The sequence below is a fragment of the Coffea arabica genome, chromosome 1c (genome assembly GCF_036785885.1).
Source record: "Coffea arabica cultivar ET-39 chromosome 1c, Coffea Arabica ET-39 HiFi, whole genome shotgun sequence".
In the NCBI taxonomy this organism is placed as follows: Eukaryota; Viridiplantae; Streptophyta; class Magnoliopsida; order Gentianales; family Rubiaceae; genus Coffea; species Coffea arabica.
Genome location: NC_092310.1, coordinates 46232839 through 46377017, shown reverse-complemented (window position 1 = coordinate 46377017; position 144179 = coordinate 46232839). Strand labels below are relative to the sequence as shown.

The following is a 144179-nucleotide window of genomic DNA, read 5'->3' as shown; positions in this document are numbered from 1 at the left end:
ATAAAAAAATGATTGAGAAATGTGCTCACATGAAACATTGAAATTTTTTTGGTGAAAAATGGGTTTACAAACGTAATGTTTCAAGCATCCATGCACTTTCACACGTATACACGTAATCTCTTTCACATGACACGTAGTCTCTTTCACATCCACAATTTCAAACATTCATGTGCTCTCTCTCTCTCTCTCTCTCTCTCTCTCTCTCTCTCTCTGATCTCTCTCTTCCTCTGTCTCCTACACACACCCCTCCCACACGTTTTTCTTCTCTAATAAGGCTCCATTTGGGATTGCGGTGTGTTTACAAAAAAAAGCACTTTTAAGTACCAAAAATACTTTTAGGGTGTTTGGTAACTAATTTTTTGTAACTTAAGAAACCCAACTTTTGATAACTTAAAAGCATTTTTGCTAAAAGCACTTGTGTCAGAAATGTTTTTTTTGTTGTAAATCATCACAATCCTATATAATAGTCACACAATGATCTAATAGTAACATTAGTAAACTATATAATATACATTAAATAAATTAATTCAATTTAGTATTTAAATTCAATTGAATAAGCAAACATATTTGTCTTGAAAAATTTAGCAAATGAAGACTAGGAGCATAATTTAATAAGCTAGCTACTTGATTTGAACTCACAAGCAATTTGGTCCAAGGCTAGACTCGAACTCAGTATTAATCGAGTTGAAATTCATACTATTTGATAAGATATTCAAGTCGAGTACAAGTGGGAAAAACCAAAACTCGAATACTCATTGAGTCTTATCGAATTGTGCAATTATTATATAATTTTAATTATTTATTATGAAATTACATTAATAAGTGAAAAATCACAAAATTTACCAAAAAAATTGAGTTTAAATACTTAATTGAGCTTGAACTCGAGCTCTAGCTTATTTTAAGGTAAAATGAGTTTGAACTCAACTTTTAAAAACTCAACGAGTTGGAGATCGAGGTCGAGTTCAAGAATTTTTACTCAAGTAATGTTCAAACTCGACTCAATTTAATAGCAGTCCTAATGAAGACATAACAATATAATTTTAGTCTTCAAATTTCAAACTTCAGTATTTAGCTTTACCAAACATCTCCTTAGATGAAAGAAGAAGAGGGGAAGAAGTTGTTGCCACTGCCAGAGGGCCCATTCAGTTTTGTATCATTAATACATAATCCAAAATAAAGTTCATGAGTGAAGACCAACAAGGAAAATTTTCTAAGGCGCTGACTCACTCCTAAAGACCAACAAGTAAAATTTTCAAAGGCGCTGACTCAAACAAATCACTTTAATGCCAAATTTAAAGGCGTAACTAATTAATTTGGCATTATTTAGAGCTAAAAATTTGTAACTTGTGAAAAAAATCTGCAAGTTTTCATTATATGCGCACTCTACAACAAATTTAAAAATAACTAATCAATAAAGATTGTGCATAATATCTATCTTGCTTGCTCCTATAAATTAGTCCACACTAGCGAAGCAGTCTTTGCTAAAAGCTGCCAAGGTTTGTAGCTCCTAACTCTTTTTCTCTGAGTGTAGTTCTAACTGTTGAAAATTTTTTAAAAAAAGGATTTTTTATATGTGATCAAGCCTCAACTTTTTTTAAAAAAAGGATTTTTTTTATATGTGATTTTATGCTTGATTAGCAATACTTTCTTGTATTTATGAAATACTTTTAAATAAAAATATGCCATGGAAGTGAATGATTTGAATTGTGTTGGTATACATGAGAGTATATATCTTGTCTAATTAATACTCTCTGCATGCTTTTTGCTGTAGGAAAGAGCATTTGGAGTGTTCATTGTGCCTAGAACCTCAGGCAAGTAAATTTGTGGTTATCTTTTCTTTCATATCTATCCCGATTGATTAAGCATTCTTACAAATTTAGCTGCCAATGCAAAAGCCAGGTTCACATATGCAGAAGGATTTTTCATTTTATGCAGGATCGTAGGCTTCAATGTTCATCAAATTCCTGACCTCCTCCAAAGTAGAGAAATAAATTTGCAAATGATATATATAATTGGTGGATATATATTTGGCAACAGATGGAGTATTAGATGTCTAATCGGTAGACTTTATGATATGATCTATCGATTTGACTGTGTTTTCAAAATCCATACCACCTCCATCAGATCCCTAATATTCCATTCTCAAGTACTAGTAATTAAGAGTGGTATTTGCTGCATGAAAAGCAAATTAGATAGAAAAGGGAGGATTTCCAAGAAATGCATACAATAGGTATCCATTTGATTCAATTATTTGGATATACCAAATGAATCACTTTTCTGTGTCCTTCTTCAAATATCACTTTAAAAACAACCACAAGTTAGAGATTTCTATAGGTGGAGAGAACCATTGTTAACTTGCTACCAGCTTTTCTTAGCCTTAATTAGGTCATCGTTGTACTCCCCTTGTTATTAGTGCTTGGGGGATCAAGGGAGAAAAATGGGGATGGGGGTAGGGAGGGGAATGGCTACAATTAAAGGAGTGCGGGAAAATTTTAGAAACCACCACAACTAAGAGAATTAAATGGACTGGAATGAAAATGTTGTTAATTTGTTGCCAATTTTTTTTTTTTTGTTAATTTTGCGTCGCCATCGTATTTTTTTTATTTTTATTTTTGGGGGATCAAGGTAGGAAAAAAGGGGATGGGATAGGGGGTGAAATGACTAAAATTAAGGGAGTTGCTAGAAAAATAGATAGAGAGCTGAGTGAAGGCATTAATCATCTATCCATCATGAAAGAGTTCCACAACCCAAAACTGGTTTAAATTCTTCTTTTTTAGCTTTTGGCAGGTTGAAAGAAGAGGGAAAAAAAAAAGAAAAAAGAAAAAGAGATATTCACCTCGACTAATTAAGGGAAAAAAAATGAATGTATAACCAAATTAGGGAGATAAATTAGATTTTGAAGGATTACAAAAAGTTAGAAAGGAATAGTATTTTGGATATCCATTAAGACTTGAGCATATACAATAATTCAAAAGCTAGCCATCAATGCAACACTGAATATGGTTTTAATTGTTAATATTCAATTGATGCATACAAACTTTACCTGGTTCTCATTATCTTCTCTTTCAGCAAACCCCATTAATTGTTTCCTTTCAAAACCTCCTATAATCTTTTCATAATCATAATCTACCATCTTATATCTTTTAATGTACTTTCAAATTGATTCTTGGTTTTGTGTCCTTATTTGTGTTTTTTGAGCTCTCTAGCACAATTGAATATTACTTTTAAAGTTTTTGTTTATTTTCTTCTTTACCATTTCATATGCAATTCTTACTTTTTCTGCATTTTCAATATTCATTGATTGACAAACATGTCACTGTTCTAATTCTTACTTTATATATTTATTCTTAGCGATTTCTCCAGTTTTGTTCACACTTTTTAATCATTAAATTTCTATACTGATAATGATATGCTTGATTAACAGATAATTTGGCCAATTGGTGAAGCTTTGTTGATAATGGCAGAGTTGGTGATTACGCTGAATGTGGCTAAAAGAGAAGGAGATGAAACGGTGAGGAATCCTTATACTTGTCTAGCCTGCAACAAAAGTTTCAGCAATGGACAGGCTTTTGGAGGCCACAAAAGGATACACTTCTTGAAGAAAAAAGAAAAGAAGCCTATTGAGGTGATCATTCTTGATTTCTCTCGAGAGAATCCATGGTATTATAAGTGCTCAACCTGTCGAAAAACTTTTCGTACTGAAAGCTCTTTCAAGAAGCACCAGAAAAGCTCTTTCAAGGAGCACCAGAAAACTCATCTTAAAAGAAAGAAACCAAAGGGTAATGTGGAACCTTCAATCACTGCAACCTATACCAGGCCTTTATCAACCACCTCCACTGACGTAATACTAGTGCAAGATGATCCAGTCAAATTGGAGAATGGTGAAGAGCACAGGCTTTCAGATGTGTCAAAATTCTTGACCCCTGGCTGGTCAAATACTGGTAAAAGATCCCTGGTTGCTGGAGGTCTTGCACAGATTTCACCTCCTGAGGACGTGCATCAAGCTGCTAACGATCTCATTGTGCTATCTTATGGGGAAGCAAGAGCAGAAGATCTTCCTCTTAAGAAGAGGAAGATAGAGTTGCTACCTTTTGAAGAAATGGATTATCAGCATGAGGAAACTGTTCTGGACCACATGCGCAAAGGAAAAGGTCAAGGATTTGTCGCCAATTCATCAGGGGATATAAGGGAAGTAATCTCAGGAGATTTTATTTGCCAAAAATGCAACAGGTCTTTCCCGACTTATCAAGCCTTAGGTGGTCACAACTCGCATCATAAGAGAGCTGTCAAGAAGGAATCCAGAGTCAGATTTCCGAAGCCTAATGGCTCATCATCAAGCAATCTTGCAGAACGTGCTAGTGCCAGGTGGCCACACAAGTGTTCGTTTTGCAACAAGTCCTTCAAAACGAGCCAGGCGCTCTCGGGCCATATAAGACATAAGGCTCCCGTTCCCCCTGCTGCTGTTCCCCTTGTTGAGGTTGCTGTGGAGGAAATTATCGAGGAAGCAATAGTTCAGGTACCTAAAAGGGCTCATCTCTTTGATCTCAATGAACTGCCTCCACCTGAAGATGGTGATGGAATAGATGACGAGGACATGGTACAGCCAGAAAACAGTACTCCTCGTCTTTCTTGGCATGAGGGAGTTGGTGATCCTGGAAGCTCCTCAACCCCATCCCGTGGAGGAGAACTGGAGAACAATGGGGCCAACATCTAGAAGTTGCATGGTTCCAAAAGCAACTAAGGGTTTCGTAGTGGCTTAAACAACTATATATCAGTATTGCAGTTTCTCTTTAGCTCTTTTTGCGTATCTTTGGGTGTATGTAAAATATAATGTGTTAAACAGTTGGTGTTGGTCTTTTGGTTGTCTCAAATTGTTGTTGCAGACTTGCAGTTCTCTTAGCTCTTTTTGTGCACTCTTGGGCACAGTATGTGTTGTCTTAATTATGTAGTCAAGCAGAACAAAAGTCAAACTTTGTGGTTTGTTTCATCGGATTTGGAGTTTTCTTAGCTTAACCCTTTTAACTGTATCCTCTTTTAAGTTCTTCTATTACTTCAATAAGGGTTTTTGATGACAGAACTCAGAAGCTATTGATGGTGGCTGTCATGCAGCCAGTGATATAGCATAGTAGTAAGCACAGGCAGCTGATGGTGTTTGTTATACAGACCAAAGCATGTTCATATAAATTACCAAACATGAAATGATACGCTCTCTCATAAGGGTACAATTTCTCTTAGGTGCTCGTTTTTTTCCCCCTCCTCAACTTTTCCTAAACAAGAAAAACAATCTATAGCAAAGAATATTGTACATATAAAACCTATTAATAAGTTCGAGTATAATCACTGAGAATTCCTTTGACACGTTAAATCCAAGTAAGTTGATGTAGCATAGATCCAAACATCATTGAGCTTTGCTCGTTTTCTTGATTTTTTGAAATCCAAACTAATATATATATATATATATATATATATATATAATCTTCTTGTAAGACTTTCATTTCATGGAATAGAGTTAGATGTTGATCTTTCTCCCGTTGACATTTTCCCGCAAAAATGAAGAGACAACAAGAATTCTTTTTGGTCTGGCTCAATCGCCTGAGCGTCTTAGTGCTAGTCCGTCTGCGACCCACTTCCTTATTTTGCTATTAGATCCTCTTTTGCTTCTAAGTACAGTTCTTCATTCCGTTCTGAATATATATATATATATATATATATATATATATATATATATATATATTTATGGTACGTTTGAGTTCTAATTACAATAAGATCAAGAAAAATGAAGACAAATAATACTGGAAAGATCATTTAAATTTAAAAAATTTTAGACAAATAGAAACCTCGACCATGAATAAAGATATATAGGACAATCCATACTCTTTTTTTCTACTAACCGTCAATCATATCCGGCCAGTGAACTTAGGTCTCCATTTTATTAATAAAATTCACACCCTTCTTGACTTAATACGATCTGCAAAGCAGGCGACAAAAGACCAAGTGAAAACTTTATTTATTATTATTATTACCTATCTTTTATCTCCTTCATTTGTTTGGAAAGTATTTTCATTGTAATTTTACTTCCTTACAGACTGCCATCCAGCTGAGAGATTTGGACATGTTTCTACTTTTCTGAGTCTTTCATCTCCTCTATTAGTTTGTAAAGTAGTGCATCGTGACTTTATTCCATCAGAATGTATATTCCGAAATTTTGTCAGCTCTTTCAACACCCTATAGCATATCAGGTTTGTAAAAAGTCGAATACTGTAGACAAGTCTCAGCAGGAATACTGCAGGTAGCCATGAAAGAGTCAAATATTATGCAGAAAACCAACAGCACACTGGATCAAATATTATGCAGAAAACCAACAAGATACTGGGGATTTTAACATATGTTACAGATTACACAAACCTGCTGTAATTATCTTCATTTCTTGATGAGAAACTTCAGATCACAATTGAACATTAGAGGCCTCTGATCTTTGACAGAGGAATAAAAGCAGCCTCTAATTCAAGACGTAGAAATTTACATCAGATATGGTATACATTGCTTCCCTATAATCTTGTAACTGAATCACGCCAACCAAATATGCCTTAAAAAACCAACAGGCTGTTGGCATCAACTTTTGCGTCCGAAGTACTTACTGCTACAACTTCACAGTCTTAAGGAAATGATGCAACATAATGTCACAGCTCAGAGTTCCATGGACATCAGCAGCCTCTGATCTTTCGAGAGAGGAGACGAAGCAGCCTCAACAATCTGCAGACTTAAATTAGTAAGCTAAATGTACTTCTAAATTTTCACAGCTAACAAAAGCAACTGAGTGATAATGTGATTTTGCAAATGGTGTAGCCAAAGAAACTGAGTAGATGACATCTAGACAGACATTTTTTAATATCGGCATAATTTAGATGGCTCAAATCAGGTTTTCCTGCCTCCCCCCCACTTCTTGTTGTCCAAATTCAGGATTTACTGAGCTCCTTCTGACAAGAGAATTATTTCGGATAGACAACCCAATGAAATCATTCTAATTGTGATGGATCCAGGTTCACATTTAGTGCCTCTAAGCCATTATGAACTGGATAAATGTCAAAAATGCAGAAAGTGTGGAATACTCAAGCTGCATGCAGCTGGTGAATAGCATCATTCACATGAAGATGTAGTTGGTGAAGGTTCCAATGTCCTCTCTTTAATAATTGAGCTTTTCACAATACAAATAGACGCATCTTGAACTCACATCTTAAGAAAAATCTTCCTAGAGCAACAGAAGCAAAGAATAGAACGGCATATAATCATGTGGATGTTGACTACTACTGCAGGCCAGGATAAGATAAAAAACACTAAAAATGCAGAAAGAACTGACAAATGTATAAGAATTGAGGTGATTATTGCCCAAAGAACTAGTGATCAAGCTCAATTCTCCAAACCACCAGGAGCATGTTTCAAGAAGAATGACTACAGCTGTTCCATGTTGACTAATTTGCATTCAGGATATTAAAACACCATAATGGATCAAGTGCTGCACCTTAAAGCCAGTTTTTCTGTAAAGCTCTTGAGCTGGCATGTTGTCAGCATTCACATGAACAAACAATTGCTTCGTACCTGCTTGCATACAAATCAACCAATAAAGAACAACACAAGTGACAGTTACCCAGGCAAATGACACATTACAGACACACAAAGAATAGGGAGGAATGATAGTTGCAGGCACAAATGTATGTAGCCTGTTGAGAAGTGGCACCTGCTAAGGTGGCAACTTCAGTAGCCAAATGCAGCATGTTTGTAGCAATACCCTGACGTCGGGCAAACTTTGCAACACAAACATTTGCAATGTATGCATACTTGTGTGCATCAAAGGGGTCATGGCTCACCAAGACTGGTGACACTCTTTTTACCTCCTGAGAACAGCCGATAAAAAATTAAACATTGAGCTCAATATTATAGAGGAAAAATAAGCTTCCAAATACCCTTTGTAGACTAGCCCCTTCTAGTTTCCATTTTCTTTTTTCTTCATTAACACCAAGTAAAATGAAATAAATGGAAACAATTGGGAAGAAATATGTCTTTTAAAGACCACAATGAGCAAGTGTTCCAATCCAATGAAATTTGAAAAGTAGCTCATGCACAAGGCACCTTTTAATTAATTTCCCACAATATACTGTGGGAGCTGCCTTAGAGGAGGTATTTTTTATACCTACATCAAATTTCACTATTTCACCTGTATGTCTACAAGAGGATCCAGAAAATGTTTTAAGTGTGTACCCCAGGATATGCTTCTCCTTGCACAAACTGGCGAATACTCAGGTCCAAAGTGCCCACAACACTGTTCAGAACAGTTCTTCTAACATTCTTCTCTTCCTTCTTGACCTGAAATATCAAAAATACATTACCGAGGAACAGTAACCAGGCAAGAAATATTAAATTTGTTCCTCATTTTATGGACTACAAATGTTTTGAAGATATAAAAAAAGCAAATAAAACGAACAATTCAGAACACAAATGCCTTTAAGTGGGACAAAATTTAATGATAGATTTCTTAAATCACAAGAAGATGAATCTCCAACAAAAACCAAGCCCCATAAAGGCATGAGAAAAGGGAAACTGACCCCAACCAGTTTAGAAGACCTGCTGATATATCTTGATCTTGAAATAATGCTGTCCCCTAACCACAAATAAAAGCCCACTAATGCAAGCAATGAAACACCACATTTTTATTTCTTTCCCCATATTTTCCCTTGTTTAATTTCCTAAAGATAAAAGGAGTCTGCTGAATAAACATAACAAGTTTAGACTATTATTATGATGCCTGAAATTGTTGATGTTGTAGGATATTTTAAAGAAAATAGCTGGAGCTTCACGTTAAGAAATTCAAGTTTCCCAGCCCCTCCAGGTGAGATAGGTAATGTTTGACTTATTTATTATTTACCCAATACACAGATTATTTGTTTGTTTTTCTCTAACCAATAGGTTTCAACGAACTCCTCAGACTTCTGTAGGTATTCAATAACAGAAAAAAAATTCCACCCCACAAAAGCAGTGGATACGTCACTAAGAACAAGCATCTTAAAAGTCATGGACCATAAATTAAGCTGAACAATGAGAAAAAAGTCCAGTGAGGGCAAATTCTTCAGTTACATTGAAGTACTTACAAATCCTACATACGTTTCCAAAAATGCTTCCAAAATCACTTTTGTACAACTGCAACTTTAATAACAGCTAAATATTTGTGGCTGAAAGAGATCCTATCACTACACATTTTTATCCCCTCCCTCTTTGCCTGTGTCATCCTTAGAAAAAACATGCCTGTGAACTTATTATATTACCCAACCAATCAACCTCATTCAATGAAAATTGCAAATGATTACTGGAATATCCTCAAAGCAGAAAAGGACCTTTTTACAATATCCTACTTTATTACCAAAGTTTTATTGTTGTCAGGTGATATTATTGGATTTTCCTCCTTTTAATTTTCTTAAATATAACCCAAGAATTCAGACAACCCATACACTAAATATAGCAAAGTTCATAAAAAGTCAATGAAATTCTAGTTCACTCTTTAGCACACTAAACTCTTTAATTTTATAGTTTCAAGTTCTTTCTAGCTAAGTGCTATTGCTCTATTACTGACAAACATCAATCATTTAATATTGGCTTAAACAAAACAGGTATGAACATTACTCAAAAAGCTCATTTGGATGGAAACGAAAGATAAGAAAATGAAATATTTATGTTTGACAGTTTCATGACGAAAGAAAAGAAAGAAAGGGGAGCATTTGGGGAACTAAAGAAGCCACAAGGCTTTGTCTTACAGCCACTAAAACCCTTTGGCAACATGTTCACCCAAAAAAACTTAACAAAAAGATAACAATGACCAAAAATTCCTAAATCAGCAGAGGAGAGAAGCAAATCTTGCTGAACTTTCTCTTCTTTCTTTTCTCTCAGAAACTCCCAAAAGGCCTAAAGGGAAATATAATAAATTTAACTGTTTCAATATCAACTGCAAAATTTAGCCATCCATATTCCTCATTGGAGCAGTAAATCACTACTATATCATGAACTTGCAGATCCAAAAACGTCCAGCAAACACTAATGCCAGGGGCATCTACAACAAATCTTGAGAATAGCAATATCCATTTTATTTACACGTTCAAGAAATAGGTTTCCAAAAGGGACTCAAACTACAGGGCAATGTCCTCCTGCTGCTGACAATATTGCAGCACTTGCAATAGAAAATTTTTTTTCTTTTTGTTAGACATGGCAATAACACATGCAACAAAGATATTAATGCTCTGCATCCTTCCCTGCCATGCTACCACAATCACCATTAACTTTCCCACAGAAAAGCTACTATCCATGGGCAGACATGGATTGCTCTATCTCTCTTCCTCTCTCTCTGTAACCCACACAAACAAATATACTTAATCATCATGCCTCCCACTAAACCCAGACTGCCAAAGAATAAATACCTGGAATAAGGAAAGAAAACCACACAAATGGGGGACAAAGACCAAAAAAAGAAGAGATGATTGTTAGCCCCAAGAAAATAGCACGTTTCAGTTGTCCAATGGTGGTCAGTCTCCACATGCCGTTGAAACACATTTTTAGTTGTTTTTCAATCTTTTTAGAAGAGTTACTTGACAAAGTTGTAATTGGAAAACACTGTTGAAACTTCTATGATTAAAGTGTTGGTAAGATGAAAATCAAAATCAGATGGTTAAAACTCAAAATTCTGGATACTAGAATATTTTTTCAACAGTTACCCTAACGAGATTTACATGTGTGCATGGAGGTAGGCTTTTGGAAACATGAATGGCAAGGAACACAACCTACACTAGGCATCCATAAAAGGAAAAAAAAAAAAGAATCAACAATGTGAAACTTCTTTTGTTATCAAAAGCAACAATGAATACAAATAATAGACACTCTCATAAAGATAGGTTTTTGGAATCAGAGTACTTCATAAGAACTTAAGTGCACTTACAGCAACAAAACAAGTGCACTTCAATGAATTTCCTTCCTGCCCAAAACATCTCCGCTTGAGAGCATAGAACTCCTGCATGTAAGAAAGACATCAATGAAAGAGTCAATAACCAACTTCATCATCAGGATGCGGTGAGTTATAGAAACTGTCGTGACTATCATTAGCTGTCCAATCACAACGACCAATAACTTGCATGACTTTGATAACCAATAACTTGATTTTTTAGAACCAAAGAATACTGTGCAAACACATCACCATCTTTCCATGATCTTGGTATTCAATGCAACTTTTAGATGTGTCTTAATAATAGCAAAAGAGTGTTACTAGAGGCACCAACAGGTATGCTTCTATCAGCCTAACATAAAGAGAAAATGTGAAACCCATGGACACATGGAAATTGAGAGTATCTCCTCCACAGTTGAAGGGAAAGATCCTATCCTTGAACTTTTACTTAAGAAAATCCCATCCGTGCTGCTTCTGTTTGTTTCAGAAAGAGAATTCCTGTGACACTTAACATGCCTCAACAACAGAGTTGTACACTAGTTCTGACCAAGCTCCTGTCCCAACAGAATCTTATACAAAAATAAGTTCCTAAAATCAGCTTACCCCTTTTCTTACATATTGAATATAGAAGAATGCAGCTATACCTGGACCTCAATACTACAATAAGACATGGCTAGTGAACTGTAACTAATGATTAGAGTTGGCACATTGAGTCATGAATTGGCATTAGTTACAGGTGTCATTGGACACATCTAGTTTCTAGGTTTACAAAAGCTAAGGCATATGACTGCAAGTTCTGAAGCATGTTAGTGTTGAATGCAGAATAACATGAGAAACTCGACTAAAAAAGTCCTGTTTAAAAAATATTATCAGAATGCCTACCTTAGTGCCCTTTTACAGGCACAGGCAACTCAATTCGCTACAAGTCGACTGAGAGCGCTAAGAGGGTGAGGGAGAAGAAGGTATGGAATGGAGAGAGAGAGATCTAGCATTTTCTTGAAATTAGGTATCCAATACTAAGCCTAGCAGTTGAAATTTCTGAATAATAATGTAACAAGATTCAAATTAACTAAGCCATACAATAATTCTGTGCTATATACCTGTTCAGCATATTTTCTCTTATAAGTATCTACATGCCTGGAAAATCAAAATTCCAGAAAATCACATTAATGAGGACCAAAAGAGTTCTCAAATCTGCAAATAAAACAACTTCAGAAACTAAAATAGGATAAATGTCGAGGGGCTGGGGGGAGGTGCAAATAAGAAATTAAACCAGCCAGGATACGGGACACAGAGCAAGCAGAACAAACCGCATATAAGAGACTGACTCCCAATGTGCTTCTGCTCGTAACCATGCTGCTGTCTGCCATTCGAATTGAGACATGGAGGCAAAAATTCTGAAGTGCTTTTAGAAAAGTAAATTCAAGAAGAGAAATACTGTCGAACAGAGAACACATAAGAAGAGCAAAACCAACCCAATATTCTTCATCCAGAATCGTCTCACGAGCAATGAACCGACCAAACTTCCGGATGTGTGATCCACAGTATTCCTCATCAGTAAGTTGAAGCCGGTTAAAAGATAGCTCAGGCATCTTTGAGCTCTCAATCTTATGAAAGGAAGAGTGTCGGATCCGCTGATCATCATTACAATGGACTTCGAGATGCTTTAATCTAAAGTGTGAAGCAGGAAATGTATCCCTAGAAGAATTAAGACGCCAAAGAGGAAAACTATCAGATTAAATCTGTGTGCTTGTCTATTGCATGTGTGTCTTTGGTACTTGGTTATGTACTGGATAGTGGATTAGTTATTTACTAATCCTCCATGTGGTATGAATACAAGTTATTTAAGGTGTCCCATTCCTTGAGAATATCTGCTAGCAGAGCAGCTTGGTTATGTCTGTTCAGTTAATTGGGATATCAAATTCAAGCTGGAATTTGTACCTCAGTAGGAACTATATATCATGATATCGTCTTTGACGATGTATCACATCTAACATCTGCTTTATTCATTTAACTGTTTCCGAAGCCTAGTGTTATCTTTGGTGTCAAGATATAACAATATAGTAATGTCAGTATTGTGCATCATAAGTCGTCCCAAGTTTTCATAGAGCAACTGAGCAGCTAATTTTAAAAATACAACAGTTAACTGAGAGACAAAGTGAAAGGCGATGACGAAAAATGGTACTCTGTCATTTGACTTGTCATATATTGCCATCATCTTCTACAATACCATTTATCAACTTCTTTTTTTCGTTATTTTTTATTAAACCAATAGCTACTCTAATCTGTCATCCTTACATGTCAAAGGTCATCATAAACAATGAAATTGCTAAGATACAAATAGGAAAGCAGCAGAATGGGAAGTTCAGAGGGCGGAGGTGCTTCCCTTTTATGCTATATATCCTTCAAAGTATTCAAAACTTTAACCACCAAAAGAGTCAGAACCACAGATTTTACAGGATTATCAATTCTAATTATAAAAAAGAACCATTATAGCACTTGTGAAACAGCAATTGTCAAGAAGAAAGATGAAATTCTAATCTGACCATGAAACAATAAGTAAAAACATCACCACAGAAATTATCAACCAGTAATAATATCACCATAGTTTATCGCCAATTCTCCACCCCTTTGCACATATGAGCATAGTAATTTCTAGAAAATAAATTTATTTCGTACAGACTCAGCCTCCACTATTATAGGCTTAACTGCAAACACCTAAAAAAAATGGTGAAGAACGAAATCACAATCAAGTCTGTAGCTCATCTCTCCCTTCTGACAGTCATAAATATGCTTAATTGACCATCAAAACACCATATCCCTATCACTTATTTCTACTTGAACTCAAGTATGCCCGAACTTGAGCTGAGTTCCAGATCAAGCACTAGGTTAGATATGCCAATCAGGCCAAAACTCTGACTCAACTTGGCTCATTTGCAGCAAAGCAGATATCTCTGGATATATAGTGTGTTTGGATTGTAAATTATTTGAGATATTTTTACTGTAGGTTTTTTTTTTATATATGATGTATGTGAGATAATAAAGTGATTGGAAAATGTGTTGATGATGCAATCAAATCAGTACGTGTAAATAAGGTGTAAATAAAGTGAAATAATCTTCAGTCCAAAATTATCCACGAAAGGAAAATCTATCCATATAAATTTTGCTCTAAACTAAATAAGCAATAACAGCATTTAATTTGCCACATCATAAATTTGGATTTTCATTACATTATTACTTATCCATCATCATCATCATCATCAAGAAGTTCCGATAAAGAATTATACCTACAAACGTGACTAACAATTAAACACAGCAACTGCCAAAAAAGAAAAGTTACTTTTACTTCAGCATATTCTGGTCGGCAGAAATTAAAAAAATTAACTAAAAAAAGGAAGATTTCAAGAAACAAGAAAAAATAAATAAATTTAGAGGAATTAAGGAAAAATGATTAACTTTTTTCTTTTTACCTATTATTATTGAAAACGGCAAGGACGATCAGAGGTTCTTCGTGCTTTTCGTATCTCTTACGCCTCGAGAGAAGCCAAGTGAATTGCGGTGGTTGTTGCCGGACTTTGAATTCCGGCATGAATTTGCTTCTCAGCTCCATCTTCTTCTTCGTCTTTTTCTTCTCTTTTCTAAAAATTTTTCTGGTTTTTCAACTATCACATAGCAGAAGAATATATTTTGTAGGAATAATTCTGGAAGTATTCGGAAGGAGAAGAAGAAGAAGAAAAAGAAAAAGAAAGAAGATTTATGAGTAGCGATTTTGGAAATGGATAAAATGGAGGAATGGATAAAGCGCGTTCTAACGTCTGATCAGAAGCTAATTTTTTTATAGAAAGCGGTTGGCTTTGTTTCTTTGTATCTTTCGCCAAAACAAGAAAGCGGTTGATCTGGAACCGCTATCTGCCACGTTTTCTTGAGGGAAAAAGCAGTAGTATAATCTATAATGGCAATGATTTAGGGGAAAAATAGGATAAATCACCCCCAAAGTATCTATTTGTCTACTTTGACCCCCTAAACTTTTGGTTGCAACACTTACCTCCTTTAGTTTCTCAATTAAGTCCAATGTACTCCAATTCATTGGCTTTAGAAGAGTAGAAGGGGCATAAGACCTACATCATCTATTGTTATTCATCAATTGAATTTCAAAAGTATACTGGTCGAATAAATTGAATGATGAGGGGGAAAAGGATTAGAAAGTGTATGAGGAGAATTTTTAAAATTGAAGTATCTAAGGGTCATTGCCAAGTCAAGGTAAGGGACTAAAGTTCAAAATTTGGTCTATTGAAAGAAAATTTTATATGGTTTTATGAAAAAAAAAAATTGGTAAACTTAGTAATATCAAGACTTTCAGATATAGAACGGACATGTTTAATTAGATTATGCATGTTTAATATAAACATTGTAGCATTTAGCTGGTTTAACATTTGCTAATTTTGTAAACAAAATTCTAGTTGCGTGTTTTCCAAAAACTTCTAACAAATAATTTTCATAAAACATATACCTTTTATGAAAAATAAAAGAAAGATTCTCATGGTCTTGTTCCGATCTTCCTAGAGATGGATGCCTTTTAGCATTTTAAACTTCTAGAAATCTTCCAATAGATACCGTCGCCTGAATTGGCAAATATATCTATGTTAGGTTATGAGGAATGAAGATAGGCAATCCTATATTGTCTGTTAGCTACAATCCGCTTCCTCGTTTTTCTTGGAAGGGTGATTAATATTATCAACAACAAGTATGTTAACAAATCACAAATTGTATTTCCACCCCAATGATACTACATTTTTATGAAATGCCTAGTAACACTACTAAATAGTTCTAGTGGTCTTAGTGCAATTTTTTTTTTTTTTTGGAGAAGATCTTAGTGCAATTTCCAAAGCACGCATATTAGTCTGATTTGTAGATGCACTAAGGATTTACAGGTCACATATTAATGGTATGAGGGTATTTTGTTCTATAAATATGTAATATTACCTCATCCTATAAATATATATATTTTGGTTGTAAATTACGTCAAGCATACGTTCAATCTAATATAAAGTAAATTAAACACTAGATAACAAGATTACTCATCCGAAAATGACTCAATCCATGATGATGAATAAGCTGAGAATCAATAATTCCTTCTCATCCAGTCTGCGAACCAAACACTATCTAAGAAATTGTTCTCTTCCCAATTCCCATGCACATAGAATTAGTTTATTTTTATTGAGATCAATTGAATAAATAGAAAATAAAAAAAAAAGAATATACCACAATAAGAATCTAATACAGACTAATGCTCCAAAGTTTCACTAAGAAAAAGCCTATAAAGGGAAAACTTGTGTAAATGTTCCATGGTAACATGGGGTCTGTATGGATTACCTGCTTTTTTCCTAGACACCAATTACCATCATTCTCCCAAGTACCCGACGCCACCTTGTTCAGTCCCAATGACCCACTAAAAGAATAATTTGTTTCATTTCTTGTACCAGTCCCTATTTCAACATTTACAAAAATCGCTATATATCCTTCATGAACATCTCATCTCAGTTTTTTGTTTTTTTATCCTTTAAGTTCTAACACTACCAAATGGGTAGAAATAGGGATGGCAACGGGGCGGGGGATCCCTCCCCCGTCACCCGCGGGGTTAATAAAATTTTATTATAATTAAATTTTAATAAATAATCAAGTACTAAAATATGAACACATCACCAAATTATTATTCATTGTAATTTTACAATTGAAACTCATAAAAACAATCAAACAGAAGTTATTTGAATACAATCCAATATGATGAAATAAATATAACTAAAATAGTCAAGTTTTTACTTTTAGTACAAATGCAATCACTAATTCATTATTGTATTTGTGCTTTTTTTTTTTGAGAAAAAAGTGTTATTCTATTAAGTGTAATTAGAAATTTAGTATAAGTATTAGTAAATTTAGTATAACTAATTAATAAATTTTATTAGTAGACATGTATAATTATTCATATAATTGATAATATCAATTATATTACATAAAGCTACTATACATTAGATAATACATCTAACTAATAATATTATTATCATAAGCTTATAACTAATTAACTTACATATTATATATAATTATATATATATATATTTTTTTTTTTGCGGGTGGTGGGGCGGGGGTATACTCCCCCGTCCCCCGCCCCATTTCTAAGCGGGGGGAAAAAATTCCCCCCCGCCCCCGCTCCCGCCCCACCCCCCGCCCCGAGAGCCCCCCGCGGGCACCCACCCCCATTGCCATCCCTAGGTAGAAAACACAAGCTAACATACTAAAAATACAAAAGTTAACTAAAAATGGGTTTTTAATGATTATTTTGCTTTTTTTTTTTTTGGTAATAGTTTGTTGTATTTTGTAGTCTACCCTGTAAGTAATTGTTGGAACTTAAAGAGATTTTAAAAAATTGAAATGAGATGTTTATGAATCATATATGGTAATCTAATAGATGTCGAGACAAGAATAATACAGAAAATGAGACAAAAGATTCTTTACGCATTTCCCTCTCTCCCGGCCACATCTTTTTTTTTTCCCTCAACATTCGGCCACCTCTTTCTCCCCCTTCTCTTCTCCATGCAACCTTCCTCACTATTTTCCTTTGCCATCCTATCCCTCTCGTCAGCTCATACGACAGTTTGAGAGGGAGGACAAGGATGCGAGACAAGGGAAAAACTAGAGGAGAGAAGCAAGCGAGGGAGTGAGGAGGAAAAAAGTGGCGAGAAAAGGGAGGGGTGGTGGGAAGATAGAGAGGAGGGGAAGGTGTGTAGGAAGAAAGAGGAGCGGCGCAAGAAGCCAGGAAAGGGGAGGTGGTGCAAGGAAGGAGGGAGGAAAGAAAAGGGGAAGGAAGGGAGAGAGTGGCTGGAGTGCTGAAGAAAGAAAGAGGTGACTTTTTTAAAATATATATTTTTGTGAGGCATTTCAAGAGTAATGTTAGACTGTATTACTATAAACTCAAGGGGCCTGTTTGGCACCCTAATTTTTTACCAAGTTTTTTAGCTACTAGTTTTTTAACAACTTTTGCTACAGGAACCCCAAAAAACTTTTCAAAATTTTTTAGCTAAACACTTCAAAAATCTATACACAAAAAATTTCTCAAAAACTTTTCTTCCTCCCTCACCCAACCCACCACACCAGACACTGCCTCCACCACCTCTACCGGCGCCGATCACCTATTCCGGCGCCGTCGGTAACCTCAAAATTTTTTTTTGAATTTTTGAGTCCCTCACCCTCAAAATTTTATTATATATATTATATATTTATAATATTATATATTTAAACATATTATAAATATTTTATTTTATTTAAAATATATTTTTACATATTTATATAAATATTATATACCATATGAATTAATATTAATATAAATATGTAATTATACATTTATATAAATATTAAATATTATATATTTAATATATATAATACATATTATATATATTACACATTTATGTATATATATTTATGTATATTTATATACAATTATATTATGTATTATGTATAACATAATACATTTATACATAATATTAACACACAATATTAATTATACATTTATACATAATACTAATATATTTATACATTTATATTAATTATATTAATTATATTAATATATTTATACATAATATTATATATTTATATATTTATAATATATTAATTTATATATTTATATAATATTCATTTATAATAATATACAATTATTACATTTTTAAATATATTTATATTATGTATTATATATAATATAATACATTTATATATTTTTATATAACTATATAAATATATTTATTTATAAATGTATTATAAATGCATAAATATATATAAATATTTAAACAATAAAAATTATAAATTATAAACAATATTAATTATACATTTATACATAATATTAATACATTTATACATTTATATTAATTATATTAATACAGTTATACTTAATCATCATATATATTTATAAATTATAATTTATACATTTATATAATATTCATTTATAATATATACATTTATATTAATTATATATTTATACATTTATAAATATATGTATATTATGTATTATATATAATATAATACATTTATATATTTTTATATAAATATATAAATATATTTATTTATAAATATTTATAAATGTATTATAAATGCATAAATGCATATAAATATTTAAACAATAAAAATTATAAATTATAAACAATATTAATTATACATTTATACATAATATTAATACATTTATACATTTATATTAATTATATTAATACATTTATACATAATCATCATATACATTTATAAATTAAAATTTATACATTTATATAATATTCATTTATAATTTATACATTTATAAATATATGTATATTACATATTATATATAATATAATACATTTATATATTTTTATATAAATATATAAGTATATTTATTTATAAATATTTATAAATGTATTATAAATGCATAAATGTTTAAAAATATAAAAATTATAAATTATAAAATACTCAAAAATATGTTTTGAAAATACCTCTAAAAATAATCCAAAAAACGTCTACAGTAACATTTCAAAAACTTCTACAAAAGAGTTTTTCACCTTACAAAAACTTCTATAAAATTTTTTCAAATACTTCTACAGTGCACTCCAGTAAAATTTTAGACAAACTCCTAAAAAACTCAGGTTCCAAACAGGCCCCTTGTTTTTGAAACAAGTCTTTACAAATGCTGTCTAATCCATAGAGAGTGGCTTTTGAGTTTCGCTATCTATACACAGTTAAGAAAAAGCCAGAGAGGTAGCTGTGTAACTGATAAACATCCATCAGCCACGCAACAGGGGTGCCGTCCACACGCTGATTCGTGCCTACCTTTTTTTTTTTCCGAGCAGTGACTACCAATGTTGTTGCACCCTCGCAACGCTTTTTCAACAACATTTGGCTGCACCGAGCCCAATAAACACCTATTTCATTAAATTTCAATGTTGGAAGCCTATTCAACAAAACAAAAAGATACCAGAAGCCTATGCTAGAGAGAATGCAACCTCCTGGCAAAAGACCATCTTTGAGTCCCTTTTTCGATTCTCGAAAGAATATCTCTCTTTTTACAGTAGCATTTACAAACGATTGCCAAAATCTAATATTACAGTACCATACCAACAACCAAAGGGGTAAGATGGAGGGGGCCGGGGGGGGGGAACGAAAAGCAAAAGCAGAAAAACAAAAATTCTACGAACCATATCACGGCTCCATGCACCAGGACTTGAAGACGTCTTCAGCATTACCTCATAAACCACGCAGGCAGCAATCACGCAGTAAGCCGGCAACCTTAATTTGTTAAACTCCACATCAGGAAAAAGCATGCCTTAGAATCCTGATTGATCATCATTCATCACCTCATATTTGCTATCAAATTGCAACATCCCTAAACAGAACTTTCGTTCCACAATTTTAAAACCAAGCAGGAAAACCGGAAAAAGTCCAGTCCATGGCTGCAATTAACTAACTGGACCATCTGATGCCACTATATCGCTTTCTGCCATCCTAGAAGCTGCATCAACCGGGCTATGAGGGCTGCTAGTTGCAGATGTCTTCACCACAGCACTAGCAGCATTCTTGGTCACCTCAGCATCACTATTACTCGTCGAGGAACTCATATCAGGGGAATTTGATTCGGAATTACGTCCATCTGGTTGTTTTGGCCTATTTAGAGCACTGCAATGGGGGCAGTAGTACGTTACATAAGGGAAATCCTCTTTTCTAGCAAGCCCTGCGAAATAGAAAAGATGATTAATCTTTTGTTGCACAGGAATATCCCAGTGTTTAGAGTGTAAAATTCTTTTCCTTTACCATTGTGCATATGGCAGTTGCCACATATAAGTGCATATGATTGTGTTGGATCATCTCCAACAAGCAAAGCTGCAATTCGAGCAAACCATCCACCATCTGGTGTACTCGATCCAGTCAGCTGCTGATGCTCAACAACCAGCTGCTGATGGGAAGAAACATCAAGCCCCTCAGGTCCTGTTTGGTGAATCATTTCCTCTTCGTCAGGATGCAATACTGTGCTACCAGTGCTACCATCTCTGGTCTGCACCTGCTTCCTATTCCGTAGCCCACCAGGATGCACAAGCTCTACATCATTACTCTTTCCAACAGGCGCTGTTAATTTAGATTCATCTCCCACATAGACTTTAAGGCCAGAATCTGCTCCTAACTTTGAAGCCAGAACTGTTGCAGCAGCAGCCTTGGCAGCAGGGTCAGGATCATACCTCTACACCAAAGAATGACGTCATACATATCAAGACACAGGTTAGTCTGGGAATAGCATGTACAATGACATCAAGACACAGGCTACAATCAAACAAAAGGAAAAGGTAAAAGTATGCATGGGAAGCCATGAAAGATGATGCCTCTGAAACATCAGGGAAAGATATGACGCAACTTAAAACATCAAAACAAAACTAGGCAGTAATTTACCTGAATGAGTTGCTGTGTGATGTAATAATTTGTCTTCTCCTTCAGTTCATCAATCTTGGCTTGCCTTTCAGCCCTTAATCTTTCCACAGTAGTATGGTCTTTGCGATCAACTATAACAGCATTAAAAAATAAATATCTAAATCAATTAAACATTGCGATTCTGCAATAGAGGACATTTCATGCGTATGAAGATAACTGTAAGTAAGAGAAATTAAGTGCAAGACCAAGCTGTAAGAGAACAAGCCAAGGTTAAAAGCTTGCAGCGGCTCAGCATCATCAATTTTGCTGCTACTAGGAATCATGTCTTCAACACTACAAGCGGGTGAAATGCCAGGACCCAATATTGACTTGCAATACTTTCCAAAACATACTCTTCTCCTCAAGGAATGAGCCCCTAGCTAGTTTCTAATTTGGTATTTTTCTCCTTTCATCAGGCCCAGTTGCAGCATGAACAAAATCACTAACATTCACTACCATCACAATGTTACATCTCTGAGAATTTTGAAAACGTCTATGCTTCAAATAAGAACTGGAAAAGCTAATAGGCTTAGCATGTAGAAACATCCTGAATTCCTATACAACACCAAGTTATTTCATCAATTCATGGGTGTGCTACACCAATTCAAAAGTTTGAACTCTTGTATTCAAAGACTTAAAAATCTTGATTGTAATCAAGAAAGAACATGCAAATGCAACTTAAAATCAAGCATAATATTTCACTAAAATTGCAAACCAGTCTTAGTAGAGAATGAGTTGCATCAGCATGAATCAAGAGGGAAAACAAAGACAGCCACACCCCACAAAATTCATAAACAGTGAAGGAAATGGATTAAGAAGCATGCAAAACAAAATATTGGTCTCAGTTACTTGAGATAAAGGAAACATTAAATATTAGGAGCACAATATCCAACAGTCTTTGAGAAGTTGCATATAATAGTAGCTCCCAATACTTACGCATCCTGCTGAAGCTGTTCAACGCTGAATAAGTAAGAAAAGAAAAACCAGGCACAAGAAACATCGGCAAAACATGCAAGGCCCTCATCTTCCAATCCAACTCCAATGTTCTAGTAGTCATTATGGCATAACCCACTGCAACAACCTGAAAACAAAGAATCAAACTAAGCTTTATAGAACCCAAGAGAAAAAAGGAAGATGAGAATGGTCATCAAATCAACGTGTTCAGGCCAACTTCAAACATGTCCATTGAGATTCAATCTCAACTCCAGAGAAAATTTTAACAAGGTGCTTTTGCAGCAAATAGACCTATTATTTGCATTCAGGACAACATCCGTGTGATATGCCAAAATCCTTTAAAAAATAGGCATATATATTCATGAGGCCACTACTAGTGCAGTCGTAAAATTTTGGCACTCAACTACAAAGCTTAGGTGATAAATTTGAAACAAAAGAGAAAAAACCCATTAACCACTAATCTAATCTTTTCTTTTCTTATCTTATCTTTTCTTCTCCTCCAATGTTGCCCTTTTTTGCATTAAAAGAAAGAAATAAGTTTAAGGGCATAAAATTGACTTAACAGTCAAAATTCAAGGAAAGGACATAAGTTGACGAACATAGAAATCGGAGAGGTTATTTGATAGTTGCTGAACCAAACTTAGAATGGTTAGTGCCCTTAAAATATCTATTACTTGCAAGAAAATAATGTCATTAAATTAGGGCCAAAGCTCCTTCCAGCAACCTAAATGGGCATATTAAGAATTCCTTCAGTGGAAGGTTATGATCCGCTTGCTCCTACATACACACACACTATGGGCCAGAATAACCAGATCATACTTTGGCTTCAGAAAATCAGTATAAAGCTAAGATTTTCTTTTCCTTTGTGAAGAGAGATAAAAGATCATCAGCCGGAAATGTTGGATAACAAACAGATTCAAAAAAGTTTGCATTTCAACAAAAAACACAGAGAAGGAATCCACTTGAACCTATACACACACACACACATATACACATATATAACAAAAATAAATATGCTACTTCAAATTGCCATCTATTAGAAGTGTTCCTTTCAAGATATATAATTAAGAGTGGTAACTGCAGTCCTTGAAAGCTTCTACAGTGACAAGCAAGTCAATTTTATGAGAAAGACAAGGATACTGGTATGCAATGGCAAGAAAATTGGTAGTTTCCAGTCCAACTAATATATCATTAGCAGTTCAACTTTGTACACATATTTCGCACTCTACCCAATCCAACTTACTGTTATGAAGTTTTCCATGGCTTTTTTTCCTGAAAGACAATGCTAAAATAATGCATGGAATCATGGGAAGCAAATATACACTTTTATCATGGACGTAAATAATAACCATTTTCAGAAGTGGAAAATGAGCTATAAGTATTCACAAAAGGAAGAAAACGAACTTCTAGATTTTACTTCTTCATCTATTGGAATCAGATGCAACAGGAAGCACAATACATCTTCTCAGACCACTTCCATTAAAACATTCTCAACTCATGCATACTGTCCATAAAGAGCCAATTTAGAATTCCTTTTTCCCCACAATTTTTGCATGACTGCCTAAAATTTCTGGTGCCAAAATTCAATTAATTCTAAAACCCCATTTCAATCTGCAGAAAAGACAATGCAGCAAAAGTGCAGATGCATTAGTCACTGAGCTGCCATGTAATCAACTCCAAGGTATGCCAAAGAACATGAGAAAAATGAAACTTCATGTAACCGCAGCTTTGTTCTGCCACTCGTGCAATACAATATAAGGGCCAAAAGATATATACAAAGTATGATAAAGTGACTAGAATTTGAATAGAATGAGGTAATTGAAATACAAGTGCAGAATAGAAAAGATCTATGATAGCTTCAGCGAACATAAATATCCTACTAACATCAAATGTTGAAATCTATTTAGGACGACATTAGCAGATTTACCTCCAAAAGTGCCGAAAGAATGATGAAATTTCTTATCATCCCCCTCAAGCTTTGGGAGCGCCTTCTCATTCTAGAAAGAACAGCTGCCTCTTCCTTAGTGATGTGTTTCAGTCTCTTCTCAAAATCATCACCCTGTGATCGAAATACTGCATTCCATACTCTCGAGAACAAACCCTTTTTCTTCTTCTTCTTAACTTTTTCCATCTCAGCATCTGCAAGGTTGGCATCAACTTCCCCACTATCCTTTCTAGAATCCTCTGCCATTTCCTATAAAATCATTATCAAAGCACTAGATTACTCTCCATACAAACATTTCTCTCCAAAACATGGTAATCTGAGATTCAAAACTCGATGAATAACCAAAAAAGTCTTGCCTCCATTGACCATGACTTTGCCAATTAATTTACAGCAAAACACACGATTCACCCCACAAAACACTAACTTCCACTACTTCAAAACAAATCAACTCCAGAAAAATCCGAAATCACACGAATCAACGGGATGCATACTTTTGGAGTTCCGGTCATTGCCAATAAATCACATAAAAATCAGGAAGATATATATATATTTTCCCAATTAAAACCACTAACATCATTCTCAGAACCAACTCAAATTATCTAGAAAATCATATCCTAAATAATCATTTCATCAAATAGAACACGTTATGTACAACCAGGCTTAAAGAAAAGGAAAATTTTGACCACAATATAAAATATTCACAACAATTTGGCATCACCGAATCATAAAATTCAACAGAAAGAACGAAAAAGCCTTTGACACTTCCTCTAAGAATTTAACCATAATAATTAATTATATGCAAAAAACCATAGATATACTAACTAAACAAGTAAATTAAGCCAACTGCCTCAACCAACTGAACAAACAACACGGCAAATACGTTCATTACCTAATAAAATCAAGTTGCCAGTGCAAAAATATGGAATAATACCGTAAATATGGAAAAAGTGCGGACGGAAGCGGTGGGAGGGAGAGGCAAGAGAATCGATCGGAAAATAAACGCCGACCACCGCCGATCGATCGTCAAGCGGTCCACACGTGGCGGAGGAGAGAGAAAGACGACGTGTAGATCACTGCGAGGGTTTTCGAAGAATTGAGATCTGAGATTTTCAGATTCTTTGGTCCTTGGAAAAGGAAAATGTGGGCCTTGGAGTTTATAGTTTTGGTTGAACCGGCCGGTTCGGTTGGAGCTGGACGACTATGTTCGGGTTTGAGAACTGTGCTTCTGAAAAAGCGCGTATCTTCCACCGTTACGGGATTTCGAGGACAGTGTAGAGTAGGCCCGCTTGGAAGCTTCGACCATTTTCCTTTTAATCCTACGAACTTTCAATTTATTCAAGCTGGATTTCATTTTATTAGCAAGTTTTGCATATAAAAATATGAAGGGGAATTTACCAAATTGGTCCCTAACATTTAAACAAAAAAAAATTTAGTCCATAACATTTAAAATCAGCTAGAATAGTTTTTAACATATAAATTATGATCCATTTTGGTCCTAATACTTGTATTTGTTCATTTCTCCGACTAAAAATAACACGTCTCTCTCACGTGGGCATATTTTCAAGAGCAAAACTGAAAAACACTATTGTTTTCAGTGTAAATGTGGAATTGAAGTTTTTGCTGCTGCTGCTTCAATATATTCTCCTCAAACTGAAAAGCACTCTCGTCAATTTGAGGCTTGATCCCCCTAACGGTATAGTTGCTGCTGTTGGTCCCTCAAGGAACCACCACTATTAAACCTAGTGAGGTTCATTCCGTCACCTTTCCATTAAAGCTGTATGATCCGACCGCCAAGGAACCGCCACCACTCTCTTTCTAGCAGATTGTGCAGGAGGCGAAACCCGGGGCATCAAGATTGTGGGTTTTGGTGGGTTGTGGAAGAGAAGAGAAAAGAGATGATGTGGAAGATGATTTGGGTTGAGGAAGCGAAGCGAACAAAGATGATGATGGTTTTGGAAGCGATGCCAAAAGTTTCGAACTTTTTCGATTTTTTAGCAATTGCTACCTATCCTTCTCTTCTTGAAGTTCATTAGATTTATGTGGATTCAGGGTTAAGGAAGACGACGAGACGGGGGGCTTTGGGGGATGGGATTGGGGTGGGGGGGAAGTGGAAAGGAGAAGGATGGGGACGAAGAAGATGATAAGGATTTTGGGGGGTGGTAGTGAGGAGAGGAATCCAGCGGATCTGGGATTTGAGAGTTGCAATTTATCTTCTTGTTATTGATCTTGTTCTTCATCGGAAGAGACGTAGCTCGCTAGCAAAGAGTCCATGGCCAGAAGCAAAAGGGGAGAAAAGCCCTAATTTCAGAACAGGGAAAGAAAAATATGCGAAAATGTTGTTCTTGAAAAGGGGAGAAAAGCTTGTGTTTCCCAGTTTTCCCCTTGAAAATATGCCCATGTAAGAGAGACGTGTTATTTTTAGTCGGAGAAATGAGCAAATACGAGCATTGGGGCCAAAATGGATCATAATTTATATGTTAAGGGCTATTCTAGCATTCTGGTTGATTTTAAATGTTAGGGACTAAAAAAGTTTTTATGTAAATGTTAGGGGCCAATTTGACAAATTTTCCAAATATGAAATAGTTGTATATAAGTTTAACTTCTTTACTATTTAATCGAGTTCAAATAAATCTTCTTAGAATTGACAAAGTTAAACGTTTTTTTGCATGTATAATTTGGTTTTTGTGCTAATCGAGATGAGTTCAAATAGTGGCGAATTTAAGGTGGGTGCCCCCACTGCCCCCTTAAATTTCTATAATACTTATAGAATTTTGATATAATTTTAAATGTGCTCCCAGAGTTTTTTACGAAAGAAGTAAAAGAATGACGTGGTCCTCTAAATTGGTTGATGAACTAATATTCTAAAAGAATATGTGTACCACAAAATTCCATTTGAAATAAGCTAAAAAAAGGTTTTTCATTTCAATTTATTGGTGAATATTTTTTTTGATTAAAAAATTAGAAAAAGAGTAGGTAAAAAATTTTAGTGTTGCTTTCCCCACTGAAAATTTTTTCTGGCTCCGCAACTGAGTTCACATGTAGTTTAAATAGTTGAAATATACTAATCTTGACCGACATTGCTTTATTTATTTTTTTTTTCTCCTAATGTTGGAAGAGATTTTTGTGAGCAAAAATTAAAGGTCATTCCCCTTCCATTATGACAAACTTTGCAAAAGCTCAATGTAATTGATAACATTTTATAGCTTCTAGGTAATTCTGCTGAATATTGTCACTTTCTTGGTTGTTAAGCTAACATTTTTTTTTAATAGGAGAGGAAGGGTGGGATTTAAGAAGTAGAAAGGAAAAAAGGAGTTATTTTAATCGGAGTTATTTCTCACTCCTACATGACGTGCCTAATTGAAAAGAATTAACGAGTTATGAGTCACTTAATATTTAACCATAAAAATTATCTCTAATTTTAAAATAACTAATCTTATCTTAATGATATCTGCTTTCTATCAAATCGTTATATATAATTATAGTAAAACTTTTTTCAAATCATAATTATTAAAATCTTACATATGTCATAAATTATTCCCTTTCATCATCATATAGTTGGTTAATATTCAAATTGTTCATCATCTCTAACCTTAATTTTGAATTGACTTAGTGTAAAAAGGAGAATTAATTATATATCGACAGATTTACCAATATTCTTGAAAACTAAATATTTATTGATGAAGGAAAATGGATTGCTAGATCTTTTCTACTTAATTAAATATGAATATATAGTTCTAGATTTATGGTCATAATAAAAATTTTAATTATCTAAAAGAATCATTATAAAAAAAAAGAATATCTACCAAATTTTTTGATACGAGGTACATTATTCGATATACACAATCATATTATAGTGAAAGTATGTAAACAAATTTTTAAAAATTAGTATATAATCGAACATTTAGAATACATTAATTTTTTAAAGTTAATATGAATGAAAATGTAGGATTGCTGTTAATTTTTGCATTTAAATTATTCATATCTATATAAATTCACAATAAATAAAAAAAAAATCGTGCTAAGCCACAAACCAAATTTTAACTAAAAATTAAAAGGCTATATAAGCAAGTTACAATTGACCTTATTTTACATCTTAACTAACTGTTGAATTATGCTTACCCTATTATCCCTCCTTCAGATACGATGCTACTTAATTCCATGTTTTAAGGTTTACCTAATTTTCGCACTTCACTTGCCAGTTAGCAATAATGACCAACGCATGGCAATATGGCAATGTGAATGATATAGCGTCCCGTCTTAAATACAAATCAATTCATTCTCCTCCAACTACCGTTCTGTACACCAAAAAAAAACTACCATTCTCCCCACCCCCACCAATTCGATTCGATGCCTCATTTTTTTGGCACCATATAAAATGGATCCTTATAACTTGATTCTTCTTCTTCTTCTTCTCTGAAATTAAACATTCCCAGGCTTTCCAAATTTTTTTTACAAGGACCCTCCCTTTATTTAGGTTATGGTACAGCAATAAAGAAAGGAAAGGAAAATAAATACTTGAAAAAAAAACTAATTTTATGTTTCTTTTGTAATTGTAGGCTTGTGGCTTGATCCAACAAGAAGCTCTTTCTATCCAACATATTATTACAAGTGAGTGTCTCTCGTATGGTTCAAATGTGTTTTAATTTATTAAGGACTTGATTAAAGCTAGGAAATGGTTCTAGCTTCTAATATCCATTTCTTATGTAGGTGGTTATACTGTCCTGTGGATATATCTGCCCCATAAAATAAATACTTCAATGAACACATTCCAAGTGTAGATGAACAAATTCAAAGTAGCTTTTAGTCTAAAACACAATTGTTATTCTAAATTAATTTCTAGAGAAATTAAGGATACAACAATATGTCACAAACCACCCTTTACCGGTAAAATTGTCACAATTTGACTCAAAAAAAGGACAAATGGAACGGTGAATTTTGTTCCATGCATTAGTATAATCCTCCACACATGCAAATTGTAATTATTTTTATATGGATACAATAAAGAAATTAACAAAGTATAAAGAGGTTTATTAATAGTTAATGCCTAAGGGCATTAAAGATCACATATGGATGACCATCAACATCTGGATCACTGTCTTGGCAACAAAGAAATTCTGAGCCTAGTGGTTGTTGTTGGGAAGGTTGTTGTTGGGAGGTGATGGTTGAATTCTGCCAATCCCAAAGGTGCTCAAGCAAGAAGTTACACAATGAATACCATTTGTTCCACATCTTTGATAGCAAGAAACTATATCTAGCCCCAATTTTGGTGCACATTCAATTCCACAAGACATAATTCTCTGCCCACATCTTGTCATGCAAGGTCCATAACCTCCCTGTCCCTCAGCTTGTAACACTGGATCAGACAACAGCACTAGAAAAATGATGATGAGTGATTTTGCTATGGTGGAAGTGTCCATGATGTAGAGTCTAGAGAGCAAGAAAAATACTGCTGGAGAAGAAAAATCTGTGTTGAGAAAAGTGGGAATATATGTACAGTTTTAGTTGAAGTTTCTTCATTGATTTATATTTAGAGTTCTTGAATCAGTTGCATGAAAAGCATGCGTGCAGTTTTGCCTTTTTCTTTTGCTTAGAACACAATTTCTTGCTTTCCTGAATTTCATGCCGCTATTTCTGTTGCTAATACTTCATTCTATAAGCTACCTACAAAAAAGTTGATGCTTTGAAGGAAGGGATAAGGGAGGTTTCTGACAATTTCACCTAGCACCCTTGAGGTCAATTTCATCTAGCATTCTTAAGATTTTCAATGTTACACTTACCTCCTTTGGCCGTATAAAATGACCATAATAATCTTAATATATTAAAATTTTTCATGCAATTAAACAATACACTCATAATCTTGTGCATAGGAATGCATCATACAATTAAACATTTAATAAAAAAAATTCACTCATGAAATAGCTAATTATGTCCTGAATACAATTCTAACATATTACAAACTAATTTTAACTTTGCTTGGAGGATTGGAGATGAATAGAAGAAGAAGTAAGTTGAAGGTTTAAAAAGGACGAAGCGTGTGTTGGTACTCCAACATTTGAAGGATAGGATGTTATATTAATACAGTTAGTGAAATTTTTTGAGTTTAACGGTGCTGAATTTTTTTTTTTTTTTGATAACTTAGATTGAAGTTTTAGAATTTACGGACTATAATGGTGGTCGTCATGGTGATAATGGTGCTTATTTGAAATGTAGGAATATGAAAGGTTTAAAATAATATAGATAAGTGTTGAAAGTAGGTTGAGATTTTGTGCATATTCCATATTTTTTTAAAAAGAATTTTATAAGAAGGTAAAATAAACTTCATAACTTTATGAGGGCATTTTGGGTTATTCATTCAAAATTTTGACCATTGAATAGTTTTTGTTGCCAAAATGATAAACTCAAAGGAAGTATGTGTAATTTTTGAAATCTCAAGAAAACAAGGTGAAATTGTCAAAAACCTCAAGGGATGTTTCTGAAATTATCCCTTGTGGGAAAGGGAAATCTTAGATTAGAAAATAGACGTAGATAATACGTTAAGAAACAAATATATGGCTTCAAGGATCCTTGTTATTTATCAAATTGGCATACGTACAAGGACTAAGGAAGCAACCTCAGCTGATTAATCATCATCTTTCATGTTGTTGTTCAATTTGTCTTCAAGTTAATAGGTACATGGGTTCTCTTTGGGGTGTGACACAAGTCATAAGAAATTTCAGCTGCTGACCAACAAGAGATTTCCTACTGGTTATTTATCAGATACATCACCATAGGCTGCTGACCAAGTCTTTTAAATTTTATACCAAATGCTCTTTGGAGAGCGAAGAGTTGAAAACAAGAAAGAATTTGGCATGGAATATTCCAAATCTTCATGCAACTTTGGATGATTTCAAGTTCTTTTCGGTTATTTCAAGACTTGATAGATATCAAATTTTCTAGTATTTTATAGGGATGAACTCTTCGTGTCATAAAATTTTTGGCCTAATTTGCATTATTGAATCAAAAACTTAATTTGGGATTGCTCCCTTCAATATACCGGCATAAAAGCTTCCAATTTTTGCTTGTGCGTCTCTTGTGATGCCTATTCCATCAACTTTTAATACTTCAAATTGACAGAAGGGCTACAAATATACGTTTTAATAGTTTAGGCCAAGGTCATAAAAATAATCAATACATAAAGGGCTAAAAGTATACAATTATTAAAATTTTAAGGGGCTAATTACTCAAAATATTGTTAAAAAAAAAGAAAAATCAGATAGATATAAATTTGAGAAGGTGATAATACAAATATATGGCTGTCGGGCTGACACAATCCGACAGCCTAAAAAGCCAATTTTGTTTTCAACTCTGACACTGCTGCGAGGCTGTGACTGACTTTGACGCTGCTGCCGGGCTGTGTCAGCCACAGCCCCGCAGCGGACAAAAATTTTTTTTTTTAATTGAAGTCGCTAGCTGCCCGGCTGACAAGGCCCGGCAGCCGGCACAATTCTGCAAAAGTTTGCATGAGATGCAGAATTATTGCTGCTGCCATCGCATTCAAGATTCCGTATGCATATCTTGCTCTCTATTTTATTTGACGCAGAAGTTGGATAGAGCGTAATCAAAAGCGAAAGAGTCAACATAATTGATGAGGGCCTTTATATTTTTCCACAATCCGAAACTAACACTGGAAATTGTCAAACACATTGATGAGGGCCTTTATATTTTTTTTTGCATGTTTCAGTGAAAATGACTGATGTCATTGAATACTGAATGATTGAAGATATACTAATCGTCTCTTTGATCTGTTGACTTCATCTAACAGCGACTAAGATTTTCTTTTTTCCACTAAATTTTCTTTTATATATGATTTATGTGTTATTATTTGTTAGTAATTAATTCAACGAAAAGATGCTCTTTAGACTAATATGTCTTAATAATGTGGATTACTTTTAAGGATTTTAATGAGATTTAGACCACATTTTTTATGCATTCAATCTAATTCACATTTTATTTCATTTGAAATATATAATTATTTAAAATATAAGAGACAAAAAAAATAAAGTCAAACTTTTGACTAATTCTAACTTGATTTGACCGTTATATATTATAGTTTTGTATTAGTTGTCCTAAATTTGGCTAAAATAGTGAATCAAGAAACTTCTTGGGCGGCTTATATCTCACTACTTTAGTCCACCCAAAAGAAAAGAAAAACAAAAGGGACCCTCGCGGCCTTTCTCACGGCTGCCCTCATCTGTCACACAAAAAGATGATTTTTTTTTTTTAAAATTAGCTTTTTGCAGAATTTTGCCGGCTGTCGAGCCGTGTCAGCCCGGCATAGTTTTGCAGTATCCCTTGTCAGACCCATATGTATTCGACTTTTCTTTTTTTCAGCGATATTTTGGGTAATTAGCCATTTTAAGGCCAATTTAGCTTTTTGCCTTTCGATTTATGAGGCGCTATTGTTATGTCACAACAAATGGCAAAAAAACTTGCCTTTTTATAGACTATATTGAACCAACTCGATTAGGTAAATTGACCGCCATAAGAACGTTAAGGTCCTTATTTGGCTATGGGTTGAAGATAGGGATGTATGCGAGCCAAGTCGTAATCGAGTAGCTCGCGAGTAGCTCGGTTAACGGTTTGGCTTGAACTCGGGTTGATCGAGTTCGAGCCGAGTCTCGAGCTACTCGATTGTCATTCGAGTCGAGTTTCGAGCCAATATTTCGAGACTCGAGACTTGTCGAGCTACTCGTCGAGTCGGGGATATTTAAATAATATATTTATAATTTAAATAATATATATATATATTATAATTATAAAATGACCATTATGAGTATAAGTTTTACGGAATTTACATTTGAGTCGAGTCAAAAAACTTGATTAGACTCGACTTGATAAGGATTGATTAAAGGTCGAGCCTTATCGAGTCGAGTCTCGAGTTTAAAGTGAGTTCCTCGAGTCAAGTTTCGAGTATCAATCTTTTGTACTCGGTCGAACTCGAACCGAACTCGATATGAGTCGAGTCGAACTCGAGTATAGCAATACTCGAGTTTGACTTGGTTCGATTACATCCCTAGTTAAAGGACCGTGTCTCTCTACTTGCAATTACTTTTGAAAGGTACAATAATGCACTTTTTTGGTCCACAGATAATTTAGTTCCCTCTAAACTTTCGAGTTGGCCCTCTTGGCTCCATTGCTTCCCAGTTCCCACTACTGTGGGAGCAAAAGTATATATTTGTAATCATTGTGTCCAGAAGGGAAAAAAAAAAAAGAAATATAGCTACATTGGTATCTATATATCCCAGAATAAGTCATGTCCTGTAAAAAGCTAGTAATATCTCTTAACGTTGTTTATGAAACAAAATAGCACATCTTATTAACTGATACTCTTCAACTAAAGATATGTTTTGCTATATGCATACCCAACTATCCTAGGTGCCCCTTCTATATATAAAGATGTATAACAACTTACTTAAGACAAATCCTTTACGTAGAGCAATCAAAATGGCGGATTAAGAGTTTATGCAAGCCATGATTTGTGATGAGTAATACAATGGCAGTCGTGCATTCCAACTACGCTTACTTGTATAGGAAGTTACGATCAGACTTTTTTAGCCTTAGAAAAGCTTACAGATTCCTAGAAAGAAAGCTTAATCGGAACGCATCACAATTTTTATTCTATGAGCGGTACTAGCTAGAGTCAAAAGTAGTAGTCTTTAGTTTGATAAATAAAGCTCTCCCACAGTCTAATTCTTAAGCAGGTGAGGTATGGTTAGCAACAAAAGCTTAGAGTATGCTCCAATTGCAACCATTAAATAGTTATTATACTAACAATCTGAGCTGATAACTAAGTTCATGCTTCGAATTTTATACCTGACAATTGGAGATAGAAAAAGAACGTACAAAGAGGTGAAAAGAAGAAAAAAAAAAAAGAAATAGAGTAAGAAAGTTTTGAGATCGAGTCATTGGAAGGATTGGAATGGTATCCAGGCATATGAGAATTTTAGGTATTAGTAAGAAAATCCAGTTACAAATCCTCAGATTTTGGACTCACTTGTGTTGAGATCCAACTTTGGATTTTAGAACTCCCAATTTTCCTATTTAGCAAATGATCTTGTGTTTTTTATGATGCAATTAGTTTAGATGGTGAGGGGAACATTTTCATGTAAGATTTGTCACATTTTGATTTGGCTTTAATTTATGGAAAGTATTGGTGGAGGAGCTTTTGCAATTTGCATCAACATACGTACGTTTAGGAGTTGTTGTTCTTTTTCAATACTTAACAAAACACCTTGGTTGGGAAATTTTTGAGTTTAGGCAGCTTTGCTGGCTAAATTCTCTCATCTACCAAACTTCCTTATAAAATCAAGATGGCTAATTGCGACCATTGTATATATGGCTTAAGGAGTTGAATTTATAAGCAATCTGGGTTGAAAATTCTTTACAAGATAGCTATTTGACTGGTTTAATGTGTAAAAGAAGATCACACGAAATTGTTATGGAAGATATAAAAGTAAATACTTGATCGATCTGGTGTTAAATTATGGAAAAGTTGGGAGTTTATATTTTTGGTCGTGGAAGGAAAAGACAGAAAGCTTAGAAGAATGGAAGCAAAACAAAGTTATAGAGTCAAAAGGGTTATTATTATTTCTTTCTTTCTCTTTTCTTTTTTGAAGAAAAGAGAAGAAAAAAGCAACTCATGCTTTAAGCAAAGGTACATAATGGATTTGTGCATTTTGACTCCTTAAAGCACAAAGTACGTAGTTATGAAATCTCTCATATAAGTCGGAAAGAAAAGATCGCTTTACTCTTTGGTCCTACATTCACACACATTTTGACTAGACATTCGTACAATTTGTGTGTAATTTGCATTTTTCAATTTATATAATTAAATTGGTATATAATTTGCAATTACATCAAAACTGTCTGAATTTATTTATACTAAGGGATAATTTCAGAAACCTCCCATGAGGTTTCTGACAATTTCACTGAGCTTCCCTGAAATTTGAAAAGTTACGCATACTTCCCTTGTCATTTAAAATAACAATTTTATCCTTAAATATTTTAATGAAATTCCCTTATTTGGTATGCTTATACTTAGAATGAGTTTTAAAATTATTTTTTCATTCTTTTTCCTTCTTATTCTTTTTTTTAAAAAATTTTTCACCAATAAAAATGTAGAACTATCATTATTGCCTCTCGTTTCTATTATAATCAAATATCGAACTAATAATTTTTTTAATGAGTTAATTTTATATGTAATCCAATGTTTTTGTTGATCTTTATTTTCTATTTTTTGGTATTAAAATTAACAATAAATCAAAAAGAAATGGCCCAAAAGCACTACTAAATTATAATTATTCCATTATTCCAAAAATTCATAAACTCTAAATGAATTGTTTCAATATTTTCTTTTCTATGTTATAAATCTAAATCCATAATAAAATACCATCAGAAGTATCATATCAATAAAATTATTATTATAGTTGTTTATCAAATAGTAGATAAGGACATGAAAAATATGACACATTTTCCTTATAATTATACTAAATAATCTTATAATTGTATTGGAAAATAAATTAAAACTCATTACATAAGAGTATTTTTGGGTATTCATTTAAAAAATTGACCAAGTCAATATTATTTTAATATTTTGTTATTAAAACTATCAAATTAAGGAAGGTAAGTATAGTTTTTCAAACCTTAGGGAAGTTCAGTGAAATTGTCAGAAACTTCAGGGGAGATTTCTAAAATTATCCCTTATACTAAATGTTGTAAGAATTACACGAATCGATTTGAACTAGATAGAATTTAGCATGTGAAACCCAGAATTCTTTGGCACAACAGATCTCAAATTCAACATAAAAAGGATTATTTCGGATGCTGTAAACTAAAAATTCAAATTGCCTAATCAGAGCTAGATATTAGGGCGCGCTTAAGAAGAAAGTCCAGAGAAAGTAACTAGTGTGGCAACATACACTGTAATATTTTTTTTATTCTTAAATTTTGCTTCGAGTAAATTAATAACAAAAATTATTCCAAGATGCTAAGTGATCAAACCATAAAAGCAAAACGAGGGAAAATCACAAATTTAGTCCTACAATTTTGAAACAGTTTCGTTAGTTGAAGATGCCCAAGAAACTGATTTCTATTTTTCTCCCAAATTCAACGGAAAGCTTTTTTCCCCCATTTAATGGAAAAAGTTTTTTTTCTTCATTTTAATATTTAATTCGGCATGTTGTTCTTATATTGCCCTTGATTGCTTGGTATTTTTGTGGTGGAAAAATTTTAATCGGTGGTGCAACTGTAGAAGGATTAAATTGGATACAAAATTAAGATTTAAGGACCGAATTGGCCAAACTAAAAGTTGAGAGACAAAATTGACTTAAGTAAAAAAGCTAAAGGATTAAATAGGCAATTTTCTGCACTTTTTATACTTTCCAGTTTCCACCAAAGAACTGTATTTACCAAAAGAAGCTGATCATGAAGACCCTGAAAGAGAGTATTGTACCAATTTAATTTGTCAACAGAATTTTCTTTACAATCTTCACCATTTTTCACCAAACATTTCCCTAGTGCTACTTTTCATTCTTTTTTCCTTTTTTTTTTTTTTTCTCTGAATGCTTCCAACATCAACGGACAAATACAGTTCCCCTACTTTCTTGAATGAACTGGTTCCATTTCCATTTGGTTCAGTCAAGGCAAACTTCAGTTTTGAAAGCTTGAACAGCTTTCCAGCCCCCTTACAGACGAAGGAAAAAAAAAAAAGGGTTAAACAAAACATGTAGTTGACTTGAGGGAGTTAAGGCCTTTTCATTTCCCCTCTAATTGACAAATCTACTTTTCAAGTATCATTCATCAAGAAAAAGCTCCACTGAAATATTATAAAGATGAAAAGGAGAATAAGAAATGTTTGTATTTGGATTACATTTTTCATGGAAAAATTACTGTAGCGATTTGATGTATGTGAGGGAAAAAACTAATAGAGAAATGTAATCACGAAAAATAACACAATTTTTCGACGAAAGACTGCAATCCAAACAAGGCTTAAACTAGAAAAGATAGTTAGGCGACCAATTGAAGACTGGTCCCCGTTGGTGTCTTAGTGTTACAGCACTACTAAGTAAGCTCCTTCGTCAAAAGTTCCCAACAAACTGAGTTGTCTGAGCTGGATTGTGACTTTCCACTGTGCCAGAAATCTCTGATTGATGACTCATCATCAGGATAAAACAGTAGATACAACAAAATAAACCCATGATTTTGTATGGTTGAATTGGAGATTGTGGATAAACTTATTTTTTGGTGTCAATTGAAAAAATTAGGTGAAAATATCAGGAGATGTACACAAAATAAATGATGGCTCACTTTATTTGAAGTTAGAGATATAAGATGTACATAAAGTAATTGATCGCCAACTTTATTGAATTTAGAAATTTTCATATTTATATCTATTAGACACGTTTCAATCGTTTTTTTGTTGGTGAACCCTATCTCTGAAGATCGAAGCAGATGCTAAATTAACCACTGGGCCATTGGCTCAGTGGCCACCAGGGAGAGACTTAAGTTCCTCCTTGGGCTGTTGATGAGGGTTCAAACCTCACCAGCAACGAAAAAAATCTAAGGGTTGTGTCATAGCACTCTATTGGTCTAGTTGGGTCTGTATATCCACTAGCCCCTTCCACAGCCTCCTTAGGCTTCCCTCCCTTTAGATCTAGGATAGAGTAGGTTATATAAATGTATCGTTGCTGACAAAAAAAAAAAAAAGCAGATGCTAAGCCACTTAGGATTCTGGAAAAAAGATTCTTGTTCATTCTAGGATTCCACGCTAGACCTATAATTTAGCAAAAGTGGTGAAAGAGAAATGAGGTGAAGCAAGAGAAATTCATGTCTCAAGTGACCTATAATTTAGAAAAAGTGGCGAAAGAGGAATAAGGTGAAGCAAGAGAAAAATCAGGTAAAATATAAGAGAGAGAAAATAGGTAATTATGACACATATATGGTAATGGATTGTGTTTCATATTTTAAATCATTATACATTTCCCACAAAGAAGAGACTACTACTATTGAAACTTTAACCTGTCCTGGAAAAGTGTTGAAACCTTATTGATGAAATAACTATTATTGAAGATGAATGATTTCATATGCTACTTGGAAAGCACATGGAGGCTCTCAGAAGAAGAAAAAAAATGAATTGACCCATGCACAATAAGTGGACATGAAGAACATATGCCCATGAAGCAGAATCATGTCCACAAATAAACAAATCAAATCACTAGCTTCCATTTCAATTCTCCTCAATAAAGAACCCAAAAAATAAATAAATAAATTGCTATCTTCAAGCTCTAATTAATGTGCCTATGTTCTTGTATATAAACTTATGATCCAGCATTCGAGCAGTGCTACATCCTACCATCCCACGTCAAATCTCCCCTGTATCATCCTAGTATCACTTTGATCACCCTCTCTTTTGGTTTTCTTTCTATCTTTATTCAATCAAATTATTTTTGGAGGGTTACTTTTCTTGATAGAATGATTGGCTTTAGCGATACATTTGGTTCAAGGGCTACTATCATTTTCCTGTTCATTTGTTTAGCTCTTGTTCAGAATCCAGCTTTTGGTGCTAAAACAAGGCATTTCAAATGGGCTGTGGAGTCTATGTACTGGTCACCGGATTGTGTCGAAAATGTGGTTATTGGAATCAATGGCCAGTTTCCCGGTCCGACGATCCGGGCTCTTGCGGGAGATACCATCTCTGTTGAGCTCACAAACAAGCTTAATACTGAAGGAGTTGTTATTCACTGGCATGGTATAAGACAGGTAATTTGTTTTGTACCCCTTGCATAAAGGGCTTTTATTCTCAAGGATTGATAGGAAGTTCTTGTTGTGCTACAGTATTATTTTTCTACAGTTTTTCTAAAAATTGCAATCCAAATAAAGCTTTAGTACTGTTTTCTGATTCATTTTTCTTCAGTTTGGAACACCATGGGCGGATGGAGCTGCATCAATATCCCAGTGTGCAATTAACCCTGGAGAAACATTTGTTTACCGGTTCAAAGTTGACAAGGTTAATCAAATCAGAAGCTAGGCCCCTCCAGGCCTGCACCTTCCCTTTTTCAAACTACTCCATTGAATCATTACACAACTGCACACTTTATCTTTATGCCTATTCATCACTCTCTCTCTCTCTCTCACACACTCACTGAGGAAGCCCTTGTAAGCATGCAATCAGACTAAGTTTTATTGTCAACATTTTATTAAAGTCATTGTGAACTTTCTAACATGATGGCTAGCTAATCAACCTTTACAGCTAAAATGACCTCTTGGTAGCTATTCTACTTGTTATCTTGGTGACATAAAACTTTTTTAACCTTAGATATATACAAGGCAAACATAGTTGCACTTTTTTTTATCTTAGTCTATCTGTACTATCAACTATGGTTACTAGGACAGTGTCACTACGTACAAAGCTATTGCATTTGTTGCCTGCAGGCTGGAACATATTTCTACCATGGACATTATGGTATGCAGCGATCTGGAGGGCTGTATGGTTCTTTGATAGTGGATTTACCAGAAGGTGAAAAGGAACCATTCCACTATGATGGGGAGTTTAATCTTTTACTCAGTGATTGGTGGCACAAAAGCTCTCAGTTACAAGAGGTTGACCTATCTTCCAAGCCATTTCGTTGGATTGGTGAGCCCCAGGTAGAGAAAACAGAAAAACCATCCTTTTTTTTTTTGCAGCCAAAAAAAAAAAACTCCTGCATTCAATAAAGGGGTTAAGAAAGCTATTTTCTTTTGTATGTGCGGTACATCGTCCACCTCAACTAAGCTGACATAATTATTACAGAATTCCAATGCACTGCTTAAGTGATTGACTTGCTCCTCCCATTGTCTAGAATAAGTGATGGGTGCATATTGTAGTTTCACTGGCCAGCACCTTCTCCCCATTGTTACATATGAGATGGTTTTATCTTTCTTGATTTTCCGGTGATCTGAGTGTAATGGTTCAAACGTAAGAATGCAGGCATGCATAGCTTTTTCTTTTCTTGAGAATGCTGACATGAAAGATGTTTTCTTCACCAAATATGGAGAATCCTAGATCAGGCACCGTGGAATGATGTCTGAATAGTTTTTATAGCTCAAAATTATTGATAAAAGAGATTTGGTTAAGTAATCATATCAAAAAATAAAAAGATCTGCCTATTATAAAATGGGAAAAAGAAAAATTGCTCAAAGGTTTCATGGTCTTACTTTATCAGCTTGATTTGTTTGTACCAACTTATATTCCTTTAAAAACCCTGTAAAAACTCAAGGTTAATTAGTGTACATTAATTTTTTTTTAATATATTTTGCCAAGATAAATTTAATAGTTGATAGAAATTATAATGTTTATTATTATAGAAGCTTATATGTCTTCTTTTGGGGATAACCTTTAATTAGACACTTCTGATGAATGGGAGAGGGCAGTACAATTGTTCCCTAGCAGCAGCTCAATTCATCAATTCATCATCAAGCATATGTGAGTTCAGGGGCAATGAACCATGTGCACCACAGATTCTCCATGTGCATCCAAACAAGACTTACAGGCTAAGGGTAACCAGCACTACAGCACTAGCTTCACTCAACTTGGCAATTGGGGTAAAGAATCTACCATCTCTTTTAATTTCTTTGCCCATCTTTTGGTTTTTTCTTTTTTTTTTGGGTCTATTTGATAATACTTTTTAGATAAAAAAAATGATTATTACCATTTTTAATCTTTAAAATTTTGCATTTAGCCAACTTGTTTGTTGCTAAATGTTAAGTCTATCTATAGCACATTTTTTTTAGGCCTTGTTCTCGGTTGTTTTAGGTTTTACAAATTCTGATTATGGAGAATAATTAATTAGAATCACTAAAAGCGATTTTTTTGGGTGATTATAGATTTTACCTTTTTTTGTCATTAAAAAAAATCTATAATCAGACTAAAAAGAACCTAAAACATCAAAAAAAAAACTGATTATCCAAAATTTATAAGGACGAATCAATATAACTTATCCTTTAAACTCTAGCAATCAATATAAGGACGAATTTCCTAAAGAAGCAGACTATATATTCTGCCTTTGTTATTATTCCCTGTTTTCGAAATGAAATTAGACCTTCTTGTCTGGTAGAAAATAATTTAGCTCACTGTCAAATGCATACATGTCCACATTTCATCCTTTTGCTCTCTTGGAAAATACTATATAAAAAAGTTGTCGAGTTGGGTAAAAAATTCTGGCCAAGATGACAAATTCTTTGAGGATGATATGAAGTAAGTTGGAAAGGCCAAGAACAAGTTCTACCAACTTGTGAACCCAAGTGGAATAATCGGAGTATATTCCTGCAGTATACCTTTTTCTTTTTGAAAAATTTTCCCCGCAGGGAGGGGCGAGACTTAAAAGTGAAGAAAGGGTGGAAGAATTTTAATTCAAGACCTCTAATTCTTAGGGGTCTTGACCTTAGTATACTTATTTATAGATGAACTGTTAAATTTCTTGTAGCAAATATATCTCATCAACACAAAGTATAAAGAAAACTTCAATGTCATCTACCATATATAAGCATTTCTAATGGGAACTTTTAGGTTAAACAATGGAAAAATGGATGGTTAAACCTCATCAGACTGTCCATTCAAATTTGATGCACACTTCCTTGACTTAGCTAGCATAATTCTTAAGTAAGAATTTGCACCATAGAATAGTTCAAAAAATGGAAAAAAATTTTCCTTGCTTGGAGGATTATTCTGAGAGTAAGATGAGAGAATAAAAATCCTCTAAAGTATATGCATCGTCAAGTAGATACAGTAGATGATGTTTACAGAAAACTAAATAATTGAAAAAAAAAAAAAGAAGAAGGGAAAAAGAAGCAGACAAGGTAGATGCCATGAAGTTGTTCTGGAAAGCGACTAAGGTCCCTTTGTGCTGTAGTGCAGCACACTATGTGGACGTGCAAATTGGTACATAGCATTTTTATTGGGCAAAAGACAATCTACAAGAGGGACCAGTTGTAGACTTGTACTTTTTCAGTAGGCAATCTTTGGGGTAAAACTAAGTCCATGAGTGGTGCCTTTAAAGCTAGATATTGTGCATTTGTTTGGATGACACCCATAGATTTGTTGTCTCTAGGATATGATGGCATACTTTTTTCTTTGTTTCAATTGATCCATGTTAGCTTTGCGATGGAGATTTGGCCAAATTTCCTGTACAAGATATGATCAAAGTAAGTGAAATTTTCACACACATAAATGTAAGGGGCTCAGACAAACCCTAATGCCTGAAATATTATGTCCCTTCCCAATCTAGATCATCAAAGAAAGAAATATGACATTATGTAAGAATGATTGAATTTCTCCCTCCCAAATATGATACAACTTTTGAAAGTAATCTTATCGGAACATGGTATAAAGAAGGTTTTTCGACATGTATATTACCATTTTATGTTCTACATACATGGATGTTTGGACAACGATTTGATTCATCAACTTTTTTGGGTTTTACTGGTTTTATATAGAAGTCAAAATTTTGTACGGTAAGCATACATCAACACCAAATCCTTCTTGTAAAATCTCCATGAACTGAAGTTTTCTTGATTAGAACAAACGTTAAGATTAAGACCATATGAATGGCCAGACTTGCCTGCAAATTTCTTGCATGCCTGTGAAAGGAATCAATCAAAGCCTTATGCAAGATTGGACCGACATATATGTATATGTACTTATTTAGCAATGAGGGCCTTGCACGAAAGTGCCCGTGACTCGACTTTGTTCTGGTTGGGGCAACTTGCAAGTTACAGAGAAAAATAGAAAACGGAAGAAGTAGAAAATTATCACATTATACAAGAGATATTTGCGGCAGTAACAGATTGTAGAAAGGACAATCAAAAGGTCTAGATTTGGTTTCACGATATTTATTTATTGGATTATTCGAAACCAGGTTTCTTTTTCCCATATCTGCTTAGGTTATCTTTCAAGGATTAAGTCAGTCCTAACTCTTGACCTAATGCTTCTTTTAAATGTTGCTTTTGAAACTTTAATGCTTGTTATCTTAGATATAAGTGGTTCCTATGCTTATTTCTTGAGAAAACTCGAACCAGTAGATATTATTGAAGTTTCTTTTTTCTTTTATGATATGAAAAATGATCACTGAAAGGGATAGGTCAGAGCATATTCTTCCTTTAATTTGCTAAAAACAGAAAGAAATCATCAGATATCTGATTCCCATTCTTTTCCCATTTCTACAGAATCACAAGCTAGTGGTTGTTGAAGCTGATGGAAATTATGTACAGCCATTTTCTGTGGATGATATGGACATTTACTCTGGTGAAAGCTATTCAATCTTATTCACAACTGATCAAGACCCCTCCAAAAATTACTGGATTTCATTAAGTGTAAGAGGAAGAGAGCCAAAAACCCCTCAAGCCCTAACCATATTGAACTACTTTCCTACTTCAGCATCAAAACTTCCAACTTCACCACCACCTATTGCTCCCCTTTGGAATGATTACAATCATAGCAAGGCATTCTCCAACAAGATCCATGCTCGAATGGGCTCTGCCAAGCCTCCCACCACTTATGATCATCGTATTATTCTCCTCAGCACTCAAAATCGTATTGATGGATACACTAAATGGGCTATCAACAACGTCTCATTGGTCCTACCTGCCACTCCCTACTTGGGATCCATCAAATATGGCCTAAAGAATGCATTTGATCATAAAAATCCGCCTGAAGATTTCCCCTCCGACTACGATGTGATGAAACAAGCTCCAAACCCTAATTCAACATATGGTAATGGGGTTTACATGTTGAGTTTCAACAGCACTGTTGATGTTATACTCCAAAATGCAAATGCATTGGCTGCAAATGTGAGTGATATCCATCCATGGCACTTGCATGGCCATGCTTTTTGGGTTTTGGGATATGGAGAAGGGAAATTCACTAAGGAAGATGAGGCAAAATTTAACCTAAAGAATCCACCACTGAGGAATACTGCTGTGATTTTTCCATATGGATGGACTGCTCTAAGGTTTGTGGCTGATAACCCAGGAGTGTGGGCTTTCCATTGTCACATTGAACCTCATTTGCATATGGGAATGGGTGTTGTTTTTGCCGAAGGCGTTGATCGTGTAAGGAAGGTACCTAATGACGCTCTAACATGTGGCTTAACAGGGAAGATGTTCCTGAACAATAAGGGTCATTGAGATTAAATCAATTCCCTTTGCTTTAATTCAGCATTTGGAGTTTACCCACTATTAGTGTAGTCCATTAAGTCCTAGCTAGCTAGAATGGTTTGGTATTCATGATCCGCGTGCAAGATTAGACGATTGTGATTATTGTCCTGAAAGGCGGTTTAACAAATTCATAGATATTCTCGTTATTCAACTAGGGAATTGAGAGATAATTTAGCTCATTTATCTGAATTATTTTTTGTTAGGCAAGAATATAACTTTTTATTAATGCTGAAGATGTAATCTGTGTTTTTGGGTTTTGCCAAGAATATAACTAAAAAATCTAGGATTTTTGCGACTTTACTGTGTAAGAGTCTGACCTTTTGGGGGAAAAAAAAGAACTAATGAAACTCCTAATTTTTCATGTTGCTTATATTATGCCCAAGCATATATTAACAGCCTCTTGTCTCCTTCCTACAATCTACAATCTCAAGACTAGCTATTCAGAGCCATATCTCCACGTATATTCTAGTTTCTACATCATTTATCACGTCAAAGAACTTTAGTTTTTTAATATAGGAAAGTGACTAAAATAGTCCTTCACATTTCAAGAAAATTCTTTTTGGCCTCTCACGTACAAACTTGTACAATACACTCCCTCACATATAACAAATGTGAAAATTGATCATAGAACCTATTTCGACCAAAATTCTTGCTAAAAATGGCACGCCTAAATCAAGTGCTTATACTTCAGAGGCAAAATATGAAGAATAATAACATGCACCTCAAGAAAACCTTCCCTCTAGTTTCTTTTACTATCTCTTCCCTATCAATCCACCGCTCTCTTCTCTCTTCTCTACCTACCTGTAACTCTTCTTCTTTACCTCTTCCTCCTTTTCCCTTGGCCTCCAGTAGTCCTAAGATTGGGAGAAAGGGTTTTGGGATGATGAAAAGAGGGAAGTAAAAGGAAGTGAGAGATTGAAGAGGAGAAGGACTGTGGGTCATGGTGAAAGGAGAGAGAGTGGCGTATTGTTGGCGAAGAAGGGAAGAGAGTAGGATGACAGCTTAGAGGTGAGTATAAAGGGAAGGGGGTGGTGAGAGGGCTTTGTTTTGAGGCAAAATTTTACTTGTCTTTCTATTTTGTCCTGAAAGTATGAACATGTGATTTGAATGTGCTTTTTTAGTCAAAAATTTGGGGAAAAAAAAAAAAAAGGGCTGTCGGACCAAATTGACATACCTATTATGTGTGAGAGATCATTTTGTGCCATTTTATGTGTGAGGGACCAAAAGAAAAGATTGGAAAATGTGATGGAGACTTATTTTTTCAAATTGAAATAAAAAGTTGCATTCAGACTCGATTCATGAGAGATTCGTGGGCTAGAGCTTCTTTTTATTGGGCTCTTTTGTAATTTCGGAAATTAGATGGAATTGGGCCAATTGGCTGTAGCCATCACGTCACGGTCCCCTGGTAAATTAGCGGCACGGGAATCTTATGTTGCTTACATTATGAGGCTTATCTTTTGTTCCATTTTTTTTTTTTTTTACTTTTCAAAATGGCTAACGCATGTTTACCAAAATTACATATATCTAGTTTTTTTTTTTATAGAGGAATGATATGACTATGATACAAAATTAGGAAACTAAAACTACAGGGTAACTCATCTCAAACTTTAAATCTACCATATTTGTATTAGTTTTAGTTTCTTATATAGTAGTTTCATCACATATTAAATAAATAGGGGAAAAGTAATAAAGAGATAATTAATAAAATAAACAACGGTGGGCACTGATTAAAATATATTTGAGTGTCATATGTTTGAAAATATAAGATTAATTAGAGTGAATAAATAAATATAAGGGAGGGTAGGTAAGATTAAACAGAGAAAGTATATAAATACAAGAAAATATAATAATTGTTAGTATGTATATATAGATGAAAGATTGGGTGAATTTTAGATGTATTAACGCGTGCCTAAAAATCTCTACGAATTTCGTAAACACATTTTTCAATCACTTTTTTTATCTCATATATATCAAATTGTTTACAAAAACTTCAGAAAATGACAATCCAAACACGAAAATTTGAAGTCTGAATCTATTGAATTACTGAATTTTCAAGTTCCAAATTTGATACAATTAAGTGCGTATTATATTAAATGATAAGTAAATAACTTATGACATATTTTTTAGTAAAAATTCAGTATTTTTACTAATCAAATATATTTGAATCTGTTAAAATTTGAATTTATTAAATTTAAATTTAAATATTAAATTAAGTTGTCAAACACAACAGTAATGGTCAAGTTTGACCGACTCATGCTCCACTTCAAACGCGTGTTTTGTCAAACTCAAGTACAATTCCACCACCATTTGGCTCAAATAAATAAACCCCCTCTAATTCGCAAATTTCCCCTGGCTTCTTCCCTACTCCAAAGTCCCAACTGCTTTGAAGTCTCAACCGCCAAATGCCAAACCCTCTACTACGACTATGTACAACTCACCAAGCATATGCTCGTGTGTATATATATAGATATATATAGACCCACATTCACCCTAGCTATCCCGCCGACAAAGTACTCTCTCGAAAGCATTGGCATCAAAAGAAGAAAGAGGCATATTTCAGGGTTTGTGCGTGAATCTAACGCTTTGCTTTCTAAAGGCTGATCAGGTGCCGGAAAGCCTAGGAGCCGTTAGATTGACGCACACACTCGTAATCTGTATATGCCTTGGGATTCATTACTCTGTCGAAACTATTGAGAGAAGAGGCATATTTCAGGTTTGTGCGTGAATCTAACGCTTTCCTGTCCAAAGCCAGATTAGGAGTCAGAAAACTTGATTAGAAGCCGTTAGATTCACGCACAAACTCGTAATCTGTCTATCTTTTCACTGCAATCCAACCTGTTGGAGGTTTCTTCAATCTGGGTGATATGATTCTTTGACTGCATAATTGGCTTTGATTTTACCTGTATAATAAATTGTATGAATCGTGGAGACCTGATTCTTTTGATTATGCAAATTGCTAATTAGTCCTAATTCAGATGCTTATAGTCACTCTGAAAGGTAATCTGAATATGAAATTAATATCGTTTACTAGAATCAGTTAGAATATATAAACATGTGAATTTGCAAAATCTGAGCTAATACTGTAAATGTTTGTTAGTAGTTGTTGAGTTTGGTATTGTGGGAGAGATTCATTAATTTCTGAATATCCTAATTTTCCGCAATTAACCTGCCGGCAACCATACATGGACATTTCCCTTTAATCCCAGCTTTCGCTATCAGAATTATAACCTGTCAGTTTGGAGGTTTCATAGCATCAAGTTCGTGCATTTCAATCGCTGAGCCTGTACATGTATTCTCCTGATTAAGTTTATAGTTCATGGAATTGTAGGCAGCTAGGTGCGGTGTCAGGCTACTGTCGTATATATGTTTCAATCTTACTGCCTGAAACAGAAATCTGAGTGTTCAACTTTTACTGTTGTTAACGTGCTCAAGTGAGGCCCAAAGACAGGATGTTTTTTGCAGGGCAGGTGAAAGTTGGTATAGTCTTGTTGTCGAGTATGTCACCTTTCCTTATCTCTTGCTGCTTTTGAAATGCATTTTGTTCTGGTAAGGCTTCCATCTATCGTTATTGTGCCTAGTAAACTTCTCCCCAAAATAGTTGGATGAAAATATCTCCAAAATGGTGCCGGAAACCATAAATGGACACATCCCTTTATAGTCCTAACTTCCGCCATGAGAATTATAATCTGTCAGTTCAGAGGTTTCATAACAGTAAGTTAGTGCATTTCAACCGCTGAGCCTGTACATGTGTTTCCCTAATTAAGTTCATCATTCATGGAACTGTAGGCAGTTAGGTGCTGTATCAGGTTACTTTCGTTTGTATGTTTCCATCTAAATGCCTGAAACAGATATCTGAGTGTTCAACTGTTACTGGTGTTACCCTGCTCAAATGCAGCCCAAAGACAGGAAATGGTTACGCTTTTTGCAGGTGAAAGCTGGTATAATCTTGAAGTCAAGTATGTTGACTTTCCTTTTGTCTTGCTGCTTTTTAAATACATTTTGTTCTGGTAAGTCTTCCATTTATCCTTATAGCACGCCTAGTAAATTTCTCCCCAAAATAGTTGGACGAGAATGACTTGAGGATTTCCTGATGATTATACTGTCAGATTTGATACGATCAACTGAGGCTTAAAGTCCCTATCTTCAAAAAGATTCATAGAATCTTTGCCAACTCACACAAAAGTTTCCCATGAGGAGAAAAATACTTCTCCTAAGGATCTACTGCACTTCAACTTTTCGGAGATTAAATATGATAAGGTCATTGTTCATGGCTAGTTCAATGTTCTTGGAGCTTTCAACCTTGATGGTTGAGTGGAGGTGTTAGAAGGCTGTAGGTTGTTCAATAGGGATGCAGGAAGAGGATTTTAAGAACTAGAAGTACTGCAAATGTTTAAAGAGTAAGAAGAGTGTTTTTCCTGCACTGTCACCTGCGAACATTGGTCATGGAGGTAATATTGGGTATTTGTCATCCTTTTGGAAGTTATTACGAGTGAACACGTACTGGTTGGTTCTGATTATTTTTATGATGTTAACATTTCCTTCGTGTCAAGATCATAGTTCAGTTGGAGGATTCATTTGAATCCAAAGGTTGTACCAGACTACTGGTTTGGTTTCTCTCTTTTCATTTTTATGAAGCATGTAAAGCTCTGTGATCGCCTGTTCAAAGTATGGTATTGCATCTAAAACTTATTTATCATTTTTATGCAGGGAAAGGCAATAATGGCATTGCTGATTCAGAGAGATCTGATAATTCCCATATATGTTTTAGTTGTATTTATGGCTGTTGAATTTTTAGTACTAGTTACATTGTGCTTTTGTTTATTGTTGATAAATTCACTTGAAACTGATGCTTTGTGGCTTAACTTTAGAGCTTTGTGCTCATCTTAGGGAATGCAGCATGCTTCACTGCCTTCATTTGTTAACATGTTAAATGAAGCCAATAACTTTTTTCTTCTCTTTGAATATATTGCTTTTCATTTGTTCTTTTCAGAGAAGCTTGTATGCATATTCTATAAAAGGTAGGTATTGAGTTAAATGCTTTCTTGCAACTTGCTTCTGAGCGTTTCATAATATCCATCAATTTTATTCCATACTACAAGCATGTGAAAGGACTTGACAGTTTTTCTTTTTTATGAACACAACACAATAGTAATCAGTTCTGGCTCTCATTTTCTTGTTGTTTGGTTCTTGGGTCTGAGTCTCAGTAAAGTATTAATGGAGTTTGTGTCATTAGGTCATACGTACTGCAAAAAACATGTAATACAAAAGGCTTAGTAATTGTAAGTGTAGAATTGTCAAAAGACAGTTCTCCTAAAGGCTTAGGTATTTCATTCAAACTCCAGAATGTCTTGCTTGCCTTTGATATGTGAAGAAAGTCGTTCAAGTAGCCAAATATTTTATGGCTGTACTGTTGGCTGGTTACTGCTTAATATTTAGTCTTCCTTACATAGATATGCTGCATTAGCCGAGAAATATTTTCACTTTTCTTCTAGTAATACTTACATATCAAATATTGAGACCAAAAAACTTCATTTCTCTACTTCTGTTATCTCATATAAGAACCATCAAAACCTGTAATTGGCTTGTATGAGCCTTATCCTGGGGACTTACTTTCAGATAGACTTATGCTTAAGAAATCAACGAACTTTAACTCAAAGTTAGATGTATAGTTTAGATTTAATGGTTCAACATATACAGTTTAGTTGATGGTTCAAATATTGCAGATAATGGTTTGGAGTTTGTAAGACCAGTTCAGGTGTTAATCTCAATAGGGTGGCATTTAGCTCTGAAATTGCAGGTAATGTTGAGGTATTTGGTATTTGGTCTATGGTACATAGACCGAGTTTTGGTACATATATTGGAGTTAATGGAGAGTGCATTGTTCACAAGATAGTTTAACTGAGAGTTCAAATCTTGGTATGATCCTGGAAATTTGAGTTCTGAACAAGTTGGGATTAGTTTGGTTAATGCAGGTTTTTTTTTTTTTTTTTTTTGAGGAACTGGTTAATGCAGGTTTGGCACTGTTTAAATTTGTCTATACTCTAGACTACATTCTTTTTAATTAATACTCAAAGTTTTGTGTTTTCTCGTGTTGGTATGCGTTATAGATGTAATATACAGTTCAATCTATCTTTATTTTTGGTGACCTCGATGAGTTCCTAAACTTAACTAAAGAAACTAAACCTGTAATTATATTTGTTTTCCTAAATTACTTGTAGGTCAAGATCAGGACTGTGAGGTGCATATTTTGCCTTAAATGGCCTCAAGAAACAAGTGACCCCGGAAAATTTTGGAGTTGGAAAGCATCATCATCTTTCCTACCAATGGGGGCCAAAAAAGAAGTCTGGCTTCCTAGCTCCATGAGAAGTACATCGCACACTTGGCAACTGGCAACTGTACTGCTGCTCATTTAAAGTGACTTAATTTTGGTCCAGGCCAACAGTAAGTTACCAAATACCAAGTGAATCTCAAAAGATGCAGCAGTTGGTGCAAACCTTCGAACTTTGGAGTCTAGAGATGGCTGAATTGAGTTTTTGGAATCTCTCTCTCTCTCTCTTCCCCCCGCCCCTTTCTCTCCCTCTCTCTCTCCTTGGAAATAGTGCGACCAATAGGGGTTACTTACCTCGTGTCATCAACTGACCAGGTACTCGTTGAAAGAGAATCGGATCAACGGGTATTCGTCCTGTCCCGCTTATGATTTAATTTTTTTAAAAAAATAATTTATATTAATTTAATTTTATATTTTATATATTCTTCTAAGATTGAATAATGATTTTATCCAAAAACAAGCATGTGAAGAGAATACAAGAAAAAAAGTTTAAGAGAATTTAAAATCAATGAAAATTGATATAAGTAGTTCCCTTTTTTAATATATATTCTATGTCACTTAACTTCTTTCATTAAAATTAAAAATATAAGATCATGACATTTACAAATGAAACTTTTAAACTCGAAGGTTTCAACATTTGACAATTTGGAACCGCATTAATAAATCCCCTTAAGTAGAAATACGTTAGGGACCCTATTTTGTCTTTCTACTATAATTTGATAGGGTGGGCGTGCCTAATTTATCTTCCAATCAAGTGCATTTACATTCACACATATAAAATTGTATTATTTAAAATCCATTAATATGTGTACTTTTGTTGCTCATTACCTTTATAATGCTCAAGAAATGTATTATTGGAAAATCCATCTGCACTTATTTTTTTCTCATTCTTTTTTGTGCCTTTTAATTAACCTTGTGTTTCTAATACATGTATGTATGTATGTATCTATATGCGTGTGTGTGCGCGCGTGCGCCTGCATGCGTGTGTGTATATGTGAATTTGAATGATTCTAAGTTCAAACGGAAAAAAAATAAGAATTTGTTCTTCCATTATGCTTCCTTCACCATAAAAAGCTAAGGGTATCTTTTTTTTGGGTATGCAAGGATGTGGCTTCTTTATTCAACCTTAGAGGTAAATAGGACAATACAAAAGCTTATCACAGCATATCCAACCTTCCACTCTGCCACCTTTAGGATAGCACCTTTTGTGGTTTAAATCCATGGAAAGGAAGACATTTGCACTCATGGTTGTCACATACATCTGTTTGAGTCATATAACATGACTTCCAAGGAAGATTAAGCCCCTTGCAGTCGTCATCAACCTTGCAAGGAATAGGCTTAAAAAGAAAATCTGCTACTCTCCCAAGAAAACTCTTTGCTTCACACTGAAATTCAAGACCTGCAATATTTGTTTTGTTATCAATTGACTACCGTTAGCATATCTCATTGTTTCTTTCACAAGCAAGATTGAAGGATATGGAATTGTCTATGGTTCTAATTGGCATCATGGTAAATGTTCTTTTTTTTTTTTTATTATAACTCTAAATTGTCTAGTGAAATGTCCAAAGGCAACCAAACTAGGCTCGTGCCATGAAATTGAAACTATGCATCAAACTTCTCCGGTGAACTTGTTTCTTGAAATTTTGTTTTGGTTTTATAAAACTTTGAAACATTCACCTGTCACCTTTTTATTTCACATGTACGTAAAATTAACTAGTACTAAAGCATATATTTGGGAACATCTCAAGAACAATTCTCCCAAGTCCAACCATCTATTTGTCAATTTTAGCAAGAGTTTCTAAACATACTCCTTTGATTTTAGTCCCTAAATAAAGTTATGAAGAATGTAGAATTTTAATGGGCAAGTTCTTTAGGACAGGAATTAAGGAGAGACTAACAAAATTGCATCACACAAAGCACCAGAAGAAAACCCGCCACTTGTTTGGAAGTAAACGTCATGTTTGCTTCGTTAATCCCTAGATCTATGGGAAGAACGAACTTGCAATGTAAGCATATATATATATATACATTAATCTATATTTTCGTAAGTAACTTATTAAGCTTCATTCAATGTTTATTACGCAAAGGTAATTAATGTAATATCTTCATTTAATATCTATACGTTATATCTTCTTAAATACGTAAATTTGAAGAACTTCCACATTGCTGCTTTTTTTTTTTTATTTTGTCCTGTGAATTTGTGTTGGTAATGTTTTCTTGATAGTTGATATACGTTATTATTTGGGATAATTTTTTGAAAGAAAATACTGTAGTATTTTTTTTATATGGTATATGTGAGATAAAAATATAGTTGAAAAATGTGTTTATGATATATTTTTAGGGTGAGAAGAGCCAATAGCTTTTTGATTGATTTGAATCTTAAACCCACAGTGGGAAGAACTCTAACAACCCGATTCGAATCTTGAATCTGATAGTGGAAAGAACTCTAATAGCTCAATTAACAGCCCTTAAAGTTTTGGGTGCTACAATAACTTTTGGGGATATCATCTGACACTCTTAAAGTTTTAAAAATATCACTTACCTCTCTTACTTTGTTATTTGTGCAACAAAATTTTTAAAAATCCTAAAAAACCCTTTTATTTGCTAAATAAAAATATTCCTAAACCACTTTGTTTATTTCAAGAAAGCCATGCATCAACTAAAAAATAATCTCTAGTAATACTGCCACATCATAATGCTATATCCTATAAAAATATAAATTTGAAAAATAAAAAAGATATTTTCATAGAAATACACTTGCATGAATTTAACTCTATATGCTCAAAATTGATTTCTTATGAATTTTATATTTCTTTTCAACTTCTTCTCAACCCGTGTCTAAAATTTTAAATTGTCTTGATCATTATAAAAATCAATTTAAAATAAGCAAATAAATCATACACCGCTCTATCATAATCACAAAAAGTAAAAGATAAACAAAATTCAATTATTATAATTTACAAATGAAATAATACATAGTCATCCAAAAAAATGAGTAAGAGAGAATGCTAGAGAAAAGACAAAGAGACGAAAGTGACTTTCGTTTTTTTAAAATTTTTGAGCTCCATTTATTTGATATGTGAATTATGCATCAAGTAAGGGTTAATTAGTATTTTTATAATTACTAAGAGAGGTAAGTAATATTTTAAAAATCTCAGGGGTGTCAAGTCATATTAGGAGAAACCTCAAGGGAGGTTTCTGATATTATCCCTAACTTTTATCACTTTTTTGTTACAATAATTTTGTTCTTCCATTAAACTACCAAACGTACATGAATGTATTGCTCAGGCTTAGCAAATGACACGTTTAAAATCTTTAAGAAAATGGAATATTGATTGGGACAAAAAATTCATACCGGTCAATTTACTACAACTGCTAGAAGCCTTTTACTTTAAAAAAAAAAATGAGATTTTTATTAGTAAAAAAACCTTTACAATCTCCTTAGAAGATCAAGATTATGAGCTAGATTCTCGTACTACCAACAGGTATAAGAATACAAACATTTTGTTCCAGTTGGCATTGTTTGGATTATTATTTTTCCCCAAAACAATTTTACATTTTCTACATACATCAAGTTGTTACAGCATATTTTTCTACAAAATTTTCAGAAAATAGCAATCCAAACAAGATTCTTCATTAAACTAACAGATGTTTGATAGGTATAGGATAGAACTTAGAAATACTTGAATGTATTACTCAGGCTTAATTAGCAGATGACACACCTAAAAAGTGATCAAATAATAAAATAAAAAGGCATGCAAACTCGGACAAGAGATTCATGCGGATCAAATTGCTGCTATTGCTAATGGCCTATTTTTTTTCTTAACATGTGAGATTTTCATTACAATCTCCTTATCATTTTGAAAAAAAGTATTAGGTGATTTTCTATCTATTCTTTGCTCACTGTAATCATTCCCATATCTAGGCCTGATGACAGAAGCAACTTGCCGAGCTCAGAGCATCGGAAAATGCAAATAAATCTACAGCAAGATGTATGGAGCTAACGTTGGAAACAAAGAAGAAGCGAACAAAGAAGATGGATAAACTTCATCGTTTTTAATACTAGGGAACTGGTGCCTATTGGGATCATCTTCTCCCTGTCTGATCAGCTTCTTTTTCCTCGTTTGACAACCACATCAACTTCCACAAAGAAGCACCGTGCCTGATCACAGGCCAACTGTCCTCAGAGGGTATGAATTTTCCTTTTTTGTTTGTTTGTTTGCTTTCTGTTTCTTCCTTGCATGCATTTTTTTTCCCTCTGTAATCTGCATGGCGTTTCCAGCCAGGAATGTTAGATTAATTACTTGTTTTGGTCGCCTTCATGATCACATAAATGTAATATGCAAATAAATGTAACATTATACATTGTATCCCATACATATGAGAGGACAAATTAAGTACATGTATAGATAGGTTCAAGGTATTGTAACCAAAGTCATGTACCTAATCAGTGAATCATAAGATTCTATGATCAAAGTCATGAATCTATCAAGTGATTAATGAACTTATCTTTTACATTTATGAAACTTCACATAAATGAAGCATATAAATTTTTTACTGCGTATGTACATTCTTGAAACTACATAATAAGATTTATCTTATCAAGGAGAAGATTTACTGAGGCTTTTTAATGATCAATGATGGGAAGGGTCACTTATGCATCTATAAACTGGCTCTTGATCCTTCTTTTCACTCAATCAAGATTGTGTGTTATCCATCACTGAGCAAACATAAGTGAAGTAGAAGAGAGAAGATCAAGGCACTTGGGATTGTTGAACAACTCACAGGAGAGACATACTCAATGGCACGAAGTATGTCTTAATTTCTTATTCACGATTTACAAGTCTCGTATTCACAAGTCATCCTAATCTTATTTTTAACAAGTGACAAAAATAAGTCACACTCCTAGATTTCTTCATCGTTCTCTTTTCTCTATCCTCCCTTAGACCGTATCAATCTGGTTTTTATTATTTTGTAATTGATTTGGAGGTATGTTTTTTCTGTCATTGCATATTCATTTTTCTGCTTATATCTTCTTTTCGTCTTCTTTTTCTTTCCCTGGTGCTACGTACTACACTTTCTCCTCGACTGCCCCCAAAAGATTGAAAAACCAGTGCACTTTGTCTGAAATGAGATGCAGCAAAGGTCTTTCAAACATGTTAGGATCAGAAAAGCGCATTTTGTCTAGTTTTCTTGAAGTATCAGCTTTCGAACCTTCAGAAAGCTAGACCATGCTATGTGAACATTTGGGATTCTTTCCACTCGTTGAATGGACTACCAGTGAGAGCTTACTAGACAGAACTTTTGTTTGAAGTTTAAGATTTATGTGAAAGTTTAGAACAAATTTTTTTCCGTAGTATATATGGTATGCAATCTGTGCCTCTAGTTAATTCAGTGTGCTTTCCTAAACTGCTTATTGTGAAGTGTTACTTTGTTTTGCACTCGATTTCTCATTTCCCACGCCTGAGTTTGAGGTTGGCCTTGGTGTATATGTTGCTTAATTAAGCCTTAATTTGTGATGCTTGGGTAGTGCCAAATCACCTTTGCAATCTGTTATCGCTCGATCGCGATAAGTTATTGATGTTTATTGAATATTGTAGGTGGTTTACAATACCACATGTATAAAAGTCGATTGCAAGAATATACACAAAAATCTTGTTTACGGCCCCCCGTGTACACGATTGTTAAAGAAGGAGCTGGACATTCACCAAACTTTAGAGCTACAGTATTGGTTGATGGAAAAAAGTATGCATCTGAAGGGACTTTTCAAAGACGAAAGAGTGCAGAACATAATGCTGCCATGATTGCATTACAGAGTATCCAAAACAAGATGAACAATGATGGGTACCCAATTAATCCAAAGGTTTGTGTGAGCATCTCTGCTATATTTATTGAAGTGCAATGCCTTAGCCAATGAATGTCGTCTTGCTCATCTTGAATGTATTGTCATATGAAGTCTGAATGCAAAAGAACATCTGAATGAGCCTGACTGCTGTTTTTCTATTATGTATATGTTTCTTGCTTTTGTACTGTGTTAAGCAGTGCTTGCCCAGCTCTAGCCTTGCTTAAATTCCTGAAGCATGTTGCTGTAGCCTGGCCTTTTTTTTTTTTTTTGTGGTTTGAAGATTTACCAAATCTGATTTCCAATATCTTTGATATAATCCTTGTATGGTGAATGAGTTAATGCAAATACTTCCTTTGATATTTGCTTGATTGTTTTCCCTCCATGCAAGTCTATCCTGAATGAGGACACAACTCTGTGCAAGTCTATCCTGAACGAGTATGCTCTTAAGATGCACCTGGAGCATCCAGCATATTATACAGTTCAACCACAAGGCTTAATTCCAGTTTTTGCATCCACATTGGTTCTGAATGGTGTCAATTATACTGGAGGTAGAGGAAGAAAAAAGAAAGATGCTGAACAATTAGCAGCACGTGTAGCCATTTTACACATTTTAGGTACTTTCCTCCTCCTCCCTTATCTTCATCTCAAATTATAGGTTTCTTGTATTTGTGTTGCTTATGCATGTGTCTTTTGACTTATTGGCTTATGCAGACTCTGCAGATTCTGCATCTGCAACTATCACGTCTGAGACAATCAAATCCAAGTACAGGGACGTCAGAGCAGCCTCTGTTTTCCTCAAGTTCTAGGATTGAAGAAACAGAAAGAAGCGATGTTACTGAATTTTGTAATCAGAATAATCTTCGTTGGTTCGATTAATGTGTCGATAACAGGTTGACCTAATAATGACCCGATTAAATTCGAGTCATGTCAATATCTGTCACAAGCAATTTTTTTTTTTTTTTTTGTCGATACGATAGCTTCCTATACTATGGGAATCCTATATATATCCGTCACAAGAATCTTTTTTTTTTTTTTTGTCGATACGATAGCTTTCTATAGTATGAGATAACTCGAAAGGGACTGAACCACCACCGGATCAGACGAGTGCACTACACACCCACCTGAATTTTTTAACCAACCTGAATTTTTTAACCAAGACCACATTTAATTATGGCAAATTAGTGGGAGGCAAGATTTGAAACCGTATCTCCCACCCCACCAAGCCTTAATACAATGGTGGTCAGGCTATAAGAATCAGCATTCGCCACCTGAAAACTTTTAGAGAAACTGCTTTGGTTTCAATCAAAAAATTTGAATTTTACAATTAAATCTTTAGATGAAAATTGGAGTTTGCTCCCTCTAAAATGTCAGATCAAAAACTCAGTGAAATGCACATTTATGTAAATCTTGGTCCTTCAAGTCCCAACTCTCTATTGTTAGAATTTCCTTCTTTACTTTTTGAGGACTTCCTTCTCTTTAATATTGATATCTGTAAATTTAGAATAATACTTCAATCTAATTGAACTTCATGTTATTTTTTGATGTTTCTATAGAAAAAATATTCTATAACAATTTGATTTATGTGAGATAAAAAGATGATCGGAAAATGGACTCACGAAAAATTTCAGAATTTTTTGACAGAAAACTACAATCCAAAACGCCACCACTAATTACAAACTCTATGTTGTAACAAGCATGTGTTACCAATGTATAAAGCACACTTTAATAATAATATCTTATTTGACCTATGCATGAATATGCTAACATACGATTTGTGCTTGTTTGAAAAATAGATGTTTCCCAATATCATGATAAGAATGGCTAGGATTTTCGAGGAAGATGCTATGAGTTGTACAAGCAAAATAGAACTTGGAATAAGTTATTCAATAGTGATACTAACAGTAACAAATGCAATTGTAACAAATTAAAAAAAAATGTGTAAATCAACTGTAAATACTAATAATTTAAATCAAAATTAAATACAAGTAGTAGTTGGTCTATATTTATTTATCACTTGTAAGTCCTAGATAATTTGCTCATATTTGGTTGGATGCTATAATATCTAGATTGCTTATGCTTTTCAATTTAATGATTTGTAGTACTTTGTTATGCTATAAGTTCCTCATGAACTACAAGAAAAATAAAACAATGAGTTAGAAAATACAAAGAAATTCACCAAAAAAAATATTACTAGTAAAGAAAACTTGGAATGGAAGTGATAGCTGGTAGCATGCGAGGATAGGGAAAAAGGAAAAAAAAAAAAGAATATAAAAGAAGGAAATAAAATAGAGAAAATTTCATTAACAATGGTAATTTTGTAAGTTTTCTAGAATTCTCTCTATTACACTGGATTGTGAAAAATTAGATATTGACTATTGAAATTGGAAGTTAATTGTGTGAAATGTGATTTGACGACTATTGAGGGTGGAAAGTCAAATTAACACCTTTCTTAAATTTTACATTAAATGCTAATCCTATTTTGCATCATTTATGCTCTTTCTTAGTTGTAAATACTTATCCTATTGGCACCTCGGGATCAAAAACGAAATAGCATAGATAATCAATTCACTTATGGTAATAAACTAATCATACATCTATTGCATCATTTGTGCTCTTTTTAGTAGTAAATAATAATCCTATTTATACCTTGGGATCAAATTTAGGATAGCATATATAATTAATTCGCCAATGATAATAAATTAATCATACATCTAATCAATAAAGTATTGCCCGGTATGACACTTCATTTATAATTGAAATGTCACGACTTCAAGTCTTAAAAGGAAAAGTTAGGAATTACTGTTGATCTTAATTTTAAAAAATAAACAAAATTAATAATACATCTGGTGGAATTGATAGTGCAATATTGCACTATTAATTCCATTTTTTGTTATTTGCTTCTTAGTCTGTTAATAGAATTTTAAGTAATTCGAATTTCAATCAAAACTTCTTGAAAAAAAATAACATGACTTTTTTATTTTCATTGAGTATGTTTGGATAGTGGTTTATTTGCATTTTGTTATTACTTCATAAACACATTTTTTTAATAATCTTTTTATTTTTCTAACTGTCTTTTTTTCTCGCATATATTAGATCAAAACAATGTCACAGTCTTTTTTCAAAATATTATTCCAAATAATCCCCTATCGAAACACACTTAGGATTTTTGATACTCTTTTGGTGCTGTTACTCTAATTGCATTAAACTAGCAAGCTACCCATGACACTGATTTTTGGGAGGGTTGAGGTTTAGGTAGCATTTGAAGTTAATTTTGATTTTTTTTTCTTTTTTGTCAAATGAAATCAATCTTTGTTTTCCTTATTTTAGTATTTTTTTCTTTGGGGCCCAAAGCATAATTAGACATCCAAAATTTCTATAAAATATTAAGAATTAAAATATACTCTAGCTATCACTTTAATATAATATTTGGTATCTTTCAAATGCAATTTTACAAAATACACTCAACAATATTAACTTTATATAGTTAAGTAGCCTTTAAATTATAAATCATAACCTACTCTATTAAAACTATGAGCCGATCAATTTTTTCAAATTTTTAATTTAGTAGTTCTTTTCACCCTCATGTTGGTCTATTAATAAGAAGTATTTTATTTTATTTTTCTTGTTATTCCTAAGTGAGTGTATTTTGGACATTATACATGCACGAATGACTAGCAAAGTTTTTTTGTTCTTTCTATTTATAGGTAAGAGTGAATAACAAAATTTAGCATCCATAGTCCAAACTTCTTGTTCTTGTGTGGTAGGTTTTCAATTTGTCATACCTTAAGGGGTCCTCCTCCAGTTTATCCAAAACACAAGGGCGGAAAGTGCAAATAGCCCAACCATTTTAGGAGAACTACTTAATCTACAACTTCCCAACTGAAAAATGGAAACACAACGATTTCTCCACCTCACAGTCCACAAAAAGCTACTTCTCATACTCTTCTTCTTCTCATCTTCTCCTCTTCCATTGTGAGTCCCTCGCTTCCTCTTCATCCTGGATAAATTTTGTTTTCTTTTGATTCTGTTTACTGTTGATGCTCTCTTATCTGCATTTTTTTCTTATTTATTGTGTTGTTATTTAAGTTCTTATCTGATTTACTGTTCTGTTCCTATTGATTTCTTCTGAAGATGTAACTGTGTGAAAATTTGCAAGAATTGCATAACTGTTTGTTTCTGTAAGTTTTTGTATAGTTGGGATGGATTATTTTGTTGGGGGTTTTTCTTCTCAAGGAGATTTGCAGTTTAAATATATATGTGCCTCTCATTCCTGGTAACTAGGCCAAGCACACAGCTTTTTCTTCTTTTTTTTTTTTCCTTGTCAATGAAAGGAAAAAGGAAAAAAGAAAAAACTTAGGAAATTGCTGTATACAATCAACAAGGGATGAAATGGGATGAACTAGCATAAGAATTTTGTGCAGGGAATGATTAATAATTTTACAAGTTTATGTTTAATGGCCATCATGTGCTCTAGTTTAGAACTGCATTTGCTTTTAGCTACCAGATTAATGAAATAAGGGCTCATTTTGTCAACAGGATTAATGGTGTGAGATTATTCCTCTTAAAAGTGTGCATGCCGTCTAAAATAGCTCAAATCATACTGGCTTCCAGAATACGACGCTGGTGCATGCCCTGTTTGGTGGAAAGTCTGGCAAAGAATATCTAGGAGTAGAATTTAAGCCAGCAAAAAAGCTAAAATTCATGATTGAATAAAGGCTACCTGACTATGCGAGCTTTTAGTTGAACATGATAATAACTGCTGATTCTTGAGAATCCTGTTTGGTAAACCTTATGCTAGATTGCTCAAGAATAAGGTTCAATTTTATGCATGATGGATATCTTGTTTCACTATAATCAAACTAATAGTAAAAGCTAGTGTCGCTCCTATAAATGATCATTTATTTTTGCAGGTTGGCCAAACTTGGAGGTTTATCTTTTTATTTCCCACAAGGAGTTGAATGCCTTCCGAAGGAATTTTTTTGGGGGTTGGAAAATCTTTAGTGCACTTCTTGATGTAGGTTCTAGTTATGCATATGTTTAGCGGATGACAATCTACCAATTGTGTCAGTAGCCTGCCCCACTTTGATTTCTCCATTCATTCTGGGATAGTGGAAAATAAATTTCAATAGGATGTGTAGTTTAAGCATAGGCTCCGGGTCAATTACAAATCCTGCTTTTCAGCCATGCAAACTCAACTCAAATTTCAGTTTCCTCAGTAAGATGCCACTTCACTTCTTTCAAGTATCTAAGAGACCATCAAAAGATCAATATAGAACTTGTCGTTTTCCGAAATGCCCAGTTTCAGAGAGCTCAATATCTTCACCATTGGAAGCTGAAATTGCTGATGAAGGAGATGATCCAACAGCAGAATTACGTTATCTTGATCCAGAAGTTGATCCTCAAAGCATTTCAGAGTGGGAATTGGACTTCTGCTCTAGGCCTATCCTTGATATCAGAGGAAAGAAGATATGGGAGCTTTTAGTTTGTGATAATTCACTTTCACTTCAGTATACAAAGTATTTTCCAAATAATGTTATCAATAGTGTCACATTGAAGAATGCTTTAGTATCAATTTGTGATGAATTTGGTGTACCTCTACCTGAGAAGATCCGCTTTTTCAGGTAAATTGTCTGAAAAGTCAATGATTCTTCTAGTATTTAGTACTTTTTGATTTGCTGGATTTTGTCTCTCAGTAGTATGATAATGTTGATTGGTTATTTGATGATTTGTAGGTCACAAATGCAGACAATAATCACCCGCGCATGCACCGAGCTTGGAATAAAGCTGATTCCTAGTAAACGGGTGTGTATGATGTAGGTTAGATATCTTTATACTCCAGAAATCCAATTCAAGTTTAGCTTCTTAAATGTTTTTTTTTTACTATGAGACTCACCAGCTTCAAATAATTGCCCATTATTGATAATAAAAATGTATATAGAACTGTTATTGTTTAAAAGAATTTGCTATACTATTTGCAAACCATATTTCACAACTTTCTACTAGTAGCCAGTTTGAGATGCAAGAAGCATCTTGACATTCTTTAATGTTTGATGAATGGGAGTTAAAAGTAATCAGCATGCTTATGTTGGTAGAAGGAATTTGACAGTTTGCCCTGATTAATGATGATCGTTTGCCATTCTTTTGGAACTATCAATAGGTTTTCTGCTTAAATTCATTGCAGTGCCCTCAATTAAAAAAAAAAAAAAACTTTCTCAATAAAAAAAGTTTAATAGGAGAGCTGAAGAAAAGAATTGTGTTTGAGAATCATCTCTGCTTAAAAGTTTTGTGGAGGTGTACTCTTTGGTTTTTTTAACTACTATTTTACCTTCTTTTCCTTCAGATCCGTTTTTTTCTTCAGCCTTTTTCTTTTTTTTTTTTTCAATAAACAGTTTGATTGCTCTCAAATCAAATTGTTTCAAGAGATTTGTTTAGCAGCTTTGATGATAGTATTGCTACTTTAGTAATTATGCTGTTTTAGATAAACCAAGAATTAATAATCATATTTCAGCTACAAGATGCAAATTATTGCCTTTTTGCTTTTGGTAAGTAGCATACAGCATGCATTTTAGTAGTGATGGGGAGAAGAGATGCAGTCTTTGAAGGTACTTGGGTTTTGCCAGATTTTTTGGAGACACTTTCTAAACTTTTTACAGTTGTTCACACCACAGAAAAATATTTTTTGAATTTAAAGAGACTCACCATTGACGGACAAACTACTGCTTAAATATTTGTTGTAAGTCATGAAGCAATCATAATGGCATAATATGATAGACTGCAATCCAGCAGTATACATGTACTACTTTATAGATGGTTTCTCTTTTTTCCAGCATAGAAGTATAAGAAGAAAATGTTGATTCAAGTAGACCTCATACAGGCCTTTGGTTGTCATACAAAAAGCTTATAAGTTAGTTAAAGAGGCAAGACTGTTGAATATGAGAAGACACAGGATCATGTAGAAGGGGCTGGGTTTTGAAATGATGCTGTGTACAATTCCCCTGAGCTGTCTTTTGTGACCTTGGGTTTCTATTAGAATTATATTATAGAGAATCTTGTTGTTAGATAATGCATGTTATTTTGCTATACTTCAGATGAACATCACTGATATGCAGTTTATGAGTTGTTGAGCAGTTAAAAATTTTCTTGTCATCTTTTTGTCTAAGTGCACGGCGTTACCATATTTCTTCCTTTGTATAAGCCTTTCCTTAAGACCCTATATCAGACATATAAGCAGTTCCTTCCTGTTGTTTTTTAATCAAAAAACTCTCACATGTTTGGATTCAGTGTTCATACCTTGAGCAGATTTGCAGGGGATACTTTCCCTATTTGAGTTTAGAATATTTTTGGCTGTTTCATAAAACCTTAACATATTAGTCAAAAGTTTTGTTGGACTTGAATCTAATCACGTCTTTGGTTTTCGTGATTTCCAGAGGGCGAGTTGCTTAGACTAAAACCAGGTCTACCTTATAAGTGAGGTTAAATGGTTTTCAGTAACCATTTGCATCACCAAATGGATCATACATGCACAGGGGATAATCTGTTGTATGTACAGTTGAATAATGTTTTTACTCAGGAGGAGGTCATCTTTCTGATGATTTGGTCTCCCTCTCTGACCTGTGATTGGATGCCATCCTCCTTTTTTGGGTAAACAATTACTAATGATGTTGTGAGTATTCTGGTGTCAAACGTGAACCTTAGAAACTATTTGAAGGAATCACATTTTTGGTGTGTGAAATGCTAAAAAGTTTATCGAGCTTTAACTCATATGGTAATGTTCAGGAGGCTGGGCATAGCATAATGCTAGAGTACAATGAGCTTCCGTTGCCAGAATGAATACTAGTAATGCTAGACTGAAATGAGCTTCTGTTGCGAGAATGAACACTAGAAATCATACAAGCATCATATAGGAATATAGCAGCAAGTGTAATTTCATTACTTTCTGGCTGCCAACAATACAAAAGATATTAGTATGTTTCCGTAACTTGCTAATGCAGTGCATTTTATGTAGCATGGACACATATTTTATGGTGATCAAATGTAAAAGATACTATCAATTTGGTCCAATTTTTGTGTTGTGTCTTTATGTTTGTATTTCTAAATGCATACGTCACTGAATGCTGTATTTAATTTTGAGATAATTTTTTTCCACTAACGTATTGATCCTTTTTACCCAATGCTAACATCTTTTATGTTTTATTTGCTTCTTTCAGTGTTTATCACTACTTCTTTGGCTTCAAGAACGCTATGAAACTGTTTATATGCGTCACCCTGGTTTCCAGAAGGGAGCTAAGTCACTTCTTGCACTTGATAATCCTTTTCCCATGGAACTTCCAGAGAATCTCTATGGAGAAAAATGGGCTTTTGTGCAATTACCATTTTCTGGTAAGTACAAATTCTGAAATTTTGATTGAATTTTGTTTCCTTGGATGTAATTTGTTCTGTCTAAGTGCTACCTTGCTTTTCTTCTGGTAGTCGAAGCCCAACCCAAGTGGCAGGGGCAGTTTGCCAAGATAAAAGGGCTCCTAGATTCTTTTCGAGTTTAGGATGTTAGGTGAGTTTGGATGTTAAAGGGGAGATTCTTTTCTGAGTTTGGATGCAGGGTAGAACTGGATAAAGAGTGAAGGGAACACAGTAACTAAAACCTAGTTGTCATGCTTAAGGTTTTCTAGAAATTAGTCAAGAAATCACTCCTTAGAAGAGATGGTTTTAAACCAAGTCTGGAACTGAGTTATTTCTACAAAAATCTCCCCTCTAAAATGAGCTCCATTAAGAGTGAAGGCATACACTGTATTGCCATTAGTTGAAATTACTTCACTATAAAGTAATTATAAGTATTACATGAGATTGGATAATTATCTGACTTGGTTTAACCTTTCACTATTTGACTAAAAAAGGCCTACTATACAACTACATAACCTAACCTAACTTAAAGAGGTTCAATTGAATAAGTAATTAATTTGTGTTCAGACCTTTGGCTTTAGTTTTGGGGTTAAAGAGCTGAGTCCCAACAGATATTTTGTGGACACTTCATGTATTCTCCATAACACTCACAGTCTCTCTGCTATTCATCTTTTTCCTTCCTGTTAAAAAACTGGTCTGACTTTTTACATGGTAAAAGCGTGAAATTGTTGTTCTCTTGTTGCAGCAATTAAGGAAGAGGTGTCATCCTTAGAGAAAAGATATGCTTTTGGTGCTGGTCTAGACTTGGATCTTTTGGGGATTGAAGTTGATGACAAGAATTTGATTCCTGGACTTGCTGTTGCAACTTCACGTGCTGTACCATTAGCTGGTAAACTAATCAGTTCTGAGATTACAAACTTGTCAAGTCCAATTACTTCTGAATTATTTCCTGTAACATGTTAATTATGCCTCCTGTTCGAGAGCAATAGTCGTGTTATCTGGCCAGCAAACTGCAGCTTTTTGGTCTGAGGTTTATTCTGTTAAGCATGTAGAAATATGTACTCACAGCAAAAAAGGGTAAAAGTATTGAAAAAATCACAAAATCTGCAAATGTCACTAATAATGTCAAACATTCCCCTGTAACAGGCCTTCCACTTTACATGCCCTTTTAATCTCTATGTTCTATCCACTAAGGAATGGAACTGCCAGGGAAAACTTAGATACCAGTGCCTGGATTCGGCATCTCATCATCTGAGTAAAATATGATCAAAACCGTTAATCAATATTGGTAGATAACAACAACAGAACCACAAATCTACAAGCAAATTAATGATGCAAGTGCAGCTGGACTGGTAGTAACAAATATCTGCATATATTAACCTCTAGAGGTCTAAAATATCTAGAGGCCTTCCATTCTTAGTCTGGATAAAGAGGTCCTGTCATATTACTTATTTGCAGAAATTGTTATTTCAATTTTTCAAAATAGAGCTAGCATGTTATAGTAGTCCAATCACATATATATAGAACTTTTTGCGTCTCTCTCTCTCTCTCTCTCTTCTTGTATCCCAACTTTGTAGGCATTGAACACCTTTCCCTTGTACTGTTCTGCTCTTTAGCAGTTCTGCTAATGGCTATATTTTCAAGAACCACGATTCTTCTGTATGCATAGTTAGGTGCCAAAACTGCCTAACAAGAGCTAATTAGGTCGAGCAGAAAGTTGCTTAGATCCCCTTACTTCTCTCCCGTACGTCCCACCTTACCCACAAATGGAGATCAGAAATACAGTGTCTCAGAGGAGCTTGAAGCCTTTAATGCCTTGTCCTGTTTACTTCACCCTCCACCTCCTCTCTCAGCTGCTTTTTGTTTTCTTTCTAAACAAGCCTATTCTGCAGCCTGGTTTTAGTACGTGTAACTTTTAAGCATGCCTAATGTGGTCTTTGAGATAGAAAATGATGTCTGGATCATTATAAAGGTATTACATACACAGGCTAAAGCAGAAAGAAGATGATTATCTGTAGGGAGTAAATGTTATACATCAAAATATCTTATTATTATGAAACAAAATAAGTTGTGAATCACTATATCCAATAACAGAGTTACTCGTTGAGCTTTTGACATCTAAGAAATTCAAGATAGAAAATAAGGTTTGATTGCTCACTGGAGCATTGCCATAACGTCCTGCTGTTAAACAATCTTCCCTTAAATTGATGCTTATACTTAGCTTTCAAATATAGCTCAGGATCAACTACCCTCAGTATGCATCTTTAATGTTATATAATTGGCTTTTTGCACACTTATATTATCTCTTAAACAGGTCTTATAATGAGCTGTTCTTCATCTAGAATACTCCAGAACTTAACCTGGAAGCAGCTCATCCCCTCTTTACATCTATTAACTTCTGCCATATTTCCCTCCCCTAAGTTTCAGAAGTTTGTGTAGAAAGTAGATCATCCTTGGTTGTCCAGAAGTGTTACTTGAAATAAGGGTCCATCTTTGCGCGTTATATTTCCCTCAGGTCATCTTGTTCGCATTGTCTTTGGATAAAGATTTTGGTTTCTGTGGCTTGTTTAAATTTCACCTGTTTAGATAGTTCTTATATCTTACCAAATAATTTAAGCCAACAACACTTCATGAATTCTCTGTTGATACCAGCAAAAGCAATGCAGTTGTATCCTCCTAATATGCTTTTATTCCATTTCTACTCTTACAACCTTCTGCAGCATGGATGAATGGCTTAGAAGTCTGTTCAGTCGAAGCTGATCTTGCTCGAGCTTCCTTGATTCTATCTGTTGGAATCTCTACCCGGTACGTTTACGCCACCTACAAAAAGACACCTGCAACTACAAGTGAAGCTGAAGCGTGGGAAGCAGCAAAGAAGGCCTGTGGAGGCTTGCATTTTATTGCCATTCAAGATGATCTAGATTCAGAAGACTGTGCTGGATTTTGGCTCCTATTAGATTTGCCACCTCCGCCTGTATAACATTCGCTTAAGCAATATACAATGTACTCGTACAAATTTTTGGCAGTATAATGTTTTTTGGACCCCGATGCTGAAATGAAAGAGATTTTAGGGAATTTTTACAGCAATGCATTCATTAACTTGATGAAAGGGTAAAATAAGGAGAAGTTTTTGGATAGAAATAGAAGAGAACTTGTTTGGTTTTTTTTTCCCCCTTTATTCATGTAAGAGAAGCTTTTACCATTGAGCAAGCTGAAGCTTGGGAAGGAGCAATGAAGGATTGTAGAGGCTTGCATTTTCTTGGCACTAAAAATGATTGGATTTTGAAGACTCTAGATTGAAGCATCGATTGAAGTAATCCAAAGACATCAAGTTGTAATCAGGAAACGTATTTGAAAGCTTTAATGTTGAGAATTATATAGCAGAATGACATAATCCAAGGGCATCGGATTTTTATTAGAAAATGCATTCGAGGGCGCTTTGATGTTGAGAATTATAAAGCACCATAGATTGTAATACCCACAAGGGACATAAAACATAAATATACATGTATGTGAAAAACTAACATCATGAGTTTACAAATAGAGAAAGGATTAATCTATTCTAGATTAATAGTATATCATACGATAATGAGTTTTAATATATGACAATCAACAAAAAATTTATGTTATAAATTTTGCATGTGTGTCATGGATTCGCTCGTATTAGTGTCTATTGTATAGGAAAGGATTGGCAAAGAAAAAAAAGGTTACACATGTTATTCCAATAAACAAAAGTCTCTATGGATTAGGTGTTTTGGAAGTACTTTTATGAGTTGGAATTGCATATTTGAATTTTTTTACTGTAGATGTATGTTTGACTTATTTTTTGAGTTTTCAGAGTGTGTCACAAATATCGCTCCTCCTCTGAATTTGACCCCACATCACCATTGCTTTCTCTCCTGTCACGTGTTTCCTCCTCTTCTTCCGGTCACTTTCTCTTTTTCCCACCACTCTTCCCCTCACTCACTACTTCTTTCCTCCCTTATTCTCTCTATATTCCCCTGTTTTCTTACACCCCCATTCCCCTTTCCGATTTGGTTGCTATGTAGTCCTATGACAAGATCTTGGGGGACAAGAGAAAGGAAAAGGGAGAAATTAGATGGGAGAAGAGAAGTAAGGAGGAAAAAGGTGGTAAAGGAGGGAAAGAGTGGTGGACGAAAACAAAGGAGAAATAGGAGGTGGTGAGAGAGGTGAAAGAAGGAAGACGAGATGGTTGGGAAGGCACGAGGAGGAAAGTGGAGGTGGTGGGAGAAGGAGGAGAAATAAGAGGAGGAAAGGACGGGAAAGAGGAGGATGGAGGTTGGAGGTGGGGGTGCTTTTGTAAAGTACATTTGAAGTCTTTTTGAGATATTTTTAAGATGCATTACTATAGACTTGTATTTGAAAAACTAATTAATCTATACAGACCCGAGAAAAAAATCCCTCTCTAGGATGAGAGCATCTCTCTCTAAGATGAGAGCGTGGCCTCCTCTTCAGTAGGAGTTAGGAAAACAACCCAAGAAACATAAACTCAATTCCCTCCAGCCCCTATCTCTGTAGTCATCAGTAGTTCATCCCATTCACAACCAAATCATCTCTTACTAAAATTTTTCCCTAAACTCTTTGATTTTAAAACCTTCTAATCTTTTATCATCTAGGCTTTGGATTTAGTGTGCAAACAGCTAACTCTAAAATTTGGTTTCCTTTTGGCAGGTCGGTACAGTAGCAAACTCATCGGGTGAGGAGTTCGAAATACCATTAAATATCTCACCATAATCATGGCTGATGAACTTGTGGAAGTGTTTGATAGATTTGATCTGTCCAACAAAGAAAGCTCAAGAATTATCCTTGATGGTGTTGATGAGGGCATAGGTAAGGAGAAATGTAGGAAAAGTCTCTTTGGTAGAATAATGGGAGAAAGAATTGCCAGTTTCACAGGATTGAAAAACTTTGTCAACCAAGTGTGGGTTTTCCAAGGAACACGGTGGCAGTTGAACTAGGGGCAAATCTGTTTCAATTCAACTTCTCCGATGTGATGGATATGGAAAAGGTGCTGAATGGAAGACCATACACAATTGACAACCAACTCCTCAACATCAAGTTGTGGGTAGAAGGCATAGATCGCCAAATGGAGGCGTTCCAATTGACACACATCTGGGTTCAACTATGGAACCTGCCAATACATTGGCTTACAAAGGAAATAGAGATAAAGATTGGTGGTACTTTTGAGGATTTGGAGGATATTATCATCCCAATGGGTGGCAGCAAGGAAGGGAGACACATGAAGCTGAAAGTAGTAGTTAACACTGGTTGTCCCCTTTTAAGGGGAACCGTGGTGAAATTAAATGGGCAGAGCATCTGGGTGGATTTTAGGTATGAAAAATGTCCGAATTTTTGCTATGGTTGCGGATTAATTGGGCACAGTGACAAATCTTGCAGTCTCAAATCAGGGACAACCAAGTGAAATTCCAAACCTCAATATGGGGCATGGATGAGAACTCAGACTAAAGGAGCGTCCCCAAAAAAGAGAACAAAGTACCGGTCAAATGTTCCTAGAGATCCAAAAGAGACGATGAACCTTGCTGCCCAGAGACTTCTGTTCGAAGGAGACTACATAATTAACCAGACAAAAGGTTTGGGCACCAATACACTTGACAATGGTGGACTGAAGGTAGTCAAACAAGAGCGGGAAGATGACACTGTCTTGTCAGGGAAAGAGAGGGAACGAAAGATCCAAAATCAATTTTCAAATTTGGCCGGGCGAAAAACAAGTCAAGTAAGCCCACTTCTAAAAACACAAAAAAAAAAAAAAACAAGAATAGGGTAGGAGGGCTCAGGGGGAAGTCAGAGGTAACATAAGTCCAGCCCCAATTTGTAGCCTGGTCCCAAAAAGTTCCCAAAACAAGGAGGATTTAAAATAGGACTCAGTGGAACATATGTATATTTTGGATGAAACCAACGAGAAGGAAGGAGAAAACACCTCTCTTATGAACTTAGTCCTAGAGCCATCAACAGCAAACCAAGGAGTAATCAGACAACAACCTTCGGTCAAAGAAATGGAAAGTAAAGGCAGAAGAAAGCAGATCAAGGTAGCTAGGAAAGATGGCAAAGGGCAACAAGGACAGGTGGTTAGAATACCTCTCTCAGATATTGACATGAACAGTGAAATTCCAACTGCAGTTGCAAAAAGAATATTATCAGAGGAGGAGGAAGAGGACAACCACATGCAAATTCATGGGGTCATGGCTAAGAGATGTAAACGGAAACAAGAGAGCGATAGTAAACCAGAATCTGAGGTCATGAAGGCCAGTCTAAATTGGTCTCCCAAGTTCACATGAAAGTTGCAGCGTGGAATTGTCGAGATTCAGGGAGCTCATTGACTATTCCCTGTCTTAAGGAGGTAATTCACCTCACTCCCCTAATATTATCTTCATATGTGAAACAAAAAATCAAAAAAAATTTTTGAATGATTTTAAAAGGAAAATAGGATATGAGGAGGTTTTAGTGGACCCTATTGGTAAAGCTGGAGGACTAGCAGTGTTTTGGAAAAATTCCACTAAGGTTGTTAATGTTTTATCTACCCCTTTTACCATTGAACTTCTTTTGAACGCTGACAATGAAGCTGGTAACTGGTGGTGCATTTTTGTTTATGCTAGTACTGACGATAAAATCAGGAAAAAGCAATGGGATATTTTGTGTAATAGGAACAAAATCTGGGGTAATAATAAAATTATAATTGGGAACTTTAATGATATCACTTCTAACGAAAAGAAATGGGGGGGGCAGAGTACGCCCCAACTGGACCTTCTCTGACTTCAAAGATTTCATTAACAAAAATGAGTTGCTAGATGTTGGTTTTAAGGGCCTCCCATTGACTTGGAGTAACCTTTGGGAAGGGGAGGGCGAGATAAAACAGAGACTGGACAGAGCTCTTGCAAGTGTAGAATGGTGTGAAAAATTCAAAGATGCCAGGGTGATTCATATTGAGACTGAAGCATCTGATCACAATATCATCCTTTTGGAGACAGAGCCTAGGGTCAAGAAACCAAAAAGAAGATTTCATTTTGATCCCAGATGGCTCCAATACAAGGAAGTGGAAGGCCTAATCCAAGCGGCATGGGGTAAAAATCAAGTGGGGTCTAGGGGTTTTAGAATCAGCAGGAAGATTACGCAATGCAGAATGACCTTTTCAGCTTGGAGCAGATCGTTGAATTGACACAGCAAGAAAGAAATTAAAAGGATCAAAGAGGAGATACAAGCTACAAAAACCAGGCATGGGAATAACAATAAACAAGCCATTAAACTGCTTAGGAAGCAGCTTTCTGATGCCTATAAGCAAGAGGAACTTTTTTGGAACCAAATGGCTTCAAAATGGGGACAAGAATACATCATATTTTCCTACTTGTGTGAGTGGCAGAAAGAAAAGGAACAGAATATCCAGACTTGAGAAGGAGCAGGGAGGGTGGTATACAACTGATGAGGAAATAGGGGAGGAAATTGCTCAATTCTACAACCAACTCTTCACATGTTCGAAGCCTTCAGAATTTGATGAGATATTAAATGGTAATCCTGGGACTATCACTGAACAGATGAATCTACAACTTACCAGACATGTAATTGAGAAGGAAATCAAAATTGCAGTGTTTTCCATGCACCCAAACGAATCCCCTGGCCCAGACGGTATGTCCCCTGTTTTCTTTCAAAGGTTTTGGAATATCATTAAAGTAGATGTAGTGGACACTATCCAAGGCTTCTTACACACTGGTTTCCTCTCTAAAGCTATCAATGAGACCCTGGTCACCCTTATTCCTAAAATAGACAATCCCCTCAATCTTGCTCACTTTAGGCCTATCAGTTTGTGAAATGTTTTTTACAAAATCATTTCCAAAATTCTTGTGAACAGACTCAAACCCTTTCTTAACTCTTGCATTAGTTACTCCCAAGCAGCTTTTGTTCCAAATAGGCAAATATTTGACAATGTCATAGTAGCTCGCGAGTACATGCACTAGCTGAAGTCAAAAAGAGAAGGGAGGGATTGATACATGGCTATTAAGTTTGATTTGTCCAAAGCCTATGATAGAGTCGAATGGAAATTTCTTTATGCCATTCTCAGTAAAATGGGGTTTGCCCTTTTGTGGATTAGATGGATGCATGCATGGCTGCCTTTCCTATGTGTCTTGCTCTTTCAATGTTAATGGTGTTAAGCGAGGGTATGTAAGTCCATCTAGAGGGATTAGGCAAAGAGATCCCCTTTCCCCGTACCTGTTTCTGCTCTGTGCTAAAGGGCTCTCTAACGTCCTAAATAATGCTGTCAGAAACAAACAAATCACAGGAGTCAAAATTGCAAGACAAAGCCCCTATGTTTTCCATCTATTTTTTGCTGACAATTCCCTTATTTTCTGTAAAGCTAATGGTGATGAAGCAGGACATATAAACGAAATTTTAGAGTGCTATGGAAAAGCGTCTGGGCAACAAGTTAACATTAACAAATCAGCAGTCTTTTTCAGCAAAAATACAAACGGTAGAGAGAAGGGGGAGGTGCTGCAGAAGCTAGGAGGAATCCAACAGGTTTCACAAAGGAAGTACTTGGGCTTACCTTTAGTTGTTGGAAAGTCCAAAAACAGTGTGTTCAGGTTCATTAAAGAAAATATGATGTCTAGGATCCAGAATTCGAAAGGTAAACTTTTGAGTAATGCAGGGAAAGAGGTTCTACTCAAATCAGTAGCTCTTGCACTCCCATCCTATGCTATGTCAGTGTTCAGACTATCAAAGAGCCTGTGCAAAGAGTTAAGCGGGATGATGGCCAGATTTTGGTGGGGAAATGATCAAGGGGAAAAAAGAATGCATTGGAAGAAATGGACTGATTTGGCGGATAGGAAAGAGAATGGTGAACTTGGGTTTAGGGACTTACTTTGCTTTAATGAAGCATTGTTAGCCAAACAAGTATGGCGGCTTCTTACTTGCCCCAATTTGTTGGTGAGTAAAGTTATGAAAAGCAAGTACTTTTCTAAATCTAATATTTTCGAGTCCAAAGTAAAGGCTAGAGCTTCTTGGATTTGGCAAAGCTTGCATAGTTCATTAGAGATGCTAGAAAATGGGGTGTGGAAGCAAGTGGGGGATGGGACAACAGTGAAAATTTGGAAGGATAGATGGAGAGAATGCTCAAAGACTGGGAGAGTCTCCTCCCCAAAACCGAATGGCTGCCAACTGACCAAGGTTAGCAACTTGATTAAGGGAAAGTAATGAAACAAGGACATCATCCAAGCACTTTTCTCAAAGGAGGAAGCGGCGGTCATGCTAATTCCTCTAAGTGTATTCCAAAAAAAAGACAGATTCAAATGGAGATACGCAGCAAATGGTTACAACTCCACTAAATCTGGGTATGCTAGGGCCAAAGAGAGAATCAAGGAGATTAGAAAGACGAATAGGCCGCAAGTAAACTCCAGCACAAACAAAGAAAGATCCAAGGTCTGGAATCAATTGTAGGGACTGAACATCAAATACAAAATTAAACACTTCCTGTGGAAATGTCTCCATTGCATCCTTCCAACTAATGAGAAAATTTTTAGTAGGACGGGCAAGGGAGATCCTCTTTGCAAGGGCTGTGGGGAAGAACAAGAAACAACTGAACATGCTTTACTTCAGTGCAAGACTAGAGAGCTGGCATGGGCAACTTTTCTTATTTCATGGGACGGTATCAAAGATAATAAGTGGAACTTTTGGAAATGGTGGGAACAAATGCAGGAAGCCAGAGCAAGGAAATATGGACTAATTACTTAGAATATTAGCAAAAAAAAAAAAAAAAAAAGTCGGACACTTATTATTCTGACAAGAGTGTGGTATCAATCTATTGGTGCGGGGCGGACACCTGACACAAATTTTTTTTTTTTTTAAAAGATGACAGGCTGCCGGGCTGCAAAAGTTTTTCTTTGATTGGCTGCCGGCTTTGTAGCCCGACAGCCAGTCTGCAAAAAGTAAAGTAAAAAATAAAAAAAAAATAAAAAAACCTGACTCATATTCATAAATCAACAAAAAAGGAAAAGGCCGGTGGAATCATATTCATTGGCTGGCGGACTCATATTCATGACTTGTTCTCTTCGTCACCGATACAGAAATTAAGCAATTTTCACCAAAATGAGCAGCATGAAGATGTTGCTTTTTGAAAAAAAAAAAAAAAAAAAGAAGCTGCACGTTAGACACATAAGTCTTTGTTTCAGTTTTTCCACACTTCCATTTTTCATTATTTCTTTTTGGTCGCATGATAAAGGGGACTGACCTCAATATTTATTTTATTCTTTTCTTCTATTATGGGGAAAGGATGGAGTTTCCAACTCTCATCCATTAACACCCTATGCCGCTTCATATATATCAAGCTTTCATGTTTGTGTTTATAAGAGAGGGAAGAGAGAATTAGAACGTTAATCCATGATCAAGAATTTAAATGAACAAATCGGTTGTCAATAAAAAAAATGGTTTCTAAAAGGGGGAAAAGAAAGAAAGAAAGAAAGAAAAGAAATCAGTTTATCAAAGAAAATTTCATGAATTTCACCCCTAACCCTGATTAAACTGAAACATCCATCTGAAATAACATGTCGGACCGAACTTTTGGCTATCTAATTAAGTGCTCTCTTTTTCTTTCTTTCTTTTTTTCCTTTTGACTATATATTAAGAACTTAATTATAATGTAATATTTCTAAGTATATTAATTACTACTACTATATACTTATTGTGTTATATTTTGTAGCAAGCAAAATGATTGTGAGGCTCTGGTGTATTTGCACGGGATAAGTCAGAATTGATAAGGCAGCAAGCAGAAGCAGAAGAAGGCAGTCAGGGAGTGATAAATCATAAATGATAATTAGCTGCTTAGCTGAAAATGGATGGCTTGTTTTAGCTGGTAAATTTCTTCACACGCCAGACTTGCTCCCCTTGGAAACTTAATTATCATATAGATACCACTACTACTAACTAGTTACTAGAGTAAATTTTCACCAGACTAGAGTCCGCTCCTGAACACACGTTTCCTGAGATTCCGCCAGCCTTTTCCTTTTTTGTCGACTTATGAATATGAGTCAGACCTTTTTTTTTAAACTTTTTGCAGACTGGCTGTCAGCCCAGCAGCCTGTCATCTTTTCAAAAAAAAAAAAAATCTGTGTTAGGTGCCGGGTTGTAGATTACTATCACACCCCTGTCAGAAGCCTAAATATCCGACTTTTTTTTTTTGCCAATATTCTAAATAATTAACCGGAAAGATGGGACTAAACACATTGATGTCATAGCTAACTTCCTCTGCCAAATCTGGAAGGCAAGAAATGAGTGGAACTTTAACCAGGCACTGAAAGAGGGGCACCAGGTATCCAAAAAGCAATGGAGGAGTGGATGGAATATGATGAGGCAGGAAGAAATGCTAAGATGGCCAATGAAGAGGCTTCCCAGCCAGAAAACAGACATCGCATGTTAGTTGGACTGATGGAACAGCATAGCTCTATTATGTACACGAATGCAGGAATGAACCAGAACAAAGTGAAAGCAAGAGTGGGGATTATTGCTAAAGCTAACAATGGTAGGATTTTTGCAACATGGTCCATCTCGCATCTAGGAGCCAGAGATGCAGTAGAAATGGAGGCTATTGCCATTCGAACAACCTTGAGCAAAGCCCTAGAGGAAAACATGACGTCCTTATTGATTCTCTCTGATTGCAAAGCTGTTGTGGATAGAATCTACAGGATGTCAAGGCCTAACCTCTCTGGATATGCTAATTGAAGACATCAGGCAACTGAGTCGATCCTTTTGAAAATGCTCCTTCTTTCACATTAGGAGAGAAATGAACCTGTGTATCCATGGGTTAGCTAAGTTAGCAATTAACTTGTTACAAGAAACTAGGTGGAAGCAATCCTTCCTTGTGTGGCTTAATAGAGAGGCCCACAATGACTTCCTAGCAGTTGCCAGTCTTTTGTAAATCTGCTGTGCTGACTAATTTGTAATCCATTACATATATATAGAAGTTGACATTTGACATATATATATATATATACACACACACACAGACCCAAGCATATTACACTCTTAAAACTTGACAAGCGGCTTAAGATTAATCCTCTTTGAAAGTACTCTAACCTGTGATAGGCTGGGCAGGTCAAACTCAAGCCAAGAAAGCAATCCAATTAACAGTCGGGACAATCTGGGGCAATCTATTTTGGTGTGGAGAAGACTTCAATTCTTCAATAGGTAATTGTAGTTAGTGATCTTCACAATCTGGATGTGCTTCGGTGGCAGCATTCTAATAGGCACCAATCCAATTTGTTGGGAGAGGTTATTGAAGCATAGAGTAGATTAAGGGTGTAAATGAATCGAGTTCAATTCAACTACTTGTCAATTTTTTCTCAAAAAAAAAAAAGAAACCACTTGTAAATTTGTTCAGTCAAAACTTGAATTTGAGTTCGAGCACTGCAAATAGCTCGTGTCTAATACTGAATCGAGTTCAACCAAATCTCATACATATATAAATTGAAATTTTCACATGTATTAGTGTGAAATGTCTATTATATCCCTTATTTAAACTTGAACTTAATTGAACTGGATTAAGCTCGACTAAGTTTGATCAAGTTAGATCTAGTCGAATTTGCGTAAAACAAAATAAAATTGAGTTCAAATATTTTTACTCAAATAGTGCACTGTTCACTCAAGTCCTCTGGATTGCACCCCAAATGGAGATTCACAGCGCGTCAATTTTCTACTTTAGCTTATGCATCATGATATAGTACTTACGCCGAATCTTAGAACAGATGCATCTTTGATCAAGATGATCTATGCCCCATTTGCTATGGATGTTCAAGAATGACATTTCACGCAATTCGAGATTGCTATAGATATTCTGGCTGCAATTCTGTGATTTATTGATTTTATCATGGTTAGAATGGAATTTACAAATAGAATTTCGACTATGAGGGGGAGGAATGTGCCTATGGTGGTTTTAACCTATCATTCAGTAAGGGTGTTGATGCAATTATGTGTAACATTCTCTTAGACACATATGCTCTCCAGTGAAAATTTCATTGGGCTCCTAGATTGAAATTTTTTCAAGTTGTTTTGGGTTAAAAGTTATGTGGACAGATTTTTTTTTTTATTTTTAAAAAGGATTAGTAGTAGTTCTTCAATTAACCCATGATAATTCGAACCTCTCAATTATAGATGAAATATCTTACCAATTAGACCGCGCTTTGATTGTCATTGTGGACAGGTTCGTTGTCAATAACTCAAGCATGAGAAGTGGTGCGGTGTTTTCCAAAATGATCTAAGACATAAATAACGCAATTTTTAGTTAACATCAGGCTAATACTTCTAATTTAATTGCAGAACTATGAGGTCTCCGTCAAGCCTTTTTGCTAGTTTAGAATTTAGGGTTTTGTTGAAATCGAATCCAACTCTAAAGTTAGTATCCATCGGATCAAATACATGTCTAAGGATTACAAGCTTTTCAACTTAGCATAAAAACATTAGAACTATTCAACCAGAGCTATTACTTTTTGTTCACTATTGACAAGAAAGTCAATAATTATGCTAATCTTTCTAGATAAATCTCTTCTATTGCAAACTTGATGGAGCCCTCTTATCACCGTTCAATAAGTGTGTGATGGGCCTAACGGCCTTTTGATAAAAAAAAAAAAAAAAAAAAGAGTTTTAAAAGCACTTTGTTTGTCTCCTTTGTAATTTTTGGAAAAAGAAAAGCACAAGAAATGTATCCAATATTATTTAAAGGTTTAATTGCAAAATAATACCCTCAACTATTTTTGGTTAGAACTACACTCTTCAAACTACTAATTACAGCAAATTTCTCGCAATATTGTTAAAATGAAAAAATATCGTAAAGTGGTGTGAGTTGGGGGATGGTTCTACATTAAGGGTCGCCGGAAATGATAACAGAGGCTTTATTAAAAAATTGTTTTAATTTCTATTTTTTTGGGCAATGCAATTTTTTTTTTTTTTGGGAAAAGCCTTTGCCGCTTAGTGGCGAAGACGAGGCCGTTACTTTTTTTTTTTTTAAGGCATCGCCGCTCATAGCATAGTTCTTTAATAAGGAATCGCGGCATATTTCATATGCGGCAATTCCTTTTATTTTATATATTTTTTTCTAAAACATTACTAACCCTAAAATCATAATCCTAAACCCTAATATAAACCTTAACCGTGGAAGTCTAAAATTTAATTTACGTACAAAAATTGTGCTAATTTTATAAACGGTGATTAAGCATTCTGTTAAATGAACATAAAATTTGTCCAAGTCATCATTTTTTAAAATTTTTTGGTTTTAATATTAATTTAAATAACGATAAATAATGTAGCATTGAACGATAAATAGGTACAATAATTAGCACATGAACTTGAATGAAAATAAAACAGAAGGTTTGACAAGAAAAATTCTTAAAATCTGAATATCACCCCACCAACGCGCATCTTGCCTTTATCGTGTGGAGTGATAGAGCAATCATATTTCCAATGTATCCTTCCGTGTGGTAGATCTCGTCCCAATTGTAGCCGTGCGGACCTACAACAATATCACTCAATCCACCATCTTTTTCGGAGAGAACAATGATAGATAGTCTCTCTACAGGCAACAATGGCTACTTGAAGACGAAAGAGAAGATTTTTTTTGTCTTGGGGGGGGGGGGTTTGATCTAGGATTGTGTAAGAGAGATAAAAATATTAGTCTGAAGTTCTGAAGTTGAGATTCTCGCTTGAGCGAACAAACCAATTATATAGAAAACTACCTACAAGATACAATTATTGTAAAATTATATTGATATAATTATTTTTTTTATATCAATGATCTACAACTACTGCATTTAATTTTTTTTTTTCTAATGCCGCAAATCAACTTTGCGGCTTCTAAAAAAAAATTTCCCTTCCCCGCAAATATAGTTTGCGGCTATTTGTGGACCATTGATCAACCGGATCAAGAATAAGATAAGAGTCCTCTGTGTCGCCTATCGCTTCTCCCACGTGCGTTCTACAAGCAAGGGCATCCATGCGAGTATGCATTCATTCTTCCCGTTCCCGTGTCCGCAAAGAGCAGAGGAATTGGTCAGTGTCCTGTTGATCCCTTGCACCAAGGCAGCTTTTTTAGAATTGGCTTATGGACCTGGCTCTCCGCCTGCGACCTGGAAAGAAGATCCACCTAGCGCAAGCAGGCAAGCTTGCGGAAACATAAATGCAACGTCGCAAATTTAGTTTACGAAGATGATTGTGAGGCCTTTGAAAAAAAAAAAAAAAAATTTCTTCGACGCCGCAGATGAAGCTTGCGGCGATCCTTGGGCTGTTGATCAAGTGCATCAACGGTCCACAAATTTTGGCATGTGTAGTATTATAAAATTAAAAATTCCTTCACTGCAAATTTTGAGTGCAGAAGTTGGATTATAAATTTTTTTCCTTCACCTTCAAATCATTACCGCTGATCATATATTAATCAACGGTCATTTGCGGGTTAAAAAAAAAAATTCTACCGAAAATTTTAACTTAAAGTATTTTGCAGCAGTTGAAAATAAAGGCAAAAATAGGTTGGAATTTTTTTTTTTGTTGCGCCTATATTGACATTTACTGCGACCCTTATATCATCCATACATCCTGTACAACACCACTTTTGTGACAATTTTGAATTTTAACAATATTTTGAAAAATTTGCCACTAATTATAGCACTTAACTTTTTTTTTCCGGAAACCGAAAGAAAACACACACACGCACACAGTTAAATTACACTCGGAGTTAACGGATAAATCAGTCCAAAAACAATCTAAGAAGGACCACAAAGAATCCACAAAGAACCCAGTCAATTTAGTGACAAGGCCAATTATAGCACTTAACCATCTTAAACTATTAATACATGGTTTCTGCCAATTTTGGTGGCAAAGAGAAAAGCAGCGGCTAGGAGCAAGACAGGTTGTTTTGGTGGGGAGATAAGCCTGGTTGAAGAACAAAATTTGCACAAGTAAACAATCAGCTGGATCCCACTTGGACAAGGTGCCACGCTGTAATAAGCTAGGCCTCACTCAGTCACTTGTAAAAATGGTTTTATCTTACACAATGCTGCTCACTAACCCTTATAGAAAAGAAAGCATGAATTTTTTTTTTTCTGGGTAAGAAAAGAATGAAAAATATGAATATGCATATTAACCGTTAAAAATTAATATTACAAAACAATGGAAGGCCAATAAAATAAAATGTAAGATGAGCTTTATAAAGGGTATATCTAATGACAGTGCCTAATTAAGATAAAATTTAGGTATTGAATGAGTGTTTCTTTGAACTGTATGTATACTAAATAAATTAATAAATTATTAATTTATCGATTAATTAATATCTCTTTAAATTAATAGAATTTGTGTGGTCACAAAGTTATTAATTTATAGGAATTTTATTGTAATTTGTATTAAGGGAACTACATAACATTCTTTAAATTGACAAATTATGAATTTCATTCAATAACTTCAAGGCTAATTAATCATTTAGCTATAAATATTGCTAACTATGATTTAGGGCTACAAACGAGTCGAGTTGAGTCGAGATTTGGTTTAATCGAGCCAAATCGAGTCAAGTTTTGGCTTAATCGAACCGATTCTTAACTTAATTTTATCAAGTTCGAACTCGAGTTCAACCTCGACGAGCTACCAATTTAAACCTTGAACTCGAAAAATAAAAAATAATTATTTTGATTTTTTAAAAAATAAATAAAATAATATTTTTTCTTAATAAATAATAAAATATTAAGGATATATATGTAATATTACTATTAAAATAAATAAATATATATATATATATATATATATATATATATATATATATATACTCGACCTCGTGAGAGATCGAGTTTGATTTGGCCAATTCGAACTCGAATCGAACTTTGACTCGAGATACTCACAAGCAACTCGATTGTTCATTTTGCAGCCCTACTATGACTGCATTAAAAAAAAAAGGAAAGAAAAAAAGTGTCATACCGAGTAATGGTGCAAAAATATAGTACTAATGCGTACGTGCTTAAACTCAAAGATTATAACTCCTCCTTTGTCTTTTCTAAAAGTGGAACAATAAACAATCTTCACGTCAAAAGTCTTGCATGGATAATAGTATAATATCAAATGACATACTTGAATTCATGTTAAGAACAAGTAATGTTTTTTAACAGAGTAAGATTTAAGATGTGAACGGAATTTGAACCCAAAACTTCTAAATTCTGCAATCTTGAGATATGCAAAATTTTATTCTAATGTGTATCCATATCTAAGCCTGTTTGAACGTGCAATGCTTTTGTTAAAAAAAAAAAAAAAACTTTTAGGTGATAAAAGAGCATTTTGAAGTTTTTGATCAATAACATTAATCAAATTTGGAATAGAGCTTTTAGTGTCGTAAGTACATTTTGTACACCCCGCTCAAGATTGGTGCTTTTCCAATAACTTATACTTAAAAAAAAATAAAAATCTATCCCTTTTATCGTGAATTATGAACTAAATAAAGAGATAATTACATTTCAAAAATTTAAACTTACATGTTATTTAATTCAATAAGCACTTAGTATTTTATTTGTTGTATTTTACACATTACTCTAATGAATAGTCAAACAAATAGGAACAAAACTAATTTTCTTTTTCATCTTTTCTAATACAGAGCAAGAAAAAAACCAACACTCTCATTTGCTAATAAGAAGGGATGAAAAGACAAACAAATTAAAAGGGTAATAGGCCAAGGGGGTTAACTTGTCTTCTCCATCCCCATCCTCCTTCTCCATAGCAAAAAACAACTAACAACACCGCCTCTTTTCTTTGATCTCCTCCACCACCCCGTGCTTGCTCTTCCTCTTTATTTCCTCAAATTCTGCTCGTCTCCACCACCAAATCCTTACTCATGGACGTACTGGTGGTGGCCGACAACCCATTGGAGTCAATATCGGTCAACCATGCAAGCAACCCATTACAGTTTCCAATGGGACCTATATATAGTTCTCGTCCTTGCATAATAATAAGGTCGGGGGGATGGGTTCATCTGGCTCTTTATTATCTTAATCAGGGCCTCCAACAACATGATCCTACGCGAACTCCTTTAGGTTGATCTGGTAGTCTTTTAGTTCTGGCTTTGAGCTACTGTCCAGGATCAACAATTGTAATGTCTATATTGCTATTATCGTTCTACGTGCTCTTTTAAGTGAAAGTTGGCTTTTCGTAATCAATTTGGTGAGTTACTAATGCTTATTTTGGTGTAGAAATGATTTGGTGTGACAGTTTTGGTGGATGGTCTTTTTGAGATTCTCATAGTTGTGATTTCAATGTGCAGAAAAGTGTTGGAGAAAGATCCTTCTACTTGTTTCGGTGGTTGTAGTGGCCGGCCGGCTTAAGGTGGTGGCGCCGCCGTAGTGGCCTGCTTGAGGTGAATTCTTGCAGTTGCGATTTTAACGTGTAGATATAATTATTGGAGATTGGGTTGTGGGAGTAGAGCTACTTAGCCTTCTTTGTGTATCCTTTTATTAGTTTCGGTGGTAGTAGTGGCCGGCTTAAGGTGGTGGCGCCGCCATAGTGGCCACCTTAAGGTGGTGGCGCCGCCGTAAGGTGGTGGCCGCGGTGGCGATAGAAGAAAGTTAAAAAAAAAAAATGGCAGGGAAGGAAAAAAAAAAAGTAGAGAAAAATCTACAGGGCCTTCTAGGCAATAATACATTTCTTGTGGGGTTGGTGTGTAGTCCTTTTAGCAGAGATAACAAATTTGGAAATTATCCCAATTGAAACAATGTGGTAAGAATTTCTTACTCTAAGGTGGCAATAATATCTTCAATTGATAGTTTCAGGGAGTATAGTTCAAAGCAAAGGTAGTTGAAGGGAGTATTTTGCAATTAATCCTTATTTAAAAGTGGAATTATTCCATCATAATCATCATCAAACTGTTTTTTTTTTTCCCTAAAACTTTAGGGAATAATTTGATCCGCTCCCAAAAGTTGTGGACCAAAATTGTAAATTTTCCCCAAAAGAGGAGTATGTATTTGCAATTTTGCACAATTGCGCCTAAATCAAATAACTGCTCCTGCCCTATATATACTACTATATTTACCCAGCTCCCATTAGTTTCCACAGCTCTTCAAAATCAAAATCTCAATCGTGTCTTTTGTTTTTCTTCCAATTTTGTGTACAGTTTAAACTAATTATGGGCTCAGGTGAGATTATGGCACGCACTACACGCACTGAATATAGCTAATTACTCTTTTTTCTAGGGTTTTCGGATATAGCTTCTTCTTTAGCTAATTTTGATTTTTTTAAAAAAAAAATTCCCCATTTTTTTTTTTTTTGTAATTTTTGTTTGATTGCAGATGCGGATATGGAGGATTATGGGTTTGAGTACTCAGACGAAGACCCAGAAGAGCAGGATGTTGATATTGAGAATCAATACTACAACTCTAAAGGTGTTCTTTTTTTCTTTTTTTCTTTTTTTTACTTATCTTTTTTTGAAGTATATATACGTGGAATTTGATTTTGTTGGCCTACCTGTTTGGGCTTTAGGTTTTAGGGTCTAGAAAAGCATTTTGAGGAGTAGAATGCATGGTACTTGTAGGTTTTCTTTCCCCTCTTTTTTTTCTGAGAAGAGTATTTTGTCTATCTTTAGAACCTTTTATATGGAGGACGAAGAAGTCGGAAAGGCAGATGAGAGTAGTAGTGATCGATATGAGATAATAGGTCCTATGTTTTCGTAAATGCCAGTTGAATGGATGCTAATAAGTGGCCAATTTGTTCACTGTCTTTTTACCTTTCGTGCCGGATTATATGGTTATGGAAATAGATCAGTTTAATTTCAGAAGGCGCATATCCAAAGTTTATTGCTTTATGATATTCACGACTATGAGGATAAATAATACGCATACAGTTATTAAGAAGTTTCTAGTTTATAGACAATTTTGATTCCATTGGTACAACTGCTCAAGTATTGGATGGACATATGCTGTTCTTTAGAACTTAAGGGCTGATAGAATGCGAATGTACTTGCTTAATTGTTGTCTTTTAGGATTTAGTTGCTACAGATATGGAGAAGTGAGGTTCTTAAGTTGGTGACATGTTGAAGAACTTATTTAGCCTGAATGGAACATAGGAGTTTGGTGAGTTTCAAGTTCAAGTTCAAATTCAAAAAACTTGGAATTCTAGATGTAGAATATGACTTCAGCAGGAACTCTTTGGTATTTCGTTATCATACACTAATAGTATATAGATGGAGTTGGATTTCCAAGAACATGTTTGCTCCTGCATTATTATAGCTGTTGTTTCAGTATCTTTCTTGTGGCCGTGTCCTTGAATTTATTGGTTCTGTGTTGCTTCTGTTGCATTTTCAATTTTTCATTGAGCTATGTCAACAATTTCTGTGTACAGGCATGGTTGAGACAGATCCAGAAGCAGCGCTCGAGGGTTTTGCTGAAGTAGTCCGCATGGAACCTGAGAAAGCTGACTGGTGTGTAGCTTAGGATTAATTTTCTCTCAAACTAGGGTATTGCAACGTTTGTTGAAAAGTAAAGGATAAGTTTGACAAGGATAGGATATCTTGGCAATTTGCTCCTTAGTAATTCTTGCAGAGGGCCCTTTATCTCACCGGTTTATGTATTCTCTTGCACCTTATTCATGAAACCATTCTTTGTGCCTGTGACCTTAGAGATATTCTTTTTACTGATTTGATTTGGTTTATGTTATTTCCTGTGCATAGTTTGATACACATAATGCATGTTTGGCATGATTAATGACTTTGAAGATGCTTTTGTGATTTGCTAATCTATTGTTACCTGTTAATTCTTCATTTTGATATTGAGTAGTGCATATATAACAAGGAATATTGCACTGTGTTGAAGATTATGTATGGTCTTGGATCATTTATAATGATTTTGATACCAGGATTTTTCTATTGAAAAATATCAACCTTAACCAGTAATTGCTAAGTGTTGTGAGGAGAAGGTCCATTCAGATTGAAACCTCTTCATTTGTTGTTTGGTGCACGAGCAATGGAATGCATAATGATGTAGGGTATCAGGTTGCTTGGAAAGGTGTTAACTATGTTCCTTCTGTTTCTGATTTTGAACTGTGTGTATCGTTAAATGTCTAGTAAGGGACCATTACAAAGTCTTATTGCTTGAGGAAACTTCCAAGCTATCTGGCATGGAAGGAAGCAGGATAGTAGCTCTTCTTGTCTGATTAATTGTGAATTCACTCAATTAGTATATCCTTTCCTTAGTGCAACCAGCAACTCTTTTGCTGTATGTGGCTGCACATGCTGGACTCTGCTGCTTGTCATCAATCTGTAGTGGGAAATAGTCTTTTTAAAAATAAAAATTATAAATTTGGATTTTGAGTGCCCTTTTCTCATGTATAGATGGTGAGACGAGAGTTTTTTTTCATGCATTACATTATTGTTTTGTTATTTTTTTGATTTGCTGGCTCTTTTTTGTTTAACTTGTGATTGGTGTGACTAAGAAATTCTTTTCCTATTTTCAGGGGATTCAAGGCATTAAAGCAAACTGTTAAGCTGTATTATAAACTGGGGAAGTACAAGGAAATGATGGATGCTTACCGAGACATGTTAACTTACATAAAATCAGCTGTAACACGAAATTACAGTGAAAAGTGTATAAATAATATTATGGATTTTGTGTCCGGATCTGCTAGTCAGAACTTCGGTCTTCTGCAGGAGTTCTATCAGACAACTTTGAAGGCACTTGAAGAGGCTAAGAATGAGGTCAGATGTCAATTTTTTTCCGAACATTGAGTGACTTCTGCTCTCAAGGATTTCCGGTAACTTTTTTGCTCTGCAGAGACTCTGGTTCAAGACAAACCTAAAGCTTTGTAAGATATGGTTTGATATGGGTGAATATGGCAGAATGAGTAAGGTATTTTTTTCATACCAGTTTTAGGTAATAAGTATATTCTTTTGGAATGTAAACATAATTCAATTGCCATGATTAGATTTTGAAGGAGCTTCACAAATCTTGTCAAAAAGATGATGGCTCAGATGATCAGAGAAAGGGAACTCAACTTTTGGAGGTGTATGCTATTGAAATTCAAATGTATACAGAGACCAAGAATAACAAGAAGCTGAAGGTTTGTTGTTCTTTACTTTGTGCTATCTTTTATGAGTATAGATCGTGCTAAAACATTTTTCTGGATTTATCTGCATCTAGAGTGTTCTTTTCATATGAAATGTCTTTTTGGTCATCTTTCCTTAATTGTTTCCCCGGGTACATAGTGGTAGATTTCTCAGAATCATTTAGGGTATCCATATGTTACTATCTTGAACGAAATCACTTTTTTTATAACATGTCAGCTAGATGTTTAAAGCTAATGAAATTGAGAAAGGCAGAGCATATAGTAGAGAAGAACAGGCCATGTTTCCAAGTATGCATGTGGTTATTTTGTGTGAAGTCTTGTTGAATTAATGAAGTGAAATGTCTTTTTTCTTTTATGTTCTGTTTCTCTTTTCTCTTATGTTTTATAGGCATTTTTAATGAATAATTAATTGCAGAGGAGTTGCAGAATGCTTTCATAAGCAATAAAGAAAAAGAAAATTCTTAAGTAACAGTTTTGGAGCCTATACCAGAATGGAAGTTCAAATTATTAGGTCTTCCCAGTGAGAAGCATTTATGTTAAACTACAATTGACCTGCACAGAAATTATTTATTGTCAAAAAATAAGGGATGCATATAAATTGGTTCTGAACTAAGTATTTAAAAGAATTGTGGCTAACTTGGTTATTGTTGAAAGATAAGGGATGTATATGGAGTCTAAGGTACTTGTGCTTTGCTTTTAAAGTTAAAAAAAAGTATACAACTATAGCAAAGTTGCTATTGGGATGTCCAACTTTGAAGATCAGGTTCCATGGTGGTGCAAGTTACCCCCCAACTTTTTTCAAACATAGTTATCAACCGTCAATTGTCAAGAATCCTATTTGAAAGAGGCTGTGCTAAACTAGCCATGGGTCACTAAATTCATGATCTGAATCCGTAATTGATGATTTACTGTAATTGGCTCATTAACTGCGGGGAGGAAATCTTATTAATGAAGCATTGAAGAGACTAAGCAAAGTATTGCACCAATTTCTAAACCATACTTGATTTCGCACTCTTTCAACTGCAATTGCAATTTGGAAATCAGAATCAAGACAATAGCTAGAACATGGCATGTAATACCTGCATACACTTTGTGGAAGTTTCATCTGCTAGTAGTTAGTTAAACATATGCAAATTCTTCTTTATGGATCAACGTTGAAAATTAGCAAAGTTTGAGGGTCCAAATTGTTTGAAGGTGCTAACTTTGGAGGACCAAAAGTGATATAGCCTTTGATGTTAGCTAATTGTTTTTTTCATGTTGTTAAATCATAAAGCCTAAGAATGTTTTCAAATTTTATTTCTTATCGAAATTTAAGACTGGACAGGTTCATCTGTTTTATGAGTGATTGCAAGATGGAAGTGAGGCTAGTTTCTGTTTCATGAGTCCTTGGACGGAAAGAGACTTAATGTCACCTATGGCCTGCAATTGTTGTCTTTTAATACTCGTCCTTTCAGCTTGTGGATGTCCACTTGATCCATAGGTGTCAATTTTGTAGAGAAGTTTCTTTATAACTAGTGATAAACACATTAAAGAGTGATCAGAAAATGGCCAAAGTGGAGGATATTTGATAGTTTTGGACCAGGAAATATTGAGATTGAGTTGTCGAATATCTGGTTCTTCGTAATCAATCTGTGGACATATGAGAATCATGTGAATATGTTTCGTTGCAGCAATTATACCAAAAGGCCCTGTCAATCAAGTCCGCAATACCTCATCCCAGAATTATGGGGATTATTCGTGAATGTGGTGGGAAAATGCATATGGCAGAGCGGCAGTGGGAAGAGGCAGCTACTGACTTTTTTGAAGCTTTTAAGAACTATGATGAAGCAGGAAACCACAGGCGCATTCAATGCCTTAAGTATGTTTAGATACCCTGCTATGCTGATGACATTGTTGTGCATTTCACTTGTGATTTTTCGTGCCTGTCATTTCCTGTTCTTACACACACAGCTCTGGATGTCAATTCATACAGGTGGTTTAACAATTCATTCTTTTACGTTGTGCCACATTTTTAATATAATACATAAAGGACAAAGAAAAGGATCAGGGTTTTTTCCTCTTTTTCTTGCTATACATTGGCAGTAAACTCAAATTTAGTTAGTCCTGGCAACTGTTTGGGTCTGGAGATGAACTTGATAAAAAGATTGGAGAAATATTGTTGATAACAGATTTATAGATCCAAATAATACCCAATTTTGATATATCAGTGGTCATGTATTTAAAATAGATTCTGTCAGGACTACTCCTTCCAAACTGAAAGGCCCAGGTCCAGCAAACAATTAAAAACCCCTTTTGTGTACTAAGCGCCTGGTGCTACACTGTTGCCCATAGCTGGTCTATATCTGTAAAATGTGTGCACAGACCATTTCGCACTGAACTATTAAATCAGAAACCATGCTATATTTGCCCTGAACTACTAAATCGTTTACACGTGTTGAATGTGGAATGGCAGTAAGTCTGAGTTAGAGCATGAATATTATTGCTAATAGTAATTGCAAATCAAATTTTTTGCATCAATAATGTGTTTTTCTTATCATTTTTTCTGTTGCAGATATTTGGTTCTTGCTAATATGCTGATGGAATCTCAGGTTAACCCGTTTGATGGTCAAGAAGCAAAACCGTAAGATCAATGAACTCTGTTCTAAATGTAATCTATGAACAACTCATCATCTTATGTGTTATTTGATGTCTATTACAATTTCTTAGGTATAAGAATGATCCAGAAATATTGGCTATGACCAACCTTATTGCAGCATATCAAAGGAATGAAATATTGGAGTTTGAGAAGATTCTCAAGGTGAAACTATTTTTGCCATGTTTACATTATCTACTTCTCTGAGTGCTATGTTGTACATGCTTTTGTTATCTGATTATATTTATCTGGTATCTGATATTTTGCAGAGCAATAGGAGAACTATAATGGATGATCCTTTCATCCGAAACTACATTGAAGATCTTCTGAAGAATGTCAGAACCCAAGTCTTGCTCAAGCTCATCAAACCTTATACAAGGATACGCATACCCTTCATATCAAAGGTGATAACCAGGGTTTTTTCGTTTCCTGCTAGTTCGAAAATTTTCTTCCATATGTTGGCTCACTGGTGATAATGACTGGCTTTATTAGATCGAGATGAGATAATATTTTTTAGCGTGCAATGAAACTTATCCATGCAGTTTTTTGCTTGAAGGCACCTTACACATGCATTTTTTGCATGTTCGGTTTCCATTGATCTGATGGTGAAAACTGGTATGCTTGACTCTGCTAGTTAGGGTGTTGGAAAAAGTGGCATTGTGCTTATGGATTTGAATAATGTTGTCATTTAGCTAACTGAATTTGTCTCAAAGAATTTCTTACTATTGACGGTAATGCAATTGAATCTACTAAAACTTTAACCAATTTTTGCAACACTTGCGCTGAATGCGACATGCTTTTGTATTGTTCTTTCCAGAGCTTGTCATTTTGGTTTGACAACATGCAAAAAGAGGGATTTCATTGAGATCACATTGTTTCCTGCTAACCTTTGCCAAGAAGCTTAATTGAATTTTGTTGGCATGCAGGAGCTTAACGTGCCAGAGAAGGATGTTGAGGAGTTGTTGGTTTCCCTTATCCTGGATAATCGGATCCACGGGCATATTGATCAAGTGAATCGGCTTTTAGAGCGTGGTGACAGGTTGAGTACTGATCATGCTCTTCTTTTTAATTTTGGGAATGAATTTTCGTACAATTTCTCACACAAATTTTGTTGGTTATTGAAACGAAAACACAGTTCAAAGGGTATGAAGAAGTATGCTGCAATAGATAAATGGAACACACAGCTCAGAACTCTCTCTCAAACCATTTGCAACCGAGTATGTTGAGAGGCTTTTTCAAGTAAAAACGGTGGTAGGTTTTGTTTCATAGAGTTGGTGACAGATTTTGTTTCAGAGAGAGTTGGTGGCTTTCTCTGAAATGAAGTTTTTCCTGGAATTGTCATACTTTATCCAGTTGGTACCCTTTGGCCACTTGCAAAAACTGAATTGGAGTTTGGTATATACAAAAGACAATTTGTGGAGCTTTGGATATAATATTGCAAATATACAATTAAAACCTTGTCTCAGATGTTTTTTCTCCTCATTTACTCAGAAAAAAATAAAAAAGTGCTCATGAATGAGCAAGTATTACCATTTGCGTTATTATGTCTTAAACAGTTTCTGTTTTCAGTTCACCCAGTCAACCTGAAGAATGCTTTGCTTTTAAATATTGCATCGAAAATTGGGGTTAAATCAAAGAGTAAATCTTATATATATTAATGGTGTGTATACTATCACGGTTGGATATGTGACATATATGCAAAATTTGAGTTTTAAATTCAAATTCGAATTATGTGTCATGTATCCAATGGTGCAAGTGTATACAGTGTATCAGTGTATAGAGTGTATAGAAGATTGATCTTAAATCAAATGAAGGTGACCTAATTTCATGCATAGATATGTTAGATAACTATATGGAGCTAATTTAGCAATCCAGCAGTGTGGCTAAAGTTATTTCAAAATTACGTTGGTGTGTAAACAAAAACATTTCAGTAATAAATTTATAGGCGCTAGCAACCAAGTGTTAATATGAAAAAAGGGATAATTGCAGAAAACCTCCCTGAGGTTTCTAACAATCTCATTCACCTCTCATGACGTTTGCAATATATTAATTACCTCCCCTAAAACTAAGTAGGTAGTATCAAATCTAACTCAATTGGATAAACAATATAAAATATGTATCAGGAGAGAGAAAAAAAAACTTTATTCCACCTCTGCCCTTGAGATTGTCCTTAGTCACTTAATTTATGCTGAATGGTACACAGCCATATGACAAGAATGGAATTTTCATGAGGTGTATTTGAAACTGATGGGAAGGTTGCTATTACATTTTGGAAGCTAAAAGCCATCGGCTCTTTGTGCAACAGCTTCTAACGGTAAAAAGCAGTAGTACTCTTGCCTACTTCTCTACGCAACTGCAAAATGAAACTGCAACATATGACAATGCATCTTGTTGAGTGGTTGCTGAGCTAAAGTAAAAGAAAAAAAAAAAGAAGTTAAAAACTGAACCAACTATATTTCTTACCAAGGTAATCGATCACTGATGACTGTAGCTCTCATTATCACATCAATCATCAAAAGGGCATTTTTGTTTTGGTGCTCTTTCCCTAAACCGAAATTAGGAATTAATTTTGCATCCAAATTTTAGTTTAGTTAGTTAATCCTATGTATTACTGGCTTAACTAATTATGTCAAAATAAATTCGGAATATGTGATAAGTTATGAGGGTATTCCTATCAATTCACCAACGCTGATATCACAATTAGGGCCCAATAATCTGACAGGAAGGTAGCCGAAATTTTGTAAATCTTAGGGGAGGCGAGTGAAACTGTTAGAAACCTCAGGGAAGGTTTCTGAAATTATCCCATGAAAAAATTATCATTTCCCACGTGGATTAAATTGGATTATTGAAGGCTGGCTCAGGTCGAGGATAGACTGATCGATATAAATAAACTAGTCCAAAGGCGGTGAGCATTCGTGACCCGTGTTAATAGTGCGTTTGTGTGGTGATGTTTTTAATTTTTTTTTGTGTAATGTGGTGTATGAATTGACGCAGAAAAATATTTTGCAATATGTAAAATAATAGCGAGGTAGTTTGTTTTGATTGAATGAGGGTAATTGGAAAGAATTGTTGGTAGGTTATCATATAGAATGTGATTTAATGTTGAAGTAAAAAGATAGTGTATATATGTTGTATAGTTATGAAATTGGAGAATATGGGAATAGCATTAAATGTTGAAAGGCATAACTTTATAGTTATTTCATATTGTAGCAACTTTTACAAGTTCATTATCGAATATGTGCATTCGATACTCGTTCATGCCTAAGTGGGTAATTATGAGAGCATAGCATGGTCGAATAATATGGTATCATAGCATTTTTTGCATTCATAGGTTAAAAATTTATCTTCAACTTTGATGTCCCAACATTTGTGTTGGTAATAGAAGATGATTATATTGTTTTTGTTTGGCAATATATTTGCTGTATCTTCTGGATGGAATTTGTGCAGTATAACATAAATGGCTAAAATAAATTTATGTGCAATTTTTTTGTATGTCTTTGGGTTAATATCTGTTTAAAACATTTGGCTTACTAAAATTTCCATGTCCATGGGCTTGATGACTACATAAAATGCAAAATTTATGAGGAAACTTTATCTTGTAGAAAGTGCCTGCAATTGTTAAATAAACAAATAAATGAGGAGTTGCATTGTTGAATTCTGTGGATATATTTTATTATTAATTATGTTACCATGTTGCTTTTGCATATGTGCTTTCAATAGGGATGATATTCCATTCATAAGCTAGTGTAGTGATTTGGGTTGAAAATTTGAATTCTAAATGTCATCACTCCAATGTGGAAAAAATTTATTAGTGAGTTTGGCTGTAGATTGCGATCATTAATGAATTTTTTCCATCCAGAGTTTTGGGGATTTTCATCTAGTTTTAGAAACCATATCTTGTTTCCAACTTTGAAAATTGCTTTTCTTCTTATGTGTGGTTCCAAGTAATGTATAATTTTTGGTGGTATGACCTGCAATTAAGATCTAAATATGTGTTAAATGTGTTTCGGAGAAAAATTGATGTAATTAGGGAAATTTGATAAAATGGATACCAATGTATCATCGTCTGGATCATTATACTGCATCAAGAATGCATTGATTGGAAAAACTGTAATGGACATGTTGGGCTTGGAATATTAGTGCGATAAAATCCAAACCCAACACGACAAATAAAATAATAGTTAGTTATAAAGTAAGATTGGATATATTAGCTTTTTATTTGTTTTAAATAGTAACTGTACCTGAATGAAGATGAACTGGCGGATATAATTGTGTAAAAGAGGCAAAAAGATAGTATTTTTACAATATAATTAAAATACTCATGATTATAGTTGTGTAATAAATATAAAGTTAAAAGCTCAAGGCATACCCAGAACAAATGCTAAGAAGGGATCTAAATCTGGTAGAAACAATAGCTTTGTATGGATTAGGTAATTATTCCAAAAAAAATTTTCGTTTGTATTGTAAATACATTTTCCAATCCAACTTTTTATATTCCCAACCACCTTTTAATCTCACATACATCACATCACAAAAGTATTACAGTAATTATTCCAAATAATTATTTGGAATAATGCTCTATCTTCTTTGCTTTAGAGTTTTTTTTTTTTGTCAATTGCCATCCCTACTCCTACTCCGACTCCGATGGGGATAGAATCACCACCAGATCAGACGGGTGCACTACACACCCGTCTAGATTTGAAGCAAAGCCACAAGAGTGGCATTTTGGTAGGATTGACTGAGTTATGGCCAAATTATAGAACTGCACCAGTGATAGAAAACCCTTAAGCTTTCCTTGCCTCCCACCCCACCAAAGCCTTAAGGGTTTGGTGCTGGCCACCAGCCCAAGAGCTGGTGGTTTCTTTGCTTTAGAGTTTAGCCAACACAACTTCTTCGGATTTTTTTTATGGATATATATATTTTTTATTTTCTTTATGAATACATATAAATGTCTATATAAGTTGAAACTCATTGTTCCATGTAGAATTTACATTACATGGTATATTTTGTAACCATCATTGGAATTACTTTTACAGTAATCAATTAAAGTAATTATTTGACTATCCATGCAAAGTATTCACCCCTTTTATATACTTTTATATATGTGCATGTGGTTCATAAATCAAACATTCGAAGAACCATTGGAATTACGAAATTAATTGAAAAAAATTAAAATATCGATAATAGGATAGAGTTTTTTTTTTTTGAAAATGAGAAAGATGAATTCTAAGAATATAAAAGAAACCAGTAAATTATAGAAAATATAAAAGAAAAATTCGTGAGAAACAAAAAAAAGGGTAGAATAAAAAGGGAAATTTTTCAATAAACGACAGCAGAGATTGGCAGAAGCATGGTACGAAAAACCGGCCCATTCGTCTGGTCCACATAGGATAACAATAAGTAAACAAAAATGAGGGTAAAAAACCAATAAAATTACAAAGGAACCAAGCAACTAAAGCATACATGCTGAACTAAGGAAACAATGAATGGCATAACAAAAAAATAAGAGATACCCAAGCCTAAAGTAATACTCATAAATATGTACGTGGGCCATGTCTGTGGATCAGAAGATGCAAGAAAGACACAAATAAAAGAGAAACAAAGAACAAAAAAATTACAAAGAAATCACACAACTATACCATCGATCTTCCCATGTGCTGAGTAAAAGAGGAATAAGAAATGGCATAACCAAAAAATGAATAACCACTAAGGCTAATCCTAATCAACGAACAACTAGAAATGCAAGAGATTGATGCAAATGGACTGCAATACCCTCAACATTTCAACCAATACCGACATAATCGACGGAGACACACTTTTACTGTTCATTCACCTTTTTTTTTTTTCGGAAACGATAGCTGACTTTTTATAGATAATAAAACTGTACAATATTTGAGCAACTGCTCAACCAACTATACAAAGTGTACCATGACACTTAAGAAGAGTCAAAAATCCTCTCCTTATCCATAATTATGCTTAGAGCATAGTGGCTAAGATGATTATATAAAGTCATATAACTTGTATTCCTTACTTCAAAAGAACACATTTGAAACAGATTAGCTAAAGCATGAATATCTTCAACTAGCGTGGCAGTGTTTGGATTATCCCCTTTCCCAGCTTTTAGCAATGCAATAAACTGCTTGTTAGCATTAATAACTTTGATCCTTCGCCAACTCAGTTGCCTTGCTTTCATTAGTGCCAACCTCACTGCTCCAGCTTCATCTTGGATGTCCTTTTGCATGCTTCTGTTTACTAGAGCCTATTCAGCTCTAGTTTTCCCCCCTATCTGTTTGGCTACAATACCAATCCCCAGTTTGTGCCCCTCAGCTGATTTGTTTATAGTGATCTGGAGTTCCATCAGCTCTTCCTCTTCCCTTCCTGCCTCCCTTACTCTTTCACTTGCTTCATTTGTTTCTGATGTACTTTCTTTTTCCTTCCCTTTACCAACTTCCTCATACTCCAACCATTCTGTGCTGGCTTTCTGTACAATTTTCATACTCTCTTTTTCCTTCCCTTCAAAGTCCCTTTCGTTTCTGTCTTTCCATAGTTGCCAAAGTATGTTGACAGTCAGAGCAATGTGTTGCCTTCATTCCTTCCTACTTCTAGCATGAATTAATGCTGCTCACCACTTCTTAAAGTAGCCTGTTTGATGCTGAATGCCATCCCATTGTATTGGTGCAAACTTCCATACCTTCTGAGCTTGCTGGCAGTGGAATAGAATGTGTTCCACTGTTTCCATATTTTCTCCAATGTTTTTAAACTCGGACCGGCCAGCGAACCGGAGATAGGGACGGTTCACGGTCCGACCGGCCGGTTCAACGGTTCAACGTTTTTTTTTTTTTTTTTTTTGCTTCATAGTTCTTTACTCTACAGTCTACACTGAAACTTAACGGCTAATATACAATCTAATATGATTATTAATAACTTAAATCCCTAAAATACATTTACCAATATAACTTAAAATTAAATTTAAGTTGAGATAATAATAAATTTTCTAAAAGTTATACATGAAACCTGGCATGATAAATATAACTAAAATATCATAATTCATCGCAGGTTTTCATAAATTCATTACAAACATAAATAGATATAGTCCAAATGTTCATCAATTATCACAAACAAAAACACGAAAATAAATAAAATAAATGTTGACATTCTTTCACAATTCTCAAAAAGTCCATAACAGAGTTCAACTCATATTCAAAGCAAACAATTTGAATAACAAATTTCCATCATTGGCATGACAAGGCAACAGCACCTCCTTCACAATTTCATCAATTTAACCTGAAAAATTAAAAAGTTTATTACAAAAAATATAAATCTAATTGGTGGAACTAAAAAAAAGTCAAAAAATTTCTAAAAACAAAGATACAACCAAACACAAAAAGAATCAATTGCTACTAAACATTACTAATTAATATGTTATATTACCAATCATTATCTTCATCATCATCCAAAAGGCGCCTACGCTGAAATGCTTCCAAATCAATATCATTATCTTCCCCAATTTCACTTTCATCATCTATATAAATAAATAAATGAACAATTAAGAATTTATCCATATTTATAATACAATTCAAATTAAAAAATGTACTTTTAGCACCTTATATTACAAGTTAAAAATATATTTATTTTAATATTAAAACCAACCTTCAACTAGTTGAGAATCATCTTTAGGAAGTTCTTCGAGTTCTTCCTCCAATTCATCACAATTAAGCTCGCCATCTTGTTCTTTTTCTATGACCCAAAATTCCGTTTTATCAATAGATTCATAATCAATGGGATCATAAGATCTCTTTCGGTGATCAAACCTATAATAAAATACATTAGTTACAAATCTAATATTACTTTATAAAATAAAATGTAAAGAATAAAGTAAAAAATCAATTATACCAATGTTGCAAACGCAAATTGTAGTGCACATATACAAGATCATTAAGTTTTTGGTGCTCCAACCTATTCCTTTTTTTAGTGTGAATGCGTTCAAAAACGCTCCAATTACGTTCACACCCAGAAGAAGAAGCAGTTTGACTCAAAATTCTAATTGCAAGCTTTTGCAAATTCGGAGCATCACAACCATATAACTTCCACCAATTTTCTGTCACAATCATATTAAAATATTAGATCAAATAAAGAATAAAATCACAATTTTTAGACATTAAAAAAAATATAAATAACCTGACCGATCAGATTTGCTAGTAAGAATAGCAAGTTTGCGCCCAAAACTCCCTTGTCTTTCCCAATACATTCCAATCTCTTGCGATAATTTTTCAGGGTTGCACCAATCCACTTTTGTTTCAATATAATCAAGCAAGCCATTTATAACCTCTGGATGTGTACAAAATGTGGCACTCTCATATTGAAAAGCAGGATTCAAATAATAAGCGGCAGCATGTAGATTTTTTCTCAACATTCTATCCCACCTATCACTGATGATGTCAATATAAGGCTTGTACAATCTCTCTTTATTTCTAAACAGCCTTTTGATGCCATTTATTGCTCTAAACATGCCTTCATAAACATAACCCAATGAAGGCCTTTCATCAGTGTCACAAATACGCAATAAACGAATGATAGGACCCATTATTCTCACCATAATCAAACAGTTATTCCAAAACCTTTCATCCAAAACGATTTGCTTCACATCTTTTCCTTTTTCTATTCTCAGAAATTGTTTGTAATCCCCACTAGTAACCAAAGATTGCAAACTATCCTTATGATCATGCAAACTTTTTAATACAATAAAGGTAGTTGCAAATCGAGTTTCACCTGGACGAATAATTTTTTCCACCCTGTAGTCTTTCTTAACCAATTCAAAGTGAACTTATGATTGTAAATAAAAACAGTCACTGTTGAAGCAAGAGACACTATAGCTTTTACATCATTCATTTCACCAATGTCTTTCAAAATCAAATTGATGCAGTGTGCAGCACACGGTGACCAACAAATGTTCGGATATCTTTCACTTAACAAAGACCCAGCAGCTTTATAATTGCTAGCATTATCAGTAACTAAGTGCACCACATTATTTGAACCAACCATCTCAACAATTTCAGCAAATAAATTGCACAAATTTTCTGCACTTGTTACAATATCAGATGCATCCACAGATTTAATGAACGAAATACCCTTAGGACAATAAACCAAAAAATTAATCAATGGTCTTTGCCTAGTGTCTTTCCATCCATCACCCATTATAGTGCAACCAGTTTCTGTCCAAGTACTTCTAAAAGAATCAACAACCAATTTCACATCTCTCTTGGCATTTCGCAACAAATTAACTCTCAAAGAATGATAGGATGGACTTTTGTAACCATGACCCATTGATGCTATTTGATCAATAGCTTTTTGAAAAAATGGAGAATTAACAGCATTTATAGGAATGCAAGCATCATAAAACCAAAGAGCAATAGCCATATCCGTATTTTTCCATTTTTCCTTACTTTGCAAACAAGCTTTAATGGTTGGTTGAGAAGTATCACATCCACCTTTAAAAAAAGCACGAATACCTGTTGATGCAGTGACCTTTCTCTTTCCTTTACTAGATGAACCCATCTTATTTGCTAAAGAAGAAGGAATCTCCAAAACTTCATCGCCATCAAATGAATGAGTAGTGTGGCCGAATGGATTTTCCACCCCAAAATCACCTTTTTTTCTTTAGATTTCTGCTCCTTCTCCTTCATAGATGCTAAAATAGCATGTCTAACTGCCGGGTCAACCTTTGAACATGGAACAATGCTGCCTTGTTCTCCTGCCAAGTGTTGTTTCATTCGATGAATGCCACCACCAGCAATTACTTTAAAACAATACCCACATGTCAAAGTTCTTCTTCCTTGACTATTCACACCTACTGAACAATATTTCCATGCTATATCAGACTTTTGTCTATGATTTTGACTAGTTGATTGTTCACTATTGACAGCTCCAGCAGTCAAAGATTGTGAATTACTACCCGTACCAGTACCGGTATCCATTATCCTTCACATAATTAATTCAAACACATAATTAGTTCATTTGTAAAATATAGTGTATTAATAAGAAAATAAAATTAACAAATTTTCAGTAATATAAGAAGATCAATTAGTCACATGAATAGCTCAACTGTTAGCATTTAATTTTTTCATTTACAAAAAAAAAAAGATATAGTTATCACAGTAGAGGGATTTTAATGGTTCTTAGTAGCACAAAACTAGTTAATTTAAACACAGGAATCTTACTTTTTGTTTTCCTAAGAAACAAAGAAATAACAAGAAGGATATATACTAATAGTGAGACAATTATGTACCTAGTCAATTTATATACAGCGTGTGTTATACTGTTATTGTCTAGGTAATTTGAACAAACAATAGATAAAGGAAACAGAAAAGTTAGCAAAGACGTAAATTGCTCAAACAAGTTACCATAGGCAATTTTTCTTGGGTTTGACAATTAAAATGATTTCTACTAATTCGTTAAAGAACACTGATTCGAAGAAAATGACTCCTAAAAGTAGTGAATTTTTCTATATTCAACCGAAGAAGGAAATCAACTGTAAAAAATGCTATCATTTATAAGTCATAAACAAATGCAGCTCTTACAAAAACTGAAATGTTTCTTCTTGAATAACATGTCTCTGGATACGTGGCAATGCGTAAAAAATGTCATGATTATTTCAAAGTCAGACATATCTCTGTATTTTCAAGAAAATTATTCGTTAATTAATATGAAATATTAATCCCAAATTATTAATAAATCTCTATTTTTATCCTCAAATTATAATAATTTTAATTTTAGAATCAATCCAATCAAGTAGGGGTAAGGGCTAAATTCTTGGTTGCTATCAACAATTTGTAGCAACAAAAAATTTACATCCTCAAACTATGAATAATTTGATGAAACAATTGATCAATATAAGAATAGTAAGAAGAAACAATCGGCATCACAGAAATAATCCAACATACCTGTTCTATGAAAAACAATAAAAGGCAAAAATTAAACTTACCAAGATGGAAAAGCTCTAGAGTTTGGTCCACAGAAAATAGCGTGATGATCTTGTCTTGAATATTTGGATGTGAAAGGATTATGAAGAAAAAATTTAAAAAAAAAATCAAGATAAGAACTGGAGGAGCCGAAAGGGAGAAACGGAGGAAGTGAAATTGAAATGAAATGTGCCTGTGCCGTCTGCACATTCTTAATGCTAGGGTTTTTTTTTATTTTATTTGAATTTAGTTTTTAGCTAAATAAAATTTCACGCAACAATAGCTTGTCCTTCGGCTGTGGTTCAGTGGTTTGCGTGCCTTATTCTGGTCTCGGTCACCTGTGTTCGAATCTCAGCAGCCTCCACTCTTGCTATTATTTTGAATTTGAGGGAAAATCTAAGAACCGCCGGTTTCGCGGTTTATGCGGGTTTTAACGGTTCGTATGGTTCGGCCAGTTCATAGCGGTTTTTCATTACCTTCCGGGTTTGATATTAGACCGGACCGGTGACATGGCCGGTTCGCGGTTGGACCGGTCGGTTCTGAAAACATTGATTTTCTCCATACCTTGTGCATAGAGGTGTACCTTGTTTTGTCCTTCTGAATATCGTTTCCCTGGCTGTTAAGGTATTAGTAATACACCTGCATATGAACAGTTTGATTTTGTGCTTAATGTTCAGTCCCCAAAGAGTTTTTCAAATCTGTGTGTTAGAATCATCATAGCTCGATCCAGATTCTCCTTTTATTTCACTTTCCTTCCTCCTCTCTTCCTTCAGCAGAACTTGATAGCAAGATTTGACTGAATATTCCCCATGTTTACTATGCAACCAAAAGTATGAATCCCCTACCCTTGACAGACTGATAGGTATCCTCAAGATATTCTCAGCATCCTTTCTATTGAACCTCCTATACACCTCAGTCCTATTCCAACTGAAGTTTGATATCAGATCTTCCACCTTCTGTTTCTCCCCCCTTTCTGGCATCCTTGTTGTTGGCCTTCCACTTGGATTGTTTGGGATCTATTGGTCTTTCTAGATCCTTATTGCCTTCCCTGCCCTAACTCTTTTCAATACACCCCCTTTCACTACCTCTCTTGCTGACATAACACTTTGCCAGAACCAGAATGAGTTTTTGGGGATCTTACAATTCAGCATGGACTCCTTGGGATAGTACTTAGCTTTTAATATCTTGCTGACCAGAAGGTTTAGGAATCTGATCATCCTCCAAATCTGTTTACCCAATAATACTTTATTGAAACATTGTAAGTTCCTGAACCCCAATCCTCCATCCATTTTAGCTTTCATCATTCTATCCCATGAGCACCAATGTACCTTGCTTTTTCCTTCTGTTTCACCCCACCAGTATTTGGCCATCAATCCTGTGATCTCCTTACATAGTGTACCAGGTAGCTTGAAATAGGACATAGCATAATTTGGCATGGCCATAGTCACTGCTTTTAACATCACCTCCTTTCCTGCTGCACTTAGGAACTTGTTCTTCCAGCTATGAAGTATAGCCTTAATACTGTCTTTTATGTAAGCAAAAACCTGACCTTTAGTTCTTGTTATCACCATTGGAAGGCCCAGGTATTTGCCTTGGTTCACTGTCTTTACCCCAGCTAATGGCTCACAAGATTCCTCCCTGTCCCTTTCCTTAGTATTCTTACTAAAACAGATAGCATATTTGTCCAAGTTGATCGCCTAGCCAGACCCTCTTTCATACTAGTCCAAAATTTCTCTTAGTTTCCTTGTTTCTGCCCCCACAGCTTTACAGAAGATCAACATGTCATCAGCAAAGAAAAGATGTGTAATTGCTAGTCCATGTTTGCTGATTCTTAACCCACTTATAGAACCTTGTCTTGTTGCATTCTTTAACACACTTGAGAGGCCTTCAGAACACAAAAGAAACAGGTAAGGTGACAGAGAATCACCTTGCCTAATGCCTCTATTTGGAATCACATGTTCCTTGGTCTCTCCATTTACATTAAAGGAATAGGAGACTGAGTTGATACACTCCATAATCCATTCTACCCACACCTGGTTAAATTCCATCTTTTCCATCACAGCTTTCAAGTAACCCCACTCAACTCTATCATAGACTTTAGACATGTTCAGTTTGAGTGCAGTATAGCCATCTTTACCCTATCTCTTGTTTTTAAGAAAATGAAGACATTCATGGGAGATGATTATATTATCCAGAATCTGTCTGTTTGGGATGAAGGTTGATTGATTTTTGCTAATGCAGAGTTCTAGGACAGGTTTCAATCTATTGGCTAGAATTTTGAAGATAACTTTATAAAGTACATTACATAGACTGATAGGCCTATATTGTTTCAGATCAGTAGGCAGATCAACCTTAAGAATGTGAGAAATGATGGTATGATACAAAGATTTAAGCATACGGCCTGATTGGAAAAAAGCTTTGATTGCTTTCACCACATCTTCCTTGATAGTTGGCCAAAATTTTTGGAAGAAGAGGGGCGTCATCCCATCAGGCATTGGAGCCTTATTGGGATTCATGGAAAAAACTGTTACCTTTATCTCATTCTCCTCCACAGGCCTAGTTAGATTAGTATTAATCTGATCTGTAACTGTGACATGAATACCTTCCAACACCTCCTCAATGCCCTCTGTCCTAGTAGCCTTAAACAGATGCTTATAATATCTAGCTATCTCCTCAGCAATCTCCTTGTCATCTTTAGTCCAAGATCCATCCTCCCTCTGCAGGTTACCTATCTTGTTTCGTTTTCTTCTTCCTTTTACCACAGCATGGAAGTACTGAGTGGTCTTATCTCATTCTTGTAACCAGTTTAGCCTAGCTTTCTGACTCCAGTATTGTTCCTCCTCCTTGTAAGCACCCACTAACTGGTTTTTCAAAACTGCAACTCTCTCCTTTCTACCTTCAATCTTTGAGCTTTTTTCCTTCATCAGTTGCTGCTTTAGAGAATCAATCCTCTTCCTAGAGTTTTCCATGAAACCATTTCTCCATTTCAGTAAGGCAACTCTACATTTCTTAATTTTGTTCATTATTCCAACTCCTCCCAGGCCTGCTTTATCACTTCTCTAACTCCTTCCCTCCTTATCCATCTTTTGTCAAAGAAAAATTTCTTTCTCTTCTTCCTTCCCCCAGGAGTTGTGTCTAGTATCAACATACTATGGTCAGAAGCCAAACTTTCTAAATGAGTGCACTTGGGTTTTTCAAAAAGGTTGCTCTAGTCCCCACTGCTAAGACCCCTATCCAACTTTTCTTTTATTTCTCCATCCGGCCACTAATTGCACCAAGTCCAGGGGTTGCCTTCGAATCCAATATCAATTAGTTGGTTCTCCTGAATGAAATTCCTGAAGTCATAGAAGCTCCAATCCTCCCTACTTCTGCCTCCCCATTTCTCCTCATTAGAGCACAAATCATTAAAGTCCCCTATAATAATCCACTTATCCCCCTACAATTCTCTCCTTCTACTGATAACTTCCCATTGCCCTTTCCTGATCTGTTTGTCACAACTAGCATAAATCCCTATCAACTACCACTCCTGCTTTTCTTTTTCATCCTCTATTAGAACTTCAATTGTGAATGGTAAATTTTTTATATCCTTAACTTTTGTCTCCTCATTCCACATCAAATACATATCTCTAGCTCTATTCATAGCCTCAACCACATAGCAGTTATCATAGTTCAAAATTCTTTTAACCTTCTCCATGTACTTAGTCTTATTCTTAGTCTCACTTAGAAATATCATGTTCAGGGAGAGGAGGCTGTTAACCTCCTTCAGATGGGGAATTGTCAAGGGACTCCCTGCACTTTGACAATTCCACACCATGGCCCTCATTGATCCTTTGGGGACCAGTGCGGGCTAATCCCTTCCCCTCCAATCTTTTCATAATCTGCATCCCCCTTATGATCTCCTCTATGTCTCTTCTCTGTATGTTCCTGATCCACGACTTCTTCCATCTCTTCATCCCTGAGTTGGAACTTCCTTTTTGCCCCATTAATCTCCTTAAGAGGTTCTCTAAGTTTTCTTGAATTAGAGTGCACTCTCTTGAACCTTTTCCCTTTCTTACAAACTTTTCTATGGTTTTCTTTATTGTTGGTCTCATCAATTTCCATCCTCACTAGAACCCCCTCCCCACTGGATCCTTCCTGTGCTCCTTCTGCACCTCCTTCTATTCTCTCATTCTCATATATTATCTCCCTACCAGTGGCTCCTTATCTCTCCACTTCCTCCTCAATGCCTACCATCTCCTGCATTTTAGCATTTATAACCTCCACTGGTCTCACTACTTCCTTTCCTATGTTTGTACTTCTATCCCCCCTTCTTTCTTTTCTTCACCTCCATATCCTTCTCAGTCGTCCACTTTGGTATAATCCTGCCAATCTTTCCTTTTTCTCCACTATGATGATTATCCTTCTCCTCTATTTGTTCCTATACCTTATTCACCATAACTTCACTAGACTTACTCAGAATTCCTTCTTGATTCAATCCTACTCCTTTGTCCTGTTGCTCTAGTTCCTCTATCCTAATCATTTCCCCATTCCTCACCTTCCAAACCTGCCTGTGAGATGTCTAAATCTTTGGACTATTCTCTTTTTGAGGAGATCCTCTTCTCTCAAACACCCTTATCCACGAACCATACTGATTCTGATATTGTCCCTTTTTCACCTCCACCGGAGATTTACAATTCTTTTCACTATGCCCAATCACTCCACAGCTATAACAGAAGTTAGGGCACTTCTCATATTTGAAGGCCAGCCATTTGTTCACTCCAATAATCTGAACTGTGGTTCCTCTCAGTAAAGGTTGCTTAATATCTATCATAACCAATAACTTCATATGTTTCCCTTCTTTACCTCCAGTTTGAGGGATCAACACATCTTTCACCTCATTGAATATAGTTCCCACTTTCTTTCCTACTGCCTTAGATAGGCAGTGTATGGGAAGGTTCCACACTTGCAGCCAAACTGGAGCTAAATTGAAAGCATCCTTATCTTCTTCAATTCCTACCTCCCACCTCCTAATCACTAATATCTGGTTATCTATAATCCACGGACCCCCCTCAAGAATCCGTTCCTTATCCTTTAGGTCAGGAATAGTAAACTGGAAAACATTAGGTCCTAATTCAGCTACCTTAAGGCCCTTAGGATAGCTCCATGCCACAGTAACAAAATTTTTAACTCCTGTAAAGTTAACAACCTTTTCTTCTCTTATTTTCCTATAATGCTACCTTGGCATTCTGTTATCCCTTCGCCTAGGACCCCAGATCTATGAGTGTACTCCCCACTTCCTTCTCTGAGAGAGCAAATTTCTGCATCACCTCTACCAACTCCTCCTCCATCGTAGCACTCAAGCACCGGAAGATACCCTGTCACTTACCACCAGATACCCACTAATCCCCTAGCTCTATGGAAGTAGAGTAAAGATAGCATTTTTCCAGATGATTCACCAAACAGAATCTTAGACCAAAACAGTTAACGAAAGCAAGCAAACAAGAGCAAGAAATAGTTATACTACCTTAACCGAACTTCTTTCCTTTTATAGCATTGGTGGAATGTCCGTCCAGCTGCATAAGAAATGCACATACAGAAGTATTTTTGTCTTTTCCCTTTTGTTTTTCTGTCCCCTTTATTCCCCTCACCAATCGACCAGCTCCACTTCCATAACTTCCTTAAAAGCACTTCCTTTATGTTAACTTATCCATATGATTGTTGGATCCTTGGTTTTGAGACCCACACTTGTGGACAATGTTGAACTTTAGCAGTTAGCTCAGATTCAAGCTTTGAACTCAGATCCTAGAAAGCTTGAAATTTTGAAAAACTTGAAGTTCCCACCAAGGGGAAAGCAGCTCCCTTCCCGAGAGAGAGGAAAGCCTCTACACGTGAGAGGAAAGCTATTCATTCACCCAACTCCCACTTTTATATAGTTAGATTAGATATCATAACATGTGGAGGTCATCCATGAATATGACTTGTTCTCCTGCTAAACTTGGGGAAAAAAAAGATGGGGTCTTTTTAAGCATAAGTTTGCAGTTTTCTATAAGGGTGAATTACAAGTTATTCCCCTAATGTATGACATAATTTCCAGTTTACTCTCTAATCTTTTGTTTTTGTGTCACTTTACCCCTAATAGGACAAAACTACACCCATTATGTTGTTACTTTTTCTTTGAATAAATTTTGTATAAACTAACAGTGTATATTTTATCCAATTAGATGAGTGACACATATGACAAATTTATATTTTAAATTCAAATTGAAATTAGTATTCATGCATCCAAATCTGACAATGTATACACTGTTAATGTATACAAGATTAATTTTCTTTCTAAAATTTGTATTCTTTTATATACGTAAAATTTGTATTCATCTAAGAATCAATTTTTAATTGAATTTGTGGTCTATTTGTCTATTTTAGATGTAGATATTTGACATTAATTTGTTTCTCTTTTATTTGTTATAATCCATCCTAACCAAAAAATTAAGATGCCGATTGTTGAATTTACAAACACGAAGAAATTATATATACAAATTTTTCTTATAATTAGCCAATTACAAATCAATTACTTTTTAATTAATTTAATCTATTTTTCAATCTAAGAAGTTAAAAGACAAATTTTTATTCTATATCCTAATATATTCGACAATTCAAAATAAATTATTCATTTTTTACAACTACGTCACACGTCGATTATTTGAATATTCCTATTGACATATTACACGCACAGAGAAAACACTTGTATAAGTGGAAAAAAGGCGATACAAACTGGGGGGAGGGGTGTGTTTGTATGAATTTTTCAAAGATTGTATAATTTTTATTTGAACTCTATAATATTGATGTGTTGGCTTTTACATTTATTGTCCATTATGTATTTAGACAATTTTTTTTATTTCATATCATTTTTCTAAAATATTAATACGTATGGTTTAACGGTTGTGAATTAGACATTCATACATGTAGACCTCCTCATGTTCTAGGCAAAACTAACTAATATTTATGAAGAAGGGGCTAGGACAGTTGTGTATGACAATCATCCGAAACGATTAAAGGCCAAATTTGCCAACAAAGTAAAAATTGAAAATTTTTATTTAAATCTTGACGTAATTAAATCAATAGGGTTCACATGAATGGTAACTGAATATAACATCTCTTATTACAAATGTGTACAAGTAGTTTTTAATCGATTACAATGTATTAAGCATCGTTATACTGTTTAAGAATAATTGTCCTAACAACTATTGCTATTGCTCTTCCTCTCCCAGTATTCATTAACTCAAATAGATTTTTATTTCAAATACATAGTCCCGAGTAGGGCTGCAAACGAATCGAGTCGCTCGCAAGCAACTTGAATCCGAGTTCGATCAACATCATTAGCTCGTGAGTCAAATCAATTATATATATATATATATTATTTTAATAGTAAAATTACATATATATCCTTAATATTTTATTATCTGTTAAAAAATTATTATTTTATTCATTTTTAAAAATAAAATAATTATTTTTTATCTCGAACTTTACATTGAGAGTTTGTTGAGTTCAAATTCGAGTTTGAGTTTCATAAAACTAAATTGAAACTCCACTCGATTATGTCAAAACTCAATTCGACTTAACTTAGTTCGTTTGCATCCTGAGTCCGGAGGTGGGCTTTTAGATTGGTAGTATTTTTATAAACAGATGTATTGAATTTTTGCACCATAACTCAAAATTGTGAATTTGAATAACCTCGTTTTCATTTATAAATGAAATATATATGAAAACATATTTATTCAATTAAGGAGATAAGGACAAGTAGGCCACCATGGTTTTGACTTTTGTGTCCATCTCCACTGGAACCTATTTGGACATGATTCACATGGATGGATACAGGATTACAGCAATTGAGTTGCTGTGTGGAAAAAGTGAAAGTATGGTGCAAAATCTCATCAACTTTTTCTGGAATCATTTTGTTGAAAAGATCAAGTAATATTTGAAGGCAAATCCAAGCAGGCAATCACTTCTGAGTCAAGCTTGTTTCACCTAAAGGCAGAGAGGGAAAATTGGTTCTATTAATCAAAAGTAATGATAATATACTTGGTTGAAGATTTTATCCCAAAAGAAAATAATAGTCATAAAGATAATTTAGAAATTTCCCTAATTGTTTATTGTTCCTATCACAAGTAAATGTAACATGGATTAAGGCCCAAATGATGATTGTCAACCTCCAATTGTTTGCATTGGTTAACCATTGATTTTTTTTTTTTTCTGATGCAGGGGTATCCTGACTTACGCTAGACTAATCCTCCTAGAACAGTGCAGAACCCGCTCCAAAGATGCACTACACGATAACAAGCGGGATTCGAAACAATGACCTCTAAGTAAGGACCTAATGAGGCTACCACCGAGCTACCTCAACGGGGACTTGTTAACCATTAATAATTTGGAGGAATCAGAATTTTTTTTTAAAATTGTGCCTATGTGGTTGGTTAACAAATTACACGTCATACACACTACGTAAGAATTAATCTTTATATACATTATCACAAATATTATATATATAATACAATACATAATTTAAATAATTTTAGATTTAAATTCAAATTAATTATTTGCATTCAACGGTGCTCATGTGCGTATACTATTTCTGTATAAAAGATTAATCCATTTCGTAATAAGTAGGATTTATCAAAAGTGTTCAGAATGTACACTTTTTTCCAACAACCGTTGACAGGTTCAGAATGTACACTTGATTGATTGATTGTTTGTACTTCACAATTGTGCAATGGGCCATGCTATAGCAATATAGCCTTATACAGGTGCGTAAGCCCTCCCGTTTATACATTCCGAATAGGCACCTAATATATAGTAATTTCCAGTGAAATAAAATCAGAACTAATCCACTTTCACTTCTGAGAAACTGCTTCCACGAGGCTTTATCCTCTTCTCTAAAAGAACAACCTCAGTGCCATCAACTATCCTGTCATGGGCATAATGATATTCAGCAGATGGAAGCACAATTAAGCAGAACAATTGTAACTCTACTAACATTTCAGGCAAAGAAACAAAAATCATCAAATTTATGGAGTACATTACGAACTAGCCAAGACATGTAGAGTCATATTCGAGCTGTTGCAGTTGTGTTCAAGCATCTTTCTGTTTCTTACAAACAATCTAGACAGTTAAAATGAGGTAATATATTCAACAAAGATGCAGAGCAATCCTCAGCAGTGCCTCCCAGTAACACAGGTCACGTTTGACATACAGTGGGATCTTTTACACCAGAAACAAACACCAACAATTTTTTTTTTTAATTGCAAACACCAACTTTACAGGAAAACTTTAAGACAGCCATATCAAGGGTTTTTCAAACTTCTAGTTGCAAATAAGTTCCTTCAATACATCTCCCATTTCATAATAGCAATTCTAACAAACATTTCATTAAAGTTGACTAACCCTGATAATGAAGAGAACATGTCCGTCAAAGACCTGTTGCCCAGCAGTTAACTGAAGCCCACTAACATAACCAGAGGTCGGCGCCTTCACAACATGCTATATCAGGAAGGGAGAAGGAAGCAGAAAATCAAATTTTAAACCATAGAAGAGAGTCAAGCAAGATAATTTCAACAGAAAGAGGATACTACAGCCTGCTTCAATACAAACCTCCATCTTCATTGCTTCTAATACTATTATAGGTTGTCCTTCCTCAACTTTTTCCCTCTCCTTTGCTAAAATTTTAACCACTAAACCAGCCATTGGGGCAACAGCAGTCCCCGGAGGATGAGATGCCGACTCCAGCACTGGTTTATGTTGCTTATCACCATCATCAAAGAGTTCTAGCGTCATTTTCCTTGTGAAGAAATGATGACAAGAACTAAGCCAGATGTGAATGTATTCAGTTTGATCCTACAAGTGAGAGGAAAAAATTGTATTCTAAATCTGGAACAAATACATGAACACTTTCAAATACAAGGCAGACAAGCGTTGTTGATTCAGTATCCCTAAAGTTCATGATATTTTAGATTCTGATATATTAATTGTAAATAACAATTTGCACGAACTCAAACCATGTGTATAATAATAAAACTGATGATTGAAAAGACAAACGTGATTTCACTAACATTACAAGTAAAGTTTGACAAGACATCAACTCTATCCATCCACTTGAACAGGCAAAGATTCATAATAATACCTTTTTAATCAACAATCACATTTATGGAAGGGATAAATATTAGAAGTTCAAGAAAGTATATCATTTCTTTTGCTTTTTTTGTTCCCTTCCCAATTTGGAGGAAGGTGGAGACATGCAAAAAATTCAAGAGAATGAGGTAGGAGGCAGATTTGTACCCAAACTCCTTCAGATGCTTAAAAAGCAGCATATAGTTTTCCATTTATTCAGGTTCAATTTGCACAAGGCAACTGATCAGGAGGAGAATAATTGGATGTCAGATTCCTATTGCTCCATATCTACTGGTGCAAGACATTTTCAAAATCAACAAAAACTAAGGAAGCCAAGTCCGACAGATTACAATTGAAGAGTTTCAATCATGGCCGAATTATTTCCACAAAGAATGCAGATTTAGCAAACCCTGAAAACATTATATGTGCACTTCAATGCATCCAGTCTTTTTGTTTTGTTTTGTGGTGGGTTGGGGGGGGGGGGGACTTTTGCTGAACAGGAAGCAGAGGTAATTTTATTACCAAATGAAATTGTTGCTAATTGGATGAATTGAGCATAAAATAAGTATGTGCAAACCTTGAAATAAACAGCTAGACTGACTTTCATGCTGACACCACCAACTTCAACTCTAAAATCAAGATCGGACAAGTGTTCTACATCAACTTCCAGAGCAGGTGAACTGTTTTCTTCCATCTGCAAATGGAATAAAATCACTAAAAATGAGGATAACATATTTTGAGCTGTTGGTAGTTTTTTTTGCTTTTCTCTTTTCCATTACAAATGTCGAACCTATAAAATTATGCATATCTGAACTTAAATCTTCAATGGAAGTACCTCAATCGCATATTTCCCATCTGACTTATAAGTGACAAAAAGTTTTAATAGTTTTTTGCTTCCTTTGTTGTATTCATGATCCCATTCCATTTCCATTATACGCCTGGCATTGTGGTGCATTCTAAAAGGAGGATGAGCATACCATAGAGAAAGTCCCCCTGCCAAAAACAGCAAATGAAGAATGAGAGTTTTTTCAGTAACTAGTTATAAAAATGTTAAAAATGGGTCTTCAATCTACTTGGGATATCTTTTTCTACTGCTGCATGTTCACTTTGACAAAAACAAGCAGCTACAATGGATGCAGCATGTTTAGCAGCATGATATGCTTCTTGTGCTAGTACTGAATCACTTGGATTGAGGAACAGTTCATCTTTATAGCGCTCAATAAAATGAGTTTCAACTTCTCCACTTCTGAATGCGTCATGATTTGCAAGTTTTGAGAGAAAATCGATATTAGTTGGCAGTCCTGCAACCTACATGATCAGAAGATGATAGAAGATGAATCTACCTATTAAGAAATTCTCTGTCACATCCAAACAAGAAAAAAAGAAAATTATCTAGAGTGGAAATTTTCTTTTCAAAGTTGTTCAATAATGATATTATTTTAGTCACATCCTTATATAATTCCTCAGTGGAATATTTGCACCTGGCAACCTCGTGAGATGGCTCCCTGAACTGCAATTATAACTGTGTTATCATTTCCAGACATTGTAAGCTTGGTCAGAAAGGTGAGCACGGTTATCATTTTGATTCAAATAAAATGCATGTACAACTTAGAAAGCTGTAAAATGATTTTGGGGATGAAAAAAACCAAGCCAAGCTGAAGGATTCGTGTGGAGATGAAGGTAAGCTTGTCCCTAAGACATCAGGGCAGAGGACTGATCTCAGGAGAAATTGAATGGTACATCATTTGAGCTCAGTATTAACAATCAAACTTTGTCAAGCGCAATGCTACCATCCTTCGACTCTCATTGAACCTTAATGTTCCTGTCATGTTGAATTGGAGACAAGCACCTACTTTCCAACTTTACAGTAAGGAAACATGCACTCCAGCTAAATATATACGTTGAACATCTTGTACCTGAAACTTCGACAAGCAATCCTTCATCTTAATCAGAGCAGTAGAGCGATCTTCACCCCACACAACAAGTTTTGCAATCATGGGATCGTAATGCATGCTCACCATATCCCCTTGCGTGACTCCAGTCTCAACTCGAACTGCAATGAATATGAGCCAAAATTCATATCATAAACATCCAAAGGATGAGATAAATACCCAAACAGAAACTCTAGAAGGTACAAAAAGTGCATATACAAAATGCATGAAACATCACTTGATTATGAGCCAAAGGACACATGTTATACTCGCTTTTGAGCTCAGAAACACAGCCAAATTTTACTGTTTGTGACAATATCTGTGATGTTAACTGTTTACTTCATTAATATGCAACATCCAGTTTGATGTAACCGCACCTTCTGGAGAAACTTGAACAGGTCGATAATGATGAAGAACACCAGTTGCAGGAAGAAATCCTTTTGGAACATTTTCAGCATATATACGGGCTTCAAAAGCATGGCCTGCCATCAAATTTGACTCATTATACATATCAAGCACTGTCTGGGCCACATTTTAGAATGCTTTAATCTGTCCTTTTAATAAAGTAGGTAAATTTCAGACTTTATGAATTTATGATCCACATTTGATGGAAGTCGATGGAAGCCTTATCAGTCCAATATTTCATGAACACACCATTAAAATACAAAATCATTTTACATCCCCAGATAGTACGAAAAATACATTGTCCCAAATGAAATACCTAGGTAACCCAATTTAGAAAGTCATGAGAATTTTCTACTTTGTCTGTCACACGAAGTTGTAATTCCAAATTAGTGCAGCCAAAAATAACATTTAACCGAAAAAAATACTTTTCATTGTAATTGTTTGGATTTTAGTGGCAATATAACTAGTTTCCCTCTACTTATTACCAGTAGACAACTATAAATACAACTTATCGGTCTCTGTGATTACCATTGCTTGGAGGTGCAATAATAACAAGCATGGGAACTGAAAATTTAACATCTACTCGAACTACACCCCTGTGGTTGCACGTAATCCTAACAATTGATCTTAGACCTCCAACACATAAACCAAATTTTTAATCAGCTATCATGCACCCTGTTAACATTGGTGACAATACAACTGTCGAGAAAGGAACAAAGTTACTCTAAAGAAGGGAACCTGACAAGGGAACTTGTAACTGGCTAATTGGCAGAGGTTCCCCAATTGAAACACGTATTTGCCATTCAACAAGATCTTGGTTGACAACCATCTCTGTAACAGGATGCTCCACCTAGGAAGATACCCTATGAAAATTACTTGGTTGCTATTGAACTAGAAGCAGAAAGAAAACTCGCATCCTGAAGAACCACCTGAAGACGGGTATTCATCTCCATGAAGTAAAATTGTCCTGAAAGAGTATCAACAATAAACTCAACTGTTCCTGCATTGTGATAATTAACTGCCTTCAAATAAAAAAAAATGAAAAAGAAAAAAGAAAACCGTTAGTACGTGGAGAAAGAAAATGGACAAAATTAAAAGATTAGTGTCGTGATCAAAGAAACAAAATTGAACAAAACCCATCTCAAAGCAATATACAGACTAAAGTGAAACCACTTTCTCATTGAACAATCCCAAGGGGGTTTTCTCCTTTGAGTAGAAACCTATGGTACCTTCTAATTGGAATTAATTTTAATTTTCTATGCTTTTGGTTGAAATGAAAAAACTTCACATTTTTGTAAATTGAACCATCTAAGAATCTTCTAGCTTTTCCCCTTATATATATATATATATATGAAGTGGATTTTTGTTCAAGAATGAAATCTTGTTTGAACTGTCCATATCCGATTCATCCTTCGGAACCATATCACATCCTACATCTAATGAAATAGGATAAAATATGAGAGAGCAAACAGCGGGAATTTCAATTGAGATGGAAGGTAAATTATATCATCATAAGTTACCCCTTTCATAAGGTATGCATGAGTACAACAAGGTTGTAAGCATAGGTACAAAACAAAAAGAACAACAGTGCTACCCATAATAACAGAAATATAATTTAGCATGACTTCGTCAGCAGCAATTGATGAGTAATTTGGTTATGTGAGACAACCCTCACTAAGTTTCAACACTGCAAGACATCCAATAAGCAATGATTGGCATTACCTTGGCTGCAGCAACAGCTGCTTGGCCCAAGTGGTTGCGAAAGTTGTTGTTGATGTTTGGCTGAAAATTGAGGATTTACATCACTATTTAAATATAAAAACAGGTGCAAGCTAAGATGGTTAGAATTGGAGGAAGAAAGCATTACTGCAGGAGCTTCTTCAATAATTTTTTGGTGTCTTCTCTGCACACTGCAATCTCTCTCATAGAGATAAATAATATTACCCAGTTTATCCCCAAAAACCTACAAACAAATATAAATTAAAAGGAGTAATATTAGCACAAATATTGTATAACGGAACCAAAAATGGCAAGTGAAAGTGCACAAGGCACATATTAAATAATTAATACCATGTGGGAAGTACCTGGACTTCTATATGCCTTGGCTTTGTGATGTATTTTTCAAGCAAGATAGTATCTACGCCAAATGATGCTGCGGCTTCACGTTGTGCTCCCAGAAATGAGTCAACAAATTCACTAGGATTCTGTACAATCCTCATACCCTGATATAACAGAAAAACAGAGATATGGATGAAATACTCTTTTGAACAAGGAGCAAATCTCCGTTGTTCAAAGTTCCCAGCAATTGACACAACACTGAAAACTTCCTCCTCAAACAGTTATTTAAGCAGATGAAAGTTACTGTACTAATAATCAGTTGAATTATCTAACAGCATTTCTTTTCCACTTTGATTGTATGATTCAGCTATTAGAATGCATCTTATCAATTACTTTCTGACAATTCCCCAAAGAAAAATCACTAACATCGGACAGCAAGGGGTAAAGCATAACCATAAAAACTTATTCTAACCACTAAGCCCAACCAGAGAGGTTTAAAATCATAACTCAAATGTTAGTAACATTGTCTGCGGCATTCATCTGCAGACACATATGGAGAATCATTTCCAAAATTGAGGCAAGTTACAATCACAAAAACTGGAAACTGTCATGACTCGTGATATACCAGATCAAAGACTGCATGAATGATTCGCAAAATTGATTAAAAAAAGACGTGTAAATTTGTAGATTACAAGTTTTATACCCCTAGCTTACTGTTTTCACACCTTGAATATTGCAGTTTCTAAGCCTACATATCAAAGGATTTCTACTAACAAGAAAAACATTGTTCACTCTTTTTGATACCTCTATAATTGCAGTTAAATGCAAAAACATTACCAATATCAATGGTAGTTCAACAAAAGGCACACCTTTCCTCCACCACCATGTGTTGGTTTGATGAGGACAGGATAACCAATCTTCTCAGCTTCTAACTTCATAAGCTCAATATCTTGTTCTTGACCATGATATCCAGGCACAAGTGGGACGCCGGCTGCGCCCATTATTCTCTTTGAAGCACTGACCAGCCAAACCCATAAAGATATATTAGAATTAACCTCCTAACAACATAGAAATAATTCCACTTCATGTTGAGGAACTTAACAAAATGGAGTCATATAAGTAAAAAGTTAAGAGCAAAATGGACAATATAAAATTAACAGGCTTCAGATACATTAATGCAATAAGATAGGAACAAAAAGGGTGAAAGCTTCATTAACAACATTTAAAACCTGCATTGCAGAATGATAATGGTTAGCTAATTATTGCTCAGCCTCTGCAACAAGTAAAAATAAGAAAAGTAGGAATAAGTACAAACTTGCAAAAATGTGAAGTGAAGTTCGTAGTTACCACTAATTATATAAAAGATACACATAGATTAACGAGAAAGTTAATGGATTTTCCTATGAGTATCATGAAGAATGGGGAAAAGAGAAGGGAAGCAATCGGCAATGAATCAAAGCTAGAGCATTACGCGCACTAACTTGCAAAGGGTCACCAATAATCAACAAAACTTGCAAAGCATGCCGAATATGAAGCTAATTGACCTCAATATTCAGCCTGACTGCAGCTCAGTAAAGCTCAAGGTAGATTGAAGAAACAAACTGGCATCCAACTTTATCCAACATAAAACCCACTAACTCGCTATCTCCTATCCGTAGTAATTTGAATAGCTGATAACTCCTCCTGCGTGCGTGTTATAGTTGGATGTGTCCATAATTAAAAACTGTCTGGCTATATTTAAGATACTATAGGTGTACCACAAAACTACATACTATGAACTTGCACATATAGATGTAAAAAAAATCAAACACAAAGCCCCACATACATGTAGAAAAACACAAATATTTAAAAAAAAAAAAAAAAAATTTACGCACAAGCAGTGTGAATCCAGCAAGTACCTTTTATCCCCCATGTCTCGAATTGCAGATGCAGAAGGTCCAATAAAAATTAAACCTTTATCTTCGCAAAGTTGAGCAAATGCAGCACTTTCTGATAAGAAACCATAACCTGGGTGGATAGCCTATTCATCAAAGAAGACTTTGTTTTTAAATATACGCTCTCTCTTTCCAAAGAACAAAATACCAATTACATAGTTAGAACCTACATTCTAAACATCCGGAGCTACCAGAGAGCAGTGGCAAAATAAATCCAAAGTAAGAAGTATAAATTCAAAACGCAGAATGCAGCTGGGCTGGAACTCTCTCCCTTTCTTTCAATTCTAATTTCCAACTGATCAAGCAATAAGGAACCAATAAAACAATGAAATTAGTCCAGTTCATTTTGTTGTTTTCACCTGAGCGCCAGTTTTGTTTGCAGCTTCGATAATGGCGGACGCCTTTAAGTAGCTGAGCCGAGGGGGAGGGGGACCTATACGCACGGCTTCGTCGGCGGACTTGACGTGCAAACTGTGCTTATCGGCGTCGCTATAAACGGCAACGGTTTGAATCCCCAATCGTTTGGCAGTTCTCATAATTCGACATGCGATTTCTCCCCTGTTGGCTATCAGTATCTTCTCTATTCTTTCATTCTTCTGATTCTTTACGCCCGGCGAGGGAGTCGTTGACAAACATTTACATCGAAGATAGGTCGGGCAACGGCGAACACTTCGCCGGAATATGCATGCCATAGCCGACGACATCGATCGGAGCGGACGGCAAGTGTGGAGTCAGTCAGTGAGGAGTGATAACTACAAATTGCCTCAGGGTTGAAAGGGTATTGGGTGGTAGTATCCCACTTAGCAGCAGGTCCCCTATAGGTACATTTGTCCCACATCGGGGTTGGGGTTGGATTTGGGTTGGGATATAAGTCCCTGGGATTGCCTCAAGAGTTGCCGGCTTTTGAGGTTAATTCTGGGATTAGGTTTATAAAACAACAAAAGTCTGATTCAGGCTGTTGAAAAAAAAAAAAAAAAGGAGTGATAACTGTTCAATCACCTCGTCTACTCTGATAACAATGAGAAAAAAAAAATTTCGTTAATTACATTTACCTCCTTCAAGGCTTGGCCAAATTATAAAACAATCCTTGAGGTTCGACCGTATTACCTTTATCCCCCTATCAGTTATACCGTCCGATTGTACCTAATGGACAAATTGAATGACACAAGCACCCTAGTGCCAAAAGAAAGAATCTTGAAAGAGACATTCTTACGTGAAGGTGAAAAAAAAAATTCGAGCAAATGTGGTAGAACAATAGAAAAAACTAGCAACCAAATTATGAGGAAAAAGGAAAAATATATTAAGATGAAAACTTTAAATATTGGAAGCAAAACAAGGGAAAGAAGATAGAAAAAAGCTAACAACAGAGGAACATTAATAATCAAAGGCTTGAAAATTTTCAAATTCTTTTTGATTAAGTACCTCAAAGCATATAAGCATGCAACTTTTCGCATCATTTTATTAACCTAATTAAGGAACTTTGTTTGCTACTACCCAAAAAAAAGGGAAAAAAAGATTTGAAAATTGAACAGAACGATGTATTCACCGTTGAAGTTAGGAGACATTTAAAAGAACTTGATTTGAACCATCACCGGATGGCCTCATGCGACAAACACAATAAGGCCAGCAATAGCATTTAAAAAATACTGGGAAATTTTATATTTTTCACTTGGATCAACTTCAACATGCATCATCTAGTTGGAATTGAATCCATTATATAAAAAGGTGGAACCATGTAATGCCATTTCTACACACATATACAGAAATCAGTGCACTATAAAATTAACCGAGTTTGCTTCAGATCTGAAAGCTTGGTCCTTGTTGATTCATTTTGGTTTGTCTAAATAATAAATTTTAACTTGATTTATCTATATGAACTTAATGATCTACTCAAAACTTCACCTTAATTACTTCAATCCAACAATTGTCTTTATGTGTGGACATATATTTCTAGAGTTTGGCATGAATGTGATAATTTTGCAATTGAATTTTGGTAGATTTCATAATATTAGATCTTTTATACAACAAATTGTGTCCCAATATTTCATTTTTTTTTTTGAGAGAGGATTTAAACAATTAAAGATTAAGGTTTCGAGTAGCAGTGGCTCTGATAGCTTGCACGAGACTAACCGCTACCTATTTTGATGAGGTTAGAATTTTGAATGTCGTTAGAACGAGGAAGAGGCTTCAAGGGTATTTTAGAACCTCCACTAACAAAACGGGTGTAAACGTTACCAATTTTTTGTATTTGAGGGTCTTTTGATAATAGGGTCAAATCCAAGGGTCTAAGTTGCAATTTGACTAAATCTAAGGGGAGATAAATCTAATTTACCCTAAAAATTTTTAATCTTTAATTATATACTCATATCCTTTTTCTTTTGGTAAAATTTTGGACATGGAATGGATGGGCATTTTTTTTTTAATTTATGGGCTTGTCATAGCTTGCGTGGAGTGGCTGTCTAGAATGCTTTGCCCTTATCCTTACGTAGCCACTAGTTTAAAATATGGGGTGAATTCTTGCAATGGGAAAGATACGATGGAAATCTTTGAATTGGTAGGTCAAAACAAATGGACTGAGCGTCATTATTAAAGTAGACCTCAAGAAGGTCCTATGCACGCATGAATCAAGCCATCATCAAATGCCACATAGAAAACAGATAAATAAGCATACATGTACGTGACCTATTTGCCCTATCCTTAGTACATATCCTTAAGGGTAAAATACCAAAAAATTTCCTGTAATTTGACAGATATTCAATTTAACTCCCTCTGATTCGAAAACTTACACTATAATTCCCTATGATTTTGATTAAATTAAAAAGTAGACATAAAACATCAAATCTAACGGTTGTGTGTGAAATGTCAATATTGCCCCTACTACACGTGAGATGCTTTCCATTAACTCCCTATGATTTTGATTAAATTGAAAATTGGACATAAAACATCAAATCTAACGGTTGTGTGTGAAATGTCAATATTGCCCCTACTATACACGTGAGATGCTTTCCATTCAATTTTCAATTTAGTCGAAATCATAGGGAGTCATAATATAATTTTTCAAATCAGAGGGAGTTAAATTGAACATTCAATAAACCATAGTGAGTTCATTTATATAAGGGCAATATTGACATTTCACGTATAATCGTTAGATTAGATGCTTTCCGTTCAATTTCAATTTAGTTGAAACTACAAGGAGTTATAGCGTAGGTTTTCAAACTAGAGGGAGTTAAATTGAACATTTGGCAAATCACAAGGAGTTTTTGGGTATTTTACCCTATCTTTAATGAATATACGAATCACTTTGGCTTTGGTTTTGAGGTTCAAGTGCTTCATGTGCTTGGAGGGTTGTGTACTTTCAAGTTTCTTCAAGGCGTTGGCTCACTGGTGATAACAACTGGCTTTTATAGATTGATCTTTTAGTGTGCAATGAAACTTATCAGTGCACTTTTGCTTGAACAAGGCACCTTGCGCGTCTGCATTTTTTGTGTTCAGTTTCCATTGATCTGATGGTGAAAACTGGGATGCTTGACTCTGCCAGTTAGGGCGTTCGAAAAAAGTGGCATTGTGCTTGTGGATTTGAATAGTTCTGTGATCTAGCCAACTGAATTTTTCTCCAAGAATTTCTTACTGCCACGGTAATGCAATTGGATCTACTAAAACTTTTAACCAATTTTTGCAGCATTTACGCTGAATCCGACATTCTCCTACATCGTTCTTGCCAGAGCTTGTCATTTTGGATTGACAACGTGCAAAAAGAGAGATTTCATTGAGATCACATTCTTTCCTGCTAACCTTTGCCAAGAACCTAATTCATATTGATCAAGTGAATCGGCTTTTAGAGCATGGTGATGACAGGTTGAGTACTGATAATGCTCTTCTTTTTAACTTTTGGAATGAATTTTCCTGCAGTTTCTCACACAAATTTTGCTGGTTATTGAAGCGAAAACACAGTTCAAAGGGTATGAAGAAGTATGCTGCAATAGGTAAATGGAACACACCACCGCTCAGAACTCTCTCTCAAACCATTTGCAACCGAGGATGTTGAGAGGCTCTTTCAAGTAAAAAATGCTGGCAGGTTTTGTTTCAAACGAGAGTTGGTGGCTTTCTTTGAAATGAATTTTTTCCAGGAATTGGAGTTTGGTACATACTGTTTGTGGAACTTTAGATATAATATTGCAAATATACAATTGAAACCTACCATCTCATTCTCAGATGATTTTGCTACTCATTTGCTTTAGCCCAAAAAAAAAAAAAGTTGGTTTTCAGATCACTCAGTCAACTTCTAGAATGCTTTACTTTTAAACATTGCATCTAATTTTGGGGTTAAATCAAATGGAGGTGACCTAATTTCATGGACATATGTGTCAGATAACTACATGAAGCTAATTTAGCAATCCAACAGAGTGAAAACGGGTACAGTATGAATAGTTCAATACAAGGTAAATGGTTTGCCCTTATAGAGGCATTCTTGAGAAAATTATAACATATCACAAGTCTGTTGTGGCCAAACGACATTTGAAATGTGGTGATTACCCCTCTTTAGAAATGAATGAGCGTATCAACCTGAGATAACATGTTTTTATCCAGCAGACAGAGTAGCCAAATTATGAGTTGAGCTCACAGTTATGCCAACTTTGTCGTTGAAGACCCCAGATTGTTAAATGTGTCTAGCCATACATCTGACTTGTATCCTTGCTTAGCCAAATTTCAAGATTGTATTTCTACAATAATTTTTCTACACAAAACCCACAAAAATGGAATCCAAACAAGGGAGCAGTTTTGAGCAAAATTTTGCTTAACCAGCATATGTCATCATTGACTTGTGTATTTAACCGCGCTGTGCCTATTTGGAGCTTTTCACAGCCAAATTCAATTCTTTGTCAGTGGCATGCAATTAGGATCAACGAATTTGTAAATGAACCGATTACTTTTGTCTGTGAACACCCAACTTTGGGGGTGGGAGAAGAAAGAATGTGTATCATGCCAAGGAGACAGACAAAATGTGTATCATGCCAAGCATCAGAAGAAGAAATCCAGTGATTGATTTGGGAGTTATTGCCATATTTGACACGTTTAACTTCAGCGCGAGTTACCATAACTCTGTTTACTTGTATGAGATACATTGCAGCTAACATCAATTTTATTTTTTTACGTTAACATCTTTTTTTTTTTTTTTTTTTTGAAGCAGCTAACATCTTGTTAAAGCTGCATTCATTAAGAAGGTAATGTATTAAGGGTTTCTCATTCTGATTCCTGAGATCATATGGTTGGATAAGATTATGAGGATTTTTTCTGATTAGTGCCTTAATGTATACATTTCTAAATTATGAGTCTTTCTAACAAGTGCCCAATTAATATTTTAGAAAAAAGTGTATAAATTATAAAGAAGGGTAATAATTGTTAATAAGTGTATATACATGGTAGATTGGATAGAATTTAGATATATTAGCGAGTCAGCACCCACCCTTGAGTAAAAATCCCTAAATTATTAGTGGACACCATTCTTTTTTGTCAATCGTCATCCCTACTCCTACTCTATCCTAATCTAACTAGGAGGAGACCCAACTGGGCCTATGGAAGACCAATGGGGACAAAATCACCACCGGACCAAATGGGTGTGCTGGATTTCTTGAAGAATCACAATTGTGGCAAATTGAACCCTTGCCTCCCACCTCACCAAAGCCTTAAAGGCTTGGTAGTGGCCACCAGCCTAAGGCTAATGGTTATTAGTGGACACCATTCAATGTACTACGTTTCTTGTTTAGACCTGTGCCGGAACCAGAAAACATTTACTTTGAAAGGGCCAATTTCATACACAAATTTTGGAGCCGAGAGAAGAGTTTCTAATGTTATTGTGGAGGAAGAAAAACAATTAATACAGAAAGTACAAGTCTAAAATCTTGAAAGTTTTTAAGGGGATAATGTAAAATTATGTTGAAGACAGGGGCGGATTTAAGGTGGGGGCACTGGGGGCCCTAAATTCCTATTATGCTTATATAATTTTAACATAATTTTAAATGTGCCTCCAGAGTTTTTTTCTAGAAAAGATGTGCAAGAATGGGTCACAAAATTTAATTTAGTTACTTATATTGAGAAAAATATAATTTATGAAGTTCAAAATGAAAAAGTTGTAAATCGTTATCAAAATATGAAAACTCGTCATGAGCAATTATAAATAGTTTAGTTTGTTTTTAAAATAAAATTATTATTACATTAATAATTTTGAATTCGTCTTTTTATGTTTTTCATGGAATATACGTATCATTTGTATTTGCTAGTGAATTTATTTTTTTTTGGCTTAAAAAACTAGAAAAATAGTAGATAAAAAATTTTAGTGTTATTTTTGCCCCTCACTAAGATTTTTTTCTGGCTCCGCCACTGGTTGAAGACTTGGGGCAACCAAACTCCTTACCATGACGCTTAGCTTTGGCCCTAATGTAGACTTTTATATCGATATAATTGAAGAACTTTTTAACCCTTGTATTTTTTTAAGTAATTAGTGTCGATTTACTTCAACAAAATTATATTGTTTAAAAAGAACAAAAGAGGGATAAGGACAATGTAGGCCATTATGGTTTAAATTATAATGTCTAGCTAAATTGGAGCCGATTTTGATCGAGTGGACAAAGGCATGCTCAATTTCGAGTTGCATATGTGGAAAAAGTGGAACAAAATTTCTTTAATTCTAGAACTTTGGAATGCATGAATTTGGTATTCAGCACATGAATTTTATGGAACTGTATCAATCTGTCAATGTCAATATCCAGCAATTTTTCAAGCAAATCCGATCACACCAAAGTCCAACTCAAAGTGGGAAAAATTGGTTGTTTTGATTCTTAGAAAGTGAAACAATCTACACAGCTGAAGACTCTCTCTCCCAAATGAACATAATATTTCTAAAGATAAAATTTAGACATTTCCTTAATTATTTGTTGTCTCTATTTGAGCTTGAACCGGTTAGAACTGCTTCACCTTCTAAAAACCAAGCTTTCCTTTTAGCTTATGTTTAACCTTAATTAAGTGCCTACTTTTCAGTCATTTTTAAGTTCAAAAGCGTTACACGATTCAGACATAACTCTATGTAAATCTTAGCTCCTTCTTAATTTGAAATTTAGCACAAAGCCTACTCTTATTCTTTTCTTGTCTAAGCACAATGCACTGTGATAGTTTGTGGGATACTTGTGTTCACTATTGTAATTTCAATATTTAGGGGTTATTTTGCTAGATATGGAGTTATGCAGGGACAGTACAATAATTTACTTATATAGAGAAGTAATTTGCACAATTTACTTTTGATATGGGTGTAATCAAGGTTTGTAAAATCGGGATCCTACTTAGGATCGATTTTAGTTTCACAGGATCGGATCGTAGAATCGTAAGATCCTACCAAAAGCCCTTAATTGCAATTAAAGGTTGCAATTATTTGATAAATTACAAATATACCACAAATATTTTCATTTATTTGCAAAATGGAGCTTCGTATTTCACAAATTTACAAAAAATTGTAGAATCGTACGATCCTACCGATCCTACGATCCTACGATCCTACACGATCCTACCGATCCTGCTACGATTCTATGCGATCCTGCAAAGATTAATATGATTTGCGACTCTGCATACGATCCGGATCGATTTTGGTTATTCGGATTGTAGGATCGTACGATCCGGATCGCGATTTTGACAACTATGGGTGCAATATGCAATTTACTTAAATTTTATAAGCTTCGGCACAGGTGTATTTGAATAAATGAAAGAGCATTAATCATGATTAACAAAGGTCTCACTCTAATACAAAAAGGGTTATTATCACTTTACCCCCTTAAACTATATCACTACTATCAGTTTATCTCATAATGTTATCTTTTAATCACTTTACCCCCATAAGTAATTCAACTCAACATGTTAAGAAATTTTGGACAAAAATACCCTTTTATTCTATAACATTACTATATTGTTATTATTACTTTATTCCTTTAAATTATGGGATAATTTCACAAACCTTCCCTGAGGTTTTTGACACTTGCACTGAGACCCCTCCAGGTTTTAAAAATTACACCTAGCTCCCCTAGCAGATTATTGGGGCCCAAATCTGACATGCAGAGCACTGAAATGACATATTTGTCCTCAGAGGATACATTTGCACTGGCGTTAACTACCTACACAAATGCATTTGGAGGTTTCTAATTATGTTTAACCAGAATAACAGAAATTTGATGTCTAATAAAGGTGATTAAAAAATGATTACTCCTAAGCGCCAATAGAAGATGTAATTTGGCGCCAATTTCTAATGATGAGTGATGTGACGAGGCTGATTGAACAGATGTATCTTGCATTATAGATACTAACCTTAGATAACATGTCTTATATCTAAATGCTAAGAAACGGGACAATGAAGAAGGCAATGGAACGGGTGTGAAACTGTCTTCATCTGGTGGAAGTTAAGCTTCTTAGAAGCAGAAATTGAGGTACCAATTTTCATTTCAGATATGCAGTACTATAATCTCGTCCGTTGTAATGAATCAGTTTGTTAAAAAAGTGCATGTTATCTGTTAAGGTACTAATCTTGATTAGTAGATGTGTCAAGAAACTAAAGATGTTTGTTGCTTCATGCAGTACTGTAACTAAAGATGTTTCTTGAAATTTCATGCACGATGGATGCATGGAAGATGTTTTCTGGAAATTTCATTAACTCCTATTAAAAATGTGCATGAATGTATTAGCAAATATTGACTGTTTTGCTTGATCGGTAGTTTCTGTAATGCTGAAGTACGTTGATATGTAGTGAGATGTATGCTGATGTGTTTCTGGAAATTATATGTGTTTCTGTAAGAATGTAAAGGCAGGAAGCATGCACTTTTATTTAATCACTACTTTGCATCCAAATCTGAAAATGTAGGATGGGGACTATTGCTGCTGCATATGACATTGTTGTTCACTGTAATGCAAACAAAATCAGGATTCCAAATGTTGATCCAAGTGGCTACTCATACATTAACTTGTTGTTTGATGTAACTGAAAAGGCACTAAGCAATATAAGTGGGAATGTTAACATGATTATGCAGATGAGATGTGAAATTTCTGGAAAAAATTGCACGATGGATGTTAATGATGATTATTCTATTAGTGAGATGTTCAAAATACATCAATTTAAGCCAATGATACACTTGCATGTCTCTGATATGGAAATTATCCCTGTTGATGAAGAGAATAACTTAGTAAATCCGACTACTGTGAACATGCAAGATACTCTGCTTATTAGTAAACAGAATAAGAAGACAGTAGCTATAGATATTGATATCTCAAATGATCAGTATGGAGATTCTAGCTTTGATTCTTCATGGAGACACAATCCGTATAGTGACAATGAGGATGAATTAGTTCTGGATAGGGTCTCAAATGATGATAGTGAGGAAAGTGATACTAATTTTTCTGATTTTGAAGACAATGAAATGGAAATTGTGGTGCCTGATTCTGAAAGTGAGAAAGGGAATAATTCTAGGAGACAGCTAATAAGATCAAAGATGTGGATTTACAATCCTAAAAATGACATAGAATTTGAGAAGGGTCAATTATTCACCAATATGGTGCATTTAGAGCTGTCTTAAAAGATTATGTTATTCAAAAAGGTTTTTCACTTTTGAGATTGAAAAATGAGAGATCGAGAGTAACTGCTAAATGCAATGCTGAGGGATGCCAGTGGAGAATACATGCATCACCAGTGGCTGATAATATAACTTTTCAGATTAAAAGTTACCAACTACAGTACACTTGTGTGATGGATAAACACTGTGCAAAAGCCACTTTTGATTGGATGGCCAAGAAGCTGGTTGGTGTCATGAGAGATCATCCTAATATGACCAGCAAAGGTGTAGAGACAGAGTTGAGAAAGTATGGTGTGAAGCCAAGTAAAATGCAGATTTTCAGAGCTAAGAACAAAGCACTTAATGAAATAGAAGGCACACATGCTGAATCTTATTCTAAACTCCCCTCATATGCTGAACTGTTAAGGAACAATAATCCCAATAGCATTTGTAAAATATATTATGATAGGTCAAATCTGTTAATTGAGCCTAAATTTCTGAGAATATTCATTAGCTTTAGAGCTCAAAAGTTGGGATTCCTAAAAGGTTGTAGACCTTTTGTGGGATTTGATGGATGTTTCTTGAAGGGTCCATTTAGAGGTGTGCTTCTCACAACAGTTGCTTTGGATGCAAACAACAGCATTTTTCCAATAGCATTTGCTGTAACTGAATGCGAGAACAAGGATACTTGGAGGTGGTTCTTCTACTACTTTCAAGAGTTTTTTGGACCATTAGATAACAACATCCCTTTAACTTTCATGAGTGATAGGCAGAAAAGATTGAATCCGCTTATGAGGAGATATTTCCTGATGCAACTGGTAGGCATTGTTGTAGACATATATGTAGCAATTTCAAGTCTCAATTTCTAGGAATATTACTTAGAAGTTTCTTTTGGAAGGCAGCAAAAAGTTATGATGTTGTTGGCTATAATGAAGCAATGGCAAGTATTAAAGATATTAACATTGCTGCTTGGAGATATCTGGACAAAATTCCAAGAAGTTCCTGGTGTAGGCATGTCTTCTCATCTGAACTTAAGTGTGATCATGTACCAAATAATTTCACTAAATCCTTTAATAATTGGGTTGGTGATCTTAGAGGAAAGCCTATACTGACATTAGTGGATTACCCGCTGAGTTATTAGTGGATGGTTTGAGGAGAAAGTTCATGAAAAAGTTACACAAGAGGTACCAGAAAGGTTGCACTTTGAATGCTAATATCACTTCCAAGATTGCTGAGAAACTCACATAGATTAGCTAAGCATCAAGAAAATGTGAAATACATATGGCTAGTGAAGATACATTCGAGATTGGTGATGGTGACAGAAGCTACATAGTTAATCTCAACAAAAGAATATGTGATTGTGGTGCTTTTCAGATATCTGGAATTCCATGTAAACATGCAGCATTGAGAATTATTTACAGGAGAGAAAAATTGGAACATTACTATGAAGCCTGGTTCACAAGGGACATGTATTTGAAGGCATACTCAGAAATGATTCATCCTATTCCTGATGTGAAAAGATGGCCTGCGATGCCTGATTTACTCCCAAAAACTGTGTTGCCACCTCCTTTGCGAAGAGCTCCTGGTAGATCAAGAGTAAATCGAAGAAGGGAAGCTGATGAGGGAGCTTCCTCTTCACAGCCAAAAAGGAGCAGCATTCTCAAGTGTGGCCATTGTGGAGCTTTTGGTCATAATAAGAGGACCTGCAAAGGACAACCTGTGCACAGAACGACTGCAAACAAAACCACAGCTGAACTAGTAGTTTCTCATTTTATCACTGAACTGTATCATCTTACATTGATTTTTGTTATGTGCTACTCATTTGAAGTTGTTATCACAGATGACAAATAGGAGAGGTAGACCAGGCAGAGGAATGGCCAGCACAGGCTTATCAGGAGCTGTACTTTGGGTATTCTGCTGCCAGTTTTATGTTTCATTCCTTATCTATTACAATTATATATGTGAAAAGGTTTCCAGGAACTCACAAGTGCTTTCATTTCACAGGATTATGCAGAAGGAGCTGTACCTATAGTTCACTCCAGTCAAGGGAGCAATCCTAGTTCTACTGGTCATAATGAAGGTGTTAACGTGCAGAATAATTGTCAAACTACTGCTGCAGGCTCTAACAGAAAGGTAATAACTTGTATATTATAGCTTGTGTAAGAGAATAACAAGTTCTGTGATCTAAATTTTGCTCATTTAAACTTGACTTTCATCCTATTATATTTACAGAGATGAAGGCTTGCTTCAAACAATCCTTCTACTTCAACAGTCAGAGGTGCTGGTAGGACCAAAAGTACTAGAATGTACTCCAATCCTCAGGTTCCAGTTCATTCGACTTCTGACATAGCTGAAAATGCTATATCTGTCAGCATGAATGCACCACCAAATACGAACTCTAATAGCATTAGCAGTACCAGCACTTTCAGTAACTGGTTTTGAGTTGCCTGTTCAGACTAACTAGCATGTAATGATTAGTTTAGTTTCTTTTGAATTCGGTGCTGCTATTTGGAAATGTACCAGAAGTTAGGACTGCTAAAATATTTTGTTAATGGGAGCTCGCACTCTTTCACACTATTAGTGGTGCAATCCTCACCATCTATTCTAGAAACTGTCCTGGTAGATGGTGTTTTGTAATTCTGGATTGCATTGATGGAAATGTTATATGTTCTGTTGGCTAGAAAAGTTGCATTTTAGCATGTGTAATGTTAACTGCTGCTATTGTTCAGTTGCTATTGATCAAATTAGCATGCTGGTGCTATTTCCTTTCACATACAATGACTGTAAACTATTGTATACATGGATTATTTTACATTCGTTTATATAGCATTCTAACTGACATAGCTGAATAACTTTCATTTGACTTTCACAACAAAAGGCATACTACAGCTGCTACATTGTTGCAGCAGATTTACATGAATTCAGAAGCTGATTGATTTTACTATTTGAATGAAAATATATATAGATAACAGTAGCATATTGGTGATGAGCAGCACGTTTTCTAAGACACTTTGAGTTGGAAATTGTCTTTGCAGTTCCACATTAGGTTCAGATTGCCTTTCTGAAATGCCAAGCACTCTAGCTCTGCTAATATCTCTTTCCCTGTTTGTGTCTTGGTTGTTTCTTCTGCTATTAACTTCTTCTTCTTCTCCTCCATCATACCATTTGAAATATCTGCATTTTGAGCAGCAGAAATACAATTTGTCTGGATTCTTTTCACTCTCTGATATCTTCACTGTGGCCTTGCGATTGCAGTAGCAATATCTATTCTTAATACTGAAAGTTGTTGGTGAATTCCAGAATTCTGTTGGTTGGCTTGAAGAGGCCATGGAATCTGCTAAATGTTTTCAGCTTAGCCTTGTGTGAATGCTCCTCATAGTCTTTTGGCTCTTGAGGATAAAATGTGCTTTCCAAATTTGCATGAAAAAATTTGGCTTGAAGAGGCCATGGAATCTGCTATTGAGAATGTTTATATGCACAATCTTTTCCAAATTTTTGGCCGTTGGAAGATTGCATCAGACTGTTGCCTATTTCTATGCATTAGACCGTTGCCTACTGAAGAGCGTTTGGTGTAACAGAAGAACTTTTTCTAAATTGCATTTATACCCCTTCAACTTTGATAATCATGTATACCTTGTTATTAACTACCAATCTTGTACTAATATAGTTCCATTGAGGGCATTCATGGAATATAATTATCAACTCTGTCATGACCGGAATATTGGATTGCTAATTGGACTGAATTGTTACCAAATTGTGAAAAACAAGGGAGTTAGGTGTAATTTTTAAAATCTGGAGGGGTCTCAGTGCAAGTGTCAGAAATTTCAGGGGAGGTTTGTGAAATTATCTCTTAAATTATAGTGATATAATTGTTTTAATTCATAACATTATTTTTTAGGCATTTTACTTTATCGTTAATCTAACTAGTATGGTCAAAATTTTTTAAATATATTTACCCTTTATTTATATAATTAAAAATAAAAAAATTGGAATGATTATTCTTCTTTTTTTTCATTTTAAGAGATCCAATAAAAAGATTTTCTCAAATTTTTTTTCACACTTTTAATATTAGGAAAAGAAAAAGAGATAGAAAAGAAGGAGACAGAAAATTAAATTTTGCAAAGAAAAAATAAAGAAAAGTCTAACATTATTGTATTAATTTAAGATTATTGGGATTAGAATTGAAATCTAGTGATAAACAGTAAAGTGAAATAATTTTAAAATAATAAAAGTATTTAATTCTGTCTTATTTGTATTTTTTAAAAAAAGAATTGAGCTCTCTCTCTATCTCTCTCTTCTTCTCTCCTTCCCCCTCATCATTTTTTTATTTTTAATATTAATAAGATTGTCAAGAAGAAAGAAATTAATACTTTGACTTTTTGTCTTGATACTAAAGAGGAGAAGAGTCACTCTCATTTTTTTATTATTTTTATTATACAAAGAGGATGGTACTTTCTTCTAAAGTTTTTTAACTTGCTAAATTGGTTTAAATGGTGGGATAAATTATTTAAAAAATAATTTTATGGGTAAATTGATAATGAGATCATAGTTTATGGGGATAAAATGATAATAACTTTAAGGGCTAAACCTGTCTTTTCACTTTAATTAACAAACTCCGTTAAGTTTGATCGTTAATTTTAGGGGTAAAGTGACTAAATGATAACGTTAAAGGAAAAATTGATAATGGCATCTAACGTTAAGGGGATAAAGTAATAATAACCCAATATAAAAAAGAAGATAGTTAACTTTGTTTTAGTAACCTAAAATTTGTGACTTTTGAATTTATCATGTTTTTAGGATATAAGAATATTTATTTATATAAATCCATGTCTATATAAATTGCAGAAGGGGTTTTTAGGATGGTCAAGTTATAATGCTCCCAACTCCCTATTCTTTTTTATAGAATTTTGAATTGTTTTAATTATTAAGTATCCCTTCATGGCTTTTGAATTTAAAATTATAAGAAATGGCTTCACTAATAGGAATTTGGTTTGATATTTATTCATGGGAGGGTAAATAAAGATGAACCATTTTAAGTCCTACTAAAGTAAAAATGTAAGTAACAAATATTTTATCTTTCAACTCAGTAATTCTAACTAAAAGAACAAATTATACAAAAAATAAAAAACAAATAATATTCATTGGTAATAGATTTAGACAATCATTAATGGTACTATTCCTGAAACCTAAATTATGAAATCACTAAATTATAAACAAAGTCCTACTCGCACGTCAAAGTAAATTTTTTTATTTAAAATCTTTTTGGTAAACATAATAATAAAAACAACACTAGTCCTACCAAAAATAATAAAAAAGTAATCATATAGTTTAAGCGAAAGATATAGAGCATTTGACCATACACTAAGTAAGGGTTAATTATAATTTATTCCCCTAACATGTATCTTAAGCTTCAGTTTACTCACTAACCTTTGTTTTTGTGTCACTTGACCTATTAGGACAAAGCCGCCCCTATTATGCTGTTTCTTTTCTTCTTTGAATAAATCTTGTATATAACTATATATTGACAGTGGATACACTAACATATTTGGATGTATGATATATATATAATTTTGATTTTAAATTCAAATTTAGATTAGTGGTCATGCATCCAAACTTGATAGTGTATAAATTGTTAGTGCATACAAAATTAATCATTTTTCTTTTTACTTCTCTCTTTTCTTTTTCTCCAAATTAAATCTTTTTTAAATTCTTATTTTTGAGAAAATAAAAAATCTCTCTACTACTTTTCTTTTCTAAAATTTGTATTCTTTTTTTAGCTCAAAATTTGTATTCATCTAAGAATAAAAATTTAATTGAATGTATGGTTTATTTGTCTATTTTACATATAGATATTCGACATTAATTTGTCTCTCTTTTATTCGTTATAATGCATTGTAACCAAAAAATTAGGATGTCCATTGTCTAATTTGCAAACAAGAAGAAAGTATATGTACATATTTTTCTTATAATCAGTCAATTAATTTCATCTATTTTTCAATGTAATGGATAACATTTTATTCTATATCCTTAAAATTAGAAAATTCTAAATAAATTGTTTGTTTTTTACAATTATGTCTACATGCTGATTATTTGGACATCTTTTTATTTCTTTTTTCTCTAATGGATTTTTACTTATTAGATTCTCTTCTTTACCGTTTTTAAAAGTAATCAATTATCAGTGTATTCCTTAATAAACTTTACCATGAATTAAAGTGATCAAAATTTAACCATCAGTTAACATTAACTGGAAAAAGAAAGAAGAAAGAAGAAAAAAGGGAAAAAAATTAAAAATTTAGCATAATAGAGGGGTAGTTTTCTCTAGCAGGAGGTAGAATGACATAGAAAAAAATTAGAGAATAAAGTGAGAATTAGGGTACACCTTATAGGGATTAATTGTAATTAACCCTTACTATAATTATTATAGTATAGAAAAGGATTCAATTTATGGTTACGGATATCCAATGGACGCTTGTTAAGAGTGTTTATTTTTTGTAATAGTACGTCACAGACGTCGCTAACATTCAGTTTTACAACATCTGTTAGAACAGGTACCTCTACAACTTTTCTAATATTTTAATAAGACTCTTCTAATATTACTATTTATAAAAGAGTCCACAACTAATATTAATATTTACTCTAAAAGCTATCGACAACTATTCATCTTCCAACATAACATGCAACATCAGCTTTTTTTATGCAACCTTTCATATTGAATCAATTCGATAAAAAAAATTGTGATTTCCTTCTAAGAAATTTAAACAAGAACCTAGTGCAAGAAGTATCAACAAGCAAATTAAAATTATGACTGTCTACAAGCAAATTTAGACAAAAACCCGCACAAGAAATATCACAAATATTCTTATTGTAAGTTTTTTTCTTAATCTTTTTTTCTTCCTGTTTTCTCAAAGGATTTATGTCGATGACGAGTAATATAGTGTCAATATAATTTAAATACTAGTGGTGGATAAATGAATTAATTATCAATAATCCATGTTTCTAAACATGTATATTTGTATAAGTTTATGTAATGATTTTTGCGTTGTATGCTTGGTGAAAGTAATAGAGTATAGCTTGTAATTTATATAAAGTTCATGTATGCATGCTTTAAGTTTAATCGTTTTTTTAATTGGCATCGCTAAATATGTTCAAAAGTGGTTTTCTTTTGGTGATTTATGTTAATTGAGTTGATTCCCATCTACTATGTTTAATTTGTCTGTATTTATATTATTAGCAGTTAGCAACTATATTTTTGTACAATATTCCCTCTAGTGATTATGCTTTTTGGTTCATTATCTCATTTACTCAATAGGACTACTTTGCACTAGTGAGTTCACGAGATAAGTAATAAGTGATTGTTTTATTTAAGTATACATGCAAAGCTGAGGGTAAATTGAAATATCTATTATTACCCAAAAAAATAAAAGTGGAAATCTTTAAAAATAAAAGTAAAATGAATAAGAGAAAAACTAGAAGATGAGTAAGTAGTTAAGCCAACTTTATGTTAGTGCTACTCTTACCTTATTGTGATACGGAGAATTGAGAGGGCTGCTGTTTAAGATGATAAAAATTAAGTGGTCCTTTTAGCAATTATGTTATGTGACCGAAGAGCCAAGTTGCAGGTTAGCTTACATATGTAACATGTGGCTATAAAATGCCCGTAACTTCTTGGAAGTTAGGGACCGTGAGGTCCATGTCTTCCTACTTTTTGTAACAGTGAAGTTAATTTAGAAAAGTATCTAATATCAGGGCTATAATAAGTAAAAGTGTGTGCATTCATATGGTAAATTTATATAATTTAAGTGTTCTAACTGGACGTCCTTGTTGATCTAAAAAAATCAAGGTGCCGGCTTTTAATTCCTATTCTCTAACGAATGAAAACCCAAAAAAAAGGGGGGGTTTGATTCTTGCAGCATTAAGAGTTGTTGCCATCCCAGAAGCAAAGAGGGTTAGGTCACTTGGTTTAAGATTAGATTGCATATTGGAAAAACTAAAATTCATTTACAATTAATTTGGAAAGAAGTATACATCTTCCTTTTTCATGCCAAACAAAAGCATAGTTTTTGGTTCTTTTTTTTCCATAACAAATCTTCTGTTCTACTCCTTATGCCACTCTCTATCCCACTTTTTATAATTGTTATTTCTCCTCTATAAACATTATATTTTAGTTTCTTTTTGTTTCCTTAAAATCCAGTAACTATTAACTGAATAATACACAAAATTTAACAAACTTAAAAAATCAAAATGCATAAAAAATGATATTTTTAATGAATTTTCTGCTGTATTTTTTAATTTTTATTATATATTACTTTTTCTAGACTGTTGTATTTATTTTTTACTCAGTTAATAGTTATTGAATCTTAAAGAAACCAAAATATAATGTTTATGAAAAAAAATAACAATATAATAAAAAGTGAGACAAAAAGAGTAACACAGAAAATGATGAGACAAAAGATTCGTTGAGCTTTTTTTTCCTCCTTTCCAGACTTTTTAATTGAACTTACAAATGATGAGTTGAAGTCGCAAATTTACAATCATTCTCATCGAAGACCAGATTAGTAATTAGTCTACCGATACATTGACTTGTTTTCATGCTATCTATTAACAAAATAAGAATTTGTAAATATTCACTTTACCATCTTCAAATAAAACCGAAACAGACTGTTATTATTCTCGCATCGAAACAGACTGTTATTATTCTCGCAGGAAGCACAAAAGAGAGAGGTTTCTTCAACATCAATTGATAACGGCTTGCACATCTTGATGGTTCATTGAGAAAGGAGATTAGAGACTACATAGTAGTTAGTGCCTAGCACCATGGGATGAAAAATATTTTCTTTTATGATGGCTGAATTTTGCGGGGTGCAAGGCCTATTACTATTGAAAGTTTAGGCTGCAATAGTTTGATGGTCACGTAGGTATTTTTTGGCCAAATTCGTTTTACTTCCTTTTGATAAATTACACATAGAGAGAAAACACTCATATTAATGAAAAAAAGTGCGGTACACATTGGGGTGTGTGTGTGTGTGGGTATCTAATTTTTATTCCAAATACTAGAGGAAGTCCCACGCTATAGTGTGGTTAAATAACTTGGCAGTATTGGACAATTTGATATCAAGTGGAACACACTTACATGTTCCTTAAGCTTTCTGTTGGCATAATTTGCATCACATCTTTTTGGTGCTTGACTGGAACCTTTTTGTTGAGCAATAACCAGACGTTGTTGGCATGGTCCCTTACTTTCCTTTTCAATATCTAATACAAATGGAAGCTCATGGTATTGTCATATATATCATTTTCCTCTACATTTAATCTTTCAAACAAAGTTAGGTTGTTCAATCAGAAACACTTACCATTGTTCTATTCAACAAAACGAACATGTGTTTTCCGCGCTTTATGCTTATTTTCCGTTGTTTTTGCCATACTTTATCTTTTTCTTCTGTTGATAACAATGCATATCTTTTTTCTGCCTTTTGATTTTGAAGTTGCTTCTTAGCATTAAGTTTATCGATATTTTTTATTTGATCCATCGTAAATTTCAGCTCACATGCCCTAAACTTAAGCATAGAAAATTTAGATGTACCATTTGTTTGCTTAACTACTATAACTAAAAATCATTATTTTGATCAATATATGCATCTACAAATAATTAGAGAGGAAATAAATTTTCCTCATTACAACACTAACTTGCATCAAACAATTATCTGGTTTACGAAAACTCAATACAAAAATAACAGAGCATGTAAATAAGCCCCTTATCTATCCACATAGCAATTTCTATCCACACACAACATCTCAGTCACTTAACCAATAAATTGCATAATTGCAATATAATTTTCAAAGTGGAATAATCATTCACACATTTGTCCATTCGAGCATACAATTCAAGTGGATCAAGTACAATTGTAATCACATTTAATCAACAAATGACATGCATCAAATGGAAATATAGAGTTACCCTGTACCTTCAACAACAAAGTGCAATGTAAGAGCAAAATCTCTCCACACTTAACCTGCCTACAATAGCAAGCACAAAGGTTTATTCACGATTTTGATTGTCAAATAAAAGCTATACAGCCTATAGACCAAAAAACAAGAGCAAAATTGAGCATACCTCTACAAATGCAACTCTGATACTATGCAACAGAACCATCTGAATCCACAATTTTGTATCTTGACAAAAGTCATTATCGTAACCTACTTTACAAATTGATGAGCAAATGTTGAAGGAGATGGGAGGCCCTGCAATTACTCTTGTAACATTCACCCTAAATGATTCTTCACTTCTTATACTTTGGCCTAGTCAACGTATTGCAATTACTGATCCAAATAAATGCCATAGGTTGGAAGAGCTAAATTAATGGTTCTTAAGCCTTATGTTCTTAAGCCAAATAAATGAGATGAAGAAGACGGATCTTTCTGTAGTTACAATTCAAGCATTCATCTTTAACTTTAAAGCACTAACATTGTCTTAAATGTATTTAATTTGCGTAATCAATTTAGTTGAACATATTTGAGGGGAGTTCATTCTACTTTTCTACCCACTTTACTAAATCAATGACAAAGCATCCAAATCATTAGCCCCCAAAGGGTATAATAAATAAACCATGCAAAATTAAGCAGCATAAACTTGTGCATTTTGTTTAATCAATGCTGTTACAATTTTATTATTTCCAAAACGTCCCTACAAACGTAAGATGAAAATCACCCAAGAGTCATTCAACTCCTTTATATATATAAAAACTAGGGGAAAAAACCCGCGCCATGCGCGGGAGTTTAGTACCTATAATTAAACATAGTTAATAACTATTATTTAGTATTTTGTAGTATAAGAATTGAAGTATGACAATTTTATTATGTGATATTAAACAGAAGTATGACAATTTTATTATGCGATATTAAACAAAAAAAAATTATAAATTACTTATTGAGTCAAAAAATATAATATGCAATGAAATATAATTATAAAATACGATTAATCACTTTGCGTCTAATCTAATAGAATAAAAGATCTACTTATATCTGCTCATACATTTTAGGGATGTTAAATTTTGTCGTTTAGTTTGAATTTGATCTTGATATGAGGGCAATCTACCTCGTTATCTTGTCATATAAGTGAGATTTGAAAAATTATCATACTTGAAGAAATCATTGCTAGAGGAATTTCGGTTCTTGCAAGCCAAATTCTTGAATTTATATTGATTCTAAAAACATATCATCATGAAAGCTCCACATTGATAAATCAATCAATTATGATTTATTGTATGATTTAGAACATATAGCAAAGCATCTCCTTCTCGATAGGGGTTACAATCATAAAACATCAGTTTTTGACCTAGTTGCAAAGATATACAATAACTAACACGCTAATCTAGATGAATAATTATCTCAAAAAAAGTACTAAAACATTTTAATCCACTCAATTCAAGAAAACAATTAAAAGTAATGAAGTACATACTTTAGATTTGCAGCCAAATAGTTTTAAGTAGATAGTTAAACATATTGGCAAATCAAATGAAATGAAAAATTGCCTAAATGGAATCATCAATAAAGTAGCAAATGATTTGAAAATTACCGTAACTAATAGTTAAAATAACAAAAGAAATAGATGCAATCTATTAATGAAAAAATTTATGATGACAAATTTATTCTAAACCACAAATAACAATTAACAAATGTGATCTCCTCCCTATCAAGCCTATCTAACATGGGCAATTGAATTAAAACATTTAAAAAAGTATTGCACATACAACTTGCAAGATTACAAATTTCTTACAACCAAAAAAGTAGATTAGTCAAAGAAAACATACCTATTGAGAAAGATGTTGCAAAATGAGAAAGAGTATTAGCTAATATAGCAACATTTGAATTCAATAGATTACATGATTGTAGTAAAACAAAGTTATAGGTAAATGAAATGAATTTGAATAGATGGGGGTTACTATGGTAACAGCCAAGAAACCAAACTTCTCTACTAATCAGCATTAATTGTGTCTTAACATCTATATATCATAAGTTTGCAAATAACTGTTGAGAAAGGTTTTAAGAAATTAAGAGACTTGAATGTTAATACAATTAAATGATTAAAAGGATTTTTATGTAATTCCACTAAAACACAAGTTGAATTCAATTGTACCTAATATTGAATTGGATATCAAATCATGTTAAACTTACCCATAACTTTAAATATCTGAGAGGACATTTAAGTAATTATAAAAAAAATCAAATAAGCTATAATGATTCATATTTAATACTCCAATTGCCCTTCAAATACTCTCATATTCCCAAAATAACTCCATCCTTGCAGTTGAAATCTTTGTCCATGAATACTGTCACATGTTAAACTTACCCATAGTTTTAAATGTCTAAGAGGACATTTAAGTAATTATAAAAAAAACCAAATCAGCTATAATGATTCATATTTAATACTCTAATTGCACTTCAACTACTCTCATATTCCCAAAATAGCCCCATCCTTGCGGTTGAAATCTTTACCCTAAACTCATTCTTATATAGTATAAGGATACTAGGGGAAAAAGCTCGCGCCATGCGCGGGAGTTTAATAGCTATAATTAAAGATAGTTAATAATTATTATTTAATATTTTGTAATATAAGAATTGAAATATAACAATTTTATTATGTGATATTAAATAGAAAAATCATAAATTACATATTGAGTAAAAATATATAATATGCAATGAAATATAATTATAAAACACGATTAACCACTTTGCGTCTAATCTAATAGAATAAAAGATTTGCTTATATCTACTCATGCACTTTAGGGATATTAAAATTTGTTGTTTAGTTTGAATTTGATTTTGATACGAGGGCAATCCACCTCATTATCTTGTCATATAAGTGATATTTGAACAATTAGCAAACTTGAAGAAATCATTGCTAGTCAAATTTCAGTTCTTGCAAGCCAAATTCTTTGATTTATATTGATTCCAAGGACATATCATCATGAAACATCCACATTGACTAATCAATCAATTATGATTTATTGTATGATTTAGGACATATAGCAAAGCATCTCCTTCTCGGTAGGGGTTACAACCACAAAACATCAATTTTTGACCTAGTTGCAAATATATACAATAACTAACATGCTAATCTAGATGAATAATTATCTCAAAAAAGTACTAAAACATCTTAATTCACTCAATTCAAGAAAACAATTAAAAGTAATGAAGTACATACTTTAGATTTGCAGTCAAATAGTTTTAAATAGATAGTTAAACATATTGGCAAATCAAATGAAGTGAAAAATTGCCTAAATGGAATCATCAATAAAGTAGCAAACAATTTGAAAATTACCGTAACTAATAGTTAAAACAACAAAAGAAGTAGATGCAATCTATAAATGAAAAAATTTATGATGATAAACTTATTCTAAACCACAAATAACAATTAACAAATGTGATCTGCTCCCTATCAAGCCTATCTAACATGAGCAATTGAATTAAAACACTAAAAAAAAGTATTGCACATACAACTTGCAAGATTACAGATTTCTTACCACAAAAAAGTAGATTGGCTAAAGAAAACATACTTATTGAAAAAGATGTTGCAAAATGGGAAAGAGGAGTAACTAATATAGCAACATCTGAATTCAATAGACTACATGATTGTAGTGGAACAAAATTATAAGTAAATTAAATGAATTTGAATAGATGGGGGTTACTATAGTAACGGCCAAGAAACCAAACTTCTCTACTAATCAATATTAATTGTGTCTTAACATCTATATATCATAAGTTTGCAAATAATTGATAAGGATGGCTTTAAGAAATTAATAGACTTGGATGTTAATCCAATTAAATGATTAAAAGGATTTTTATGTAATTCCACTAAACCACAACCTGAATTCAATTGTACCCAATGTTTAATCAAATATCGAATACTGCCACATGTTAAGCTTACCAATAGCTTTAAATGTCTGACAGGATATTTAAGTAATTATAAAAAAAAAGCCAAATTAGTTATAATTATTCATATTCAATACTCCAATTGCACTTCAAATACTTTCATATTCCCAAAATAGCCCCACCCTTGCGGTTGAAATCTTTGCCCTTAACTCATTCTTATATAGTACAAGGACTAGGGGATGAAAGCCCGCGCAACACGTGGGTGTTGGGTGCCTCTATTTAAAATTTTTTACATAATTTTTAAGAAAAATACAATAAAATTGAGAAAGCAGAAAGTATTGCAGATATAAGTTATTAAAAAAAATGTATATAAATTAAGTATCATATCAATTGAAATAGAATTACCCATAAACAAATCCTTTCACACCCTACACAAAAATAAAGTTAATTTTTAAGTGCACATAGTATTTCTTCTACATATGTTAATCAAGAACATCGAAGGAGATGTAAAAAAAGGCTAACTGAATAACGTAATAAGAAAACATCCAAAGTTGAAGTTATAACATATTACTTTTTATTATTCAACATCAACATAATAAATGAGAGCAAAAACTTTTTTTTTAATGTCAAATAGATAATTTTCATCCTTATACTATAGCTCATTACAAGATTAAAAATGTTTAACACTTAGCTTTGTTCTTAGCCAGTTTTATCTCATCCACATCAATTTTAACAAACCTGACACTCGAAAAGAAATAGTCAACCTTGTAAATATATTATGGAAAGTTCAAAAGCATCACACAAATAATTTGGAAGTATCAGACAACTCATCTTAACTATGATCGAGGAAGTCCCTAAGTTTTTGTGCACATAGAATCCAAAATCCAAGAAAGTTGATGCCTAATATATTTTTTGTCTCATCAAGCAATCCGTCAAGCATGATTTGTATTGGAGCATAGAATTTATAATTGTTCTAATCAACAGAGAAACAAAACATAACATGATCCAAAAGCAGGATATTTAGAAGGAAATAAATTTATAGGTTCATATTGATGGAAATCCATTGAGAACTAAAAAATTGAAGTTAAGAGCTGGCTCGTAGAACTTATTGAGGATAATTTTTGCACTTTTGCCTCTCCTAAAGCAATCAGTAATATGGGCACCATATTTGTTGCATTGGACAAACAAACATGATTAAAACTTCTTTGGGAGCTCAAGATGTCTATTTCATAAAGCATTCTTGAAAGGAATAAGTGATCCATTGTCACAATTTAGCCCTAAAGAGAATACCCTTCACACTCTCTTGAAAGATTCACACTATAAGACAATGTGAAAATTTGTTTCTTCTTTGATAGTACATGTGACGACTGGAAAATTTCCTTATATTTTTCTTAAAATTTCCTTTTAATTAGAAATTATTATTTTATAATAGACTTACTACCCAATCACCCTACAAAAAAAAGGGCAAATGAACATTGAATTAAGGATTTTCCCTTTCGTTTTCAAGTTATCGCAAATTAGGGTTTTACGCCTTTTCGTATTGTGACTAATCGGTACGGAGTGTGGATCAAATTTGGTGATTAAGAGTGAATTTTAGATGATATTAAGAGTGTGATTAGAAGTGATAATAATAAGTTAGTGAATTATAAGTTAAAACCCTGGTATACGCGATTTAAGGAAAATCGGCTTGAACCAACGGGTATCGTTCATTACCAATTGAACATACCACTTGATCACTACTTTCTTACCATAAAATATCATTGATATTAGTACAAAATATCAGCCCCTTACTCAGCTCATCTTGGCCGAAATTATTGACTAGAAATAGCCAAGGAAAAGAAAAAAAATTTGAGAGTTAATCTCATGGCGACAAGTGGCGGTCATCCATAGGTTGTTGACCAACCAATTTTTTCCATATTTATCACAAAAAATCACTCAAATTACTCTTCATTTTCAGCATTTCCAGCCGTGAGCCTTGAGAGAAAAACAAGAAGAAGAAAACTTCAATTCCATCTTGAACTTAGCTTGATTGAGTGAGAAATCAAGAAAACTAAATCGATTAACTTCTAATTTGAGAGTTTAGGAAGCTTGGGGAGCTAAAATTTTTCAAGGAGAGGTGAAGGATATCCCTTGCAAGCTTTTTATTGAGGTATTATGGCTGTCCATCTTCTCCCTTTCCATTGGTCTTGTTTAAATTATGGAGCAACTTGTATTCTTGCCTTGTGATACCTAATTTAAGTGATTTTAATGATTGTGGTGATGGAATTTTGAGTTAGGGTTTTGAATTGTTCATTTATATTTCTTGTTTTTTGGATGGTATATGGTGTATATAATCTTGTATAGGAAGTTGTAGTAGTGGTTTAAGTTAGAAATGTGAAGTTTACACTCTAAAATCACTAAATTCCAGATTTGGGTTTTCATCTTATCCTGCTCTGCCCAGTTTCAATCGGCCATGATGGAACCTAAATCAGTCTTAGGTTAAAACATGAAAATTGTAGAAAATTATGTTTTATAACTGTTTACAAAATTTCAACTCAATCCGAGCACTGTATCATATAAAAAGACAAAAATACCCTTGATTGCTATATGTAGAGCTCTGTGGACAGTTTTGACCTTTCACCATTCTGATCGCATTTTTTCACCTTGATCCGTATTGAATTAGTATTTGGCCAAAACATAAAAGTTGTAGTGCTCTATTTTAGCTTTCCAACTCTACTGAAAATGCCTCAATCGGACTTTTGTAACCTGAGTTATTGTCACGTAGTGCTATTAACCAGCCTGACGGTGAACTTCTGGTTAATCGATGAATTTGACTTGGATACACTATGAACTGGATTGAGTGGTTTTCATCAAAATTGTAACCCTTTGTCTTAGCTTCGTAATGGTATAAATTTCACCCCAATCCGATAGGTGTAGCTTCGGTTGTGACCGATACGCTAAGAGACGTCGAACCTATCTTTTTACTTTTTGCCTTAAACCTTATTTCCGGTCATTTCTGTAGCATGGTTTTGTACTTATATGACATTGAACCTATTGAAAGGCTATTGTAATGAGACTATTTGCGTGTGATTTTAGAACTGATTAAGGAAAAGAATGAACCCATAAATGGCTGGAAAATAGGTAAACACAAAGGGCGTGCCGTCCAAATTTTCACTCGAAGGTTAGGCATAGGTACCTGCAACTTGAGTGACGATTTGAGGTCAAGTTGGGTATAGATCGCCTATGGTATTTAAATTTTCTTTAGTCAAGGTATATACTTTAAAATTTTGCCGGAAACTCGTACCCTTGTAAAATGAAAGTAATAATCAATAGAAATACATTTTCTCGTTCTTTCGACTCCAATGGGAGTTCTAAAGTTTTAATCGCTTCCTTACCGAAACTAAATGAGCGAGCATAAATTTTTCGAGATTTGATAAGTATCTTGAATACTATTTAAACGAGTTGCATT

At 34.4% G+C, this 144179-nt stretch overlaps 9 protein-coding genes and 1 long non-coding RNA gene across 11 annotated transcripts; 5 read left to right on the top strand and 5 right to left on the bottom strand.

The window, feature by feature from the left end:
- Nucleotides 1-6311: 6311 nt before the first annotated feature.
- Nucleotides 6312-14788, bottom strand: LOC113720553 (GCN5-related N-acetyltransferase 6, chloroplastic-like). 2 transcript variants are annotated; one of them, XM_027245314.2, is made up of 9 exons: nt 14449-14788; nt 12454-12676; nt 12289-12341; nt 12079-12115; nt 10976-11047; nt 8257-8361; nt 7736-7892; nt 7520-7596; nt 6312-6753 (listed from the first exon to the last, which is right to left on the bottom strand). In XM_027245314.2, exons 1-9 carry the CDS (start codon nt 14586-14588, stop codon nt 6688-6690), a joined length of 930 nt encoding a protein of 309 aa, XP_027101115.1. In that variant the 5' UTR covers nt 14589-14788; the 3' UTR covers nt 6312-6687. The 2 variants fall into 2 exon arrangements, with proteins under 2 accessions (XP_027101115.1, XP_027101116.2); XM_027245315.2 differs by having other exon boundaries at nt 12289-12375; nt 14449-14636.
- A 5205-nt stretch (nt 14789-19993) lies between these two features.
- Nucleotides 19994-25462, bottom strand: LOC113720561 (uncharacterized protein At2g24330). The gene is made up of 6 exons (XM_027245324.2): nt 25273-25462; nt 24324-24590; nt 22379-22523; nt 21425-21534; nt 20795-21218; nt 19994-20714 (listed from the first exon to the last, which is right to left on the bottom strand). The coding sequence occupies exons 2-6, from the start codon at nt 24585-24587 to the stop codon at nt 20443-20445; spliced, it is 1215 nt and encodes a 404-aa protein (XP_027101125.1). The 5' UTR covers nt 24588-24590; nt 25273-25462; the 3' UTR covers nt 19994-20442.
- Nucleotides 25463-38587: 13125 nt separating this feature from the next.
- Nucleotides 38588-44718, top strand: LOC113720558 (L-ascorbate oxidase). Its single transcript, XM_027245321.2, has 5 exons — nt 38588-39137; nt 39292-39384; nt 39810-40022; nt 40761-40958; nt 43578-44718. The coding sequence occupies exons 1-5, from the start codon at nt 38850-38852 to the stop codon at nt 44535-44537; spliced, it is 1752 nt and encodes a 583-aa protein (XP_027101122.2). The 5' UTR covers nt 38588-38849; the 3' UTR covers nt 44538-44718.
- An 11794-nt stretch (nt 44719-56512) lies between these two features.
- LOC113720557 (double-stranded RNA-binding protein 3-like) lies at nt 56513-57546 on the top strand. The gene is made up of 3 exons (XM_027245320.2): nt 56513-56758; nt 57129-57354; nt 57452-57546. Exons 1-3 carry the CDS (start codon nt 56513-56515, stop codon nt 57544-57546), a joined length of 567 nt encoding a protein of 188 aa, XP_027101121.2.
- A 3081-nt stretch (nt 57547-60627) lies between these two features.
- On the top strand, nt 60628-68212 carry LOC113720554 (protein TAB2 homolog, chloroplastic-like). The gene is made up of 6 exons (XM_027245317.2): nt 60628-60712; nt 61651-62361; nt 62473-62542; nt 64948-65119; nt 65883-66026; nt 67858-68212. The coding sequence occupies exons 2-6, from the start codon at nt 61871-61873 to the stop codon at nt 68115-68117; spliced, it is 1137 nt and encodes a 378-aa protein (XP_027101118.2). The 5' UTR covers nt 60628-60712; nt 61651-61870; the 3' UTR covers nt 68118-68212.
- A 1682-nt stretch (nt 68213-69894) lies between these two features.
- Nucleotides 69895-70580, top strand: LOC140005633 (uncharacterized). Its single transcript, XM_072046650.1, has 2 exons — nt 69895-69988; nt 70108-70580. The coding sequence occupies exons 1-2, from the start codon at nt 69895-69897 to the stop codon at nt 70578-70580; spliced, it is 567 nt and encodes a 188-aa protein (XP_071902751.1).
- A 13587-nt stretch (nt 70581-84167) lies between these two features.
- LOC113724761 (COP9 signalosome complex subunit 2) lies at nt 84168-91275 on the top strand. The gene is made up of 12 exons (XM_027247633.2): nt 84168-84303; nt 84457-84549; nt 85505-85583; nt 86615-86855; nt 86932-87006; nt 87083-87217; nt 88894-89081; nt 89775-89843; nt 89930-90020; nt 90125-90259; nt 90782-90894; nt 90991-91275. The coding sequence occupies exons 1-12, from the start codon at nt 84294-84296 to the stop codon at nt 91079-91081; spliced, it is 1320 nt and encodes a 439-aa protein (XP_027103434.2). The 5' UTR covers nt 84168-84293; the 3' UTR covers nt 91082-91275.
- Nucleotides 91276-96893: 5618 nt separating this feature from the next.
- On the bottom strand, nt 96894-97379 carry LOC140006588 (uncharacterized). Its single transcript, XR_011814296.1, has 2 exons — nt 97287-97379; nt 96894-97139 (listed from the first exon to the last, which is right to left on the bottom strand). It is a non-coding gene; the product is annotated as an uncharacterized lncRNA (long non-coding RNA).
- A 4462-nt stretch (nt 97380-101841) lies between these two features.
- LOC140005627 (uncharacterized) lies at nt 101842-104636 on the bottom strand. The gene is made up of 5 exons (XM_072046641.1): nt 104335-104636; nt 103638-103768; nt 103119-103565; nt 102533-102698; nt 101842-102475 (listed from the first exon to the last, which is right to left on the bottom strand). The coding sequence occupies exons 1-5, from the start codon at nt 104634-104636 to the stop codon at nt 101842-101844; spliced, it is 1680 nt and encodes a 559-aa protein (XP_071902742.1).
- Nucleotides 104637-109507: 4871 nt separating this feature from the next.
- Nucleotides 109508-118230, bottom strand: LOC113724747 (methylcrotonoyl-CoA carboxylase subunit alpha, mitochondrial-like). Its single transcript, XM_072073743.1, has 16 exons — nt 117641-118230; nt 117246-117367; nt 116217-116364; nt 115374-115511; nt 115157-115252; nt 115012-115071; nt 114219-114311; nt 114028-114139; nt 113262-113366; nt 112870-113006; nt 112027-112261; nt 111789-111946; nt 111531-111647; nt 110438-110680; nt 110231-110326; nt 109508-109754 (listed from the first exon to the last, which is right to left on the bottom strand). Exons 1-16 carry the CDS (start codon nt 117983-117985, stop codon nt 109746-109748), a joined length of 2214 nt encoding a protein of 737 aa, XP_071929844.1. The 5' UTR covers nt 117986-118230; the 3' UTR covers nt 109508-109745.
- Nucleotides 118231-144179: the final 25949 nt, after the last annotated feature.

What these genes read in the sequence shown, in the direction of transcription:
- LOC113720553 (XM_027245314.2), bottom strand. Translation starts at nt 14,588, where the DNA reads ATGGAGCTGAGAAGCAAATTCATGCCGGAATTCAAAGTCCGGCAACAA. An exon ending in GCCGTTTTCAATAATAATAG is followed by an intron (nt 12,677 to 14,448) that starts GTAAAAAGAAAA and finishes TAATTCTTCTAG; the next exon opens with GGATACATTTCCTGCTTCAC. An exon ending in AAGGAGAAGCATATCCTGGG is followed by an intron (nt 7,893 to 8,256) that starts GTACACACTTAA and finishes GGCTGTTCTCAG; the next exon opens with GAGGTAAAAAGAGTGTCACC.
- LOC113720561 (XM_027245324.2), bottom strand. Translation starts at nt 24,587, where the DNA reads ATGGCAGAGGATTCTAGAAAGGATAGTGGGGAAGTTGATGCCAACCTT. An exon ending in TCACACAGCAACTCATTCAG is followed by an intron (nt 21,219 to 21,424) that starts GTAAATTACTGC and finishes TCTTTGGTGTAG; the next exon opens with AGGTATGATCCTGACCCTGC. An exon ending in CAACTGCCATATGCACAATG is followed by an intron (nt 20,715 to 20,794) that starts GTAAAGGAAAAG and finishes TCTATTTCGCAG; the next exon opens with GGCTTGCTAGAAAAGAGGAT.
- LOC113720558 (XM_027245321.2), top strand. Translation starts at nt 38,850, where the DNA reads ATGATTGGCTTTAGCGATACATTTGGTTCAAGGGCTACTATCATTTTC. An exon ending in ACCGGTTCAAAGTTGACAAG is followed by an intron (nt 39,385 to 39,809) that starts GTTAATCAAATC and finishes TGTTGCCTGCAG; the next exon opens with GCTGGAACATATTTCTACCA. An exon ending in GTTGGATTGGTGAGCCCCAG is followed by an intron (nt 40,023 to 40,760) that starts GTAGAGAAAACA and finishes ACCTTTAATTAG; the next exon opens with ACACTTCTGATGAATGGGAG.
- LOC113720557 (XM_027245320.2), top strand. Translation starts at nt 56,513, where the DNA reads ATGTATAAAAGTCGATTGCAAGAATATACACAAAAATCTTGTTTACGG. An exon ending in GGTACCCAATTAATCCAAAG is followed by an intron (nt 56,759 to 57,128) that starts GTTTGTGTGAGC and finishes CCTCCATGCAAG; the next exon opens with TCTATCCTGAATGAGGACAC. An exon ending in AGCCATTTTACACATTTTAG is followed by an intron (nt 57,355 to 57,451) that starts GTACTTTCCTCC and finishes TGGCTTATGCAG; the next exon opens with ACTCTGCAGATTCTGCATCT.
- LOC113720554 (XM_027245317.2), top strand. Translation starts at nt 61,871, where the DNA reads ATGTGTAGTTTAAGCATAGGCTCCGGGTCAATTACAAATCCTGCTTTT. An exon ending in GAGAAGATCCGCTTTTTCAG is followed by an intron (nt 62,362 to 62,472) that starts GTAAATTGTCTG and finishes GATGATTTGTAG; the next exon opens with GTCACAAATGCAGACAATAA. An exon ending in AGCTGATTCCTAGTAAACGG is followed by an intron (nt 62,543 to 64,947) that starts GTGTGTATGATG and finishes TGCTTCTTTCAG; the next exon opens with TGTTTATCACTACTTCTTTG.
- LOC140005633 (XM_072046650.1), top strand. Translation starts at nt 69,895, where the DNA reads ATGGCTGATGAACTTGTGGAAGTGTTTGATAGATTTGATCTGTCCAAC. An exon ending in TGGTGTTGATGAGGGCATAG is followed by an intron (nt 69,989 to 70,107) that starts GTAAGGAGAAAT and finishes ACACGGTGGCAG; the next exon opens with TTGAACTAGGGGCAAATCTG.
- LOC113724761 (XM_027247633.2), top strand. An exon ending in GAACCTGAGAAAGCTGACTG is followed by an intron (nt 85,584 to 86,614) that starts GTGTGTAGCTTA and finishes TCCTATTTTCAG; the next exon opens with GGGATTCAAGGCATTAAAGC. An exon ending in TTGAAGAGGCTAAGAATGAG is followed by an intron (nt 86,856 to 86,931) that starts GTCAGATGTCAA and finishes TTTGCTCTGCAG; the next exon opens with AGACTCTGGTTCAAGACAAA.
- LOC140005627 (XM_072046641.1), bottom strand. Translation starts at nt 104,636, where the DNA reads ATGAGGGCCATGGTGTGGAATTGTCAAAGTGCAGGGAGTCCCTTGACA. An exon ending in GGAGGAGGAACAATACTGGA is followed by an intron (nt 103,566 to 103,637) that starts GTCAGAAAGCTA and finishes CTGTGGTAAAAG; the next exon opens with GAAGAAGAAAACGAAACAAG. An exon ending in CTAAGAGAAATTTTGGACTA is followed by an intron (nt 102,476 to 102,532) that starts GTATGAAAGAGG and finishes TATCTGTTTTAG; the next exon opens with TAAGAATACTAAGGAAAGGG.
- LOC113724747 (XM_072073743.1), bottom strand. Translation starts at nt 117,985, where the DNA reads ATGTCGTCGGCTATGGCATGCATATTCCGGCGAAGTGTTCGCCGTTGC. An exon ending in CAGCTGTTGCTGCAGCCAAG is followed by an intron (nt 114,312 to 115,011) that starts GTAATGCCAATC and finishes TTTTATTTGAAG; the next exon opens with GCAGTTAATTATCACAATGC. An exon ending in TGTTCAAGTTTCTCCAGAAG is followed by an intron (nt 113,007 to 113,261) that starts GTGCGGTTACAT and finishes TATTCATTGCAG; the next exon opens with TTCGAGTTGAGACTGGAGTC.